The sequence below is a fragment of the Eriocheir sinensis genome, chromosome 21 (assembly GCF_024679095.1).
Source record: "Eriocheir sinensis breed Jianghai 21 chromosome 21, ASM2467909v1, whole genome shotgun sequence".
Classification (NCBI taxonomy): Eukaryota; Metazoa; Arthropoda; class Malacostraca; order Decapoda; family Varunidae; genus Eriocheir; species Eriocheir sinensis.
Genome location: NC_066529.1, coordinates 4,950,219 through 5,094,397, shown reverse-complemented (window position 1 = coordinate 5,094,397; position 144,179 = coordinate 4,950,219). Strand labels below are relative to the sequence as shown.

General features: G+C 43.2%; 1 protein-coding gene across 1 annotated transcript; it reads left to right on the top strand.

Moving 5' to 3' along the window:
- The first annotated feature begins 51,852 nt into the window (after nt 1-51,852).
- LOC127001558 (uncharacterized) lies at nt 51,853-122,286 on the top strand. The gene is made up of 2 exons (XM_050866206.1): nt 51,853-53,809; nt 121,151-122,286. Exon 2 carries the CDS (start codon nt 121,349-121,351, stop codon nt 122,159-122,161), a length of 813 nt encoding a protein of 270 aa, XP_050722163.1. The 5' UTR covers nt 51,853-53,809; nt 121,151-121,348; the 3' UTR covers nt 122,162-122,286.
- The last annotated feature ends 21,893 nt before the right edge of the window (nt 122,287-144,179 follow it).

Below are 144,179 nucleotides of genomic sequence, written 5' to 3'. Positions count from 1 at the left end.
AGGAGGACGAGGAGGAGGAGGACTAGGACGATGAATAGTAAGAGGAGGAGGAGAAGGAGGAGGAGACTTAGGTTGATATTATAAGACACTCTCGCTTCTCACTTCACCTATTTCTAAAGGTCAAAGAGGGGGTCAATCGGGTTCTAATGAGGTTCACGGTACAGAGGAAGGGTCAAACCACCACCAGGGTCATACAAGTATACCTGTAAATGCCCACAACTCCTACGAAAGCCTAGTCAAATATGTGTTCTTGGGCAGCGAAATGTCTTATGTCTTCTTCACTCACTCCAACCTAACTCTCGTCAGCGATAACAACATTCGTCTCTTTTGCCTCTAATGTTTCTGTTCCCTGCCGCCTCGTTTCCATGGTCACACCTATTCTGCTTTTCCCTCGGGTCGTCTGTGAACTTTCCTGCCTCCTCCTCCGGCACGCTGCAACTCCCTTCCCCTCTGCCCTTTCCTCCTGATGTCTATTACGCCTTCTCCTATCCCCTTTTGCTTGCTCTCTCTCTTCCTGCTACTCCGTCACCTCCGCTACATCTTCCTCCTCCTTCTGTTTCTCTTCGTACCTTATGATCTTAGAAGTTGTTAGTGTTAATGATTGAATTTTGCATTCATTCCGTCATATTTTTTCTTCTCCTTCCTCTTTCTCCTCCTCATCATCACAATTATCATCAGCATTATTAGTACTACCCTTTGTACTGCTTTTTATTGCTTCTTTCTTTTTCTTTTTTCGTCCACCGACTCCTTCGCCTCCTCTTCCTCTTTCTATTCTTCTTCCTCCATCGCTTCTCTTTCACTTCCGCTTCCTCGTCCTCCTCCTGCTCTTCCTTTTCTTCTTCTCCTTCTTCTCTTCCCCTGTTCCTCCTCCTCCGTGTCTCCTTTCTCCTCCTCTTCCTTTTTCACTTCCTCTCCCTCCGTTTTAATTACTTCACTCCTGGCTCCTCTTCCTCCTCCTCTTCCTCCTGTCTCCTCTTGCTTCATTCTCCATCTTTACCCTCCATTCCTCCGTCTTTCATTTCTCTTTTCTTTTTGCTCAACCTTCTTCCCACACATTATTATTTCATGTAGCCTTTCGTCACACGCACACACACACACACACACACACACACACACACACACACACACACACACGCACACGCACACACATCACCGCCATTACTTCATTCTCCAGAAATGTTAATATGATTTTTCCATTAGGATCTTACAAACATTTCTCCCCAAAGCAAACCTTATTTAAACATTAGCCTTGGAGAAGCCGCAGAGAGAGAGAGAGAGAGAGAGAGAGAGAGAGAGAGAGAGAGAGAGAGAGAGAGACTATATTAAGAAAAGACTAATAAACGAATGAAATATAAAATAGCTAACAAGTTAAATCCTAATATCAAAACACAGAAAATAAGTTATGAATAAAGAATAATGATTAAAAAGTAAAACAGTTTCCCCAAGTAAAACAAAAAGAAAAAAATGAAAATCAGAAAAAGTTTAAAATGAAAATTATGAAGACTCCATCTGGCGGAAGGGAAATGGCCGGCTTTGTTTACATACCCGAGGTGCCACTTAGTCTATTTGGAGCGCTATTAACATGCCACCGACCCTCCACAGAGACTGCCAACTCACCGCTCACTAATCTTAGCCCACCCTGACCCTCCGTAGCCCCACACACAGACACACAGATAAATATGCTGGATAGATAGGAGTGTACTGACCAGAGATTGCACACACACACACACACACACACACACACACACACACACACACACACACGAGATCCCTTCCTTCCCCCACCTCCCCCCAACACACACATAGCACTTCATGGTGATAAACTGAACACAGATTTACACACACACATACACACACACACACACACAATATCCTCCTCCCCACCCCCACCCCCGACACAATCACCCCCTCCCTTCCCCACCCCCCACCACACATTCTCGGTTATAATACGTCTTAGCTTCCAATATCCCGAGGCAGGGGCCAGACGTAACAGTAGTGTAATGGTGATGAATGGGCCGCGTGTATCACCAGCTGTTTATGAATGAAGATGAATGGGCGGCGGCCGGGGAATTATTAGAGTGCCCAGAGTCGCGTGTGATGGCCCGCGAGTGCTTGTGTTGTTGTTGATCGAGTGTTTGTTGGGCGAGATTGCTGATGCCTTGGGTCTGCTCCGGTGATGCTGCTTCCTCTTCGTCCGATGGGTGTGTTTTATCTCTTTCATCTCGTGCAGCATCTGTTATTTGATCCTCCTCCTTCATCATCTTCGTAATCATCATCCTGTTTTTCGTTGTTCTTATCTTTCTTTCTTTATCAGTTTCTGTCTTCCGATTCATGTGTTTTGTCTTTCTCATCTCGTGCAGCCTCCGTTATTTGTTCCTCCTTCATCATCATCATCGTGGTCATCATCGTATTTTTCATTGTTATTCATGTTCTTATCCTTTTTTTTTCAGTTTTTGTCTTCCGATTCATGTGTTTTGTCTTTCTCATCTCGTGCAGCCTCCGTTATTTGTTCCTCCTTCATCATCATCTTCGTGGTCATCATCGTATTTTCATTGTTATTCAAGTTCTTATCCTTCTTTCTTTATCAGCTTCATTATCTTTTATTCTTCTTTCTTCCTCCTTTCCTTCCGCCTTCGTCCTTTCTTTTTGCCATTTTCCACAACCCTCCTCTTCCTCCGCCTTCTTCTACTCCTTATTCCTTTTTTTCCCTCGTTTCCCCTTCTTCTACTTTTACTCTGCATCCTACTTCTCTTCTCCATTTCCTCAACCATTCAATCTGCCTTTCCATTCACTCCCGATGCACTTTCTTTCCATTTGTTTCTTCTATACACTTTACTCCTTACTTTCTTCTTCCTTTCCTTCCCGTACCGCTGTCTGTTCCCTCTCTCCCTCCGTCTCCTTATCCCAGCATCTCCCGCCACTCAGGGAACAGCATCTCTAGCATCTTTTCCGCATTAGTTTATCTCCGTCATTTGCATCTTCCCTTCTCCTCTTCAAGAAAATAAAAGTCACCATCCCTCCCGCCTATCCTCACATCCTGACTGCCTCTATCCTGCCGCTCCTTTTCTCCTCCTCCTCCTCCTACTCTCCTCCTTGCAGCGCCGGAGAGGAGGGACGAGTTGGAGGCGGAAGGAGGTCAGCTGTGCGCGGCGAGGACGGGGAATGAATGGCGCAGACGGGGAATGAATGGGGCAGAGACACGCACTGAAGAATGTTACAGTCACCCATGGCGGAGGAGAGAAAGGGGTGGGGTGGGCGGGATGTGTTGGAGTGTGTTGGACTTTTAATGTTACAAGAAAAATCTCAAGTATTTCTACTACTACTACTCTTACTACTACTACTACTACTACTACTACTACTACTACTATTAACTACTTCTACTACTACTACTACTACCACTGTTGCTGTTCCTACTCTACTAAATCCTCTTATCTATATCTATGTCACACGAGCTGCTGGTAGTATTACATTTATCCTCATGACGGCGAGATATGAATAGAAAAATAGTCTGAACCACTACCTCCACCATCTCCACCACCCACCAACACAGCCACCCACATCCACCAGCACGACCATTACCAACACCAACACACTCGAACATGCCCAGCCGTAGATCTGAGTGAAGGAGAAGTGACGGAGATTGAGACCAATTGCGCGAAGTGGTGAAGAAGTGTGGATGCTGGTGAGAGGGAGGAAGGGAGGGAAGGAGGGACGGAGGGAGAGGCGGATGAAGGGATACAGTGAGTAGAGCATAGGAGGATATTAAGGGAGGGAAGACGGGAGGAAAAAGAAGTAGAAATGGTAAAGGATAGGAGAAAAGCCCGCTAATCGCTGCTCCCATAAAAGAATCAGAAGAGGTGGCCAAAAGCAAGGTCAAATTCGGGAGGAGAGGTGTCCTGATTGAAAGTGGAGAGCAGGAGAATGGGAAGGGAGGGACGGAGAGATATAAGAAAACTAATTAAACATAGAATGGTCAGAGTAAGGGAAGGAGGACAAAGAGAAAGGGGCAAGTAAATAAAGGAAGGGAAGGATATAGGAGAAAGGAAGGGAGGGAAGCAGAAAAAGTGCGTGGTAGGTCAGGATTGACAGACAAGGAAGAAAGAGAGGACAAGGACGATGGGAAGGAGGCAGGGACGGACAGAAAGAGAGGGAGAGAGGTAGGAGAAAGAGACGGTGAACAGTGAAAGAAATACATGTTGTTTTATCTTTACTATTTGACGCGTGTACCAGGAAAAAGTATCACACGGGTTGAAAAAAAATCGGGCACCTGTAAGCCTGGGAAACAATGTACAGCGTTTGTTTGTTGCGAATTGAATGAAAACGATGCGAGGACCTGTTACATGCATTCACAGCCAAAAAAAAATGTACTGTGCGATACGAAAGTTGACGAAGGCCTGTTATTGGCTTTATTTTTTGTTGTTGAAAGAGATAAGAAAATAAGGAATCAATTTGCAGGGTTTTTATCTAGCGAACGAAAATATCAGGCATTCAAGGACGGAATGTCGTGAAAACAAAGAAGTCTCAAGTCGGCCAGAGTTTTGAAAGATTTTAATACACACTGACAAGGCTTTTTTCGCGCGAGTTTTCAGTAAAGTAGAATTTTTAAAGGCACAGACAAAACTTTTTCCGTGTGAGTTTTTTAGTAATGTTGTTTTTTTAGGTACAAATAGGACTTTTTTTTTAATCGTACGAGTTTTCCAGTAAAGTAGATTTTTTTAAGATAATTTTTTAATCGTATGAGTTTTCCAGTAAAGTAGATTTTTTTAGATATTTTTTTTAATCGTACGAGTTTTCCAGTAAAGTAGATTTTCTTAGACACTTTTTTTAATCGTATGAGTTTTCCAGTAAAGTAGATTTTTTTAGGCACTGACAATTCTTTTTTTCGAGTGTGAGTTTTCCATTTCCAGTATTGTCGTGTTATCCTTGGCGATACCACATTCCTGTAGAACCAAGAAGAGAGGTTTCGCTACGAGAGAACACGGAAAATCCCATAATTGCTTGATGTATCGTTCCCTCGCCCACTACCTCGTAGAGTAACAATAAATCAAGCAAATACATGTTTCCACGGTAGAAAAAAAGACTAGCCAAGAATTCATCACCTCTCCACCACCACCATGACCACCACTCCCACCACGACCTACATCACCACCCCCAGCACCAAGCTCCACCCTGACCACCTCCACCTCCAACTCCCACCCAACCAGCCACCACCAGCAGGCCTTACTTTATCCACCCATCCACCCTCATCACCACCCACCCACCTCCCATCGCTTGCACCACCAGCCCTTCCATCTCCATCACCGCTTGATATATTAGAAACAGACACACACCTGCCGCTGCCCAGATGTTGCTCCGCCATTCACGAGAGAGAGAGAGAGAGAGAGAGAGAGAGAGAGGGTTATATATATATCTCCCAAATTTTACATATCATTATTATTTTATTTTCCTCCTATTTTGTTGCTCTTGTATATTTTTTTACCTCCATTCCCGTTTAATATTCCGTCCACCCTCCACCCATTTTCTCTCCGTCCGTCTTTTTTCTCCTCCACCGCCACGACCATCCACTCAACATGCATGACTCTACCCCTCCTCCCCTCCTCCTCCTCCTCCTATTCCTCCTCCCTCCTCCTCCTTCATTTCCCTACGTCCACCAGGTCCCTTCCTTTTACACACACACACACACACACACACACACACACACACACACACACACACACACACACACACACACACACACACACACACACACACACACACACACACACACACACACACACACACACACACACACACACACACACAAACACAAACACACACAAACAAACGAGGGAAATAAAAGAGAAAGACGATAAACAGATCCATTCCAGAGAGAGAGAGAGAGAGAGAGAGAGAGAGAGAGTAATAGGAAAGAGAAGGAAAAGGGAAAAAGGGACGCAGCGAATCAGGACCAAATCAAGGATGACTGGAGGCGTAAGGGAAGGATGGGGAGGGGGGAGGGGGGAGGATAGGCCGCATCAAGGGAGGCTCAGAAGACGAAGGGGAGAGGAAGAGGATAAGAAAAGGGAGGGTTTGTGTTTGTCCAGATAATCTATTCTGGATGGGGAGAGGAAGAAGATTGTTTGTTTGTGTTAGTGTGGGTGTGGGGAGAGAGAGAGAGAGAGAGAGAGAGAGAGAGAGAGAGAGATGAGAGGAGGAATGTGCATGCTAGTGTGAATGGAAGGTTTGTGTGTCTGTTTGTGTGTCTGGATGAAGGAAGAGATGAAGAATGTGTGGGTTTTTGAATGGAGTTTGTTTGTATGTGTTTGTGTGTGTGTGTGTGTGTGGGTGTAGGTGGGCGGCTGGTGAGAGAGAGAGAGAGAGAGAGAGAGAGAGAGAGAGAGAGAGAGTGGTTGTTTTCGTTTTTGTGTGTGCGCAGATGGGTTGTGTTTTGTTCCCCTTTCTCTCGTGTTCCCGGAAAGGCTTGGCGGGTCCTTCGTGGCCTCTGCTCCGGGAAGTGGAAATCGCCGCACCAAAGGTCTTTCTCTCTTTCCATTCTTTTTTCACTATTTCTATTTCACTGTCTCACTGTCTCTAATCCTTCCCTTTCAGTCCCCAACGCATGCACAAGCTCGCGCTTAATCTTGGTTTTCACTCACTCACCCACGCACACACACACACACACACACACACACACACACACACACACACACACACACACACACACACACACACACTTATATATTTTGAATTCATACGAAAAGGCTAAAGAAAAGGAAATAAAAAGTTTGGGATTCAAAATCATCTGGAAAATTACTGAATATATATTTCTTACTCGAACTCTCTGAAGAAATCATTTTAGGTATTTCAAAAGCCTTTTATGAACTAGAAATTTTCTCACTTTTTCACTTCAGCACCTTGTGAATTATTTCGTCTCCGCTTCAACCGTCAGAGTTAAGGATGAATTTTCTTATATTTTCCCGTGTGATTATATTCCTTTGAAGTCTCCGGATCCTGTTGTCTCGTTTGAAAGCCAACTGCAACAAATAATCGGCAATTTTGTTTCTGATTACATTACTTTGGTTTCCTGAGGTTATGCGGCTTATAAAAGTAACGTAAATACCCCCAAAACATTTTCCTTATAAGACCTTACGATAGTGAGAGCCCCAACACGCTGTGAACTTACTTATATACCGTGCTCAAAATCGGACTGTAGGCCTACTGTCATAACCCACACACCATACCGTCTTGTCTCACACCCTTTTTTACAACAAAGGAAACAGCTCAATGGCACAAAAAACGAAACAATAATAAAAAAAAGCCTGCTACTCGCTGCTCCTAAAAAGAATCCAAAGAGGTGGCCGAAAGAGGGGTCAATTTCGGGAGTCAATTTCTTTATGATCAAAATACACACCCCAATGTTACCAACGGGAAGTGGTTATCGAGTGTAGGCGCGCGGAAATGGTTTTAAGGACTCGGGTTCGACTCCTGACAGTGATTACCCGGCAGCTGTCTAGTTCATCAGTCAACTCCTATCTACGGCAACCTCAGTATGGGTCAAGGGAAGAATCATATATCGTGCCATACTACCACAGGGTGCCGGCTACTTTAAATCTAATTCGACCGCGCTAGTATGGGGTTGGGTCTGACTGCACTAGCCCCTGAAGAATACCTACTGGGCACATAGAAAAAAAAAAAAAAACTTGAAGCATATAGTCTTTCTTCTCGTCTCTTCTTCATGTCTTAATCACCTCCTCCCCTTTCTCCTTCTCGTTTAAAAATCATTCTCCCATCCTCCACGTCATTGTACCCAGATACTTTGCTCAAGGAGACTGTTATAGCCTTCATTTCACTCTCCTCCTCTCCTCCTCCTCTTCCTCCTCACCATCTACCATCCACTTAACTCTCTCTTCCATGTTGCCCTCTTTACTTCCTTTTCTTCGCCTTTTTTTTCTTACTGTTCCATTATTTTTGCTCTATTTTTTCATTCTTCCATCTATTCCTCGTCTCGTATCTGTCTATCTATCTGTGTCTATCTATCTATCTGTCTATCTATCTCTAACCATCTATCTATCTGTGTGTGTGTGTGTGTGTGTGTGTGTGTGTGTGTGTGTGTGTGTGTGTGTGTGTGTGTGTTTCCCTCTTTGTCCTCCTTCTCTTCCTCCTTGTCTCTTCTCTTTCCCTCTTTCTTTTTTCTCACCCTCCACTTCCTCCCACGATTCTATTCATATCTCTCCCCTCTATTCCTTTCCTTCCTTTCACTTTCACTCTCTCTGTGTCTCTACCTGTCTCTGCCCTTCCTTCCCCCCTCTTCCTCCTCTTCCTGTCTCTGCCCTTCCTTCCCTCCTCTTCCTCCTCTTCTTCTTCCTCTTCCTCCTCGCAGTAAAGGTTCCGAGGCTGTCAAAGGGAAGAAAACGCATGAAAAGTCTCAGCCAAGAGAGAGAGAGAGAGAGAGAGAGAGAGAGAGAGAGAGAGAGAGAGAGAGAGAGATGGAGTTTGATTGATTACATTCGTGGGACGCTGGCATAATTAGGTTTTAAATTTCAGCGGCGGTTCCTAAGGTCTGGCCGCGGAGTCACGTTGCAAAACATTATTAATCTCCGTGAAGTTTGGGAAGGGGTGTATAGGAGACCGGCCAGCCAGTCTCCTCCTCCGCGGCAGCTCCTCTACGCCTCACATCTCCCAACTGTCCTCCATCTATGCGTCCCGTTGACCTTCTATAGAACCAAAATCTAACCCGTTTACATATTAAGGACATGGTTACTAAGTTATTTTGTCTCCATTTATCTCTTTGATCCTATTTGTGAAGTTACGCCTGAATACCTTCCTCTGAGACCTCAACGTTGCCAGATTGTCGTACTCTGCCTCTAATGTTTGCCGATTTCCGACCCCAAAACTGCTTTCATCACCCAAATAACTGCCTTCATATATGGTTATCGTTTAAATGGTTAATTATTGGTGTTTTTTGGCAACAGTTATGGGCTACAGACCGGTAAGTACGCGTCTCTGAGACCTTTTACCTTTGATCCAGTTACCGCCATTCCATCCATGCTGCTAAGTCTCTTCCATGTAATTGTATCGCTTTGATCCTGTTTATGAATCTCCTCGTGAATAACCTCCTATGGTACCTTTAGATTGGTATTTTTAGACTCTCCCGCCTTTCACATCAACTATTTTCAAAGACCAAAAAGGAGATCAATCGAATTCTCATGAGTGCTTTTTTAGGTCCATGGTTCAGAAGAAGGGTCAAACTACCACCAGGGTCATAAAACTATTTCCAAGGGCCAAAAAGGAGATCAATCGAATTCTCATGAGTGCTTTTTTAGGTCCATGGTTCAGAAGAAGGGTTAAACTACCACCAGGGTCATAAAACTACCCCTGGAAATGTCCGCAACTACTATGAAAGCCTTGTCAAATATATGTGCTTGAGTGCCGAAATGTTTAAGAATACTACCCTTAATCCATCCACTGACATCCTAGTCGTTAATCCTGCAGGTCTTCCTCTAAGTCTTAACCTTTATTTTCGACTTCGCATTGATGTCGGTTATCTAGTTATTGCACACATTGGAGGCATTCAATTTATAAACCAGGTCGTGTGTATCTTCCTCTCAAACCTCTTATCTGTCAGCTGTAATCCCATCCATAAACCCACTGATCTACTTATGAGAGAATCTTTAATCTTTTGCATACTGCGGACATCGTTATTAAGTTTGTTCCATTCATCGCTTTAATCCTACTTGTAAACTCGTGTAAGCCTCTAAAATTTATCGTCAAGCAACGGTCTCCCCATCCGTAAATCCCACTGAACTTCCCAAGAAACTCCTTGTAACAGTAAACACATCCAGGACAGTCACCAAGTTTGACCCACTCACCGTTTTCATCATTTCTGTGAACCAATTTTCGTGTCTCTCTCTTGAAACTGAATTAATTTGAATTGTATAATACCTCGCTTTTTATACTATTGATTATATATATAAATATAAACTTTTGTATGTTTTTTTGTTAGAGCTCCGGTTTTCTTTGTAAGGATAGTACGTTGTGATCGTTTGCCTTAGCCGTTGTTTTGTTTATCTCTTTGATCGTCTCATCTTACCGTGAAGAAATAAAATGTCACAAACTAATCTGCTTCTCTCCCATTGATGCTTCGCCTCATCACAAGTTAATTTGATATTCTTGATAAAATAACTGGGGGGGTCACTCTCTAACCGACTAATAAAATGTTTAGGCATATTGGTGTGCAAGGGTGTGAACAATAGAAAAATAATACATAGGTAGAAGGCAATGGTTCAGAACATTATACTGAGACACGCCAGTCCTCGTTGACAGACCTACTTGGTCGTCCGATAGGGTTGGTCTGTCGGCACCCTGCTCACATACAAGAGATTTATGTATGGAGGGAGGGACAAAATATATCGACGAGAGAAAAATAATAATACCGTATCTGCTCTTATACCGCCAGAAAAAAAGGTTATTGAAATTTAATACAAAAAATCAACTGTTTTAAAAGGAAGAAACGGGGTTATTGTGTGATGAAAGGGCAAGTTATCGGGAACCATAAACCAGAAATAGGATTGAACATTTAAATTGACATGAGTAATTCCTCCTCCATTGATGACGAGAATTTAAGGTAACGGGGACATCATTTTACCGAGCGGCGAATGGAAGTAGCGCGGAATACAAAAGGCAAAGGGCCGCGTGATGGAGTGCGTGAATCAAGGTGAGAGCGTCGGGAGGGGAGCGGCGAAGGAGATGAACGAGATTACGCAGAGGGGGGCAAGAAAACCAACGATCTTTAAGGAACCGGGGAAGTTAACCCTAAACAACATAAATAGGGGAAAGTAAAGCAAAAGTCCGCAAGATTAAGTGAGCTGATTTAGACGGGAGTATAAGGAGAAGAGGAATAGTGGGCGAAAAAGGAAAAAAAGTGATATATTAGAGGAAGGACGAAAAGTTGCAAATTTTACGAAACCTGGTGAATGGCAATAACGTGAATAGGGCAAAGTGGGGAGACGAGGCGAGAGGCTGAGGGTGATGGAGTGAGTAAGTTCCGACGGGAGCATAAGGAGGAGAGAGGGAGCGACGAAGAAAAAAATATATATACTACATTTAAAGAGTACAAAAAGCTCTGAAATTTTGGAAGCTGATAAATGGAAGTAACATGAATAGGGAGGACCTAGTAAAGTGAAGGGTTTTAAGGAGTGAATTTGTAAAGTGAAGGGTTTTAGGGAGTGAATTTGTAAAGTGAAGGGTTTTAGGGAGTGAATTTGTAAAGTGAAGGGTTTTAGGGAGTGAATTTGTAAAGTGAAGGGTTTTAGGGAGTGAATTTGTAAAGTGAAGGGTTTTAGGGAGTGAATTTGTAAAGTGAAGGGTTTTAGGGAGTGAATTTGTAAAGTGAAGGGTTTTAGGGAGTGAATTTGTAGGCGAAAAGAGGGAGATGAGAGTCTGAGCGGGGAGGAGAGAACTAGATATTACATTGAGCCAGACAGGAAAAGCTTAAAATTTTGCGCGGCAGCTGACTGGAAATAAGAGGAGCAAAGTTAGGGCTATATAGAGCGGGATGGAGTGAGCGAGTTCCGACGCGAGGAGAAAGAAGAGGCGGGAGAGACGAGGCGACGGAGGAAGACGATATTACTGTGTGCGAAAAGTGAAAAGCAGAGAGTTTTGGAGACGTCAAATCAGTTGCAGCAGAGACGAAAGAAGGTACACACGTGCTAGAAAAGAGTGAAATAGTGACGACGGCGCTTTAAAACACTCCGCGGACTTCGTTTATATATGGGGAAAGAAATTAATATACCGTCTTCCAGGGAAACTGAATGATGCAAAGGGTGATTCGCCTAAACCACCCACGCTGAACGGATGTAATGACTAACTGGCGTGGGTGTCGTTAGTGTAATGGGTGGAAGTTTGTGGCGCGGGACGGCAGGGGATCAAAATGTATGTCGAAAATGAGTGGATTTGGACTTCCCTGAAAAATAAGTTACTGAATGATGCAGACGGTAAGCCTTCCTGTGCGACTCGAGCAAAATATGACATAATAAAAATAACCTCTAAAGCTGAAGTAATCGGCTTTTCTCCGTAAATTAAAAAAAGCTGGCTAGTTGTGGAACTCATTTTTATATCATTTATTATTATTATTATTATTATTATTATTATTATTATTATTATTATTATTATTATTATTATTATTATTATTATTATTATTATTATTATTATTATTATTATTATTATTATTATTATTGTTAGAGACGAAGCAGCAGGTCGAGAAAAGCGTTAGAGCTCTGTGCATAAATTGTCAGAGAGAAACAATGAATGGAAAATAGCTGAACAAAAGAGATATACTGGGAAAGGGAGGTTTTAACAATAGGATCTATGTTCCCTAACGCCGTGCCATTGTTTAATTCACAATTCCCAAAACTGAAGCCGCCCTTGATCGCCCGCCCCTCGTCTCCCATTGACCCTGAAAGCATCTGTAAACAAGTGACATCCTCTGACGGTATACAAAAAAATAGATCTATGGACCTTATTTTATACAAAGGTGTGTGTGTGTGTGTGTGTGTGTGTGTGTGTGTGTGTGTGTGTGTGTGTGTGTGTGTGTGTGTGTGTGTGTGTGTGTGTGTGTGTGTGTGATTGGTGTGGGTGGGAACTTGTGTGTGTGTGTGGGGGGGGTGGGGGGTGGGGGGGGGGAGGTATGCAGCCGAGGATTTAACTTCACTCAGGTATGTTCTTTTAAGTTGAAGTGAAAAACATTGTCAAACCTTCCCCATTTTCATATATATATTTTTAATTTTTATTTTTGCTCTACAGAGACAAACTATGACTCGTCCCCTAGTTTCGGATCAAAGGTTCAATATATATTATTTTTCAGCGTGACTATAATTAAAACTGTCACGTGATTCTTGTTTATTTATTATTCTTTTCGTTTTCTCATTTCTCTTTTCTTTCTCTTTTCTCTTTTCTATCTTACTGTTTCTTTTTTTTTCTTTAATTTGTTGATTCAGTTTTCTATTCTTTTTTTTATCTTCCCGTTCTATTCTTTCACTTTCCACATTTTCTTTCTCTTCCGTGCACTTCGTATCTTTACTTTTTCTCCAACTTTTCTATTTGAGTGATCATTCCTCATCTTTTACTTTTTTTTAATCTTTGAGACTTTTTTTCTGATTTTGTTTCATTTCTTTTCTATTCTGTTTTTCTTTCTCTTTTCTTTTTAATTATAGTTCTCTCTTTGTTTATTTTTCTTTTCTTTTTTCTTTGTTTCTCATGCAGCAGAGGGAGGGGTGCATGTGTCCGCCCCGCGCCTCCCTTAACAAGCTGTCAGCGCTCCAAAAGGCCGATACAGCTAACGATGTTAATTCTAGACGTCAGTAAAGACAAAGCCGGGCGGGGGGCGGCCTCGCGCCCTCTCGCTGCTGATTCTTCTCCCAGACACGTGTAAACAGGAGTTCGAGTTTGCCAGGTGATGTAAGAACATAAGAACATAAGAACGTAAGGAGTCTGCAAGAGGCCGGTTGGCCTATACAAGGCAGCTCCTCTACATTCAACCCCACCTTACCTCACCATCCATGGCTTTATCTAACCTCTTCTTGAATGTATCTACGGTATTGGCACCCACAACATGACTCCCAAGCCTGTTCCATTCGTCCACCACTCTATTGGTGAACCAATTCTTGCCTATGTCTTTGTTAAATCTGAATTTGTCTTACTTAAAACCATTGCTACGCGTCCTACCTGGCTCTTTTACTATCAAAATCTTATTGACATCCCCTTTATTAAAGCCTTTCATCCATTTATAGACTTAGATCAAGTCTCCTCGCAACCTTTGCCTTTCTAGAGAGTGTAGATTTAACTGTTTCAGCCTGTCTTCATAAGGCAAGTCTCTCACCCCCTGAATCATCTTTGTCATCCTCCTCTGTACAGATTCTAACATTTTGATATCCATTCTATAGTAGGGGGACCAGAACTGAACTGCATAATCGAGATGAGGTTTAACTAATGCTAAGTAAAGCTTGAGGATGACTTCAGCGCTCCTATTGCTTACGCTTCTTGAGATGAAACCAAGTACTCTGTTTGCCCGATTTTTAGCCTGAATGCATTGAGCCCTAGGACGGAGGTCAGCGCTCACTAGGACTCCTAAGTCTCTCTCACGCCCAGACCTGCTTAGAGGAGTGCCATTTAAGGAGTAATTGTGTGAGGGGTTATTCCTACCTACACCCAGAATGCTATACTTCCCGACATTGAATTCCATCTGCCACTTCCCCGCCCAATCATATAGTCTGTCAAGCTCATCCTGGAGAACGCTAGCGTCCCTGTCTGATTGGATTACTCTACCGATCTTGGTATCATCTGCGAACTTGCTGACGTCACTACTGATTCCTGTGTCCAAGTCATTGATGTAAATAATAAAAAGCAGAGGACCCAGCACCGACCCTTGTGGGACACCACTCATAACACTACCCCATTCAGATTTTTTACCATTGATTTGTACTCTCTGCTTCCTACCACTAAGCCACTAAACCACACATCTGTGTGCGCCCCGTGTTACCATTACCCTCCACGCACAATGTAGCGACCCTCCTGATGCGGGAAGCGACCCCAGATCTTCAACCAACCCTAACTTCAGCGAGCAGCTACAGCGTATGCCCCCGTTATAGATAGATAGATAGATAGATAGATACAGATGATTTTCCATTTCCCCTTCCGACCATGTCACAAAGCTTCCAAACAAAGAGCAAACCGTAGCAATTGGAAGAACATAAATTATGAAATGGACTTTGAAACACTCCAGGTAAAAAAGTAGTTTGGGACGAACAGAACCTCTACCAGTGTACTATGCGAAAGAGCAATTATGCCGTTTGTTCCTATACGTAGTCTTTATTACTCTTCATAGGTAGGACGGGAGGAGAGGGAAAAATAATATAGTAAGTGTGATGAGGAAGATAATGGTGAAAGATGAATAAAAACACAGCTTTGAGAAGGAAAGAAGCAAAGAAATGCAGTAAATGAGCGAAAGGAAGGAGGAAAAACAGAGAGAGAGAGAGAGAGAGAGAGAGAGAGAGAGAGAGAGAGAGAGAGAGAGAGAGAGAGAGAGAGAGAGAGAGAGAGAGAGAGAGAGAGAGAGAGAGAGAGAGAGAGAGAGAGATGCAATGATGATTCCAAAACAGATCCTACGGCGGAGGAAGACCCCTGAGTATTTTTCTCCCTTCCGGTCGGCGTTCCGGAGGCCATACTGTTTTCAATCCCTGAGGTGACGAAAACGGTTTTTACACAACAGTAATTCTTTTTAATTTTATAACCTCACAGTCAACAATTATGACGCTCTTCGCAGTGTGCACGATCTTCTTGTTGCTGGGGAGTCTGGGAGGCAGCAGTCTTTTAAGAGTGTACACACACAATGCCGGTTTGTCTCCGGCCTTGAGTATTACAGCATTTAGTGGCGTCCTTAGTTAACAGTTTACCACAGTTTACCATCCGCAGGTTTCCCCAGTGAGCACTGAGGCCACGCGCAGCTATAGCGTAGACCGCAACTTTACCTCTTACCTCTATAGTTACCGCAGCACCCAGATTCAAGGATCCGTTATTTAAGGCAACATGTATAAAATTATAGCCTGTCTCCATGCACGTATTATACACGCCTAGTTAGTGCCACATCAAGTGTCAAAGAGCCATTTTTTAAGGTAAGATATACATGATGCCAGTCTGTCTATTTTCATGTATTACTCCAGACCCTGCTAACGTCGCATCCAGTGTCAAATAGCCATTTTCTAATACAATATATATACATAATGTCAGTCTATTTCCATGTATTAATCCGGACCCAGCTAACGTCGCATCCAGTGTCAAATAGCCATTTTTTAATACAATAATATATATACATAATGTCAGTCTATTTCCATGTATTAATCCGGACCCAGCTAACGCCGCATCCAGTGTCAAATAGCCATTTTCTAATACAATATATATACATAATGTCAGTCTATTTCCATGTATTAATCCGGACCCAGCTAACGCCGCATCCAATTTCAAAGAGCCATTTTTTCAAAGATAATATATACGTAATTCCAGTCTGTCTCCATGTATATTAAACCACACTCAGTTAATTTCTGCACCTGTATTACGTTTAGGAGAGCCAGATTTTAAAGGAAGACCTGCATACATAACGTCGGTTTGCCTCAGTTCAGTAAACCACCACAAATGTAAAACAAGTAAACGGGCATCGTATTGTTCCACGCCCAGTTAACGTCGTCTCCAGTTCCAAAAAGTCACCCACGTGCTGGGTGAGCTGCACGTGTGTGTGTGTGTGTGTGTGTGTGTGTGTGTGCTTGTTTGTTTTGCCGAGCACATGCGTGCTTTGCCGGGGACTTGTTTCTCTCCATAAGAAAAGTTGTCCATTATATGATGTCATTTCATATATTTTCATTATACATAAAAAGGAGAGCCTTACAACTTTTGCTTCCTAATAAATAAAATAAGTCTTGCTTCGAACGTCGACATGGCGTGCAAAACATTCAGCAAGTCTCCAACTTATGTTGCTACAAAATGTGCTGAAGAACTGCCAGCCCTTCCCAGTTTCCGCCCCTCATCTGCCGTCCACCAATGGAAGTAATTGGTGGATTAGTGACTGCGTTCACCGCACCGTCACCTTCGTCTGGCCGGACCTGGACGTCACCGGCGGCCTGGGTGAAGGCACAGCGTGAATTGGCTGGGACTCGCGCTCGGAACGCATCCTGCCACATTTCACAGACTGCCAGGAACAGGCGGCACAACATTTTTGATCCGAATATTTCCAAAAATGTTTTCGAAGATACTCAATTTATATTTTGCTGAATTATATATATATATATATATATATATATATATATATATATATATATATATATATATATATATATATATATATATATATATATATATATATATATATATATATATATATATATATATATATATATATATATATATATATATATATATATATATATATATATATATATATATATATATTTATTTATATACTATTGTTCTGAAAACTCGTGTAACGCTGAACCAAGTGGCTGGGGAGTGCTCTGAGAAACTAAAAGCTGTAATGGTTTAAATTTTATGGGCTTTGGGAAGTGTATCAGTAGAGAAGTCATTTTAGAGGCTGCGAATTGCTACTATTAGATATAAGTGGCTGGGAATGGCTGTCACGGGATGGCTGAGGGAAGGCTGAGGGAGGTGTGGAGAGCTAAATATAAACCATGGGAAGGTCAGAGGATGAGCGTGAGAGATAAAGACACTGAAGGACGTGGGAGGTGTATTTTGGTGCGGCGGTATATCAAAGGAGCGTTAAGAGGTGAGGGACGCGCTGTGAGGGACTGTATAAGACGCACGGGAGGTCGAGGGAAGGAGGGCTTTGATGTAGGAAGTGATGGGCAGCCTCGGTCCCGCGGCTCATCTTAGAACGCGCCTCATTCACTGTCTATCCGAGGCGGGAGACTCCTCAGGGAAATTTGTACAGGTCAATATTGAAGGTTACTCCGATCATTTTCATCTCCTAGCCCTCCCTCCCTCACCTATGCTCTCTGCCCCACGCCTCTTACTCACCCCACTCATCCATCTCCTCACCCATCTTTCCACATTACTCATCTCCTCCGTTACACTCATTTCTTCCTCATCAATCATCTCCATCACGCTCCTCTTCCACATTATTCATCTTACTTTATTTTTTTCTTCCACATCACTCATCTCTTCTACCTCACACCTCTCCATCTTACTCATCTCCTCCACGTCACTCATCTTCACTCTACTCATCTCCTCCACTTCACTCATTTTTCTAACTCATTGATCATCTCCATCCCACTCATCTCCACCGTGCTCATATTCTCTACTTCATTCTTTTCTCCACCTCACTGATCTCCACTTCTATCATCTCCTCCTCCTCCCCCATTCTGTCATACCTCGCCATTTTCTTTTTTTTGTCTACCTCCATCCACCCGTTTATGCATGTAGGAATAGCCGGGTTATATTCGTCGCTTATTTTTCCATTCCTTAGATCTCTTTCACTTCATCCTGACATTTTTTTCTCCATATTTTCATCCGTAAATTTTTCGTTCTGCTTCTGGGGTATTATAAATAGTCACTTTATTATATTTTTCAACCTTTTTTTCCTCTCCTGCGCCATCCTCCTATTCTGCTCTTTTTTTTCTCTTTCTTTCCTCTCTCTGATTCGTCTTGTTTTTCTGTTTATTTAGTGTTTCCTATTTTTGTCACCGGCTTTTTCTCATCCCTTTCTTCTTCTCTGAGCTTCCGTCCAAGCCATCAATCACGTTTTTGTATTTATTTTCTCAGTGTTATCTGTGTATTAACTCCATCGTTTTACTTCATGCAACCCTCCTTTTCATCCTCCTCCTCCTCCTCCTCCTCCTTCGCTGCTCTTTTATTTTTTCTTATTTTTTTCTTTCTTTTGTCTTTTGTTCACGTTCTCTCATCTCGTTGTTTTCTCTTCTCATCTATTTCATATTGCTACAGATTATTCTCCCATTATTTTAGCCTCCCCTCCCTCCCCATCCTTCTCCCCTCTCTCTTCTTCCATGCCCTATTTCGCCCCTTTCTCCCTCAATTTCTTCCTCTACCAATCTTCATTTTCCTACTTCTCTTTTGTCCTATAGCCATCCTCTCTCTTCTCCCTCCATGCACTACTTTCTCCCTAATTCTCCTCTCCTCCTCCATCTCCTCCACAATTACCTCCACAACCACCTCCACTCATCTCTATATTCTCTCACTATCTCTCTATCTCTCCCCATTCCTCCACTCCCTCGCTACGTCCATTCCCCCACTCCCTGTAATCCTCTCTCCCATAACGCCCCAATCCGCCTTGAACTTCCCTCCCTCTACCAGCATTTCTTTATTCCCTCTTATCTTTACCATTTTCCATCACTCTCCTCTGCATTTCCACTAATTCGCTCTCTCCTTCCTTTCCTCGTACCGCTGTTTTACCTTCTGTCTCGCTTTGATTCGAAATAGACTTGAGTACGATAATTGTCAGTAAAACCACGATTTCATAAGCGTGTGAATATATCTACTTGCATATGTCAAAACGAAAATATAAGGAGGGTGAGAACTGTTCGCTTAGCCATTTTCACGGAAGGTGGTAAAAACTAAAGGGAATATCTCTCCTTTTTATTTGGAATACGTAAATTGATATAGATAAGGAAATAAAGTACCTAGCAATTTAACATAGGTAGATACGAATTTAGAAAGCAATAGATTTTAAAGAGAATGGACGAGATCTGATCCTCTGAGTTTTCATCCAACTTACAAGAAAAGTGTTGAGTGAATGTTTTTTTTGTTTTGTTTGGAATAAGCGAATAAATGCAGATAAGCGGATAAATTCACAAATACATATAAACGCGAGTAAAGGAAACAAAATTCAGGATGGCAACTGATTTTTTTTTACCTGTCGGAACGTAAATTCAGAGAGCAGTTTAAGCGAGTTTATTCCTGTTTGAGTAAGTTAAATAAAAATGCGTGCAGCAGATATATTCACAAACCGTTAAATAAATGAACAAATGGAAAAGGAAAACGAAAGTAGTGGCTGACAAGTGATCGCTCTGTGTTTTAACGTGAATTTATATCCAACGTTCGACTCCCCTGATCGTTATAAGTAAATACAGGTATGTAAAAATATAGGCAAGTACCTCGGTAGAATTACTTATATCCAAATGAAATAATGCGAAAACGTTATGAGAATAGATAAAGAGAGAGTGGGAAGAGCCATAAGCAGTGAACGGTGAGAGGAAGACTAACGTTGGGGTGACCAGATGAAGTTAATGAATATCTAATAAAATAATAAATAAAATGGTGAGAGAAGGGCCTATCGGAAGGTGAAATTCAGGACATGGGTAAAGGTGGCAAAACGAAGAAACATTTACAGGAAAAAAAAACGGAAATTAAGATGGATAAACCTGCCTAGAAAAAAAAGAAAGAAATGAATTGAGGAAAAAATAATAAAATCGATGTGGCTAGAAATGTCACTCGTGTTTTAATATATAAGTGAATAAAGAAAATGTCACAAAGTAGATGGCGTGGGAAATGATCGCCTCTGTATTTTAATAGACGAAAAAAAAATAGGAAAAGAAAGCATAATGAAGGAGGTGGGAAACAGTCGCTTTGTGCTTTAATATACAAGTAAATAAAGAAAAGGAAGCATATTAAACGAGGTGAGAAATGGTCCCTTTGAAATTTAATATACAAATAAATAATGAGAAGGAAGCATAATAGATGAGGTGGGAAATAGTCGCTTTGTGCTTTAATATACAAGTAAATAAAGAAAAAGAAGCATGATAAATGAGGTGAGAAATGGGCGTTTTATATTTCAGTGTATATATTAAAAGTTTCAAGGGAATCTCTCCTTTCCGTTTCCAAGAGGAGCTGAAGGGAAATCTGGCGCTCTGAAGGCCCCGCAGATTTCAGGGTGACGAGGAAAATGTGAAGCCGTTTTATATATGTTCACGTCTCATACTGGTGGTGGTGGTGGTGGTGGTGATGGTGGTGGCGGTAGTGGTGATGTGGATCGTTGGGTTTGGGTGGTGATCTGGGATGTTTTGTGAGGATCCTGATGGGGTTGTGGTGTTAGGAAGTTGAAGTTGTTGGTGATAGAGTAGGTGGTGGTGGTGGTGATAGTGGTGGTGTAGGTGGTGGTGATGGTGGTTGTGGTGATTGTGATGGTATTCCTGCAGTTTCTTCTTCCTCCTCCATATTCCATGCTTTGAATCTTTCCCGTATGTTATTATTATTATTATTATTATTATTATTATTATTATTATTATTATTATTATTATTATTATTATTATTATTATTATTATTATTATTATTATTATTATTATTATTGATTTGTTTATTTGTTGTCATAGTCACACTACTCACAAATAGACCATCGAATCTACAAAGCACCCCCCCCCACGCACTCATAAACAAACAGACAAACAAACAAACACAACGGGCCACACGAAACTAGGCCTAGCGCACACAAACCCATTACAATCAGCTCCCTCCTTACCAGGCTCAAAGAACACGATGAAAAATTAAAACCTACCTCGAGCGGCAAAAGTTTAGAAGTCGAGGGTGACATAACGCGCTTAATTGGTTTTGGAATGTCTCGTTACTTCAATACGCATCTGTCTCCTTCCCTCCTTCCTTCCTTCCTTCTTTCCATCCATCCTTCCTTCTTTCCTTACTTACCTCGTTATTTCCTTTCATATTTCTTTCTTCCTTCCTCCCTTCCTTCCTTCCTTCCTTACTTACTTACTTCGTTATTTCCTTTCATATTTCTTTCTTCCTTCCTTCCTTCCTTCCTTCCTCCCATCCTTCCTTCCTTCCTTCCTTCCTCCCATCCTTCCTTCCTTCCTTCCTTCCTTACTTACTTACTTATTTCCTTTCTTATTTCTTTCATCCTTCCTTCCTTCCTTCCTTCCATCCTTCCTTCCTTCCTTACTTACTTATTTCTTTTCTTATTTCTTTCTTCCTTCCTTCCTTCCTTCCATCCTTCCTTCCTTCCTTCCTTACTTACTTACTTACTTCTTTATTTCCTTTCTTATTTCTTTCTTCCTTCCTTCCTTCCTTCCTTCCTTATTTCCTTTCTTATTTCTCTTTTCCTTCCTTCCTCCCTTCCTTTCTTCCTTCCTTCCTTCCTTACTGACTTACTTACTTATTTCCTTTCTTATTTCTTTCTCCCTTCCTCCCTTCCTTCATTTATTCATTCATTCTCCTACTCCACTAAAAATACCGGGTTCTTTATTTCATTTACTTCCCCGTCTGTTATTACACGACCCCCGCCTCCTCCTTCCCTCATACCACTTCTTGTTATTCTTTGTTGTTTGCGTCGTTCTTACTTCTCTTCTTCGCCTTTGTCTCGTCTTCTTCTTCGTCGTCATCGTTGCCTTCGTCTTCGTCTTCGTGTTCTTGTTCCTCTTCTTCATTTTCTCTATCTCCTCCTTTTCTTATACCTTCTACTCGTCTTCTACCTCCTCCTCCACCTTCTCATCGTCCTCCTCCTGATCTACCTCCTTCATTTCCACCCTCTCCATCTCGTCATCCTCCTCCTCTTCCTCCTCCTCCTCCTCCTGCCTGATTGACGTCTTTCCCTCAAGCACCTCATTAGACACATCGCCTCTTCATCCATTAAGGGAACGAGGCAGACAGACAGACAGACAGACAGGCAGACAGGTGAAGCAGGTCAGAGCGCGGGAGACGGTCGAGGATGTACAGCGCGAGATATTGATGGCGATTAAGTTCGGTTTAATTTATTTCCTTCAGGGACGGGGAGGTAGATTTTCCAACGCCTTCCTCTGCTTGTCTTTTTACTTTTTTTTTTTGTGCTTCTGCGGTTCTCGATCGTCGTTTCTTACGCTTTCTAAACCTCGAGTGTTGTGTGTATTGCATCTTCATTGAGTTTACGGTGTCGGAAAAGGAAGTTCGGTATTCGGTTCTCTTTTTTGAAGGCTGTAGAGAGGAGTAAGAATCGTCTTCATTCTCTCCTATTCCAAAAAACCTGAGGAGACTTAAAGGTTCGGGTTATAAAGGGGAGGAAAAGGAAGAGAGAGGAAGAGGAAGAGGACTAACCACTGTCTTCATCTTCTCATATTCCAAAAACCTGAGGAGACTTCAATGTTCGCGTTATGAAGAGGAAGAGGACTAACCACTGTCTTCATCTTCTCATATTCCAAAAACCTGAGGACACTTCAAGGTTCGCGTTATGAAGGGGAGGTGAGTGAGTGAGGAGACCGTAATGAAGTTCTCCCTAATAACAAGTTGGTAAAGGAACAACAGATCAGGGTGAGAAAGACGACGACATAAGAAAGAAATAAGAAAAGCAATATGGAAAACAAATAAGAAAAGAAGAAAGAATAAGGAAAGAAAGAAGATAAATATGGAAAGAAGTAAGGAGAAAAATAAGGAAAGAAGAATGCATAAAGAAAGAAATAATGAAAGAAGAAAGAACAAGGAAAGAAAGAAGATATATATGAAAAAAGTAAGGAGAAAAATAAGGAAAGAAGAATGCATAAAGAAAGAAACAATGAAAGAAGAAAGAATAAGGAAAGAAAGAAGATAGGTATATATGAAAAAAGTAAGGAGAGAAATAAGGAAACAAGTATGCATAAAGAAAGAAATAATGAAAGAAGGAAGGAAAAAAGAAAAAAATAACGAAAAAACGAAAGAAAGCAGGGAAGATGTGCCGCGTAGGAGATGGCGGAAGAATAATTAAGAGGCACGGCCGGAAAGGTTCGCGTTACGTGGAAGAAGTTATTGCGCTATCGTATTGGAGGGCTTGGTTAATAAGGTTTTCATTAATGAACAGGTCGGAGTAAGGAAAGGCAGTAAAGGAGGAAAAACGTACAGCGCTGGGTTTGGTTAATTATGATGAACGGAAGGAGAGGTTTGGATTATGCGTAAGAGATTGTCTATTTTCTACTAGTCTTTTTTTTACAGCAAAGGAGACAGCACAAGGGCACAAGAAAAAGGAAACAATAATAAAAAAAAAAGCCCGCTACTCGCTGCTCCTGTAAAGAATCCGTAGAGGTGGCCGGAAAGGGGGGTCTATTCGTATTTATTTTTTGTCTATCTATCTATCTATATCTATCTATGTACCTACCTACCTATCTATCTATCTGTGTGTTTTATCGTTAAGGAGACTAACCAAGGACCAACCCAAAAAAACATGCATAAAGCTGGTCCCATATATATAAAAAAACACAACTTGCTGCTTCTATTTATAAAAACCCTTATTATTATTATTATTATTATTATTATTTTTTTTTTTTTTACATTGCGGCCTATTGCGCCGGTAGGCTTCTTTCCGGTGGATCCTGATGGTCGGTCCAAGGCTTCTTTCCGGTGGGTCCTGATGGTCGGCCCAGCCTGTTCTGGCGCAGGCGAGTGTTTATAGTGGCGCCATCTTGCATTGGCTCATGCTGCCCTCCCAGAGCTCATCTTTGATCCTAGAATCTAGAGTCCGGGTTGATAGGTGGTCTTCTGGACAGCATGTGGGTAGTTTTAAGCCACTCGGCGGCGGCTGAAAAATCCCAGCTTGGTGGCACCGGGCGGGGATTGAACTCGCGTCCTCCTGAACACGGGGCCGTTACTCTGACGACTCAGCCACCGCCTCCCCGATTATATTGCGTCTGTATTTAATTGAAGCTCTTTTATGATGCCTCTGTAATAATGAAAGTCGGAAAATGTACATAAATGGAATGATCAAATCTAGTTCGGAGAAAGACAGTAATTGTGACCGAAATGGAATTCTGAATAACAGTTTGTAGGATTTACGTCATTAGAGAAGTCACGTGACTCATTATCAGGTGACTTTTAATTTACCTCTTTTTTAAATCACTAATTAGGGCAGGTGAGCTCCATACAGGCGGCGGGACAAACAGGCCGTGCAGGTAGGCTGAGGCTAGGGGATGGGGGTGACAGGTGGATCAACGAGTGTGCTGAGAGACGTTTTAATTAAGTCCCTAATTATCCCAGAAAGGACGTGCTTCATACCGGTGTCGGTGTGATAGATTGCCGGAGATGGGTTAATGGGAGTGACATAGGTAGCTTAATTAGGGTTATGGGTCGAGCGGACAGGTATTGAGCGATATAAATACTCACCATATATATTATAGGATCGTCCTCTGACATTTCCAAGCTGTGTGTGTCACTTCCATGGACAGGTTGGCGAACGCGGGTAAAACGGGTTGCATATAAGTAAGTGTATTTGGGTTATGGATAAAATGGAGAAAACATGAGAGAAAGGTCCGTATATGCAGACGCTTACACCCTCATAACAAAGGAGATTAGTCGGGTTGTCTTGAGTCTTGCAGATGCTTTTTTTTTCTTTTTACAACAGAAAGCAGCTCAAGGGTAATAAAAAATTTAGAAATAAAAAGCCCGCTAGTCGCTGTTCCCACAAATGATAAAGAGTGGTCAAAAGAAAGGTCAGAAGAGAGGCCTTGTCAAACTGCCACTAAAAACTACCATCTAAAAACTACCATCTAAAAACAACCATCTAAAAACAACCATCTAAAAACAACCATCTAAAAACTACCATCTAAAAACTACACTAGGAAATACCAGCAATCTCTACGAAAGCCCTATCATTTGTGGGTGTGTTGGTCGCGAAATGCTTGATAAAATAGATCAAAGACATACAATTTTGAAGGGTTATACTTTGACATTTTTTTATTTCCCAGCATTGCCTCGTTTTCTCTTTTTTTTCTTTTCTTTTTTTTCTTTTCTTAATTTGGAGTGTTCCGTGGCTGTATATTTTGTTTGTTTTCTTTTCATCTGTATTCCTTCGTTTTCTCTCTCCTATTGGACTTTTGTTGTTTGTTTTCTTGTTGTTGTTGTTGTTGTTGTTGATGATGATGATAATGATGGCTTTATTAAACACTTAGATGATATTCAAGAACAGATAAATGTAAGTCAGGTACGGATAGGTTATGTTACTTACAGGCACGGTAGAACAAAGCATCGATGAGACCACATAATATATCACACTAAGAACTCGCTGACCTGTACGTTTATAGGGGTCATTTAGCACACTAAGATGATTACCCTGAGGAGATTAGGTTAGCTTTGATCAGGTTATCTCGCACTTAGGTATCACTCACTATGGGCTTTGGTCGAGTGGAAGGGACATAAGACCACTCAAAGAACCAAAATAAACCGTCTCTGAGCCAGGTGAACGAGGAGGAATCGAGGTTGAGTGCGTGATAAGTTGGGGCTCTCATTTGGATGACTAGGAAGCTCTCTGACTCGCGTGCATGGGAAGATAACGAGGTGATGATGAGGAGGAGGATGATACTTTACGTGCAGGTGGCTCAGCAAGGTTTGTAGGTCGAATGGACGGAAGAGGAGACGCTGGGTACGCATTGAACTGTTCATTTATTCAGTGGCACCATCATACGTTATACTTCATGTATCCTCTTTGTTCAATCCCCGTCAAATCTGCCACTTCATTTCGAGAGTCTGACGATATTTGTTTAATTTCCACGGGATCACATAACCACTTCGTAGCTGCGACAATGTATGCATGAAAGAGAGCATCAACCCCATTGCTATTGCATGCGTGGGTGGGTGCTTGTTTTCAGTGAATGTGTTCGTGTGTGTGTGTGTGTTTACATGCTAGGCCCTCGTGTCCATGGTGTGAAATCTGCCCGAGAGTGAATAAAAATAAAAAGATCAAGTGAAGGTAAAAGATAAAAAGGAAAGGGAGAGAAGAAAAAGGGTCTAGAAATCTTTTTAATCCTTGAGGTCCTGAAAGGGAGATGAGCTTTTGGAGGATGTATGCAGCTTGGAGGAGGAGGAGGAGGAGGAAGGGGGGAGGTGAGGGAGGAATTTTTGGAGTAAGGGAGGAATTAGAAAGAATGGGGCTGTGAGAAGGAGGAAATGGAGATAAAGAAGAGGAAGGAAGGATTGTAGGGAGGAAGGAGGAAAAAATGGAGAAAGGTGAGATTAGAGATTAAAAAGGAATGGAGTAAGAGAAGTTAAAGGGAAAGAAGATTGTTTTAGGAGGAGAGGGAGAGAAAGGAGGAGATTAGTAGAAGGAAGAATCAAAGGATGCAAGGTACGAAGAAAGAACGGAGTAGGAGCAAGGAAGGAAAGAGGAAATAAAGAGGAGGAGGAGGAAGAGAGCGTAAAGTGTATGAAGGGAATGAGAGAGGCCAAAATAGGGCAAACAGAAGAACAGGAGAAAAAATAAACTAAGGAAAGGAGAATGGAAAGATCAGGAATGAAGATGAAGATAGGAAATATAGTGTGTGTGTGTGTGTGTGTGTGTGTGTGTGTGTGTGTGTGTGTGTGTGTGCGTGTGCTTGTGTGTGTCTGGCGCGCATCTCATTAAAAAGTCATGTTTTTCCTTCCCGCCTGATCGGTTTTGCAATTATTTAGGTTAACCACCGCCGCTGCCGCTCCGCCTTTGCCGCTCCTCTCTTTAATTTTACGCTCGTGTCACCAAAGACTTAATCCGCCCACTCGCCGCGCCCGTCATCCTCGCCATCAGGGGCGGATCACGGGAGGCAAAAGTTTGTCAGAATAAATTTTGTAAAGGGATTGACCGCGTTTTCTGTTTTTTAGTTAGTTAGTTTCCATGGAGCTTTTGGGATAGACTTTTTCTGGCTGCCCTAAAATGCTCTTGTGTTATTTATGCATACCGATATAAGCGAGGCGTTGTTTGTGTTGAGCCATTGAGCCGTGTGTGCTTAATATAGACGTTAAGTTGTGAGAATATTAATGTTAGACAACCATTTGGAAACGCCATATATGTTTCTGTCTATACAGTAATGTAAATGGAACAGAACTTACAGCATTAGTGTTATGGCTATTGGTATTGTGTTTCATTATTATTATTATTATTATTATTATTATTATTATTATTAGTAGTAGTAGTAGTAGTAGTAGTAGTAGTAGTAGTAGTAGTAGTAGTAGTAATAGTAGTAGTAGTAGTAGTAGTAGTAGTAGTAGTAGTAATAGTAGTAGTAGTGATAGAAGTAGTTGTAGTAGTAGTAGTCGTAGTAGTAATAGTAGTAGTAGTTGTAACATGAGAGCAAGAGTTTGTGAGAAAAAATATCCGAAGTGAAATATTATATAAAAAAAAAAGATGTATGGTAAACAAAGGCAACAAGAAGAATGTAAGGAAGGGAGGAACGAGATTGATGAATACGTTCCAGTTTTTTTCCCCTCGCTGTGTACCGGAGGAGGAGGAGGAGGAGGAGGAGGAGGAGGAGGAGGAGGGCTAAAAAAAATAATAGACAAGAAAGAGGGATGCGAAGACAAAGTGATGAAGTTGGAGAAATATGAGAAAAAACGAAAAGGATAAAGAGGAAAAATAGAAAAAAGAGAAAGATAAGAAAAAGAAAATGAAGGAGGAAACAAAAAAATAGACATAGTAGAAATGGATGATTTAGACGATGAGTAGGAAAAAAATGAAGAAATGAGAAAAAAAGGTAAAGAAGAAACGAGTACAAAGAAATATGAACTAAGTAGCCGGGCGTGAAACGGAGGAGGAGGAGGAGGAGGACGAGGAGGAGGAGGAGGAGGAGGAGGAGGAGGAGGAGGACGAGGAGGAGGAGGAAAAAATAAGTTAATTGAAAAAGAATTCTTGTCTAGCCAAGTTCACACGTAAGAAAGAATTCGAGACGGGAGGAGGAGGAGGAGGAGGAGGAGGAGGTGATGTAGATTGGATAAAGAAGAAATGAATAGAAGAGAAGATGAAACTGGAGGAACTAGAACAAGAAGAAACGAAAATAGAAAAATGCAAACAGTGAAGAAATATGAAAAAATAAATTATATAAGGAGGAAAAGGAGGAAGAGGAGGAGGAGGAGGAGGAGGAGGAGGAGGAGGAGGAGGAGGAGGAGGAGGAAGAGGAGGAAGAGGAAGAGGAGGAGGAGGAGGAGGAAATTGGAATAGAAAACTTCATCCCTGCTTATTAATTGCTCAAGTTTGGAGGAAAAATACGGAGAAAACATCCAGAGAGAGAGAGAGAGAGAGAGAGAGAGAGAGAGAGAGAGAGAGAGAGAGAGAGAGAGAGAGAGAGAGAGAGAGAGAGAGAGAGAGAGAGAGAGAGAGAGAGAGAGAGAGACCACCATGATTAAAACTCGCCTAAGTCTTTTATTCTTTTCACTGGACTATGAATGAGATTATTCTTTCACTTTTTTTTTTCTTATTAGCATGAATCAACTTGTATGATATGGAAACCTTGATATATTATTACCCACTCAGTTAATGGAGAGCGTGTCGTAAAATTTCGTCGAGGCTGCTTTTTGATAGACGGTTTTTTTTATATAAATCTTTACGAAGGACAGGTTTGGAAAGCCATCCAACCCCGCGAGGACAGGCAGCCCCTTCCTCTCCCACACCGTCCCATATCCACGTCACTGGGCTTCGGATTGAGTCACCTTCAGGGGCTTGAATTGAGGGCAGAAAACAGACGAAACGATTGGGGGAGAAAAAGGGGGTGAAGGGAACAGAAGGGGAACTGGATCGAGCTGGGTGAGGTAGTGCAGCAGAAGGGTAAAGGGGAGCGTGGGATCGAGGTAGGGAGAAGAGAAAAGGGGAGAAAAAGGGAGTAAGGGAGCAAGGGGGTGAAGGGAACAGAAGGGATACTGAATCGAGCTGGGTGAGGTAGTCAGCAGAAGGGTAAAAGGGAGCGTGGGATCGAAGTAGGGAGAAGAGAAAGGGGGAAGGAAAGGACTGCCAGAGATTGTACCAGAGGAGGGAGGAGGAAGGAATAAGAGGAATGGAAAGAAACATCGATACGGAGAAAGACGAAGGAAGGGAGGAATGGACGAGAGGATAGAAGGTTAGCAAAGAGAGGAAGGAAGAAGAGAAAGACAACAGGAGGGTGAGGGAGAAGGAACAGACGGTATATTAGTGAAAAAGAAAGGTGAAAGATGAGAGGGGAGGAAGAAAAATAGGCAGACAGCAGAGGAGTAAGGAGGAGTAGGTGGAGGCAGTGGAAGGAAAGGGACTATTGAGTAACAAGTATAAATAAAGTAAAGGAAGAGTAAGGAGAGAGATAGACAAACAGCGCAAGGAAGAAGTAAAAAGGAAAGGAATATTGAGTAACATATATAGATGAAGAAAAGGAGAAGTAGAGAGGATAAAAAAAAAGTAGACACATCAGAAGGATAAGGAAAAGGAAGAGAAGAAATTAGACGGTATGGAAATTGCTAGGAACTGTGAATGGGGGAAAGAGCAAAATAAAAGGCAAGAGGGAAACAAAATAGACCTGAGATCGTTATGGGACCAGGTTGGAAATAGAACAGTAGTCCGTCCGTACAGGGAAGCAAGTCTATATACGGGAGGGAAATTGATGGATAAAAGTCTCCCCTCTCTCTCCCAGCTGACTCCAATAACCGTGTGCTGGAAACAGGTGACACTCCGGCTTTCAAAGGGGGGCCCTAAATAGCGCAGGTGTTGCATGTCAAAGCCTTACCTGTGCTGATTTACCTGTATATCCCGTGCACCTGGGTTTTTTTTTTTTTTTTTTTTTTTTTTTTTTTTAGGTTTTTGAATTTAGTATCTGGTATGGTCTGGGAACGAAGTATCGCGTGTTAAATATAGATGCTTAGTTTTTAATGGCACAGCAGGTTTTGGTGGGTAATAGCTTTCATTAAGAGTACAGAATGTGGAATATTACAAGTTTACAGTCACTGCCATTTTCCCACCGTCACTACCAACATCACCACCACCGCCTCCGCCGCCGCCAAATTCATCATCCTTACCATCGCTACATTCATATTGAGTGTTAGAATGTCAAGTAACCGCCACCAGTAACCATTACCATCAGGAATACCATCATCATCATCATCATTATCGTCATCACCATCACCTCAGCGTTCAGTAAAGTTACTACCATCCGAAATACTTGCACAAATATCCTTAATATGAAAACTAATTACACCACCACCACCACCACCACCAACAACAACAACAACAACAATAACAATAATAACAACAACAACACCTCTATCTCTACACCACTCAACAATAATAACATCACCACCACCACCACCACCATCAACAACAACAGCAGCAACAATAACAATAATAACAACAAACACACACCCTATCTTACACTCACCAAATACAATAACCACCACCACCACCACCATCAACAACAACAACAACACAACAGCAACAAAAGAAAACGTGACAAACATCCGTAATTCTAATTTGTGAATTCAGTGAATTCAACCGATCAACAATTATCATCACCAATTCATTTCACACACACACACACACACACACACACACACACACTAGTTGATATTTGTTTTATTGGTATCAACTTTTTTTTTTTTTTGCATATGGAATGTCAACACACGAAGTTTTGAGCAGTTTATATGGACCAATATTTTTCCGTTCTTTTTTTCAGTCTAATATCCCGTAGGTTTATCTTCCATACCAACATTATTTATCCTCCATCAATGTTCACCCCTCTCTTCTCATCTCCTCCTTTCTATACTTCACCATTCTTTCCACTCCTTTATCGTGTATCTTTCCTGTCCTCTTGATTTTTTAAGGTCTAACGTCTCTCTGGTCCTTCTACCTTCTCCGAACATTCATTTCTACACCTTTTCTTGTCCGTTGTGTCTCCGTGAGTTTTGCTGTTGCTCCCTATCGTTTCTGGTTCTCGTTAGGGGCTGCCAGGCTACCAACACTTTTTCCTCTCCCTTGTTTTTTGTAAGCTCGCCTCGGGTACAAGAAAAGCTAGGGGAAACCTTATTAATTGGACGCGGCTTGTTTTGTTTTTTTACCTGTGACTCTTTCCTAGAATTCCTCGACAACTTTAACGCATTCCTCTTTTTTTCTTTTCATATTTGGTGTCTCGCTCTCTGAAAGGCGTGAGCAGTGGACCATCAAGAGTAAGAGAGAGAGAGTGAGTGAGTGAGTGAGTGAGTGAGCTCCTTCAATGTTTTCGTGCATAGGATCACATCATTTTATATTCCTCCTCCTTATACTTCTCCTCCGCAAGATAGATTGACCCTTTAGTGAACCATGCAGGCTGCTGGTGTGTGTGTGTGTGTGTGTGTGTGTGTGTGTGTGTGTGTGTGTGTGTGTGTGTCGTGTTCCTCTCTTCAACGTTTTACTATTAAGACGCACCATCTCCACCTACGCAAGATAGAACGGCATTTTACCCCTTTGGATGTTGCTGATGGCCGTGTGTCTCTCGGAGTGTTAGCGAGACTCCATACATTTGTTTTCGTCACATCAAACCTTTCAGAGCCGTGGTGGAGTGCAGTCGGCGTAAAAACACTTGACTTGGATGTGAATAGAGTGTGTTTGAGTGGGTGGGCGAGTGTGTGTGTGTGAGAGAGAGAGAGAGAGAGAGAGAGAGAGAGAGAGAGAGAGAGAGAGAGAGAGAGACTTTATTACACTCTATAATTCTTTACATGAGTTATCGCATTTTACTGATTTTTTTTTTCATCACCATCAGTAACATTTTCATTTATCTCTTGTCCGATATTATTATTTTTATTCTTTTATCATTTAAATTTGCCAGAAACCTGATTAGCGCCAGCAGACGTCTACACTGTTTTCCTGGTGCTGTTGTTCCGCCGGGCTGCTGTTATTTCAGTATATATTATTGTTCCTCGCCTTATGCCGCGTTCGTTAGCTGATTCAACGCATGCACTTGATTATTAGATTATTCACATAACACTGCATATTAATGAAGAGCGCGCTAAATTTATCATTGTTTTCATTGGTGGTATTGGGATAAGTTTAAATTCAGGGTCTGTCCTCATATCGCGGCGAATGGTGGAGAGAGAGGAACATTAGACAGATAGAGACGTAGACAAGCGAAGAGGTCGGTAGATAAAGACAGACAGATTGACAGACATGGGTAGACAGTAAACGGTGGCTGGGCTGAGAGGTTGAGACATTCATAGTCGTGGGAAAGAAATTAAATGGCCGCTGGATAAACAGAAAGACAGACAGATAGACAGACGTGAGTAGGCAGTAGATGGGGATTGATAGATAAATAGAGAGAGGAAAAGGGCGTAGAGAGGCAGCCAACGAATGACTCGGACGAATCGAGTTTTGTTCATTATCTCTGTGAGAGGATAAATCTGATTAGTGGGATGAGCAGAGTCTTAAAGAGTCTTACTTATTAGTCTTGCATTTTAAAGTGAATCATAATGAGCTTTGTCTTTTGCCGGGATGGCGTTGTGATTACTGATGAAGCAGAATATATTGTTACCTCACTGCCCTTGTGTTCGTTGGCTAAGTAGGTTAATATATTTGAGAACTTAATAAGAGTAATGAAAAATGTTTATACCTGGGCAGTAAATAAAACACGAAAATGGGACGGACGTTGGTGAAATGTAAGAGTTAAGGTGGAGGTGCAGGGCATGGATTAGAGGTACGGTGAAAGGGGGAGAAGGATCAAGGAAGCTACAACAAAGGAAAATATAATAGTATGAATATGTTATGAGTCTCAGGACGGTGGAAAAACGAGATGATATGGATATACAAAGGAGACGAAAGAGAGGAAAACCAAAGGTGTGAGGTGGCTAGTTGGATGGTGTTAAATTACACCTTCGATGTAAAGGACGATAACTCTTTCCTAGAACTCCTCGACAACTTTTACGCATTTCTCGTTTTTCTTTTCATTTTTGGCGTCTAACTCTCTGAAAGGCGGGAGCATTGGACCGTCGAGGGTAAGAGAGTGAGTGAGTGAGTGAGTGAGTGAGCTTGTAGTGGCCACAGATGAATTTCCCAACAGCGTCACCATGGATTCCGCAGAGGTTACGTGTGTCTGCTCCCTTTTACTAAAGAGAACGAAAAATGGAACACAGAGAAGAAGACTGTGAAAGAGGCAAGGTATGAGCAGATTCCTAAGACAGCCGAATCAGCTTCTGTCGTCCGGGGCTTGCATATTTGACTACCTATCAGTGGCCTACATGACGCCTTTTATAAGTGATCAAAGTTGGCAAGACTAAAAAAATAATCGTTATCCTCAGTCACATTGTTTCCATTCGTGTCAGCATAAATGTGATTGCCTTTAATGCAGGATATATTTTTGCCCCGTTTCATTTACATAGTTATTATTATATCGTAATGGCAATGCATATTTAAATACTGTATATGCATTTACATATTCCAATCATTTATTGCTGTAGTTGATTTCGTTTAATTAACTTTGGTGAAACACTGCCGGCATTAGAACGGACCCGCATTGTTAGCACGATGATCATTATTGTGAGAGCCTGCAAAGCCTTTAATGACTGTGATAGTGAGCAGAGATTCATTTATTTGGGTATTATTATGTTGGTGTAAAGTAACGTCAACACTTAGTAAAGAGGGCATGTCCACAAACACTTTTTATCGTTTACATCATTCTGAAATATAAGTAACAGGATTAACGACTGTGATATTGAGCAGAGATTCATTTATTTGGGTATTATTATGTTGGTTTTAAGTGAACGTCAGTACTTGATAAAGAGGGCATGTCCACAAACACTTTTTATTGTTTACATCATTCTGCAATATTAGTAACAGGATATTGAGCAGAGATTCATTTATTTGGGTATTATTATGTTGGTTTTAAGTTAACGTCAGTACTTGGTAAAGAGGGCATGTCCACAAACACTTTATCGTTTACATCAATCTGTAATATTAGTAACAGGGAAGTCAAAAGCTTCACCTCTCGTGTAAGAAAAATAGACGTTACTGTCCATGTAGGCACCCACTAACCCTGCCTCTGGCCTCTGCTGTCAAGGGGAGCGCCGAGGAGAAACAAGGCTCACAGAGGAGGTATAGGGAAAATGAATGTGTAAATATATGAAGTAGTCTTACATTTCACCCACTGGAGAGCATTCGGGCACAGTGGGTCAGCAGGGCAAATAAAAGTGCTGCTTCTTGAATGGCCGGAAAATGACGGCACCGAGAACCGAAAAATCATACTGGAAAGAGAAAGTCTTTTGCTGAGGCAGAATCCAGAACACTGCACGTCCAGGCCCATTCATCAGTGTTATTTACAATGAACTTATTCAATCAACAGCATCGTAACGAACCACTGTCTGCCTGCTGCCGTCTGTTTGCCAAAGTTATTGTTTTAAGACAACATAAACATTGGATTCTCCGCTCCGTCTGTACATTCAATCTGCGTGTTAGAAATTAATTGCCCCATATATTCACACTTTATGTATTGTGTATATTTCCTAAAGCGTTACGTGCCTCCAAAGCAAATTGAATTGAGTTTCAGTTCGAGACTAATAGCGCGTGCTTAAAATGTATAAACCACTTCTGTCGCTGCTTTGGTTTAGCTTTGGAGGCGAGTGAAAGTTTAATTGCGAATCACAGTCGTATCTTTGTTTACGGAATTGATAATCTAGGAGGTGAAAGAGAGAGAGAGAGAGACCAGGCAAGTATCGAGAGACATTATATATTTCTCGCGCATCATCTCAGTCGTTTCTTCCCAGTCTCTTTCTCCCTCCACACCGCGTTGCATCGCTAATCATAATATTTCTCTCATCTCATTGTATTCTTTTTCCCTCTTCCTGGTTTGCTTTCCCCAATCATCCGCCCGTCACAATGGAATCTCTTAGGACATACAACAGAAAAAAATTGCGTTTCATGATATTCTCTAGAAAAAAAAACAATAACACACACACACACACACACACACACACACACACACACACACACACACGACGACGAAATGGAAAGTCTATGAAATCACTCGTGTACGAATTTAACGCGCGTGCCGAAATTGCTTTTGTGCCGAAGTGTGGCCGGGCGAAGTTGCCGATAGGTTGTCTTGATGAGGTGCGAAATTTGGTCCAGGAGACGCAGGCACCGAGCAACTCAATCTACCCCCCTACCCCCCTACCCCTCCCCTTAGTATCAGTAAAGGGTAAACTAGGGGGCGAGAGAGACGGATTCACTTCGCCCTCCGGAAATCCCTCGGGCGGGCAGGGATGAGCCGTACGTAACCAAGGGCTCACGACTCTCGCGCCGGCCAAGACGCGCCCTTCATCTATATGCAAATGGTTCCTTTAGCGGAGGTTCGTTACTTCGGGGCAGGATGGCAGTGTTGAAATGGGTGGGTGTGTATGCCGAGTGTGATGGGTGTGATTGTATAGATTGTGTAATAGTGTGTGTTTGGGTGTTGGGGGGGAGGGGGGGAGGAAGGGATGTGTGTGTGTGTGTGTGTGTGTGTGTGTGTGTGTGTGTGTGTGTGTGTGTGTAAAAAAAAGACAGACAGACATTATCAGATTGGCAGCGAAACAGACAAACGATTATTCAGAAAAAAATCCAGTTCCGAATTTCTACACATAATAAAATCGTCACATTAAAATTTATGTTGGGAAGGAAGTGAAATTTTTATATAAGACTCTAAACGATGCTTTTTCAAATGTAGCGAGCTGTCTGCATGGAGAGAGAGAGAGAGAGAGAGAGAGAGAGAGAGAGAGAGAGAGAGAGAGAGAGAGAGAGAGAGAGAGAGAGAGAGAGAGAGAGAGAGAATGTCAAGGGACTGTCTAAAAATGAAGTTACTGTCTGAGTGTTAAGTGACAGCAGGAGACGGAAGTATACAAGTGTCTGAGAGTGAAGCGGCTATTAGGGAACGAAGTGACTGTCGAGATAGCGAAGTAGATTTATTTAGATGCCTCTGTCTTGGGCCTCACGTGTGCTGCTTTTCTACCCAGGTGAAGGGAGACAGGTAGGTGACATGTACATTATAACCTGCCTCCTCTTTGTCTTTGAACTCTATAGCATATCTGGTGTTGGAATAAGGTAGGTCACATATTTGGAAGGGGCCTCTCTCCAACCTTCCTTCCCTCCCTCCTTCCATTCTCTCTCCTATCTCCCTTCCTCTTCCTCTCTCCCTCCTTCTCTCTTATATTAATTTGGGTAAGGTGACGCGATATAGAAATAGTGATTGGTTACAGGTATTAGACTTGTATGATTTATATGATAAGGTATTTAGTTAAGATATTTGACCTCCATGTTTTTAGCTACCCACACAACCTAAAACCACTAAAAACATTCTGGCCAAACAACCTTAGCGAACTTTATAAGCAAGATAAGTTGTCGGATACTGCTGAGTTTATCCATATATTTTTGCACATCTTTTTCGCATGTTGTACCTATTTCCAGGGACCTACGCGGACGGACTCTCATTCCTGACCGTGAACACAGACGCCCAATTTTGTATTAGAGTTTCGGCCACGTGTCTGCTGTTCCGGGTCAGGACGCCGCTTTCACATTTCAGGGTAGCAGTGTTGTTTTGTGTCCTTCTTTGTGTGTGTGAAAAACTACTTGCAGAAGGAGGAGGAGGAGGAAAAGGAGAGGAAGTAGAAGGAAGGGGAGGAGGGAGAGAGGTAGCTGAATGATTGATGGAAGAACGAAAGTATTTGAAAGTGGGAAGTTTGATTTACGATTATCATAAATTACTTAAAGCCTCAAACAGATGTGACCTGTCTCTTCAACACGCCTCCATTTTTTTCCTTTTTCTTCATCCCCATCGTCTTCTCTCTCCTCCTCAAGTTTGTCTGATTCTTTCTATACGCTTTTTTTACTCTCCATTTCCTCCCTTCCCTTCCTTCCTCTCCCTTCTGTCATTCAGTTCGTATGTTACTTCCTTCCTCTCCGCCCTCCTCACCTCTCCCTCTCTCCCTCCTATCTTCTCTTCCCTTCTTCATTTATAAATATTGGCTCTTCCTCTTTCTCTCCTTCACTCTCTCTCCTTTTCTCCCTCTCCACCTTCAGTTCATGTATTACGTCTTTCCTCTTTATCCTCCCCTCCCTCCTTGTGATTCGTCCTTTAACTAGCATCCTGTGTACCATTTTCCTCCCTTTCATGTCTTCCTATCTCTCCTCCTCCTCCTCCTTTCACTTTTCTTTCTTCTTCTCCGTATTTCAAATTATTTCACTTTTCTTTTTTCTTCGCTTTATTCTTCAGTTTATTCTGGTCTCCTCCCACCCCACCCCTTCCCCATCATCATTTGCCTTCTTCTTCCCCCTTTATCGTTTTCTCCCCCTTTCATATGTCATCCCATCCCTCCTCCTCACTCTTCCTTTCTTTCTTCTTCTCCTTTCGAACCTTCTCGCTTTTATTTTTGTGCGCCCTGTTCCTCTTTTTCTTCTTCTCGCCTCCTTCCACCCTCATTTGCTTTCTCCTTCCTCCTTTTGTCCCTCCTCGTTTCCTCTTCATGTTCCTTCTTCCTCGCGTCTATTCTTCGCCGCTCCTTCCGAAAATGAGGCTGCTCTTCCGGGACCGTATTCTGCTGGCGGCGTCAAAACCCGCGCTCCAGGAAAATGTGCCGTGCTGTTACCCACTCGCGCCCTTTGTCACCCACTACCCCGACGTCCTCCTGCCGACTTGTACCCTTCTTTAGCCACGCCTCGCCGCTCCGTACCCATCTTCTCCAGCCACGCCCAGTTGATTGTACCCCTTTTTCTTCTCCCTCACCCCCCCATTGTCACGCTCGGCCGCCTCTGCCACGCCTATGTCATCACGTTCATGCTTTTATTCTAACGTTCTACCTTTTTTCTTTTCTTATTTTACCTCCCTGTCCCGTTTTCTGTTCTATTCTGTCCATCTTTCTGTCACGCTTCTGTCAACTCTCCCACAGTTTCTTTTTATCATTTTCTGCCTTGTTTTCCGATTCTGCTACCCATTGTGACTCTATTTTGTCTTTATTAGTCACCCCTTGTCACTAGTGCCCCCGTTCTTGTCCTCCCTCATCCCTCCTACTGTCTCGTCTACGTTTGTGTCTCGATCTCATCCTCTCCCTCTTCCTGTTACGTTCCATTGCCCTTTCTTCCCTCTGTTCTCCACTTTCGTGTCCTAACCCTTTCTTTGCCCTTGTCACACCCCGCCGCCAGCCCTTACGCCTTCACATCACACCCTGCCGCCCTTCCCTTTCTGCTTTTCAGTAAATTTCCCACAACTGACGTGACGCTGAAAGTCCCCAGTGTGTGTGTGTGTGTGTGTGTGTGTGTGTGTGTGTGAGTGAGTGAGAGTGAGAGTAAGAGTAAGAGTAAGAGAGAGAGAGAGAGAGAGAGAGAGAGAGAGAGAGAGAGAGAGAGAGAGAGAGAGAGAGAGAGAGAGAGAGAGACTGGGGGAGTAGGGAAGCTGGGGAACGGAGAAGACTATTAAAAAAGAGAGATTTTGTGGCACACTGTTGTCAGTATTCATGAGGGGCTAGAAGGATAATTCTCTCTCTCTCTCTCTCTCTCTCTCTCTCTCTCTCTCTCTCTCTCTCTCTCTCTCTCTCTCGCATCACTTCTATCTCCCTCCTTTCCATTTATTTCCCTTTCATAGACATACATTATTTTTCTCTTCTATGTAACAAGCTTAATTAATGGGTGTGAAGAAAAAATAGGACAAGTAATCATAAACTAAAATGAAAAACCAAATAAGAAAGAAAGAGTAATCAAGTTCTCTAAAGTAATATGTAAGAGAGAAGGAAATCATACTCAACGGTACCCAATTGTCGCCTTTCATAGTTCATCGCGTTTCTTCCCACTTTCCTTCATCTCACAAACCTCCCTTTCCCTCCCCGTACGTCCTCTCCTTTCCTCTTATCTCCCCTGCTTACCATATTCCCCTTTTTACCATCCTTCCTTTCTCACAAACACCCATTCTTTTCTCTTTCCTTATGTTCCCTTCTCATTTTACCTCCCCCTGATCCTATGTCCATATCTCAAACAGCTCTTCCCTGTTCTCTTTCTCTCTTCCGAAGCATCTTCCTTTTCTCTCATCCCTTCGCTTTTATCTAACAACCCATCCTATCACACTATCTCCCCTCGTTATCATGTTTCCCTCCTTTACGTCCCCTGTCGCCTCTTGAACACAGCTTCCACTCTCCCTCTGTTTCCTCTCCTCTCCCTCTCTCCTCCTTCCTATATCTGTCCTTGTTTCAATTTATTCCCTTCCCTCAAATCCCTTTATCCTCTTCTTATCTCTATCCTTGTCACAAAACTCTTCCCTTCCTTCAAATCTTTCTATCTTCCCTCCTATTCCCTTTCCTCTCTCCACCTCTTATCCAGTTTATGTCCGCCATTCTTCCCTCTTCCAATCTTATTTTCTTTAACACTTTTTTTCCTTTCCTCTCAATACTTCTCGATTCCCTCTATCTCCTCCCTCTACTGTCTCCCTACCCCGGCATCTCTGTACGGCTTATCTATGTTATATAATAGCATTTTCCTCCTTCCCATCTTCTTACTCATCTTTAACACTTTCCCCTTTCCTCATAACACCTCTATTCCCTCTATCTCCTCTCTCTACTGTTTCCCTACCCCGCCTTCTCTGTACGGCTTATCTATGTTATATAATAGCATTTTCCTCCTTCCCATCTTCTTACTCTTCTTTAACACTTTCCCCTTTCCTCATAACACCTCTCTGCCCTCCCTCTATTCCCTCTAACCTCTCTCTACTGTCTCCCTACTCCGGTCCGCAGCTGGGGTGTCAGGGGCGGGGGCGGCATCTGCGTAGGAGGAGCGTCTGTATGGGTTCGTCCTGCACAGCTGCCGCCTCCCTTCACGGCGGTTTGCACTTCGCTGCGTCAACCCACTTCGTGCTGATTTGTGGGACCTCGGCGCGGAATGTGTGCAGGGTTGTTTCGAGTTCTCTGTTTCAGGGTGTTAGATTTTCTTTTTCGAGGGGAACTTTTTATAGTGGTGCATATGCTAGTGGTACCGTTCTTGTAGCAGTAGGAGGAAATGTTGTTGGTGTTAGCGTTATTTTTATCATCATATTACATTTTCATTAGTATTAGTATTATTGGATTATTTTTCTCTTTTTTTTTTCTTAATATTACCTTACGTTTCTTTCTTATATTGTTCTAATTTTGTTTATCATTACTACTGCCATTGCTTTTAAACCTTCATCATTATTTTTTTTCTTAACTGGAGAGCCGAGCTGCAGATTTATAAGAAAAACAAATTTCTCAAGACTCTTAAGTTCATCGCTTTATGACGGAAGTAATTAAGGGAATGTGTTGACTCATTATCTGTCTGAGTGCGTCTGTCCGGTTGCCTGGCTGTGTGTGTGTGTGTGTGTGTGTGTGTGTGTGTGTGTGTGTCTGGATCCTGACTTTTTATGTGTTAGGAACTTAAGTGTGTCTTTTTTTTGTGTGTGTGTGTGTGTGTGTGTTTGTCTGTTCGTATGTCGAGCTGTCTGTATTAACCATGTCTTGCTGGCTGTGTGGTTATCTGTTTTGGCGTCTTGCACTCTCCTTCAGATCCTATTTTATTTTTTTCTATGGCTGCTTTCTCTCTCTCTCTCTCTCTCTCTCTCTCTCTCTCTCTCTCTCTCTCTCTCTCTCTCTCTCTCTCTCTCTCTCTCTCTCTCTCTCTCTCTCTCTCTCTCTCTCTCTCTCTCTCTCTCTCTCTCTCTCTCTCTCTCTCTCTCTCTCTCTCTCTCTCTCTCTCTCTCTCTCTCTCTCTCTCTCTCTCTCTCTCTCTCTCTCTCTCTCTCTCTCTCTCTCTCTCTCTCTCTCTCTCTCTCTCTCTCTCTCTCTCTCTCTCTCTCTCTCTCTCTCTCTCTCTCTCTCTCTCTCTCTCTCTCTCTCTCACACATGATCCGTTCACATCCTTACCCACGAGTGCTCCTTCCCATCACCTCCTCATTCATCCCCTTCCCCTTCCCTCCCTTCCTCTCTCTCTCCCTCTCACACACAGCTGGTTCACTCACCTCTCTCCTTGCCCACACAGCTGTCTAGTATGATTCGTCTCCCTTTCAACCAGTTACTCTCTCTTCTTCCCCTTCCCCTCTGCCGTCTCCCTCCTCCACCCCTATTCTTGCCCCTTCTTACTCGTTCTCCCCTTCCTTCTTTCTTCTGCCCTTACTCTCCTCTCCTCACTGCCATTCATCTCCCTCACTTCTTGCTCCTCCTCCTCCTCCTCCTCCTCCTCCTCCTCCTCCTCCTCGATCCAACTCTTCACATTACTACTCACACTATCATTCATCTCCTCCTCCTTCTCCTTCTCCTCCTTCTCCTTCTCCTCCTCCTCCTCCTCCTCCTCCTCCTCCCACTCAGTCCTCTCCACACGTGTTCAATAACTGCTATCTCCTGATGCATTTTAGGCCATTATATAACCCTGATGTAATGCCTCTGTGCTTAACGTCTGGGGGTGTTGTATGTCATTCTCTCTCTCTCTCTCTCTCTCTCTCTCTCTCTCTCTCTCTCTCTCTCTCTCTCTCTCTCTCTCTCTCTCTCTCTCTCTCTCTCTCTCTCTCTCTCTCTCTCTCTCTCTCTCTCTCTCTCTCTCTCTCTCTCTTTGGTCGTTTTAACTCTTTTTTTCCCTTTGCATTGGAGTTAAATAAAGGTTGTGCAGCTTTTTCTACCCTTCGTGACAACAGCCGACTGCTCTTCCCTTATGAACACAGTACCGGAAGACTTCTCACGACAGACTACTTTCCTGTTGTTTATTTTGTCTACTTATCCATATGTTCGATAATTCACCTGAGTCCTTTATTTTTTTTATGGAATTATGCATGCACATCTGTTATTATTTTCCTTTCTTATTTTTTACCTTATCTCCTGCTGTTCATGATATTACTTTTTATATTTAACGCTTATTCCCCACTTCCTGTTCGTATGCATGCCCGTATTCGTCTGTACATGCTTATTTATTATTTACAATGCGCCTCAAGGGTTACTTTTTGTGTCTCCAATTATCCATGTTATCATATTTTCATCTGGACCCTGATTCTTTACTTACCTAGTCACACACACCTTCTCCTGTTCACTTATTCATGTACCTTGTTTTATAATTATGGACACTCTATAAAACTTTTTCGTTCCCTTCATCTCCTTTTTCCAGTCACTGATTCATTTGCACCTCTTTTACATTATACCGTGTTGCACTTCGAATTCACATGCCTCTTATTTTCGTTATTCAGGCTCGTGTTTTTATTATTTATGCTTTCCCTTAAGTTTATTTTTACCCCTCTTTTTAACACTTTTCATTACCTGCGTGATGAATGGCTCCGGGGCCCCGCTGGTTGTTGGTGCAAACATGTTGTGGCCAGGCAGGGGCGGGAGGGCATGCATTTGTCATGGCCTGCCGCTGCTGTTGAATACCGAAAGGTTGGAAGGGAAACGGGAATGGGGGATGAGGGGGAGGTGGAGATCGGGAGATTCGAAGCATACGTGAGGAGAAGGAAAGGATTTAGTTGAAGAATAAGTGGCGGGAAGGTGAGGATTATGTAGTGAAGTGTGAGAGGTGGTTTTATATTAGAGATTGGGGGCTAGGTGATGATGAAGGGGTGTAATGAGGAAATAGGGTTTGGCTGGATTAGCGGTTAGGGTAACAGGAGAGGATGAGGGGATGTCGTGAAGTTAAAGGGATTATTTGGGCAGCACTATATGCCAGGTATCAAACCTATTCCTTCTGAGTAGAAGTCAGAGCAGCATAAAAACTGAGTCACCGATAAGCTAAAGGCCGTGCCAAAGGCCACTTTTGCAGCACTTTTAACCTGACACGCATGTCCCACACTGTAGTCATGAATGAAGGGTGACCCTCCATCACTCTCGTGATAGCTGGCAAAGCCTTAATCAACCCACTGTGGCACATACGATGTTTATATACATCAGAGGAACTGCAATTTCGTAGTGAAAACACTATGTGCCATTGCAGGTTTGTTAAAATTTTTGCCATCTACCACGAGTGGGAGTAAAGTCACCTTTCATGTCGACCGTGGTGGGCCGGGGTGTAAGGTTAAGAGCCACAGAAGGGTCCCCAGGCACAGTAACCTTTTAGCTCATCGGTGGCTCAGTTGGTAAGTTGCCCTGACCCCTACTGACAAGGCCACGGTTTAGATCCCGTCGTTCAGTGGTGTACATTTGATATGTTTCACAACGTTTTAAATTTTCTCTGATAGGTATTTTGGGTTTTGAAATTTTTGGGAAGTTAGTAATATAAGATGTAGATGAGAGAATGGGGTTGGGGTTACAAGGGAGCGGGGCCAGTGTGGATGTGCGGCTGTGGGGCAACAGTGATCGGGAGCGAGGGGAGAGTAAAGGCTGGGCTGTTTGGAGGAGGAGGAAAGACAGGTTAATAATGGAAGCGGGGAAAGAATAATAAAGGTTAGAAAGGGAAGTGATGGGAAAGGCGATGGCGGGGAAATGAGGAGATGGTGAGTGTTTGGATTCTCTCTCTCTCTCTCTCTCTCTCTCTCTCTCTCTCTCTCTCTCTCTCTCTCTCTCTCTCTCTCTCTCTCTCTCTCTCTCTCTCTCTCTCTCTCTCTCTCTCTCTCTCTCTCTCTCTCTCTCTCTCTCTCTCTCTCTCTCTCTCGCACACACACACACACACACACACACACACATTATATTTTTGCCATCAAGTTTCCACCGCATTTTTTTCTTTGCAACTTCCAAACTGGGCTCATTTAGAAAAGAAAAAAATAGCAGAATAATTAATAAAGAAGAAAATGAAATGAGCTTACAGTAAAGTTTCCCCTCCCCGCATAATTGTTTTTTTTAATGAAGATAACAATTTCTATTCTTTTTCGTTTCTTTCATCCATTTGTTAATATCCATATATTTTGATGTTTTTTTTATATAACATCAATTTCTTACTTTTTACTTCCAGCATCGTTTTTTTCTTTTCTTTTTTATATTTAAGTTGTTTTACTCGTTTTCAGCAGTAAACTCTACAAGTGATATGCACTGACTTATATTTTGTTATTTTTCCTATTCTTGTAATATTTCACTTCGTCATGTTACTTAGTTGTCAATATACCTCATTCTCTAACCTGTAACTTCTCGATATTCTAATGTCTATACAGATGGAAGGTGTTTGTATGTGTGTGTGTGTGTGTGTGTGTGTGTGTGTGTGTGTGTGTGTGTGTGTGTGTGTGTGTGTGTGTGTGTGTGTGTGTTATCTTGTTACTCACATTCTTCCTTCATTAGTCATTTGTAATATTGTTTTGCTTATTGACTCACACTTTCTTCCGTTGCCAGGTGGATCTCGGGACTTCAGCGACGTGCAGGTGTCAGGACGAGGCCAGGCGACAGGTAAGACTGCCCAATACCTGGCTTTCTTTGTTCTCTGTTGCATGGGTTGAACTGTCCATTTACATTGAATAACTTTGTTCTCTTCGTCCTGGTCCCGATGTCCAGACCCCAAACGTTTATCCGGACCAAACGTTTTACACCACAATCGTTTATATTGCCCGGGTTATATTCCATTCAAAGCATTCATTCTTTAACCGAAACATCTTTACTGAATCCCTAATTACATTTCCCAATACTGTATATTAGTCAAAGGTTTACATCTTAAGAGTTTGTTTACATCCTTCTATTCGATTTTTTTAATGTTTTTTTCGTTCTCCAGGTCATGATTCAAAATTCTTTACCTGTTGGCTTTCCGCTATTTTTTGTTTTAATTTTCATAATCTGATCTTCTTGTCCTTAAACCAAATTTTAAATGGGTTGATTTTCATATTAATTTTGTCCTTTTCTGTCATTTTCTTATCTCTTTTCCATAATTATTCGTATTGCCTTTACATGTCTTCTCCGTTATGGACGTATGACGTATATTTTTCTTATCATTTTAGCTCTTCATTCTCGGCACCACATACTCTACATCACTTATTTTTTAAACATCTTTTTGGTTCATTCCTTTTTCCTGATTTGTGTTTTAGCATACCACTTTCTAGTCCTTGAAATCTTCAGCCGAATTTTTAACCAGGAATCGTCTCTTCCCGACAAATCTTTCTGACGGTCATCCAAAATCATCCTCTTCTTATCCTCTTCAGCGTCTTCTCACCGACTTTAATTCCCCTTCTTCCTCGTTATTCTCGTTACTTTCGCTCACACACTTATCTCATTTCCTGACAAGCTTTCGCATCCTCCTAATCGTCGAGTGTGTGTGTGTGTGTGTGTGTGTGTGTGTGTGTGTGTGTGTGTGTGTTGAAGCAGCTGAACGAGGAGATAGATAACTCAGCAACGGAGAGAGAAATGCATCCTTGTTCCTCAGCGGTCAGGAAGAATGGTGGAACAGGAAGAACAACAGGAAGAAAAGCAGAAGCGAGGAAATTGTGGAAAGAGAAGGAAGACGAAGGATGAGGAGGAGACGGAGGAAAAGCAACGGAGAGAGAGAACAGTAATATGAGGAGGATTAGGAGGAGGAGGAGCAGAAACTAAAAAGAATATCTGACAGACTGACAGACACAGGCTCGCAAGAAAATATGAAATCCTGAAGATATATTTTTCTAGTTCTCAACAATAAAGAAAATGTGATTAGCCAAACGCAGCGACCATTAAGAAAAATATGAAGAGACGAGAGAGGAAAAGAAGAAAAGACAGAAGAAAAGAAAACAGGATAAAAAGAAAAATAACGAAAAGATAAAACATTCAACATAAAGGAAAGAAATAACATAAATAAACTTAAGAGTGAGTTAAGGAATTAATGTCTTTGTGGAGAGTGAAGGGAGACTAAATGAACGGGACAAGAGAGAGAGAGAGAGAGAGAGAGAGAGAGGGTGTCCTATTGAGTTGCTGAGAGAGATGAGATGGAAGATTCAGTCTGTATAATATTATCTCTCTCTCTCTCTCTCTCTCTCTCTCTCTCTCTCTCTCTCTCTCTCTCTCTCTCTCTCTCTCTCTCTCTCTCTCTTTCTCTCCCCCCCCCCCACGCCTATGTGATCAATTTCTATTATTCTCTCAATGCCTCGTCAACTCCCTCTGTGGGCGAGTTATGGCCGTAAATGGCGTAGAAGAAGCGACCATTATGGATTAGAATACCGGCAATGGGTGAAGGTATTCTAGCGATGATTAAGAGTATGAAGTGGACTGGAGCAGGTCATACCATGCGCAAAACTGAAACAAGACTGCAAGTGTTTTAAGTTTATTGGAATTCGCTGGAAAGAAGTTTGAACCTAGTCGTTGCGTCAGTGTCCATTATTTTCAGTTTGTGTAGAAGATAATTAATCAAGCAAAATTATTTTAGTGATGTAGTACTGTCGGTAATATTTTCATAATAGTCAGTCAGGGAAAATGTAGAAAAATATGTGCGGACTGATTTCATTTCGTTTGATAATCTGTAGCATGTCAACTAACGTGAACCGCTATCCCTTTCGGGTATCGATATTACAAAAACTCATTCGCTCGTGTTACTAATTAATGTATTGGCAAAGCGTTGACTTTTGATTCTCTACAGTGGAAAAAAAACCTCACCGCAGGAAACATCACTTATTTTAAATATATATAAAGTATCTAGATTCATTCAGTAACCGAACAGCTAGAATGCGAAAAAAAACGAATAGAAAGGAGAGTGAGAGAGGAAGAGGACGAGGAGGAAAGTAGTACGAGGATAACCAGGAGGAGGAGAAGATAGAAAAGTAGATATACAAGTTAACGAGACCACGAAATTTATGGTATTACGTGAAGAGAAGAGACCTAAGAAAGATAATTCGGTTGTGAGGGATATTCGTCGACGAGAGAAACATCCGCATTACCAATAACATCACCAGTTCCTCTTAATAGTTGCTATGGAAGGAAGTAGACGCAGTATCTAGTAGGCGTTCCAGACAGGGTGAGGAGGATCTACGAGGAAGAGGAGGATTAGAAGCCTTCGTGAACGTTGAAAGTAGGCTCTGGAGATGCTGGGATGGCGTCCTTCAGGGTTGGGGCTCTTGAGGTCTGCGGGATATCGTTATGGCGTGGCTTTACCCTCTATACCTCTCCGTATAATGAACTCAATTGAGGAGAAGAGCTGCCGCGGGAGGTACGGGAAAGGGCGCGGAAGGCAGAGTGGAGGCTTCTAAGGTTAAGAGTTGCCGTGAGGGAAAGGGAGAAGCGTTGGAGGTTGTGGAGAAGATGTTGAGGTTAAGAACTGACGCTGAAGAATACATAAGGGATCGTGGAGGTTTTGTCTCGGTTATGAGGAAGTTGGTAAGGCTTAGATCTGCTCTGGGTCGTATAGCGGAATGATGCGGAGAAGGGTACGTGTAGGTTGTGGCCCTTTGGTGAGGTTCCTGAGGTTAATATTTGTCGTGGGAGGTGTAGGAGGAGTCGTGGTGTTTTGTGAGGAGGTTGTGGTGCTGTCAGGAGGAGGAGGTTGCTGCTACCACCGCCGTATGCTTATTTAGACAGGCTCGAAAAGGATGAATTATGCAAAGTACTGAGCTCGCTGTAAGATTAGATTTGTAACTTTAGACGTGAAGGGGAAGAAAAACGTTTGGTGTGTTCATTTCTCGTGAGCCGTGTGTTGGTTGGCATTGCAAATGTTCCTCGTATTGACTCCAGTTGTTACATGTATTTTTGTGTGTGTTTTAGTGATCAGCGTGCCTGGTTACCACTCCACGGGCCTGGGTTCGAATCCCGGTCTGGGCAGTCGGCGTGCAGCTCACCCAGCTGTTCATCATCCCTTTCGGGCTAGTCGATAAGGGTACTCGGGGAAACCTGGGGAAAGTAAACTGTGGCAATCCTGGATGTCACACTAGTCCGCGTCCTGGGGTTGTTACCTTCCACAGGCTCACAGGGACAACGACACGGAGACGAGCACCGCAGCCACGCGCAGCTATGGCGTGTGGACCCGCTTCTACCTTTGACATTTATTTATTTCGTTTGTTTATCTTATTCTACACGTTTTTTGGCTGGAAGCATTCGTAGTATTTTTTATTTTTACAGTGATGCATAGGTTAGTGAGGACAGACAAACAGACACAGTGATGACGTATGTGTTTGTTTGTTATGTACTGCCTTTTCTGTGAATATACGTTGCGTTTGATTTAAAAGTTTTATACAAACGGTAACGTTCATCTGTTAATACTTTTATCGTATACTCAATTGTTCAGGGAAGATATCTATAACTGTTATTTGACTTGAAATTCTAGGCATAAGCTAGTGAGGCGGAGTCACGCATGCATATGTCCGCTAAAACCATGAGGGTATATACTGTGCTTTTTTGAGGAAATACTTGTACGTTGCCAGCAGCAGGAAATACTATATAGCTTCTTTTGTCTTTGATCCCTGATGCACATATTAGTGAGGAGAATTATAACAAAAGTATTTGCACGTTAAAGTCAGAATTTTAAAATAGAACAAGTAATTTATGCATACAGAGAGGCGACTTTAATGGCACGACAGAGAGAAAAATGAAAATAAATAGATAAGTAGCTTTTTACTTTAGAAGCAGACAAATGAGGAGAATGACAATGTGTCTATTTAAACATATAATTCATTATCTTCTAAAGAATAGGTAACGTAAAACATCATAATAATTCAGGCAAGATTTATCTGCACAAGAAGTCGCCGATAAAAAGAAAGAAAAAGGAAAACGAGAGAAATATATATTTTTTCCTCCCACTGTCTGAATACATACACACATTCATACATATTCCATTTACCATTCGCATCTTGCACTTAGAACGCAGCACTTCAGCACCCTAATGACGTGCTCCATTGCTTGAAGAGTTCCTGGTGGTGAGGTCTCGTGCTGGGCTGGATTCCAGGGAGGCAGCAGGCTGACCGGCGGCGTGAGGGGGTGTTGGTGGCTCAGTGGCGCGGCTGGCTGTGTGGAGAGACAGCTGGAGGGAGCGTTGAATGTTGTAGCCTTGTCAGGGTCGCTAGGGGGGTAGAACAGAATGGGTAATAGTCTGGTGTGTTGGTTGGACGGTGAAGATAACGTCTGTGTGTGTGTGTGTGTGTGTGTGTGTGTGTGTGTGTGTGTGTGTGTGTGTGTGTGTGTGCGTGCGTGCGGGGGGTTGGAGGTGAATGGGTGGCCAGATCCTCCTCTTGTTCTTGAGTTGTGTTGTGTGGTGGTGTGTGTGTGTGTGTGTGTGTGTGTGTGTGTGTGTGTGTGAGTGAGTGTGTGTACTTGTCAATTTGTTGATAAAGCAAGCAATTGGGAAATGAAAGTCAAACACACACACACACACACACACACACACACACACACACACACACACACACACACACACACACACACACACACACACACACGTAGGCTTAGCTGTATGCCAAGTTGTAAATGTAATCTAAGGGCTGAATGTAGGCTCGACCTTTCCTAGTATTACGACAGCTCAGTTTCCTTTTACAACCAATATTTGTACGTCTTTCATCAAACTGCTCATGTAGTACATCGAAATACTGGATAGGGAATGAGGTGTGGGTGGGTGTATGTGTGTGTGGGTGGGTGGGTGTGAGTGAGGGTGTGTGTGTGTGTGTGTGGGTGTGGGTGTGGGTGTTTTTATTGTTGTTGAACTCTATTGTCTTTCCCTGTACTATCCTTTGAAGGTGTATAAACAAAAGTAAGCTCTATTGTTCTTACGGTTTAATTGTTTCCATATCTTGGTAATCGTCAAACAGCGCAGTATCCGAGTGAAGCTACTGCGCCGCTTGGTTCTTTGTTGCTCTCTCTCTCTCTCTCTCTCTCTCTCTCTCTCTCTCTCTCTCTCTCTCTCTCTCTCTCTCTCTCTCTCTCTCTCTCTCTCTCTCTCTCTCTCTCTCTCTCTCTCTCTCTCTCTCTCTCTCTCTCTCTCTCTCTCTCTCTCTCTCTCTCTCTCTCTCTCTCTCTCTCTCTCTCTCTCATTTGGTTTAAGGCGCAGTATTCTCCTCCCTCCTCATCAGTCTCACAGCCACTTCATCAAGAGTTTCGTTCACCTTCCCTCTTGTGTCCATAATCGCTCTCGCAAGCAGGATTGATGTCAGCCCGTCCTCGAATGCTTTAAGGGTAATCAACATTTCATTAAGTGCCCCCCCTTAAGTAAGCTGTCAGTAGGCTAGTCTATATACTTACAGATTCGCGTGCATTCATTTTCTTTATGGTTTATTTTTTTTTTACCTGTTTCATTGTTCTAGTTTTCTCTCGTTTTTTGACTCTGTTTCTCGATTGGGTCTGGAATGAAAGCAAAACAATATAAAAAATAAAAGCTGGAAAATATAGTCTTCTTCATTTCTTTTTCTGCTCTTTATTTTTATTTTTGTTCTCTTCTCTTGTTCTTATTTTCAGGTAATTCATCAAAGTTGACAGTTTTTTTTGTCTTTGGTCTTGGCCTTTTCCTATCTCCTCTTTTGCCAAGTTGTTAAAAATAAGAATGGGATGAAAGCAAGAGGCAATGAATGACATAAACGCTCACTCGGCTAAGTTTTAGAAGAGTGACAAGAAAAAAAAAATCAGAACCGGGTCATGTGGCACTCTTCCTCCTTTTTCGAGCGGCCGAACAAAGAAAAATGGGTCAAGGTTGCTGTTCTCCGTTTTCTGTAAAGCGATCAGACCTGGAATGGGGCGGTGGGGGAGGGGGGTGGAAGGGAAGGGAGGAAAGGGAGGGGAGGTGAACTTAGGCAGGTGGGCGGAGGGATGGACAAGGAAAAAGGAAAGGAACGAGTGAACAAAGGAAGAAGGATAAAGAAAAGGGTGAAGAAGAGAAGAAAGGGAATGAGTCAGGGCAGGTAGACTATAAGAGAGGAAGGGAAAAGGATAGAGACAAAGGGATGAATGAAACTAAGTAAAGAGAGAGGAGAAGCGAGTAAGGGGGTGGCTGAAACGAAGGAAATGGACACGTGTGGGGAATGGATGAGAAAAAAAGGAAGGAGAGTGCAAAGAAGGTAAAAAATAAAGAGAGAGAAGGGAGGAAAGGGGCAACTATACCCTCCACCAACGTCATATATTAAAAACAGGTCTAGGTGTCGCCAGTGAAGCCGCAACGGTATTTTGTGATAAGTCTCGAGGGTCTTATCTTGTTTTGGCGTGGGAGGGGGGGGGGCCAAGGAGGTGGCGTTCAGGGTGGAGTTCAGGGTGGCGCGTTCAATGATGTGAAGGCGAGGAACGGATAGGATTTGGGGGTCAGTGGCGTGGGGAGGGGCAGGGTCGGGTACGGCATTTTGGGGGTAAGGTTGTGACGTTCGGTGTTATAAAGGCGAAGTAAAAAGGAGTAGGGTGGTTATGGGGTTGACGAGGAAGGGTACAGCATGGTGGGGCAGGGTTGGGGGTGGTGTTCGTTGGGGTGAAGGCGAGGTAAGGATTGGAGCTGGGAGGTTAGTGGGGTGAAAGGAGCGGGTACGGTATTGTGGGTTGGAGGTGGCGTTCGGTGGGATGTGGGGTAAAGGCGAGGTAAGGAGAGGAGTTGGGGGGTTAGTGGGGTGAGGGGTAGGGTGTGGTATGGTGGGGAGGGTTTGGGATAGCGTGTTGGGGTGGTAGTTTCGAGGTCAGTAGGAGGAGGTGAAGGGGGGTGACGGGGAAGGGTACAGTTTGGTAGGGGGGAGCGTGTGATGGGGGCGGCGTCTAGGTCAAGGGGAGGAGGAAGAGGGTGAGGAGGGTAATGGGGGGAGGGTACAGTGTGATGGGACTGAGTGGAATTGGAAGGATGAGGGGAAGAGGGGAAGGGCTTGGGGGTCAGAGCGGCTTGCTTTGTCTGACGGCAATATCTGACGGTGATCTTAAAGAGCCTACGTAAAAGATGAATTCAAAGGGATACTGTCTTCCATATTCAAGTGGAGAGGGGCAGGTGGTGATGGTGGTGGTGGTGGTGATAGGCGGGTGTAGCGAGTGTGGTCGGGTGTGCTATGTAATGGTGTACACGTGAATTATGAACTACCTCTCATAACGTACCATGAGCCGAGTCTTCAAATGGTGTGATTATCCGGAACTAATTATAATGTATGTCCCAGAAACACATCATTCATTATTTGCTTGCTGTGTGTGACGGTAAATACTCTTCACGGCCTCCTCGTGCGCTGTTTTCTTTCTTCTGCGTCACCCGCGTACCCCTCAAGGTCCTTCCGCGGCGTGCTTCCTTTCTTCCACGTAAACTGCGAAGTAACACCACGTGCGTGAAGGCTAGATCCAGGTCGCTCTGTTCCTAGATGGCGCTGCGCTGGGCGGAAGGACACGTGCTGCAGCCCGCCCGATCTGCCCCACGTGGGAGGAGGGCGGGAGGGCGGACTACGAACCGCCATGAATGAGTGGGAGGCGAGGGCGAGGAAGGAGGGGGGCGGGCGGGTAGGGGGTAGCGGCAGAGGTCTGAACAGAGGTCGGGCCGCGTGAACACAGGCACTTGGGAGGAAGGGTGGCAGGAGGGGCGGGGATGGAGGCACTGAAGTGAGGAGGAATGGGAGTAATAGAGGAGGGGGCACAAGGAGGGCCAGGAACACGAGGGAGGAGGAGAAGGAAGAAGAGGAAGAAGATGAGGATGAGTAGGTGCGAGGGAGTGCCTGCCACCTCCGTACATAAGGCACTGGCTGACTCCCGTGGCTCAGTCCTGCAGCGGCGCTGACGAGAGGTGCACGCAGTCGCTGGCTCTCGTCCCATCTCTCTCCTTCTCCCTCTCTATCCCGCCCTCACTCTCCCCTCGCTCCGTCGACAGCCGAGGCCGGAGGAGGGCACCCTGACATCCCTTGCACCACCCACCACCCTCCGTCACCTGAAGCCCCTGGAACACACTTCGGCACCTTCAGGAAAACTTTTATCTCCCCTCGCCGGGACAGTGTCGTGCTTGCGGTCGTGTGAGTGACAGCCACAGGTGGACAGACGAGTGTGGCGGCGCCTTACCCCCACCTACCCAACCACACCTGACACGACCACACCAACACACACGCACTTTCACCCTTCACCACACCTGACAGCCACAACAACTCACGTCTACCCCTTCACCACACCTGCCAACCACAACAACACACACTTGATACTTACCACACTTTACCACACCTGACCACACCTGCAGCACCACACACTTTTTACCCCTCACAACCACACCTTACCACAACAGACAACCACCCCGTCTTACACCACACAACACAACATACCAACACTAAAAAACACCGCAGACTTAGCAACCTCACCCACAACTTTTAAAACCCACCCTTCACAATACGTCCTTATCATCCTCCCCGCTCCCCCCGCGCCACACGGCCACCACAGCCACCGCCCAGACGGCCTGCCTGTGTCCCGGTCCCGCGGCACTGCCAAACGCGCCGCCCAGATTACGTAACCTAAAGAGAGTCACGTCGCGCCGGAGGAAGTGAGGCCAACTTCTGAGAGCGCGTGGTGTGACCTAACGTGCGTGCGTGCGTGCGTGTGACGGGTCAAGGAAATGCAGCACTGACTCCAGGAATATAAAAAGGAGAGACTGACATAAGGAGAACGGAATGAACACAAGGAAATAAGGAAGAGGATAGAAAAAAGTAATAGACTGATACAACGACGAGACGGACAGAAAGCAAGAAGGAGGCTGCCGGAGTAGGTGAAGGAGGGGGAGGAGTAAAAGTTTCGGTGGTGGTGCTGGTGGTGGTGGTGGTGTTGGTGTTCGTGGAGTTGGTGTTTCCTCATCACCGGAAGCGAAGCAGCGGATGTTGTGTGCTCAGGTCATTCTGCTCTTCCGTCACCCTCAAGAACACGCTTTATGCACCACGTGAGTATTTTGATGGATTGTTAATGTTCGTGTTTCCTCTTTCCTTGTTATATTTAGTGTTTGCGTGTATTGTTTTGAACGGGTGCGGTGTGTTCCTTTGTATTGAGGATATGTTGAAAATGTGTCTTTGTTCCTGATTCGAAACTAGGTGTATTTTTTTTTTACTATTTCACTGTGAGTTGACGATTTTTTCTTCTATATGTTTATTTGATTTTTCTCCTCCCGTCTCCTCATCCTCCAACTCTTTTCCCTTTTGTTTTCTTCTTCCTTCTTTTTCTACTTTTTTATCTTTGTTCTTGTTAATTTTCCTGCTGTTTCTCTTCCATTACCATTATTATCATCATCATCACCATCACCATCAATATCATTTTTTTTTTGTTTTCTTCTTCCTTCTTCTTTTTCTACTTTTTTTTTATCGTTATTCTTGTTCATTTTGCTGCTGTTTCTCTTCCATTACCATTATTATCATCATCATCATCATCATCACCATCACCATCAATATTTTTTTTTCTTCTTCCTTCTTCTTTTTCTACTTTTTTATCGTTATTCTTGTTAATTTTGCTGCTGTTTCTCTTCTATTACTATTATTATTATCATCATCATCACCATCAGTATCATTTTAATCATCGCACCAAAATTACGCGTGTATGAAATTTCAGTCTGTTGCCATAAAGTTTTCCATCATTTTAATACGTGTTTACATCAGGCTGGCTTTTTTTTTTTTTTTTTTCGTGCGTGTTGGTGTCCATCTGTAATGCATTTTCCCCCTTTTCAGTTATCATCGTGTCGCGCGTCGCAAACTACATATATTCATTTCGTTCCTGTTTCCCGATCCGCCTCTCGTCATTGCATTCATTACGTCCTCTTTAATTTTGGCTTTGTTCCAATTAGTAGCATGATAGTATTGTATGGCTGATATTTGGTTTTAAAATACATATTCTCATTGTCTCTTTCATCATCGTTCCTGTTATTGTTTTTCACTATCAATCATTATTATCACTATAGTCTGATAACCACTATTTACTCAACCATCATCACTATCACCACCTCCACCATCACCAGCAACCCTACAAATAGCTTTAATATATTCACCGTTATCTTTATGAATACCTCACAACATTTCTCTTACTGGATGTCTTAACTTGAATTCGTTATGCTAAAAGGATTTGGGTGTTGTCTTTCTTTCCGGCTGTCAATGTTAACTTCCTCATAGCGGCGAGAAGTGATGATTTAAGATGACGATTTTCTTCGTTAATGTGTCATGCATATTAAGTGGAAAATACAGAGTGTGTGTGTGTGTGTGTGTGTGTGTGTGTGTGTGTGTGTGTGTGTGTGTGTGTGTGTCCATTTGTCTGTCTTTCTGATTATCACTCCCGAATTTATAAGCTCGTGTTTTCGGGGCAATCTTCTCTGCCTGTCTGTCTGTCTATCCGTGTCTGTATGTTTGTCTGTTTGCGGATCAGTGTCTTTGTTTGTCTTTCCATCGTTTACCTCTGTTTGTCTGTGTCTGTCAGTTTGTCTGTCTGCCTGCCTGTTTTGTTTGTCTTCTCTCTCTCTCTCTCTCTCTCTCTCTCTCTCTCTCTCTCTCTCTCTCTCTCTCTCTCTCTCTCTCTCTCTCTCTCTCTCTCTCTCTCTCTCTCTCTCTCTCTCTCTCTCTCTCTCTCTCTCTCTCTCTCTCTCTCTCTCTCTCTCTCTCTCTCTCTCTCTCTCTCTCTCTCTCTCTCTCTCTCTCTCTCTCTCTCTCTCTCCTCATATTCCACCTCCTCATTTTTTTCACTACCTAAGTACGCCTGTTAACGCCTAATGCTCCTCTTCATTATTCATTACGAGCCCTGTACTTTTCTCCTCCTCTTCGTCTCTCTCTTTCTCTGTTCCTACGCTTCTCTTTTTCTCCCTTTCTCTCTTTCTCTGCCTCTCCCTCCCACTCCCTCGCTCTCCTGCCTCTCTTGCTAAATGCCCTTCCCTTTAAACTCAACGGGGGGCATTAGCTGTATGAGGTTATTTCCTGCTTTCCCCAACCGTGATGATTATTACGTCCACCGCGTGAGGGAAGGGTAAAGAGAGCGACGGAGGGGACGGGCTGAGGGACGGAGGGAAGGTGGGCAGCGGAGTGTGCTTGTGTGTGTGTGTGTATGTGTGTGTGTGACGGGAGGGATGTAGGTGTTGAAGACGGTAGATAAGAGGTATAGGTAGGAATGACGGACTGATGGATAGGTAGATAGAAGGTAGATAGAGTGAGGGAAGGGTAATGAAAGGGATTGAGATATTGGCTGAGGGATGAAGGAAAGTAGGGCGGCGGAATGTGTGTGGGAGGCGTGATGAGATGAAGGTGGTACAGCGGAAAGTATAGGAAGGATATTAGATAGATAGATAGATAGATAGGTAGATGAAGAGAGAATAAAAAAGTGACACGCACATAAACACTAACAAACAAAGCTAACTAATTAACGAAATCATTAACCGAGATATACACAGACGGACAAATTGGTTCCATTCTCAGTACTTCATTTTTCACACGATTAACGCGAACATTGCCCATTTTGATTGTAAGCGCTAGATAAAAAAAAAAATAAATGTGTGCATGGTACCGAGACTGATTGGAGCGGTAATGTTTTTTTTGTTTTGTTTGTTTTTTTCGCGTCAACTTTTTCTCTCCCTTGTTTTTCTACCTGTGTTGCATGATGTGTTTGTATTGCTTGTGGGCTTGTGTTCATCTGCACTGCTTGTTTGGAATTGTATGCGTGTGTGTGTGTGTGTGTGTGTGTGTGTGTGTGTGTGTGTGGGTGTGGGTGTGGGTGTGTACTTCTCCCTCTGTATCCCAAATTTTCCCTTTGTCGTGGTCTCTACACTCGCACGTGTTTGTATGCACAGTAGTGTGTCAAACCTAAATTTCCATCAATTGTTCCCTTTTTTCTGTGTTTTGTGGTTAATTTATGGTAACACGTAGTATGATCCCCTGCAGTGCTCATGTGGTTGGCCCCCTCCCATTGTGACGCGGGTGTATTTTTTTTATAGTTATGCCTTCTGTTGCTCGCTTGACTCAAAGGAATAACACCTATGGAATGGAAACAAAGAGGTGAATGTCGACTTATATGGAACAGATGATGGGATGGTAGACATTTCCTCCCCACTATATAACTTCCTCCTCCTATTACTTATACAACTACTACTATTGCTACTACTCCTACAGCTATTACTCCACTTATCTCCATCTCCTCCTTCCTCTCCTTCTCCTCCTTTTCCAGTATCACCATCATCTGTCCTCCTCGGTATAAGTGGGTTAGCCTTACATAACAGTGCATCGATAGCGTCCAACCATGTCGTCTCACGGCCTTCCGCTCGGCCCACAGTGTGTCGCCACCGTCCGAAAAGTGAGCTGTTAAAGACGCAAGACTTTACTTTATTTCCTTTGGCCGCGTGGAAAGAGGTTAATTAATTGCCCTCATATTTTTTTTCGAGGTGGGAGTGGTAAAGGTAAATAAGTTTCGTTTAAGTTGGGTCATTAAATGTTATTAGATTCTTTTTGTGTTCTTTTAGTGAAGGGAGGTTACGTGATTATGTTTTTCTTTTCGGTACTTTTTTTCTTTTCGTACTAGATCTATTTTCCTCTTTTTCATGTGTAATGTTTTTCTTGACTTGTTTTTATTTTTATTCTGGTTGTGTGTGTTTTTTTTTTGTGTTTTTTTGGTCCAACTTTCTATTTTTTGTTCGAGAGCATTTTTTTTTTTCGTTTTAATCATAATTCGTATTAGTGGTGTAATTGGCATCCTTTGTTTCTTTACACACACACACACACACACACACACACACACACACACACACACACACACACAAATGACCCCAAGCATTCCCTTTGAAGTACGATCATGGCTTTATTTTTGCCGCGATATATTGACAGTTTATATTCCCGACCGACACCTTACCTAGACACACACACACACACACACACACACACACACACACACACACAGAAGCACACCTTCATATGCACGCACGCACTCTCCATCCCCCCTTTGCGGCACCATACTTCCTGTCTCTCCCGGAAGCAGAGGAAAAGGTTTCATTGATCCCAACACAGAAAGTAGCTGTTCCCGCCCCTGCTCGCCGCCCTGCCCAACCAACCTTCCTTCCCCTCCTGCTCCAAATACAGAGACTGGACGCTTTTTCCGCATCAAGGCGCCGGGCCAGACTGTTAAGCTTGCCTCATGCTCCCCCAAGGCTCTGTTTTTCTCACTCTTCAGGACAAGTACGATGTAGATAAACCCATTTTAAACGAGTGAGAAGGGGTATCGTGGTCCCCTTTCTACCTAGAGGGATTGCACTATATTGTTTTCATGCGTTTAGGGAGGAAGAACTAAGACCTAGGCAGAAGTGTATATATAGAGATGCCTCCTACACGTTTTTCATATAAAGTACAAAAGAGGAAGTTGCTGAAAAGGAGTTGATCGAATTGAGTTACTGAGAATGGGACAACTTCTAATATGGTCGATAGGGTCAAGGGTAGGGAGACACTTTCTTTCCTTCATCATTTGTGGAATAATATGAAATTTGGTAGACTATTAAAAAAAGACCTAATATGCTGTCCCTTCTTACTCGCGTTTCCTCTTAATTATCGCATGTGACTGTATTTCTTATTTTCGTTACAGGAGCAGTACAGTGAGGGAATTTTCTGCTGTTACTTAATATAAAAAAAGATTGCACTATACTGTAAGGTAATGCAACAAGTGAAGCGAGATACACGACTGAAATAAAGAAAAAGGAAAAGATAGGTGAAGGGTTACATATTTTTATAGTTTTGGAAGACCTAAGAAAAAGTCGAAAACACAACTTACAAAAAAGCGAAGACAGAGATATCATGAAAGGAAGGCAACAGAAGAGATGGACCAAATCGTACCATATCTGCTTATACGTTCGCTTATAATAGGTAATTCAGGAAATCGTTAGTCTTTTAGGTGAATGTCTATGGGTGTAGATTTCGCTTCCCTAACCTACACCCTCGCTATTGGGCCAAGGTTCCTACTACCCGTCACTCCTCATTCTCCTCCTCCTCCTTCATCTCCTCGCCCTCTTCAATCTCCTTTACCTCCTCCTACTCCTCCACCTCCTCTTCATTCGACGCCCCTGTTTCTCCTCCTCTTCCACCGTCCCGTTCCTCGTTCTCCTCTTCATTCTCCTCTTCCTCATCATCCTCCACTCCTCTTTCCTCTGTTCCTCTTCATCCTCGGCCCTTCTTTCCCCTCTTCCTCTTCATTCTCCGTCCCTCTTTCTTCTTTTCCTCTTCATTATCCGCTCCTCTTTTTCCTCTTCCTCTTCATTCTCCTATTCATCTTCCTCTTCCTCTTCATTAACCACTTATCTCTCCCCTCTTCCTCTTTACTCCCGCTCCTCGTTCTCCTCTTCCCTTCATTATCCGCTCCTCTTTTTCCTCTTCCTCTTCATTCTCCTACTCATCTTCCTCTTCCTCTTCATTAACCACTTATCTCTCCCCTCTTCCTCTTTACTCCCGCTCCTCGTTCTCCTCTTCCCTTCATTCTCCGCTCCTCTTCCTCCTCCTCTTTCTCTTCATTCTCCTACTCATCTTCCTCTTCCTCTTCATTAACCACTTATTTTTCTCCTCTTCCTCTTTACTCCCGCTCCTCGTTCTCCTCTTCTCTTCATTCTCCGCTCCTCTTCCTCATCTTCCTCTTCATCCGTCCCTCGTGCAATTAGCTGCCGGTGACCCATAAACTCGGCCCATTGCAGGATCAACGGGAATCATATGTCATCCTGATGATCTTCCACTCCCCTATTCCCACTTACTAGATTTCCACGCCCTCTTTTCGTCTCCCTTTCCTCTCTCAGTCTCAATCTCCCTTACTTCCTTTCTCTCTGTCTCTGTCTCTAACTGTCTCCCTCTGTCTTTCTGTCTCGCTCTTGCTCTAACTTTCTCTCTCTCTCAGCTCTGTTTCTTCCACTATCTTTTCTCTTCCTCTTCTTCCTCCTCCTTCTTTTCCTCCTACTTCCCTCCCGCCCCTTGCCATCCTTACAATATCAGCTTTATTCTCCTCCTCCTCCTCCTCCTCCTCCTCCTCTTTCTCCTCCTCCTCATCCCTATATGTTTGTCTGCCTCATGTTTTTCTCTCTTCATTTCTCTCCCTCTTGCCTCCTCCTCTCCCCTCTTTTTTTCTTTTTTTTATTCATTCTTTTCTTGTTTTCTGTTACTTTGCTCTGTTCCTTTTTCTCTCATCTTCGTTTCTCTCCTCTTATTTTTATTTGATTTTTTTCTCGTTTTTATTCTTGTTCTCCCGATCCTTTTTTGTTTTACTTTGTTTTTCACTCTTTTGTCGTTTGAGTTATTCTTTTATTTGTCTTGTATTTAATTTGTTTTTGTTTTTATTGTCTTTTGCTTTCGTTTACCTTCACTCGGTTTCCCTTTTTTAACCTTTTTTTCTGTCATTCTTTCTCATTTTTTATAGTTTTCAGTTTTTTTAATTCTTCCTGATTCCATTTTCTTTCTCTTCTTTTCTATTTGCTATTTATTTCACTCGTTTTCGTTCATGCACTTTCTCTCTCTTTTACGTTCGTTTTCGTTAATTAATTTTCCTTTTTTTTTTTTTTTACTTTTTTGACCTGCCCTAATAAAGTTTATCTGATCCCACTCCCCTCTTTTATTCTATTCTTCATTTTATTTCTCTCCTCCTCCTCCTCCTCCTCCTCCCTCTCTCCAACCTCCATTACCTTCATTTTTCTCCTTCTAATTGTCTCCTTTTGCCTTTCATTATTTTGTTATTCTGAATCCAATATTTCCTTCTGTTTGTATTTTCTCCTTCCTCCTTTTCTCATTTTCTCCTCCTCCTCCTACTCCTCCTCCTCCTCCTCCTCCTCCTCCGTCTTCCGCGACAGCCTGGCAACTATGCGAAACTTTCCTAACTTGATAAAAATTTCCCCGGCCACAGGGAAAAGGTGCCGCTATATTAACCTTCGGGTGAATTTATTCCTCCTCCTTAGCATCTCTCTCTCTCTCTCTCTCTCTCTCTCTCTCTCTCTCTCTCTCTCTCTCTCTCTCTCTCACACCCACCCACCCACCCCCATCGATGTTTTCCAGGAAGTGAATCGTCGTTTTCTATTCCTATTGGGCTTTCCTTTATGGCTGGGAAGTTTATTTTTAAAGGGTGACCAATAAAGATAAATGATTGTTGTCTTCGGCGTGTGTTTGGCTTTTCCTTAAGTAACACAGTGATGGATTGATTCTGAAGTGATATGCTGTGTGTGCGTCAGTGTGTTTGAGAGGAGGGGGGAAGGAGGAGAGTGAATAGGAGGAGGCTTGGTTACATAATACTCCGTTCCAGCGGCTCGGACAAAAACAGTGAACGCTAAAGGACAACACTATCGGTTACGTCGTTCGTTTAGACTATGTAGTGACAGCGAGGAAGCTGTTCATAACTTCATGCTGTCACGATAAAGAGGTGTGAGATAAAAGAACGCCTTACTTGTTACAGAGACGAGTTGAAACGGGGAAAAATGACAATGTAGAGGGCAGAGATTAGGAGGAGAGAACAAATAGAGAGGAGGGAAGAGAGAAGAGAAAGGGAGAAGAAAATAAATATAGAAGAGAGAGAATGACGCTTTAGAGGGAAGAGAAAATGAGAAGAGAAAGTAATTGTTGGATGTGAAGTGGAAAATGTAGTGATAGAAAACGATATAGCTTTAGAAGGAAGAGAAAGGTAGAATACAGAGGAAATGAGGGATATGAACTAGATGAGGTAGAGGGGAAAGAATGATGACAATGGAGCAAGAAATTAGAGGAGAGGCCGATGAGAGAGCAAGTAGAGGAGGTAGAGGCAAAGAAAGATGTTCCATTACTCTAGACTTCAGAGGGGAGAGAAAAGCAGAAGAAATTGATGGACTTGAGGGGAAAGAAGGATAGCAAAGGGGAACGAATAGGAGGTGGAGAAAGGTGAAGGGATAGGAGGATGAGAGAGCAAGAAGATTAATGATATTGAGATTAAAGGAGAGAGAGAGAGAGAGAGAGAGAGAGAGAGAGAGAGAGAGAGAGAGAGAGAGAGAGAGAGAGAGAGAGAGAGAGAGAGAGAGAGAGAGGTTTAAAGGAGGGGAGAGGAGAATTCGAGGTGGTAGAAGGGGCAACAGAGCGAGTATATATGAATCACTAATAGCTCTTCATTAGTCGCTAACAAGGCGAGCGAATTGAATAATGATTTTATTTTGTTGGCAGGAATGTGATTTACCGAGCTCTATCGGGTTCTCGTATGTAGGGATTACAGGGTTTTACGGAGCTTAGCCGATGCCGGATAACATAATACACACACACACACACACACACACACACACACACACACACACACACACACACACACACACACACACACACACACACACACACACACACACACACACACACACACACACACACACACACATACATACACACACACAAAAAAATGAACTATTATATTTTTTTTCGTGTAATATAATGAAAAATGGGCCACGATATATTTTTTTCAAGCTTATCGATAGTTATATACCCGAAGCATCACATTAGAATTTTACGCAGCACATGAATTATTTAACAGGGAATTAGGATGGTCAGTTTAGCAGAAAATGAGCATGATATTGTTTTTTATGTGTGCGTGGGTGTAATGACTAACACCAAAGCACGGTAATTAAAGAAAAAAAATATATTCTCCTGTGCAGTTATTATACAATTTAGAGGAGAGACAAAACTACATAATAACAGGTGAGTAAAATTGTATACACATTATACATGTAGCATTATACGATTTATGAGAGCAACAGAACTACCAAATAACAGGTGAATGTGTGTGTGTGTGTGTGTGTGTGTGTGTGTGTGTGTGTGTGTGTGTGTGTTCGTGTGACAGGTATTAGACTCAGGGGATAGCGTGATTAGCCGGATTACTTATAAATGTCCGAAATGTCCTGAGTTTCACTGAACGCCAGATAAGTATGATACATTGAAGCAATTTCGTGTTTGTAACCAGCGGATCTCTCGTTAATAGAATGTTTGTGTGAAAAAATGATGATGAGGAAGAGGGGGAAGAATGATAACTTTAAGGGAAGAAATGAGAATGAAAATAAAAATGCGAGGGATTATATATTTGCCAAGACTGCAGTTAAATAATGAAAAAATGCAGGCAATACTTAATCACAGAACACGAAAATATCACATACACTTTTATTTTCAAATTTTACACTATTTCCCCACCTATGACTTAGACACACACACACACAAACACACACACTCACACTCACATCACACCTCGTCTTCAGTTAGTTTGCTAAGTACAGTAATATCTCACACTGAGTAATCGTAGTGCCGTGAAATATATAACTGCGTGAAAATTAGCAGCTCTAGTAGGTAATATATTCTTCACTTTTATACGAAATACGAGCTGATGTAATTAGTTAGAGAGAGAGAGAGAGAGAGAGAGAGAGAGAGAGAGAGAGAGAGAAACACATACTTACACATTCGCACTCAGTCAGGCAAGGAAGCAAAGAAGCACATATAGAAGAGAAACTCCTCACCTCTAAAACAAATAAAAAGTAAAAAAAAATAATAATAATAAAATCCATGGGCGGTAGTATCATGTTTTCTTACTAAAGTTATTCCGAAGCACAAATTGCATAACGTGAAATACCAAGAATTCCTTACAGTATTAACAGCAAGACAATCCTCATAATGCATGTGTGTGTGTGTGTGTGTGTGTGTGTGTGTGTGTGTGTGTGTGTGTGTGTGTGTGTGTGTGTGTATTTTGTTTAATAACGCTTGCTGCATTCCTTGGGCCTCCAGACAAAAGTTGAGGCATTAGAGAGAGAGAGAGAGAGAGAGAGAGAGAGAGAGAGAGAGAGAGAGAGAGAGAGAGGTGTATTGCATGGTTTCATTATTAAGTAAGCATTATATACGAGGTTTCTTTTTTTCTTTCCTCCTCCTCCTCCTCCTCCTCCTCCTCCGACAGGTGAGAGTTGTATTATTATTTTTCCCATCGTGCTCAGCCTTCGAGTGGAATCCTCTTCAAATAAAAGAATGAAATACACTAAAAATTAGGAAAGAAGTCGGGCACATTTACCAACACAATTTCAGCGACGGACTCTTTCTTTTTTGTGTTTTCTATTGTATCTTTCTTTTTTCGTGTGTGTGGTGTCTCATTTGCATTATGACTTATTTCATTATTATTCTGAAGCATTTTTCTTTTAGTTTGTGCTGGTAATCAATTTTTTTTATCATATTTTCCTCAGTGACGAATAAAAAAAATACTATCTCTACTACTGCTATCAACACTACCACTACCACAACTACCACTACCACCCCGACCACAATTACCACTACCTCTACTACTACTACTACTACTACTACAACCGCCCCTATATCCCTACCCCTACCTCCACCACCACCACCACCTCCACCACTGTCACCACCAATACCACCACCAGCACCACCACCACTGTCACCACCAGTACCACCACCACCACCACAGTCACCTCCAATACCATCACCACTCATCCTCCGCGCCACCAACACGCCTACATTTAATATCCACCATTACCACATTACAGAGGCCCCATTAGCGCTTCCACCATTAAAACAACAGCACACACTTGAGCCACCGCGGAAATGCATTAAGGCTTAGTAAGAGTATTCGGTTGCCTTAATCTTCCTTCTGCCGCGATAAGGGAAAGCCAAAGAAGGGAAGGAGGAAGGGGAATAGGAATGGCAGGGCAGGAAAATGAATGCTAGGGAAGAGACGAGAAGAAGGGAGCGGGTAGGAATGGGAGGGTAGGAATATTAAAGCTAGAGAAGGGGGAGATGATTAAGAAGGGAAGGAGGGAAGGGGAATGAAAGGATAGGAAAATGAAAGTCAGGAAAGGGAAAGGGAATGGAGGAGGCGAAGTGAAGCAGAGGAATGGAAGAGAAAGGAAACTGTATTGAGAGAGAGAATCAAAAGGGAAAGGGGGAAGGGGAAAGATAAGGTAAATTAGAGGAAGGCTGAATGAAAGCGAGGTTGCTGGAAGGAAGAAAGGTAGGGGAGATTATATAATGAAGAGTAGAGGAAGGTAAAGGATAGGGAAGGGAATGCAGAAGAAAGAAAACAAAAGGACACGAGAGGAAAGGGAAGCGAAGGAAAGAGTTGGGAAGGAGAGAAAGACAACACAACACAACGAAGCAAATCAAGGGAAATGGAGGAAGGAAGGACAGGGAAAGGTGAAGAAAGGAGAGGAAAGAGAAAAAAAAGCGAGAAAGGTTAAATGAAAGCACTGTAAAGCGAGGGAAGAAAGGAAGATGAGGAAATGGACACAAGGAAGGAAAGAAAATATAAGGCAAAGAAAGAAAAATGAAAGCAAAGAAAGGGAAGGGAATGAAAGGAAGAATATTAAAGCAAAGAAAGTGGAGGAAAAACAAGGAAGAATATTAAAGCAAAGAAAGTGGAGGAAAAACAAGGAAGAATATTAAAGGAAAGGAAGGGAAGGGAAATCAGGGAAGAATATTAAAGGAAAAGAAGTGAAGGGAAATCAGGGAAGAGAAATGAAGGGAAAGCAGGAAAAAATATGAAAGGAAAGAAAGTGAAGGGAAAACAAGGAAGAATATGAAAGCAAATAGCATGAAGGGAAGGCAAGGACAGGACGACAATATAAAACGATACCAAGCAGGGAAGGCGGGGCCGGGGAGGGAAATCTTGGGTCCTATTAACAACCATCTCACACGCTCCTGCGGATTCAAGCAGCGAACGTTTAGGAGCAACTCTCTTACGCCCGCCTCGCCTTGCATAGCGAAGAAGACTTGTAAAGGCAGGAGGCAAAAGAGGAGGAGGAGGAGGAGGAGGAGTAGAGAGGGTTCAGTTTAGTTTAGTTTAAGTTACGGTTACTGTATTAAACATTTCACTTTATTGTAAGGTAATTTAACTAGGGAAGAGAAATATATGAATGCAAAGAAAGAGGGAAGAGATTTGCAGTTTCAGTTTTTAGCTTTTAATGACGTAAGGAATAGTGGAAAATAAATGAATCTCTCAAGAAAGAAACAAGAAGTGGGAAAATAAAAATTGATGAAGGAGAAAATGCAGGAGATGAATGAAATGGGACAATATTTTCGTAAACTTGCATCTAGAATAGTAAGTAAGGACAAGTCGAAAATACACCATAAAACAAGATGCGAAGACAGAAAGCGTACCAGGACACCTCTCCTCCCGAAATTGACTTCTCTTTCGGCCGCTCCTCTCTAATCTTTTTTAGGGGCAGTAAGTAGCGGGCTTTTTTTTTCATTATTGTTTTCTTTTTTTTAAGCCCTTGAGCTGTCCCCTTTGCTTTAAAAAAAGAAGAGATGGATTAAAGGGAAGGAAATGGAATAGCTGGATGAAATCAGACAATATTTGCTAGCATGCTAAAAATAGGAGACACATGAAGTCGGCAGTGCACTAATAGAATATACCGTAATGCAACAGGTGGGCGTGAGTCACAAACAGGTGCAGGCGCTCCCGTTAACGAGGAAGCCATAATGACTCGCCTCACGTCACGTCTTACCTGGATTCATTAACTAAATACATTAACTCGAGGTGCGTGTAAGCAAGCACACACACACACACACACACACACACACACACACACACACACACACACACACACACACACACACACACACACACACACACACATATAAATTGGAACGTGTATCTGGGCCAGGTGTGTGTGTGTGTGTGTGTGTGTGTGTGTGCTTCCACCTAACAAGACCGTCGGAAGTCCTCTGTAAAAACGTTTCCGTTAATCTATAGTATTTTTTGTCACTTTCTTTCTCTCTTTTTACCATTTTTGACTTTCTGTTCATTGGTAACACAAAAAAATAAACATTTCTCTCTCTCTCTCTCTCTCTCTCTCTCTCTCTCTCTCTCTCTCTCTCTCTCTCTCTCTCTCTCTCTCTCTCTCTCTCTCTCTCTCTCTCTCTCTCTCTCTCTCTCTCTCTCTCTCTCTCTCTCTCTTTCATTAGTCTCTGCACACAAACTCCACCAGAGGGCGAGGAGAGGAAAAAAGTTTATCCCCGCATTTCATGAATTAGGACTTTAGTTGCATTCCTGCCGCATTTAATTAAGACTGAAGCTTCTACGTATATAAATAAGAGAGAGAGAGAGAGAGAGAGAGAGAGAGAGAGAGAGAGGGTTAGGACCGATATAAAGCCATAATAGCGATCACCAGACGACCCTTCATCCAATATTTACGGGAAACAACAGAAGGGCGTTGGTCTGCCGGCTGTCTGGTAGGAGGAATGATAGGTCTTTGGCGCGATGTAACTTGGCGACGGTCTCTGGTGTGGCTGAAGGGTTACATTGATAGTGTTCTCGTTTAGATGCAGGGCCATGTGTGTAGAAGTGAAGCATTGTGTTTTATGATATACCTATTTATCCCGCTTAAGATAAGACCATAAGAACATTAGGAGTCTGCAAGAGGCCGGTAGTTAGACGTAGTAGAGATAAGAATCCTGAAAGGTCTTTGAGTTTGGCCGTGTTTATGCTGTGAAAGTCAATGAAGTTAAATGAAATAATAAGTGGGAAAAGAACGGGCAGCGAAAGTGAAAACGAAAGTAAAATGATAGAAGAGAAAAAAAAGAGATAATCACGAAAAATAAAAAGGAAAAACAGCTCAAATTAAAAAGCTATAATGCAAGTTAGTAGGAAAAAAATAAAAGAATAAAGGAAAAGAGAACAAAAAACATAAATAGGAAATGATAATAAAGGTAATAAAACCGAATATAAAATAACCACAAGAAAAAATACGAATGAGAAGAACAGAGCAAAATAGAACAAAACAGAAAAATAAGCGATAACAAAAAGGATAAAACCAAATAAAAGAAAAACAAAACATGCAAGAATTCGTAACAAAAAAGTCGGGTAAAAATAGCAGACATCAAGAGCAGGGGCCTCCACACACGTCACATACCACACCGGAACTTACGGCCTCACGAGCCACACAGAAGCACGTCTGAACGAAGGGTTAGGACAGGTGAGGCGGCAGGTACACACACGCCACCCTGCCGCGGCCTGACTCCCCAATGCCTCTCTTTATGCAGATGGACAGAAAATCACCAATGCTTTTCGCTATGCACAGACACGAAAGGCAACAGAGCACGCCAGCACTGAGGAGAGTAAGAGGTAAAAAAAAAGGCCCGCATGGAGAGAAAGAAGATGGATATGAAAGGATTTGCATGTAGAGAGGAGAGAGGAAAAGGGTGAATACATGTCCGTGGAGGGAGAAAAAGGAAGATAGGAAAAGAGGTGCATGGAGGAGCGAAAGAAAAAGATGGAAATGCGTACACTGAGAGGGAAAAATGGTAAATACAACACGTGCATGACAAAATAAAAGACAAAAGGAAGGTAGAAAAAAACTGCATGGAGAAGCGAAAAATGATTTTAAGACTTTCGCCTGGATGGAGGAAACAAGATAAAGAAAAAAAATAAACAGCTGTGAGGAGAAAGGAAAATTCGCATGCATAATCGTAAAAAGTTTGAAATGAAAACACTTGCCTGGAGGAAAGAAGAACGAAGAACAGCTGCAGCGAGAGAGGAGGAAAGAAAGACATAAAGCCATGCAAATGTTACCTGCATAATGGCACATATTGAGAAACTGTAACGACCGCAGCACGCTATCAGACAGACTAAACTATCACATCCATGCACGAATTGGGGTAAGAGGAACTCCCACTCATCCGAACATTACTTTAGAAAAAATGTGATTACCAGTTAAGATTCTCCGAGCAAGGCAGCAAGAGTTATGTGATGATCCGAGGGCGAGAAAGTTGGAAAAGCTGTTAATTACGTGAAAGAAGAGAAAATAGGGGAACAGGAGGAAGACGGACGCTTGTTTTACACGTTCCCCCTTCCTTGGCCGTTTCCAGGTTAATTGCTTCAGCCAACTTATTAATTAACTTATCTATTTTCTCTGTTAGCAACGCCATGACTAAAGTAGAAATTAGGTGTGGGTGAAGCATGTGTAATTCAGAAAAGGTAAATAGCTTAGAAGATACTGATGATTTCTTTGGTTGGTGATAAAGGTAGGGTAGGGAAGACTTTTAAGGCCGAATGATTTTTTTTTTTTTTTTAACTCTGAGAAGATGTGAAGGGATGACTCACCAATAAACTTCTGATAAAAACTACCGCTATTAAAAGTCGCGTCTGATGAAAGGCCTTGCGGTAATGGTGAACGTGAGATTAGCGACGCCAAGAGAATTAAATAAATAGCAATCTTTATTTTCAACAGCATACAGAAATGGAAGAAAAGAATCATCATATAAGTTACGTGATTTTAGGAGGAAAGGAACACCGAATATCGACACAGACACAGCAAGGGACACGAATTGGTAAGACTGATGTTACCGATACTCGACTTACCTGAAAAGAGCCTGGCTGGAATAGACAGAAAAAAAAACCGTATATGAGGCAGCGCATGTTCAGTTGTTATACCTGAATATATATAAAGTAAATCTCAAAAAAAGGAGAGAAAAGGGCGATCGGTGTCGGTAGTATTATTTTCACAGCAGGTAAATGGACACAAAGGGATGAAAATATACCTGCCATCAACCCCTGTTCTACCTGTGACAAGCGTGAAGGTAATGCTCGCTCCCGTGTGTGTGTGTGTGTGTGTGTGTGTGTGTGTGTGTGTGGCGGGCGGGTGGTCAGAGCAGCTTATATTTATGGTTATGTTATGCCTAATGCGGTCGATCCTCTTTTTCTTGTTAGCGTGACGACGTGTGTGTGTGGATGTGTGTATGTATGTGTGTGTGTGTGTGTGTGTGTGTGTGTGTGTGTGACAAGACAGGGAGCAGGAGGCGTGATGTGGCTCGGGTAGTGATGATTTCCTGGTTCTTTGCTCGGATTCTCTCTCTCTCTCTCTCTCTCTCTCTCTCTCTCTCTCTCTATCTATCTCTATCTCTCCTGTTTTCATTGGTTATTTCTTCCCTCTGCGTTTCCTTCTTTCCTTCCTCCTCGTTGTCGTCTCCCGCGGGACTGCAGATGTTTGCGTTCCGATGCAACTTTTAAAATCAGCATCGTTTTATTTTTCTCTCTTTTTATCGCATTGCTATTCAGGGTCATTTGCCAGCGCTTTCCACTCTAATGCGTGTGTCTTCTTTACTTTAATGTTGTATATCTGACACCAAGAGAAATATATATAAGTATGTATAAGGTATTCATGTGTTTATATATTATGTGTTCCACGCGTATGTATATTTGTGTATTCATGTAAACGATATGCGTTATATGCTCCTTAAATTCACGAGTATAAGCTTATTTTTTTCTTTTTATATATATATCCATTCAGTCATTTGATTAAAACATAAAGATGAAAATATCGTTAACAGCGGACAATTATATTTTTCACCTGATTGATTAATTCTTGGTGATATATTGCTGACATTTACCTAATCAGTCAACTGTAATCTGAGTGAATGTGTGGGTGTGATTAGTGAGTGTTTGTTTGTGTGTTTGTGAGTGAACGGATGAACGAGTGACCTTTATCTGTGTGTGTGTGTGTGTGTGTGTGTGTGTGTGTGTGTGTGTGTGTGTGTGTTGTTACCTTTTATCTTGCCTATCAATATATTCTCGCAGGATTAAGTCAACCTCGTAATTTCCGTATTTTATGTCATTTGAATATTCAATTTCGTGTTTCCTCTGCGTGTGTGTGTGTGTGTGTGTGTGTGTGTGTGTGTGTGTGTGTGTGTGAGCAGGTGGTGGCCGTTGAGGCGGGTCATGGCTTCGGCGTGAGAGAAATACAATTGTTCCTCTTTTTGCTCTTCCTGTTTTCCTTTCTTTACACGTATCGGGCGTGTTTGTTTGTGCCTGGCCGGCTGCCTCCCGCCCCTCTCCTGCTTCGGTGCTTTACTTTGTTTTTGTGATCCGTTTCGTAGCCATCACAGCACTCTTTTGAAGTCACTGGAGGGCACTAATAAACACACACACACACACACACACACACACACACACCGAGAGAAATTAGTCACGTATGAAGCAAATCCGTTTCATTTACCCGCGCTCGGATTCTAGGTATTCCAGATCCTTTTCCACTTTTACAGTTCTTTTATTTTTTACTCCGCCTCCTCCGCGCAGGTAACAACAAACACACCGTAACCGTAAATAAAAAAAGAAAGAAAATCTGTGGTATAATATTTTTTTTCTTCCTATTCGTGATTCTCTTCTTTAACTGTATTTCTTTCGCTGTAACGTATTTAATAGTTTTTCCTTGGGTGTGTTTCCTTCTTGACATCGAACTTTTTCTCCTCTTGTCGGCACTCATGTAAACACCTTCAAAGTAGCGCTCGTCATCAGTTATTACCTGGAGGGAAAGAATATTTGCCGAGTGTTTTATTTCCTCTTCCTTGATGGCTAGTGACTGCTCCGATGTAGGCCACGAGAGAGAGAGAGAGAGAGAGAGAGAGAGAGAGAGAGAGAAAAAGAGAGAGAGATACGAGATAGTCTGCACCCTAGAACCAGTGATCACCCAGTGGCGGCAAAGCATCAGGATGAGGCCGCCGGAGCTCCCTGGGCCGCGGGATGATCGGATACAAACGCTTTTACTCGCCGTATTGAGGGGAACAAGTGGCGCCATGATTCGTCTTTCTGTATGTGTTCTGAGCTCGTTATTCAGTTTTTTTCTTATAATTTGTTTCGTAATACTAATTCTGCTGTTGCATTTTTTTTTTTTTTTTTTTCATGTAAGAGTTATATGTTTTTCGTTTCTTTTTTTTTGTTTCGTAGTTTTAAAGTGTTTATTTTATTTTTTTATTTCGTGATTTAGCCTTTACATATATTCTACCCTTACACGATTACTTGCATCATTTCAACCTCTGAAGACAAATTTTTTATGTACCAGTCTTTTAAATGTACAGTTTCTTCTTGCGGTTTCTGGCCTATTTATTTTTTTTCACGCTGAGAACAACGGGATACACATTTAAACTCATCATTTTGACCTCTTTGCCTTATCTTGTTACCGTTTCCGTCTTTCTACTTCTCATTATCATATTCGGTATTCATCCATTTCACCGTCTGTCCTATTTCTTTATCATTCGCATAAGGTCTTATCCCTCGCTACCCTCCCTTCTCTCTCTCTTTCCAGTATCCTGCTCTATTTTAATGGTTCAGCATGTTAAAGGGATTTTTCTTCCCCCTCCTCTCTCCAATTTTCTAAGTCCTTTGTATGTTCCTTTTGCATACGAAATAGAACCGTTTGGATCTTTCTGTTGATTAATATATTTGCTTTTTTTAGTAATGAAAATAAGGGTATCAGGACACCTCTCCTCCCGAAATTGACCCCTTTTTCGGCCACCTCTTTGGATTCTTTTCAGGAGCAGTGAGTAGCGGGCTTTTTTTATTATTGTTTTTGTGCCCTTGAGTTGTCTCCTTGTTGTTAAAAAAAGACACGTTGATAATAATTTAAAGTCATGTAGCGGTTCCAGTACTGCACACAACATCTAGCGACAGTGGGGAGGATTTTTCCATCGATGTATTGCTTTACCCATATTGTCGCTTTGTTCAACTTTTTTTTCTTTTACATGGTTTTCTTTATATAGGATGAACATAACACAGTGATCCTTTGTATATGCATTTCTCTTTCTTTTCATTTGTTTCTCTCTTTTCAATCACCGTACCGTAGAAAAAGTGGTAAAACGAATCGTGTGGGTGTGCTCCGACGACAGGACACAGTGCCGCGCTATCAAAGGGGTCGAGAAAAGGGATTCCCGTGTCAGTGAAAGCCGTGATTCCCGCGTCCCAATCCCCCGAGGAGGACACACGAGCCACTCCCACGTCGTTTTATGGGTGTGTGGGTGCTTGAGAGAGTGGTTAAGTGGCCCTTTCCTCTGTGTGTGTGTGTGTGTGTGTGTGTGTGTGTGTGTGTGTGTGTGTGTGTGTCTCGCTTTGCCTTTTTATCTATATCTATCTGTTCATCTATCTATCTAACGTAAACACCGAATATAATCATACCTTTCTCTCTCTCTCTCTCTCTCTCTCTCTCTCTCTCTCTCTCTCTCTCTCTCTCTCTCTCTCTCTCTCTCTCTCTCTCTCTCTCTCATCTCTATTTTCACCTGGATCACCTGTCCGTCACCTCACCTCACACCTCTCTCTCTCGCCCGCTTTCCCTTTCCACATAATCCCGTTACAAAAGGTGTTCAACTTACCTGTCAGTTTACCTGTCGAGGGAGCGCAATTTAATGCTTGTCAACCGGGGAAACGAATATTTTTTATCTGCTTGGGAAAAAAGGGTGTGATATGCGTCCCAAAATAACTCGTTTGCGCGTGTGTGTGTGTGTGTGTGTGTGTGTGTGTGTGTGTGTGTGTGTGTGTGTGTTCCATAATATACGAGCAGGATCAGGAACAGGAAAAGGCGGGCGGGGGGGAGAGGAAATGGATGTGTGCCGGCGGAAAGGAAAAAAAAAATCAACTGTTTTTCACGTTTTTTCTCTTTGACGTGATAGGAGCATGAGAGCGCCATTAGGTTAGGTTAAGGTGAGAGAGAGAGAGAGAGAGAGAGAGAGAGAGAGAGAGAGAGAGAGAGAGAGAGAGAGAGAGATTTATGCCTAATCTCCCTTTATTTCTGCTTTCTCATTTTTAGGCGGATTGCTGTTATTCCTTTCTGTTTAGCTTGTCCTTTCCTTTGTTTCATTATCATCATCGTTATCATTTTCATATTGTTTGCTCTCATTGATTTAGTTCCTCCTGTTTTCCTATGTTTTCTTGTTTTCTGCTATATTCTCTTATTGTCTTTTCTAAGCTTTCTATCTACTTGACTACTAGTATAACAAATCAGCTCATGTTTGTTTGTCTCTCAACTCTCATTCTGCTTTCGCTTGCCATTTAAAATTAATAACAATGGACTTCTTCCTGGAAGCCTGGATGATTCGTTTCCTCCCCAGACCAGCAAAATATATGTCGTTCTACGCCCGACTTTTGCTTCCCTGCATTAGTCTTCTTAATGTACCTAGAGCCTGGAAAATGTCAACACCGTAAATTCACACACACACACAAAAAAAAGAAACAGAGAAGATGTAAAGAAGTAATTGCTCGTTAATTTACTCCCGGTATTCTTAAAACTTTCCACACAAATAAAAGCAAACAGATTATACGCAACATTAACCTAACCAGCCGAGAGAATAAGCTGGACTTAGTAGTAGAAAAAAACACATGCACAGCCAAAATAACAGAATGCGTATCCAGGCGTGGTAGGAGTTAGGGCGGACGCCGGACCATGTAGGGAGCCGAAAATACGTAGCAAATTTCCGGCGTTGGGTTGCGTACGCCATGATCGGAAAGAGAGAGGTTGGATGACGCTGGGTAGGTCTTTTAGTGATCTGATAATGGCTGAAACGATGATGGTGGCGGTGATGATAGTTAGTATTTTTCCTCTTTCCCTCATACTTTATATTACTAATTTTCGTCCATTCAGGTCCTCTCTCGCGGCCTCCCTCTTTGCTGCACTGTTACCCTTATTCAGTTTCTTCGATGATTCCTATTCAAATTTCATTCCTATTCAGATATATTTTTCTTTCATTTTCACCAGTTTTCGTCTTCGTATAATGTCCTCCTCCTTACCTGCACTAATATTCTTAACATTCGTCTGTCTCCCTTCTCGTTTTTTTGCTCTCTCCCCTCTGCGTCTCCATTCTCTCCCGTGCTCTTCTTTTACTTTTTTTACTTCCCTCGCGTCTATGCATATTCCTTACCACATTTATATTAACATCAGAGGCTTCAGAGTGCCTTTACATGAATTGAGATGAAAGTATCCGCCTGCTGGTTGTCGCAATCTTAAAATGGCACAAAAACTCGCGATCTTAAAATGGCACAAAAACTCGCGATCTTAAAATGGCACAAAAACTCGCGATCTTAAAATGGCACAAAAACTCGCGATCTTAAAATGGCACAAAAACTCGCGATCTTAAAATGGCACAAAAACTCGCGATCTTAAAATGGCACAAAAACTCGCGATCTTAAAATGGCACAAAAACTCGCAATCTTAAAATGGCACAGAACACACAAAAGGACTTATTCACCGTTTAAACTCCCCTGAAAAATAAGTCTCTCTCCTTCAATAAATGTACGTGAATGGCCAGTCCTGAAGCAAGCCACGCCCACTCTACAACTAAGGATGTTTCTGATTGGTGGATACTGAGAGAGGTTGAATGCCATTGGTGATTCGTGGACTGGGGTGGGTGGAGCTTATTTTTGATGATAGTCCAGGATTATAAAAGGGTATAGAAGGTAATGTTTTTGTTTGTTTTTGTTTTATTAGTCCACTTGTTGAAACCACTGTGAGTATGTTATCATCAATACACTATTTACTTATATTTTTATTTAATAGCACACTCAAACGACGAAATCCCGTGTGTGTGTGTGTGTGGGGGGGGGGGGGGAGATGTGATGTTTTTTTTTGTGTGTGTGTGTGTTAAGTTTTTGTGAGTTTGTGTATTTGAGTGAGGAGGGGAGGGGAAGGGGTTAGACTGTGAGGCGGAAAGGTGAGAGAGGGTGTTGGAGGTGTGAGGAGGAGGGTTAGTGAAATGCTAAAAGAAAAGAGAATGAAAGTAATATCAGGAAATTCAGTTATTTGTGTCGTATGTCTTACAGTAATTTCTCCTCCTTTCCAATTTCTAGACATCACATTATTACCAAAACACGCAACATAATCACACGCAATCTCTTGTCGAACATATTTTACCATCAATTATTTTCATTTTCTTCATATTATTCGATCGCATTAAGTGAATTCATATTGTTTCCCGATGTTTGTTGGAGCTCGCAATATTAACCACCGGAGGAATAAACTAAAACAAACAAACAAACGAGCGGCTGCGTTTGAACTCTATAACCTCCATGATTTATATTTCCTCGCCTTGACTTTCATTTTAGGAGGTGTATATCGTCTGCCTTTTATCCGGCATTATTTTATATATATACACACACACACACACACACACACACACACATGCAGTATATAACTCAGCTCCACCATTTATTATTAAGCAAGTCATTAATTACGACTTTCCATTAGTTGCAAACGCTCATTATTCTCCCCTCACCCCTTCCTCCTCTCCCTTCCCCCCTCTTCCTCCCTCCCTTACCCTCCCTCTCCTTCACCTCCCTTTCTTTACCTTACTTCTCCCTTCTATCCACTTTTTTTCTTTACACTTCTTTTTCTTTCTGTTTTTCTCTCTCTTCCTTTTTCACTCTCCCCCTTCTCCAACCCTGAAACACTACCCCTATTTATTATATCTCCCCCTTCCCTATCTTCTCCCGTTTCCCCACTTTTCTCCACCTCCCTTCCCTTCTCCCCTTCTACACAATCCACAAATCCTTCAAAAGCCTATTGTTTCCCCGCCATAAGGAACAACATACCTGTCCATCTGCCGCAATTTCGCACTTCGGAGCACCCACGTGGAGCTCTGTCATGCCTCGGAGAATATTAATAACAGGTAGAGTCATTAGTGCCGCGTGAGGAAACTGGAACAGGTAAAAGCAGGTGTTGATGTGAGGTGAGGCGAGAGGCGGAGGGTGAGGGAAGGTCGGGGGAGGATGGTGAAGAAGGGATAGGGTGGGACAATGACGTAAGACTGATGATGACAAGGAAGGAAGGAAGGAAGGAAGGAGGGTAGTTAGAGGAGTGAAAGAGATGGGTGTGGTAGTGAAGATGAATTGAGAGGAAGGAGAAAGGAAAGGAGGGTTTGGGAGACTGGGCTGTTCTAGTAAGGTGAAGAGTTAATTTGAGGTAAGGTAAGGTGAAATGACGGAGAGAAGGAGGGAGAGAGGGATAGACGGAAAGCGGAGATAAAGATGGAATAGAAAGCAATGAAGAAGAAGGAATGAAGGAATGAGGAAGCTGAAAGGAAAAAGGTGGTTAAGGTGAATGGTGGACTGGAGAGAGGAAGGTAAAAAAGGAATAGTAAAGAAGGAGGGAAGGAGGGAGGGGGGAGGAGGAGGAGGAGGAGGAGGAGGAGGAGGAGGAGGTTGTTGTCCGTTCTTGAAAGGTCAAAGGAATGAAGGTGAGAGGAATAAAGAGATAATGATATTAATTGTGTCAGTGTCAAGTGTCTTCTGTGGTATGGGATTAAATTTTTCTATATTTCTCCACATATTTTTCTTCTTTTTTCGTGTTCATCTTATTTTCCATCTTCTCTCCGCATTCTCTTTTCTCCTACCCTTTCTTTTTCTCCTCCTCCTCTCTCTCTCCTTCTTCCTCCTCTCTTTCCTAATGGTTCAGAAGTAGACAGCCACCTGCTTTCTTTCTTTCTTCTTTCTCCCTCATTCTCTTTCCTTCTCCTTCATTGCTCCCTCTATTTATCGGTCATTTCTTTATCACCGCTGAATACCTGTGCGCTGATGGCCAGGTGTGTGTGGGTGACGGGGGGGGGGGAGGGGGGAGGGGGGAGGAAGGGGGGCAGGAGGCTCATAGTGTTTAATCATCATATTCTCTCGCATTGCCGTCGTCTCATCGCGTCATATCATCATTTCTTTCATCATAATCATCTTTGGTGGTTACTTCATTATTTTTGTTTTTTTCGATGTTCCTCCTCTACCTCCTCTACCTTCTCCTCATCCACTGCTCTGTAATGGCGTCGTCTTAATCGCTGGCTCATTAATAGCAGTCTGAATCTCCCCTCAACAACGTCCCCCTGCCTCCCCCTCTCCCTCGTTTACCTCCTCTTAGCGTCCAGGATATCGTCTCGTAATGGCCAACATCTCAGCCGCTTCCTTTCTGGGCCTCGGAGCGCGACCTAGCGGAGAATGGAAAAAACTAATTAATCTCGGGTTTGGGGGCTCTTCATTGCCGGAAAGGAGGGCGGAGTAAGTAGCTGAGGGTCGGGTATTGTTTGGAGGGAAAGAGAAGGTGAAAGCAGTGAGGGAGAAAGGAGGGAGGTAGTTGAGGATGAGGAGAAAAGAGAAGGAAAAAATAATGAGGGGAGAGACACAGAGAAGGGTAAAAGGGGGCTAGAAAAATTATCAGAGAAGGAGAAAGAGGAAAAGATGAATGAGGAGGGATAGAAGGGAGGGAAATAGGTTAAACATCGAGGAATTAGGAGAAAGGGAAGCAAAAGGGATAAGAAATGATAGAAGGAGAGAGAGAGAGAGGAACGAGGATAGAGAGAGACTGGAAAAGATAAGGAAATAAAGAGATAAAGATAAAAAGAAAGGGGAGGAATAGGAGGGAGTAAGAAGGAATGCATGGAAAGAGAGTAACGAAGATAGAGAGTTAAGAAGAGAAACCAGAGGAAGAAATTGGGTGGTACGAGGATTGAATGAAGTTGAAAGGAAGAGAAAAAAATGAAGGATAGACGAAAGATTGAATTAGAGAACGTGAGAGAAACGAGGAAAGAGAAAGGTTAGCAGAAGGAGGAAGATGAAGAGAAACAAGTGGGTGGAGGGACAAAAGGAGAGGAAGGAACACGAAAGAAAGAAGCAAGAGGAAGAGGGGAGGATGAATGAAGGGACTAAGAATGGCTGGAGGGAGAATGGGAATAATAGAGGAAGGGCCAGTGAATAAAGTTTTTTTTGTCCCATACATTAAAGTCCTGAATAGAGTTAAGACTTTTTAGGTGAATAGTTCCCCCTTCTTTATGGTTCTTAAAAAAATATTCGATGTATTTAACTTTTTTTTTCTGTGATTGGTTTTGTCTTGGCATTTGTATATCAACGTCAATGACTTTATTATGCTTTCTTCATTTATTCATGCATTCATTCTCACCCTCTCCCGTTTCTCCGCTTTACTTTGAGCTTTATTTCTTATTTTTCTTCTCCTTCCTACCCTCCCTCTTCCTTCATACCTCCTTCTCCCTCTACCACTTATCCTCCTTCCTCCTTTTCGCTCTCCTCATTCCTCACTTTCTAACCAATCTCAATCCCTCCTGTCCCTCCTCACTCATCTTTCTGTGATATTATTTTCCTCTTTTTATATGTGGAATTTTCTTTTTTCTTCATGTTTTCTCGAGCTTATTATTTTTTTTTATATCTCTACAAGTTTGCTTTCGGCCACCTCTTTTGGTTCTTTTTAGGAGCGGCGAGTAAGGGGCTTTTTTTATTGTTGTTTCGTTTTTTGTGCCCTTGAGTTTTCTCCTTTGTTGTAAAAAAAAAATCGACGTTATTATTATGTCTTATTTTTTTATGCTCGTATATCTAGTACTCTTGTTTCGTAATATCTTGCTGTTTCTTTTTTTAATTTTGTATACATATATATTTAATTTCTTAACTTGAATTGCTGGCACCTATCCTTTTATTTTATTTCCAAAAAGTTTCGTATCAATCTTTTTTTTGTGTGTGATTTTTGTACCTGTGATTTTTTTTTTTTCAGCATATCCTCTTACATATACTTTTTTTCCCAGATCTCCTTTTCTGTATTCCGAACTGTGCTTTAGTATCACCTTTTTTTATTGTTATTTTCTATCAATGTTTCCACTACATAACTTTTACACAATGAAGTTTCCTTCCCTACATATATACTTACTTGCTTATTTTTCATCAATGTTTCTAGTACATAACTTTTTTACACATTGAATTTTCCTTCTCTACAACTTCTGGCAGTCATCTCTTTCCTCTACTCAAAAGTTATGTGCTCAAAAGTTCCGTGATAAAGAAAGTTCAAAACGCTTCCATTGTGACATGTGAATAGGATCAAATTCGCCGGCCAAGCCCTTGTTATCCCCCGGGAGTGTAGGCAATCCTCTTGCTCGCCCCTGATCCCTCTCTCCTCCTCTCACCCGGTGCCCCGCCACTTAGGGATTTCTTTTTATTGCGCTTCTTACTCCCTTTGGTGTGGTATTATGTTGTTTTGTACGACGTAGTTTTTTAGTTTGAGTACTTTGCCACTCATACTGCTTTTCGTCCTTCCTTTTTTTCTTCTATTATTATTTTGTAATGCTCTGTAAGTTGTTTTTTTATACGTGTTTAATACTTTGTCACCTGTGTTGTTTTTCGTTTCCTTTTTTCGGATTTGGTGATGTTCTTTAGCTATTTTTAAACGTGTTCACATTCACATTAGCGAGCGGTGAGTAGCGGGCTTTTTTCTGCACTCTTTCTGTTGGCCTTGAGCCGTCTCCTTTATTGTAAAAAAAAACAAAAAAAAAAACTCCCACTTCATATAATCAAGTCCATAGAGTTTCAAACATAATTTAATGCTATCTGATTTCTTTTTTTATGGCTAGTGTTTAGATAATGTTTTTGTACTGTTGTTTCATCAGCTGCTTTCGCTTCTAAGTTACGCGTCTCTTCCTCTTGCTTTATCATCATGTCATTTCCTTTAGTTTCTTTATCTTTTTGTTGCCCATGTTATTGTCGAGTGTGGCTGTTAGTGCTTTTATGCATTAAGTCCGTTTTGAGTGTTCGATTTTGTTTGTTGTTTATTTGTGTGATTTATTGATACCGATTTATTGATACCGATTTATTGATACCGATTTTGTTTGTTGTTTATTTGTGTGTGTTTTATTGATACCGACGTACGAGACGTGTCTTCTCTGGATGACCAATTTGGAGGATAACTTCAGATGGACGATTTACTGAAAGCCTAAGAAATATTGTTTAAAGAATGAAGATTGGGAAGGGAATAACGAACGGACGGACGTAAAAAAAATATATTGATGATAAATGAAAAAAAATGAAAAAAATTGAATGATAGAACGTTTAAATAATAATATATAAAAAAAAATAGCATGTTAATAATAAATGATGACAATATACGAAATTTCCCTTCCTGAAGACAGCCATAACTCTACTACATAACTTTTTTACACATTCAATTTTTTTTCCTACATATATATATTTACTTGCTTCATAACTCGAACTTCTGGCAGCCATATCTTTCCTCTACTCAGAAGTTATGTGCTCAAAAGCTCCGTGATAAAGAAAGTTCAAAACGCTTCCATTGTGACATGTGAAAATTTTTAAGAGAAACTGATATGTCGATAGAGAGTATATATTTAAATAGACATGTCAGCAAGAGGTACACGGTGGGAAGCGCAGGGTCAATGAGGCGGGGAAAAACTTGATTATAAACAGCGCCCCAATAGTGGTTTCTTCCCCTGCCCATATCATTAGTTTCTTTATTAACTTCGTCAGCCTGAATTCCCATGCTGTTTCCCACCTGCATTCAATTTTTCTTACATTTTTTCCCCCCTCTCTCCTTCGTTATTTTTTTGCGTTCACTATTTTTACACTTGCCGCCTTTTGCTTCACGTTTAATATTTTTCTTCTGTTTATTTTGTTCGTCGTATTTGTTTGTTATTATTCTTTCGTGCGCTTCTTTCATTCGTTACTATATCTTTCCCATCTTTCTTTTTTCATCTCTCTACAATACTTCTTAGTCCTGCAATACTTCATACTTCTTGGCTTCTAATTTTATAATACTTACTGGTACACACGCAAGCACACACACACACACACACACACACACACACACACACACACACACACACACACACACACACACACACACAAGGATTATGTAATGTATATCAAGGAAGAAAACAGGTTAAACTGGATGAACACCTTTCTTCATTGCATTGGCATAATATTTGAATACGTTTGTCTGTCCTATGAAGTTTCACTCGCCCGAAAAATAATGTTACTCTTTTTTTTTGTGAGTCAATTTCTTACGTACTCGCATAAAAATTTAATCTACTTAAGAATCCCCTCCCCTTCTCTCTCTCTCTCTCTCTCTCTCTCTCTCTCTCTCTCTCTCTCTCTCTCTCTCTCTCTCTCTCTCGCTCGCTCGCTCTCGCTCCCCCCCTCCCCCCCCCCTCTTTCTTCCGATTCATGTTCGCTACAAGTTTGGCTGTGCATGACCATATTTTTTCTCTTGTAAGTTCGAGGTGTGTGTGTGTGTGTGTGTGTGTGTGTGTGTGTGTGTGTGTGTGTGTGTGTGTGTGTTTATTTGTTTCCGTTTTGTTTAAGAGAGGAGGTCATTAAGAACAAGTGTGTGTTTGAGAGAGGAGGAATAAGAGGAAGAGGAAGAGGAAGAGGAGTGAGAAGGGAATACAAAGTACGGGAAACTAAAGTTGTGCGGGGGTGGAGAGAGAGAGAGAGAGAGAGAGAGAGAGAGAGAGAGAGAGAGAGAGAGAGAGAGAGAGGTAAAGAGAGGAAAAACGAGTGCCAGAGAAGGGAGGCAGATGAAAGAGGGGAAGGGAGGGGAGAGGAAGGAGGACAGGAAAAGGAAGGGAAGGGAAAATATGACCGAAAGAAGGAAGACAAAGTGCTGGTAGGAGGAGGAAGGAAGTGGAGAGAAAAAAGACAGAGTAGGAAGAGAAGGAAAGGGAAGGAAAAGGAAAAGAAGAGACGGAAAAAAAACTAGTCGGGGGAAGGAGAAAAGATAGCAGGAAAGGGAAAGAAAGAGGCAAAGAAGGAAGAATGACATAGGAGAGGAAAAACAAGGAAGGGCAGAAAGAAAGGGAAGGGAAGAGAAAATATGAATCAACGTAGGAAGACAAAGGCAGGATTGAAAGTGGAAAGGCAAGGAAAGAGGGCAGGAAAAGGAAGGGAAGGGAAATATCAGAGAGCAAGGAGCTAGGCAATGAGAGGGGAGGAATGGGAAAGAAGGGAGGTAAGAAATGGGTCAGAAGAGAAAACATGAATCAAAGGAGGAGGACAAAGGGAGGATAGGAAGTGGAAAGGGCAGGAAAGGGGGCAGGTAAAGGGAGATGAGAGATAAGTATGAGTCCAAGTGGATAGACAACGGGAGGAGAGGAAAGGGAAGAAACAGGTGCAGGAAAGAGATTGAAAGTGAAAACATGAAGTAAATGAGGAATTAAAAGGCAGAATAGGAAGTGGGAAGGGAAGAGGGAAAGGGCGGGAAAAATAAAGAGGCCAAGGAGCTAGACAAAGGGAGGGGCAGCAGGGAAGGAAGGGTTAGTGGTCTGTGTCGGCGGCAGGATTTATGTAGCCGCAATAATGTGATTTACAAGAGAGATTCACAATACCTTTCTTTCGTGATTTAATGTGTGGCAGCGGTGGATAGGGAGTCAGTAGGCGTTTAGGGGGGCAGATGGGAAAAGTAACAGGGTTAGGGTAAGGTCAGGGTGGATCTGGGGTGATATAGTGGTTGATTAAAAGGGTGATTAGTGCTTCCTTACGATCTAGGCATGGAGTTAACCTGGGAAAGTCGGGATTGGGTTAAATGTTGGAAGCTCAGTTTTAATATATAGAAAGACAGATGAAAAAGGTAAGAAGGTTGATTGGGGATGTGAAGAGGATTAGGTTGGTTGTAGGAATATGGAAAGGCTGTTATGAGGTTGAGAGGTGAATGGGAAAGCTAGAAACATGGAAGGGTAAGAATAAGAGAGTTGGGTCGAGGTTAGGATTGGCCGAGCAGGATGTTAAAGATAGGAGATTAAGGAGAGATAAAAGGAAATGGCTTGGAAGAAGAATATATATTGGAGACCTCAAGGCGTGGGTTGTGCCAAAAGGCTATAAGAAATGTTTAAGGATAAAATAAATGAGAAAAAGAGAATCGGGAGTTAGTTATAAAAAATAATATTTGTTCTATAAATAAATAAGAAAAAATAAGTAAAAATAGTAACACGATTAACCAACTCTGAGATAAGGATAAGAAATACATAAAGGATGTGAGCTTACCAAGAATACCAATGGATAACAATATTTGCCACACGAGAATAGCGAGATAAAAACATGGTAAATATTGGAACATAGAATAAGTAAAAGAATGAAGAAAGAAAGAAAAAAAAAGACCGTCTCCACATATGATATTTCCCCCAAACTCTTCACTAAAATGCTTGACCAAATATTCTACTCTCATGCTTCTTTGTTATTATGGTGTGTACAGTTATCAATTAGAATGTGTACGTTGCTAAAGGTCAGTAATATGGATAGCATTATTTACTTTGTCAGTCGAGTGATTCAATAGGAGTTACAGATGAAGTATATTTCGTATCTGACACCGCATCTAACATGTTTCGGTCTATATTATGTACTAAAAACAGTATTAGCTACCTTCCCTTCCTTCCTTCCGCCTTCCCCTGCCTCGCCTCCTTCCACATGTTTGCGCCGTGTGGTAAAAAGATGTTTGGTGTGTGACGAGGAATCAGCCACACACGTAAGTTGCAAATACTAGTGTAAAGGTCTCTGAGTGCAATCTCTTTACGTGCGAGTGTTTGCTCATTCACTGAACGTCAACAAAGTCAGATTTTCCCTTTATTTCTCACCGGCCTCTGGCATTAGAATCATGCTTGAGGTAAAGGAATTTGCCCTGAATTGAACCTTTTTTATTTATAGTCTCGTTAACAGAGGAAACATACAAGAACAGAATGATCTTTTTTTCCGGCAATAATGGGCGGAGTGGAAAAATTTAGGCGGCTTTTGCGATACCCTACGCCCCTGTCCACTCAGGAGTGAATGGGTACCAGGTATTAATCGGGGGTTGTGTCCCGTCTCCTAGGATCTGTTCCCTTCTCCTATAATTCATTCTCCTCTTGTCTCTCTCCGGCATATGACCACAGACGTTGCGCCGACTAAACGAAACTTTCCAACTTTTCCGGCAATAATAAAATGTTAATTTAGATATCACACATCTACAAAGATATCATAAAAACACAACAACACTGCCCACCGAGGCCCCTCTAAAACCACATTGCGGCGCTACTTAAGAGCAATGAACCTCGGTAAGAGAAATACTGGTGGAAGAAAACAGACACAAGGAAAGACATATAAGCAAACTCACACGAAGACAGAAATCCAACTGGCAGTCAGATAAAAAGACGAGAGACGTGAAAAAAGTTTAAATGGAGTCAGATGAAAATACAATCACAAAGCAACAAAGATTGAATAGTTGCCATGCGTCGAAAGCTGAACCCTGAAAAGAACAATGGGAAAACTGATATAGACTCACCACAAAAAGAGTTAACCGAAGACGTAAAAATAAAACTCGTGTTCAGAGAGGAAGCCGAAGGACCATAAAGTTGCGGGGTCGGAACACTGAATAACGTTGCGGCCAATGAATCAAGATTTTTACTTCGGAAGAATATCGAAGAAAGGGAGAGTTAGAAGACGCAGAGAGATTGATTTTGAGAGAGAGAGAGAGAGAGAGAGAGAGAGAGAGAGAGTTAAGATACAGGAGGTCATAAAGCAAAAGTTATAAGACCACACACACACACACACACACACACACACACTCTCTCTCTCTCTCTCTCTCTCTCTCTCTCTCTCTCTCTCTCTCTCTCTCTCTCTCTCTCTCTCTCTCTCTCTCTCTCTCTCTCTCAAGCCCAGACAGAGGAGTGAGTGAGTTGGTCGTAATCTCGGTCGTTATATCGCACACTCGTTAGCAACACGTCGTAGAATGCGCGCCTTGCTTGGACTTACGACGCGCACTGAAACGAACGTACGGCGAGGCATTGCGTGCTAAGTATGATGCACTGTTGCCGTTTTCTTTCATTGCAATTGTTGTGTTTTATTGCGAAGAAAAGCCTTGTGAAAATTATTCTTGCTAGTAATTGTGTTTTATTTTATTTTGTGCTTTGTTTACGGGGAATAACTTTAGAAATATGTGTGGTGATTTTTTTTTCACTTATTATTCACTTTTGTTTATTCCTCGGAAGAAAAGTTCCAAGAAGTTGTTACTAGTAATTTAATATCTTTGGTCTAATTTTATTACAACGAGAAAGTGTTGCAGGAAAATTGAAAAGTTGTTGCTGATGATTTTTTTTGTATTTTCTTTAACTTTTTTCTTCAATATGATGCGAGGAAAAATAATTACTCTACTAAAGTTTGTGTCGTTGCTACTTTTTTTGTATTTATTTGTTTAGATAAATAAGAAAACATGTCTTTGCAATATTTTTTTTTTCTTATGCTCTTGTATTGTGTTAGGAGAGGGAACGAGCAACAGCGAAATTTTGTATCACTTGTGTACGTCATCTTTCATTATAATTGAAAAAGAGGTCAGGCGTTGGGTTACTTGTCGACACATCTGACTTTTTCCGTTGCTAAATATCAGTGCGAGGAAGAACATTTGGTGGTTAATTAAATGGGTGCTAAATATCTATGCTAAGTATGCTAAGTAAATCTATCCTTTTTTGTTGTTTTTGTCGCTGTGTCATTGTTATTATTGTCATATTATCGCTGTCATTAGATGTTGTTTTTTTCCTCCTATTGCATTTGCTTAAGTCAGAATATATCTTTAAAAAAATAATTTGATATATTTGCCTTCGCTTACATTTTGAAAGGTTTATTGAAGTGCGTGGACAAAGCTTCGGGAACATTTGAGCTGCTATTTCTGTCTTTTATGTTTATGTCGTTTCTCTAAGGCCAAGAAATAAAATACAAACACATATTTTATTTGAGTGCAATTTCTGACTCTCTGGCGGCTTTTCCTTCTCGGGTCTTGTTATCTTTCTGAGCGATGAAAGTGAGTCAGTTTGCTCTTCCCTCGGGCGGGCGGCGCTGCGTGTGTGTCTCCGCCGTGGCGTGTCGCGCGAAAAGTCAAGAGGTGAACTATATTAGTGTTATTTCTGACTCCTTTCATGCGTCTTTTCATTACTGCGGTCTTGTTATTTCCAGATGTGATAAAATTGTATGTTTGCGATGCCCTTTGACTATTGTGTGTGTGTGTGTGTGTGTGTGTGTGTGTGTGTGTGTGTGTGTGTGGGTGTGGGTGTGTGGGTGTGCGTTTGCGTGTGTGTGTGCGTGTTATGTCTCAGAGCAGATAATCAGGAATCTGACTAACCAGGATATGAACGTTTTGATTTAAAAAAATGTAAGAATATTAAAGTCAAGCAAATAAATATGTCCGTGAATTGTCAGAAACCTGAATTAATTACGCACAGCGCACACACACACACACACACACACACATGACTGATGGACAACTACTGATGTTAGATAGATAGATAGATAGATAGACACCGAGAGAGAGAGAGAGAGAGAGAGAGAGAGAGAGAGAGAGAATTGCAAACATAAAGATGCACCTAAAATACATGTCGTGTACCGTAGTGAGATTCTCTTCTTTTATAACGAAACATTCTGACACGCTTTTTACGTCGAGTTAAATTAATATCCAGAGAGTCCTGAAATTAAATAGACAGGTAGTACTCTCTCTCTCTCTCTCTCTCTCTCTCTCTCTCTCTCTCTCTCTCTCTCTCTCTCTCTCTCTCTCTCTCTCTCTCTCTCTCTCTCTCTCTCTCTCTCTCTCTCGTTCTCGCTCACACACACACACACACACACACACACACACACACACACACACACACACACACACACACACATCTTCCCCCTCCCCTCACAGTCTCCCCCATCCCCCCACATCGCCTCCCCCCCTCCCCCCCCCACACACTCGGTTATTACCTCACCCCCTGACAAGCGGGATAAATCTACCTGTCCTCTACGCGTACCGCCGCCCCGTCATATATTCCTCACGCGCCATTCACTTTTCTATTCACGGGCAGGAAAAAAAATATGCCCCGCCGGTCCCCCTGTTTTCATCGTTATTGCACAAAGTTTTCATGTTTATTTTTTTCTATTTTTCCTCACGAGCTAAACATCATCACCTTTTTATGTATAGTGATTGGTCTTTTTTTATTGTTTTTTGTTTGTTTGTTTGTTTGTGTGTGTGCGTGTGTTTGTGTGGTCTGTATTTTGAAGGACACTCGTGGTTGGCCCGTGCTCGTTAGTGTGCCGGACAGATCCTTTTTGCCTTTACTTTGACGCTGTAATTCAATCTGGGTCATATAATTAAAGTGGAAGTAGAAAGACTCGGCTTAAAGGAGGAAAAAAAAGATGAGAGAATTTAGTAGTAGAGTGTATAAAACTGAGACGCTCGACCATAGCCCCCCCCCTAACACACACACACACACACACACACACACACACACACACACACACACCACACCCTTTTTCTATCCAGTCACTCCGCTTTAATTGAATGCGTATTAAAATGAACACCCCCTTCTCTCTCTCTCTCTCTCTCTCTCTCTCTCTCTCTCTCTCTCTCTCTCTCTCTCTCTCTCTCTCTCTCTCTCTCTCTCTCTCTCTCTCTCTCTCTCTCTCTCTCTCTCTCTCTCTCTCTCTCTCTCTCTCTCTCTCTCTCTCTCTCTCTTTTCTCATGACAACGCTCAAAAAAGAAAATTAAGTAAGAAATAATGAAAAAAATAATTAAGGAAAAAGAAACCAAAAAAATAAAGCTTCAAAAAGTAAAGAAAATTCAGTAACAAAAAGCTAAAGAAAGAGAGATGTAATGACGGGGTAATGAGGTGTACTTTTGCTTCATATTTCCAGCCCTGCAATCGGTGACACCATATTAATATCACCTTTCCGTTGTGAAGAAGTAAAAAGCAGCTCGGGGGCCAAATGTTAGTATTATGCGTCGTTAATTTCAGGGACCGTCTGCCATGGAGGTGAGAAATGGCTCCAGGAAGTACGCCCTCCTTGCCACACCCTCCTCACCCCTCCCTAGGCACACCTTCTGCACTCCCCCCTTGCCACACACCCTCCACCCCCGACCCTCTAGCCACATCCTCCACACACACTGCAGGATTTTAGAATTTCAAAGTTTGTCTCCGTGTTCGTAAATTTTCAGTTTTTTTTTCTTTACGTGCGAGCATCAGTAGAATTAATAAGTCTTTTACCGCTGTTCACGTTCATTAAGGATTTATATGCAGATTTTAATGAAAGGTTCTTGTTTGGCAAATAGACTGAAGGTGTTGGATGAGTGTGTTGATGCACGTTAGCGCGGTGAACAGCCCTGGGCAATGCTTGAATATATACACACACTAAGCTGATTACAGATTGATACAAAGCCGTGCATACGCGGGTAAAGATAGGAAGACAGATTTGTATAATAATTGATGATAAGCAAACAGTTAAATGTTTTTTTTTTTTTTACATTAGCCTATAGCGCCGGTAGGCTTTCTTCAAGGGCCTAGCTGATGGTCGGCCCAAGCCCTTTATGGCGCAGGCAATTTTTATAGTGGCACCAGTTATACTTGGCTCATGCTGCTCCCCGGAACTCATTTTTTATTCACTTGGACGGTTTCTTTTAGAGTCCTGGTTGATGAGTGGTCTTCAGGACAGCATGTGGGTAGTTTAGGCCACTCGGCGGTGACTGAAAAATCCGAAGTGGTAGCGTGGGGATTCGAATCCTTATAATTATGTAAATGGAATTGCAAATAGATACAAAGATGCATAATTGTACATACTATTAATGTCAATGGTGGGGACGTATAAGCTGGCGACAGGACACCAAGTAGACTGCAGGAGTGGCAGACTGGGAAATAGATCATATAATTAGACCCAAGGGAAAGCCGTTTACGAGATGGCGTGTTGATATTACAACATATGGATCATTTATATCTAGACTAAAACGTGAGGCACAAGACGAGAACAAAATTAATTAATGTAGGACTTTGGAGAGTTTAATGTCCTTAAGTGGGATAACACAGTATGATTAAATTGTTAAGGATGACACAGATGCAAACAGTAAAGTAGATAAAGATAGGGATGGAGATTTATCGATCTTAAATAACCCGTAGATTGTAAGTATATTAACACTAGAATAACAAATTACAGGTGGATAAGTACTTGAGTAGCCTTAGACATAGGTAGATATAACGCATTCCATTGATAAAGCGAAATAAAATAGTTAGATATATTTTGGTAAGTATGTAAGCGAGTAGGTGGATAGATAGATGGATTCATAAATAGATTCGAACTAAGACGCTGCAAAATCATGGCCACCTCAAACAGGCAGGACGGTGCAACAACGCAACGTGAGCGCCTGCCGGTAAAATGGGACAGCCTCATACATACCTCAGTTTATGTTCCCACACGGCCGCCGCTATTCCCTCATCGACGCGCGGTTTAAAGTGACTCAAGGATATCAAAAAGGTTCAGGAGGAGGAGGTGAAAACGGAGATAAAGTAGGAAGTGGAGGAGGAGTTGGAGGACAAGGTGGAAGAGGAGGAGATAGAAGAAGAAGAAGAGATGGAATAGTAGCAGAAAGAGAATGAGGAAGAGGAAAAGAAAAAGAAGAGGAATAATATAGGAGGACGAGGAGAAGGAAAGCTAGTATGAAAAGGAAGAGGAGAGAAAGATTAACAATGACAAAAAAAGATAAAGTAGAAAAAAAGCAAAGTAGGAGGAGGAGGAACAAGAAAATGAAGAATAGGAGGAGAATGAGGAGGAGGACGAGCACGAGTAGGAGAAGGAGAAGGAGGAGGAGGAGGAGAAGCAAGAAGAAGAAGAAGAAGAGGAGGAAGAGAAGGGAAAATTACGGGGAGCAGTAGATAACAGTGATCGGTATACGCCAACAAGGGCCGAGGCAGGTAAGACCATACCTGGGAACGCAACGCACCGCCGCCGCCCAGGTAAACATGGTGAGCGATAGCAGACTCTTTCCCGGGGAGTTTACGAGCGACGGCGCCTCGTAAATCGCCGCTAGAATGTATATCGCTCCTTGCCACACCTCCCGCCACACCTCCTCCCCCCCCGCCTTCTTAGCATTAGCAGACACGCGGAATGATTGTTACTGTAAGATGATCCACATGTGTACTATTGCATATCCTCTGTTTGTCTTCTTCACGTATACTTATGGTAGGTTGATATTGCCATTTCGTGCTCTCCTTCTTCTCACACACTTGTCTTCTAAGCACAAAGAGACAGGTGAGAAGTTCTGGTATTAGTATTTGATTTATCCAGAGGTCGCGTTATTTGTTAGTGTTCCTCATTTTTGCGTCTCTGTATTGCCGCCTCTCGCTCGTTCATCTCAGCCACTTGTTTCCTTAGCACAAAGAGACAGGTGAAGCATAGTGTTGTTATTGTTTGTATTATGCAGCCTTCACGTTTTTTGGTTGTCAATGTCGCCCATGTACACGTCTATTGTATATTCTTTTTCCGATAACTTGAGAGAGCAAGGACAAGGACTCGTTTTTTTTTTTTTTTTTTTTTCATTGCAGTACTTATTGATATGTTTTGAAAGCACTAACTTACGTATTTCCAGCATTAACTTGATATCACACGTTCTTATCTATTCATGTTTCCAGGATATACGACACAGAAGTATTCAATATTTCCATAAAAGAACGGAGAAAGAACACCATCATAACTTTTCTCATAACATTAACTCGACGATCCTACAAGGCCATCTCTCCTGTCATCGTGTTTCAAGGTTTTCTACAAAGAGCGCTAAATCGAATGGAGAAGGAGCATTTATATATAACTTTTCACATTACAGTACAAAATGATCTCTTGGGGTTCAATAAATACCAAAAACATTTACCTGATAATCTTTCACCCTTCCATTTTTTGTTGTTTTCTTTGTTTTGTTTTTTCTTCGTCTCTTCCTCCTCTTCCCTCCCTTCCTTCCTTCCTTCCTTCTTTTCTTTCTTTGTCTTTTCTGTCTTGCTCATTTAACACATTATCGTTCATCTGCCTTTCCTTTTCATCCTATTCCAAGACCCGACACAACAATCTCATTTATCCCCAAAGCTGAATAGGGGAAGAAAATGACAAAGTGACCTCTATTTTTATCGTCTTTTATCACTGCAGTCCATAAATTTGTCTCGTCTTTCTTTCCTTCATTCATTCTTACTCTCCATTCTTCGTCGCCTTGGCCAGCATCAAGCCCACTCACTAACCCTCTCCTCCTCCTCCTCCTCCTCCTCCTCTTCCCTTCTCTTTCCTCTTCCCCTCCCAACACATCTCCCCATCTCCCACCCACGTTCCCTATCTCCTCTTAATCCCCTTCTCTCTCCCTCACTTCCCCCTTCTTCTTCCCCCGTTCTCCTTCCCTCACACAGGCTTGAGATGTCATTTGGGAGCCACGTATAAGACAGTCTTTGGAGGAAGTCAATACCGCTCATTTGTCTCAATTTATTTCAACCTCGGCAATCTTCCAGTGTAGAGATCGTGAAATATCGGGAACCTTTAGAAGAGACACGGAGGAGTGGTAGGTGTAGGAACGTGGGTGCCGCGGCGAAGGTGAGAGAGAATGGACCTGAGAGAGAGGAAAAGAAAACGTGAATCAGAGCAAAAACAGGGACGGAGACAAAAACTAGATGATTAACCGGTAGCAGCGGGGATCATGTTTTTTAATGATCCCTCTAAGCGAGAAAAATGAGTAAAAATCATCACTCACATAAACCATTTCAAAATATATATCAAAGCATTTGTGATCAGTTTATGTATCATCTATTTTGGGGGGTTTATATCATGGCACAAGGCCCGTCGCTGCTACACGGTAAAGCCACAAATTTGGCCCGTCGCTGCTACCGGGTTAACAAGAAGAAAAAGAAAAGGAAAAGTAGGAAAAAGAAGAAGGAAAAAATATAAGTATAAGGAACACAGGAAGGGAAGAAGAGGAGGGGAGGAGGAAGAGGAAATTTAAGAGGAAAATATTGTTTGGGCACGGGTTAAAAAATTCAGCATGATTATATAAGTTTAGTGTGTGTGTATGTGTGTGTGTGTGTGTGTGTGTGTGTGTGTGTGTGTACGCGCGCGCAGGCACACCTGACCCCGAGCAATACCAAAGCTGTTTCCAATCAAGGACTTCGTTACCTGAGAACACACACAAACGCATTCACACACACACACACACACACACACACACACACACCACCTAGGTACGTTATTTCCTTTTCCTCATGGCTTTCAATCTTCCACGGCACCTGGCAACCTAAATACGGTGCTATATTTTGGTACCAGTCGAACACTTTGTAGCAGGAGAATTTTTTTTTTGGGGGGGTAGGGCTTGATCTCCCTCTTTTGACACGATATAACGGTACTAAATAAGAAAAAATAATTGCCATATCACTATAAAATGGAGCTTTGATCAACGTAAAGTGTTATATGTGATGCTAATTATCGTTTTAGTGTACAGTCGAAATTCATGAGTCTTCCATCTTCACCCACAGGAAATACATACAAAATTCAGCTTAAGAAGATAATGAAAAAAGCGAATCTAATAAGCAGAATAGAAATAAAATGTAAACTGAACTTTTTTATTTTATGCATGGGGTAGGAAAGATGTGGGTGAGTTCGTGTGTGCGTGTCTTCTGCTCGGGATGAAAAGAAGACAGAGATTAAAGAACAAAGTGGAGGAGAGTCGAGGCGAGGTGGTGCAGAAAAGGTGGAGCTGCGAGCGGCTGACAGCGACGTAAAAAAAAAAAAAAAGAATAGGGCCGCAGGTGTTCCGATGCTTCCCTCTTTTAAGGAGTTCAGGTTATAGGAAGGATATGCGTTTAAGCCTCAACTCCTCCATAAGTTTTCACCTCTCCAATATTCTACGCCCGACGTAACTTATCCTTCTGTTATTATAAATTATGCGAGTGTTTATGTTGCGTTTCGGGGGTTCAAATCACCTCAAAGTTCTGATCTCGATTTATAAAGTCATTTGGTATTTTTCGCCTCGATGTTTTTTTTTCTGCTTAGCTTAACATATATTAACCTTCCATCATTGGTCTTTTTTTTTTTAGTAATATATGGATCATTTTTCATACCTACAAGTCTAAGTTTCCCATTCCCGTTCTCTCATGCTATTTTCCATATGATTAACCTAAGTAAACCTTCAATCTACGCTGATAATAGTCTATGAATGTTTATATTGCACTAAAGTTTTCTTATTGTGTCACGGTTAGGCCTACAACCCCTGCAAATCATCGCTGTTTTAATATTCTCCTCCTCCTACGCGAGCCCAGTGAAGCCTAAGATAAAATAAGTTTCCCTTGTGATCTTCTACGTCTTTCTACCTCTTTACACCGTCTTCTAAATATTACGCTCTACGTGTGTTATATTGGTATTCTTCTTGTGATTCGCTCCTTTTTATCAGTGCGGATCAACAAACACTTCCAATATTGCCTAAGTTTTTATGATACATTTTTGTAAATTTTCATATCCTGCTGACGCCTTTATTACCTCTTCTTATACAACGAGTACATATTCTTCACCGCTTTTCTTCCGCCAAACTAGCTAATCTGAACTGTCTTTCGTCATCTGTGAGTGTTCGTCTTGTGTTACTGTTCAAATATCCCGCCAGAGCCGCAAAGTTTTCATATCCTGCTTATTTCTTCATTATTTCTTATACAAGGACTACATTTTCTTCACTTTTCTTCCGCCATACTAGCTAATCTTAACCGTCTATCGTCGTCTGTGAGTGTTCGTCTTGTGTTACTGTTCAAATATCCCCCCAAAGCCACAAAGTTTTCATATCCTGCTGATTTCTTCATTATTTCTTATACAAGGACTACATTTGCTTCACTTTTCTTCCGCCAAACTAGCTAATCTTAACCGTCTATCGTCGTCTGTGAGTGTTCGTCTTGTGTTACTGTTCAAATATCCCGCCAGAGCCGCAAAGTTTTCATATCCTGCTTATTTCTTCATTATTTCTTATACAAGGACTACATTTGCTTCACTTTTCTTCCGCCAAAGCTCACCAATCTTAACCTTCTATCGTCCTCTGTGAGTGTTCGTTTTGTGTTACTGTTCTAATTTCCCGCCAAAGCCACAATCTCATACACGTTAACCCTGGTTTGATTACTCTGCTCCCCATGTGCTCCCCGCCACACCCAGGAGCCAGCCACGTGATAGCGCCTCGCTCTTCCTGGTGCGGCGAGGCGTTGAATATTATATTAAAATTTCGTAGTTTATTGGCGGCGGCGCGCGATCGGGGAAACAATTTCACCGTACGTTATGAGGTAAAGCCACACGCCCGCTGGTATTCGTTTATCATTATTCACGATCGACCTTAAGTTAGCTGAATTATGATAGTAGTAGTAGTAGTAGTAGTGGTAGTAGTAGTAGTAGTAGTAGTAGTAGTAGTAGTAGTAGTAGTAGTAGTAGTAGTAGTAGTGGTAGTAGTAGTAGTAGTAGTAGTAGTAGTAGTGGTAGTAGAAGAATAAAAATAAAAAGGAGTTTACGAGAGGCATAAAAAAGACATCCAAAGTAAAATGTGTAGAAGAAGAAAAAATCGCTTCTTGGCCTTTTAGTTTACATCATAGTATATAGTAGTAGTGGTAGTAGTAGTAATATAAGTAGTAGTAGTAGTAGTAGTAGTAGTAGTAGTAGTAGTAGTAGTAGTAGTAGTAGTTGTTGTTCTTGTTGTTATATTAATAATAGCAACTGCAAAAATAACAACAGCAGCAGCAATAATAATAATACTAATGATAATAATAATAATAATAATAATAATAATAATAATAATAATAATAATAATAATGATAATAATGTCCTCGGGCTTTCTCGATATACAAAGAGACGAAACTTTACAAGAGTCTCCCTCCACAAACCTCTCTTGGTGCTGGTGTTGTGGGACTTCGCTTCATTGTTTCAGTTTTAAAACTATGCAGTCGATCAACGATACACAATCATTTAAAGTGTGTGTGTGTGTGTGTGTGTGTGTGTGTGTGTGTGTGTGTGTTCCTTTCCTCTAAAAGCTAAAACTGTCAGCATATTATTTATCCAACTCGTAACTGTTTAATGTTTATCACTATCGTCAAAAAACAAAACAAAAAAACATTAACTTTAAGCAGTGCATAGAAAATACCCACTACTACTAACACTACAAATAATAATAACTGTAATACTAATGCTAATCCTCTTGATACTAATACGCAACGAAACAATTATACACGAAAGTTAACGTTAATCATTTACTATTAACAAAGTAAAAATATAGCAAGGTCTGCGATCTCTCCTGGACGGGCAAAACTATAGGTTAGATAAAGGTAATAGTTAAGGGGTATACGCCAAGATCCCATTTGGGTCACTGCTCATCTCTGTCTCCTTAGCCCTTGAGCCTGTCGTGGGTGAGAACCGATTATCCGAGGACTTAGTGACAGACGGAAGGGTCGATCCTTTTAAACTAAAGTGGGCCATACACTCCCTCCTCTTCCTCGTTGTCGTTAAGATGTCCCTCCTCCTCCTCCTCCTCCTCCTCCTCCTCCTCCTCCTCCTTCTCCTCTTCGTCCTCCACCTCCTCTACCTCCTCCTCCTATACCTCCTCTTCCTCGTTGTCGTTAAGATGTCCCTCCTCCTCCTCCTCCTCCTCCTCCTCCTCTTCCTCCTCCTCCTCCTCCTTCTCCTCTTCGTCCTCCACCTCCTCTACCTCCTCCTCCTATACCTCCTCTTCCTCGTTGTCGTTAAGGTGTTCCTCCTCCTCCTCCTCCTCCTCCTCCTCCTCTTCCTCCTCCTCCTCCTCCTCCTCCTCCTCCTCCTCCTCCTTCTCCTCTTCGTCCTCCACCTCCTCTACCTCCTCCTCCTATACCTCCTCTTCCTCGTTGTCGTTAAGGTGTTTCTCCTCCTCCTCTTCCTCCTCTTCGTCCTCCTCCTCCTCCTCTTCCTCCTCCTCCTCCTCCTCCTTCTCCTCTTCGTCCTCCACTTCCTCTACCTCCTCCTCCTCTACCTCCTCTTCCTCGTTGTCGTTAAGGTGTTTCTCCTCCTCCTCTTCCTCCTCTTCGTCCTCCACCTCCTCCTCCTCTACTACCTCCTCTTCCTCGTTGTCTTTAAGATTTTCCTCCTCCTCCTCTTCCTCCTCTTCGTCCTCCACCTCCTCCTCCTCCACCTCCACTTCCTCCTCTTCCTCATTGTCGTTAAGGTTTTCCTCTTCCTCCTCCTCCTCTTTCTCCTCTTCGTCCTTCACCTCCTCCTCCTCCACAGCCACTTCCTCCTCTTCCTCATTGTCGTTAAGGTTTTCCTCTTCCTCTTTCCTCCTCCTCCTCCTCCTCTTCCAAATCCTCTTAAGTACACACGACTAACACGTGACGCATAACATTATCAGACTCTTTTCCTTTCCTTAATTACAAAAGATTAAACAAAAAAGGAGAATGCCTCAAGGGGAGGGATCCTTTTCATCGCGAGGGAGCCTTAATGAGATCCGTTTCTTAAGCTTATTATTTCATTTTGTCACCTCCAGCAGCACTTAAACCCGGCTGTCACTTTGTTCGTCATGTCCGCAAAGAGGTCCGTAAATCGCCGGCCATAATGTAACCTAGGAGTTTGAACTAATGTGTTAATTAATTCATAAGTGTACTTGAGGCCAATTAAGTAGCGGGATTTTTTTTTTCTTTACGCCCTTGAAGTGTCTCCTTAGCTGTAAAAAAAAAATATCCGTCAGTAAATCAATATAAACATTAATTTGCAACGTGATTACTGGCACATAAAATTAAAACCTTGTACATGTTTCCCTCTCACGTCCAGCTATCCTAAGGTAACATAAGTGGGTAGCATGATTGAAATATTATACTATGAACGAGATGGGAGCATATATTATTCTCCTATATACGGAGTGGGAAATACTTTAAATTCAAGGCTTCTATACGTTTGCCTCACAAGTCATGCCCTCCCAGGATAACACAGGTATCTCATGATTGAAATATTATACTGTGGAGCGAGATGGCCGTATGCGCAGTACAAAATTATACCATTCGCCTACATACGTGATGAGGAGGACTTTAAATTCTCGGCGTAAACACGTTTTCCACAAGTTATGCTCTGCCACGAATACGCACGAATACCAGGCTTAAAACATTGCACTGTAGGGCGAGAAGGGCGTACACAAAATAAAGAAAAAAATAAGGTGTGAGCGTAAAGGGTGTAGTTTTGAGATGATATATAGCTAGGACACGTTTACTCACTAATACATATTTTATTGCGTTTTTACTTTTTCTTCATTTTTTATATCCGTCTGTCGCACCTCCTTCCCGGGATATAACTCAGAGCGGAGGAAGTTTTTCAACCCCCTTCCGAGACGCTGTTTATATTTCCTTGATGGTGGAAGCGCGGAGCCGGTCGTCACTCAGTCCATTCCGTCGCTTTATTGAAAAAAACTGCCGGAACTTTTGCTGTTGTCTTCCCGGCTTTCTTTCCTTGGACTCCACTTTCTTCTTATACGACAGGAGAAACGGATGCCCGGAGGTTCTGTATTGTAGTTGTTCTTTCCAACGGTGTTTTATTGAGGAAGGAGGCTGATAACTGCTGATACTACTTTGTTGAATCTGCCTCTGACACCATTACCGATATTAAAACTCATCCTTTTCCTTCTCCTCTTCCTCCTCCTCGTCCTCTTCTTTTGGAATTACAGGAAGAGAGGAAATGATAAATGTATGGTCACTGTGAGGCGATGAGAGTGAGTATTATACATAACTCATTCTCTCTCTCTCTCTCTCTCTCTCTCTCTCTCTCTCTCTCTCTCTCTCTCTCTCTCTCTCTCTCTCTCTCTCTCTCTCTCTCTCTCTCTCTCTCTCTCTCTCTCTCTCTCTCTCTCTCTCTCTCTCTCTCTCTCTCTCTCTCTCTCTCTCTCTCTCTCTCTCTCTCTCTCTCTCTCTCTCTCTCTCTCTCTCTCTCATCGATCATTCACCCCCGCTCATGCTCTTTCTCTCGCTCTCTCTTCCTTTACCTCTTCCCCTTCCCCTTATCCACCTACTCACCTGTCCACTCATTAATCAACCCCACTTTGATCTCGCTCCCAATTAGATCAACCCCGCTAAGTTCACTGGGTGTCGGTGTATCGTCGGGTCGTGTTTATGCGATAAGTTAAGTGACCTCATGAAGGGAAGGGGGTGGAAGGGGGAAGGCGCGGCACGTGGGGGGACTCCTGGGCGGCGCCGTGACCTTTGCATGCTTGGCCAGTGATATGACTCGGGGGCGGGAGCGTGACCTACAGACCTCCCTCCCTCTTGCTTTCTTCCCTCTCTCTCTCCCCCTCCCACTCCCCCTCCTCTCTCTGTCCCTCTTCCGTCGCAGTGCTCTGTTTCTGCAATCCTCTTATTCCTCACATCTGCTTATCTTGTGTCTCTTCGACTTACGTAGCAGACCTCTCTCCGTTTCTTCTCTTTTCCATCCTTTCCTCTTTCCTCCTCTCCTTGTTTACCGCACCCTTTTCTCCCTCCTTTTATGCCTCATTCCATGGTCTTTCTCTCCCTTTTTCATTCTCGCTTCCTTACCTCTGTCTCTCTCTTCTTGTTTCTCCTTTCCCAAGCCTTTCTCCCCTCTTTCTCCGTCCCTCTTTTCCTCCCTCCCTCCCTCTCTCCCTTCTCTCCTTGTACCAGCTGTTGCATTTTCTCTACCTTTGACCTACTTCCCATCCTCCCTCCTTCCCTCCCTAATCCCTTTTCCCTTCTTTCTCTCTCTGTTATTCCTTCTACCTCCTTGCTTTTATAACCCTTTGATTCTCCTGGGTGGAGGGGCGGGGAGGTAAGGTGTGTGTGTGTGTGTGTGTGTATGTGTGTGTGTGTGTGTGTGTGTGTGTGTGTGTGATCTCTTTCCCTATCGTAGCTTTAATTAACCGTTACGTTCTTCCCTTCCTCATATCTTCCTGTTTCTCTCCTGCGTTTGTTTATCTCTTGTTGCCGTTCTCTCACTTCATATCTCCCTCCTTTCCTCCTAGTGGTGTCTATCTCTTTTTGACGTGTATACTTCATTTCTTTTGTCTCCAGTCCACTTCTCTCTGTCGTTTGTGCTTTCCTTTCTCCTTATTCTTTCATTTTTTTCACTCGTCACAGTTGTATTCCCCCTTTTCCATTAGTACATCCCTCTTTCATTAATCCGTTTCCCTTTCCCCGTTAACTACTGTCCCATTCCAGCAATAAGGACTTCGTTTATTTTTCCTCCTGCTCCTGCATGTCTCGTCTCCCTCCGTTTGCTCGTTCCCCTTATGCTCTAGTTCATGTGTTCCCCTCTCTCTGCTGCCGTTTCCCTCCTATTAACTGTAGTGCCGCCTTCTGTAGCACGCTCTCCACCGCCCGTTGCTAAAGGAGTGTCATTGGGTACAGGGGGCGTGGCTTGATGTGAGTATGCACCAAGAGCCCCTTCCACACATATTTAATGCAGCCAGATTTTTTTGTTTTTGTTTTTATTTACGTTGGCAACTCCAGTGTTCCTGATTTGTTTACAGGCCGTGTGCTCCAAGGGTCTCTTTAATGTTTTTTTTTTTTTTTTTTTTGCCACAGTAGAGCACACACACACACACACACACACACACACACACACACGTTAGAGAGAGAGAGAGAGAGAATATACTAGTTTCGAAACATGATTCACTTGAGTAGATAGTTAATGGACAAGGAGAATTGTATATCACAGGGTTACAGTACCGTAATCCTAGCTTGGGTTGCCGAGGGCCCCATGTATATATACCAAAATACTCTCTGGTCGCGTGTTCGAACCCCTGCGTTAATAATTCCGTCCCGTTAGCGTGGGTTCCTGTCCCTCGTGCTGTCGTCCGTGATCCCCGCTTACCGTTTTGTCCCTTTAATGCACTCGATTCCCCTCTTTCCGCATCCGTTTCCCCCTTCGGTACCTTTTCCGACCCTCTCCTGTTGCTGTGGGTCCTTCTCCCTGGTGGTGTCTCCCGCGATATCAGGTTACCGTTCTGTCTCGGTAATACACTTGTTTCCCCTCTCCTTGCATCTATTCCCCTTTCGTGTTAAGTGTAGTACCTCTGTTCTGTTGGTGTGGGTTCCTCTCGCTTGATCTGTCTGCTGTGATCTCTGTTTACCTTCCCATCTCGGTAATAGACGTGTTTCCCCTCTCCTCGCATCTGTTCCCTTTTCTTTTTAGCTGTAGTACACCTTTCCTTACCCTTTCCACCCCATCCCAGTGTCCTCTCCCTCCCTGCTGCCACCTTTCCTTATTGATCTTCTTATATTGTCGTCTTACTGTCTGCTCCTGTACTCTTTTTCTGACACCTTTTCCTGCCGTAACTCTTTCCGTCCCGCCGGCGTGTGTCCCTTCCTTGCCGCGTCGCCCAGTCCCATGTCCGCTACGTTTTCCCTTGGGCTTCCTACACCGCCGTCTTACTTTCTGCTCCTGTACTCTTTTTCTGCCACCTTTTCCTCCCAACTCCTTCACCCTCCTTCCGTCCCGTCGCCGTGTATCCCACCCGTGCCGTGTCGCCTGATCTCCCGGCTCCTCCGCGGCTCACAGGGATGCTGGATTACGGTCACCCGCGTCGTGTGAAGCGGCGTGAGTAGCCAGTAAGACGACACCGGTGGGGCGGCGTCACCAGGGGCGGCGCGGCGAAGGGGATTTCAGGCACAGGGATGAAAAAGTTGTGTGTATAAAGAGGAGGAAAAATAGACTCGCTTTTTTCTTGCTCCTCTTGATCTCTGTCTCTGTATTTCGTTCGCGCCCTTCATTTTTTTTTCTCTCATATACGTATCTCTCTCTCTATCTATCTGTCTATCCATCGATCTATCCATCTCTCTATATCTTTCTATCTATCTATCACAAAAGAGCGGTAAAATAATGAACACAGAACAATATAATCATAATAATCGTGACTCCATCTAATTAGGGTAAACTTTTTCACACATCATTATTATTGACGCAGATTTTAAGGATGAATTTAAAGCGTTTTCCGGCGTGTGTGTGTGTGTGTGTGTGTGTGTGTGTGTGTGTGTGTGTGTGTGTGTGTGTGTGTGTGTGTGAGTGCCCCTCCCTCTCTCCTCCCTCTTCACCACCTCCACCATCACCTCCACCCTCCCCCTTCACCACCACCACCACCACCACCATCACCCCCACCCTCCCCCTTCACCACCACCACCATCACCCCCACCCTCCCCACTGTACCTCTAACACAACATCGCAGGTAGGCGCAAGTAGGGATAAGACACACAAGCCGGGCCGGAGCCGTGTTTGCCACTGAATAGAAAATTAAGTCGAGAGATGAGGAAATTGGTTTACATTATTTTTCTTATCGTGGGCCAGACGGAGCGGGCTGGAGGGGCGAGAGGATGAGGGGAGAATTTCAAGGAGGTAGAAGGAGGTGGACTATACTTTTTACGGCCACTGCTCCAGGTTCCTTATGGCTCCTCTTCCCTGTCCCTCCACTTCCAATCCTTGCGCCAGCTAGTCACACAAGTAGCTGACAGGAATACCGATAACCCGTACACACAGGCTGTCTATAATAGGACGAGATGAGGACTTGATGAAATTAGGGCAGGGAAGGGTAAGAATAGACATGGTAAGGTAAGACAGAGCAGAGCAGGGTGAGGCTAGACAGGAAAAAGCAGGGGAGGGAAGGGTAGATAAGGAGAGGGTTAAGCACAATTAAATTACAGACTGAAATAGCTTTTGACAGGGTAGGCAGGGAAGGAAGGGTGGAGCATAACATTGGAGGGCAGGCCAAGAGAAAGCAGGGCATGGTATAGAAGGGCAGGCCACGGGAGGGAGAGTGGGGAAGCATAACATAGGAAGGTAGGCCACGATGGAGGAATCAGACAGAGCAAGGAGGGGGAATAACATAGGAGGGCAGACCAGGAGAGGGCAGGGCATGGCATAGGAGGGGGAGAGGAGGGAGAGGGGAAAGCAGACATGGCAGGGAGGGGGGCATAGCACAGGAGGGCAGGCCAGGAGAGGGCAGGGCATGGCATAGGAGGGGGACAGGAGGGAGAGGGGGAAGCAGACATGGCAGGGAGGGGGGCATAGCACAGGAGGGCAGGCCAGGAGAGAGCAGGGCATGGCATAGGAGGGGGAGAGGAGGGAGAGGGGAAAGCAGACATGGCAGGGAGGGGGGCATAGCACAGGAGGGAAGGCCAGGAGAGAGCAGGGCATGGCATAGGAGGGACAGGAGGAGAGGGAAGCAGACATCGGAGGGAGGGCAGGCCAGGAGAGAGCAGGGCATGGCATAGGAGGGGGAGAGGAGGGAGAGGGGAGCAGCACAACTAAATAACCCAACAGACTGCATGCCGAGGTGTCACGTGAGGCAGCGGACATTATTATCCCCGAACTTTATATTTCGTTGCATCAGTAATTACGCGCGGATGTCAGAGCGGTTCACGAGCCTAATTAAGTGTGTCCTTTATGAAGGGGCGTGTTTTGTGATAACTAACGAGGGAAATGGTAAGAGAAAATCTGGTTGTGAGTGAGACGGGAAAATTATGTATGTTTAGTCTACCTCCTGCTGCTGTTCCTCTCCTCTGTCCCTTGCCCTAACGCTTGCATTATTTCCCTTCTTCTCGTGCCCTTCCCTTCGTTACCTTTCCCTTTGTGCCCTTCCCTTCGTGCCCCTCCTTTCGTTCCCTTCCTTTCGTGCCCTTCCCTTTGTACCCTTCCCTTTGTGCCCTTCCCATCGTGCCCTTCCCTTCGTGCCCTTCCCTTCGTTCCCTTCTCTTCGTTACCTTTCCCTTTGTGCCCTTCCCTTCGTGCCCTTCCCTTCGTGCCCTTCCCTTTGTACCCTTCCCTTTGTGCCCTTCCCATCGTGCCCTTCCCTTCGTGCCCTTCCCTTCGTTCCCTTCTCTTCGTTACCTTTCCCTTTGTGCCCTTCCCTTCGTGCCCTTCCTTTTGTACCCTTCCCTTTGTACCCTTCCCTTTGTGCCCTTCCCATCGTGCCCTTCCCTTCGTGCCCTTCCCTTCGTTCCCTTCTCTTCGTTACCTTTCCCTTCGTGCCCTTCCCTTCGTTCCCTTCTCTTCGTTACCTTTCCCTTTGTACCTTTCCCTTCGTGCCCTTCCCTTCGTGCCCTTCCTTTCGTTCCCTTCCTCTCGTGCCCTTCCCTTCGTGCCCTTCCCTTCATTCCCTTCCCTTCGTGACTTTCCTTTCGTTTCCTTACCTTCGTACCCTTCCGTGCCGTTCCTGCCCTCCCTTTCCCTACATTTTTTTTGTCCTGCCTGCCTCTTCCTTCCCTGCTTCAGTCCTCTCTTCACTACCCTTCCCTATCCTCCGGTCCCCTTTTCTCCCTTGTCGTTTTCTGCCCTTCACTGCCCTTCTTTTTTTCTACTTAGTCTTGTCCTGCCATTCTCTTCAATTCCTTTTTCTCTTCTCTTCCCTTCTTGTTCTGCTCTTCCATTACTTGCCCTGCCTCACTTTCCCCTTTCTGTCATTCCCTTCTCTCTTCTTCCCATCCGTTCCCTGCTCTTTCTTTCTCTTCCTTCTCCAGCCCTGTCCTTCTCTGCCGCGTACTGTCCTGCCCTGACCTACCTTCCTCTTCCGTTTCCTACCCATCTCGGCCCCTGCCTAATATTTCCTGCCACAACGCCGCAGTGACACTTAAAATGTAAAGGAAAAAAAAATGAGAATCTAACCCAACCAAAGATGAGAGAAAACAAATCTGCGAGTGTAAGTAGAGACATATTTTCCGGCTGGCAAATCCGAGCAGTAAATTTCAAAAGATTACAGCAAACGGAGATGCAGTTTTAAATTAGCATCATTAGAACACGCTGCCAAGACTCCAGACTTTTACTAATGAGGATAATTAGGAAAAAAATGCCTGGCCGGGCTGTCCATTAGAGAGAGGGAAGACCTTGTGTTGGTGATAACGTTGCTCTTTTTCGTGGCGTGGGATATATATATTTTTGTCATTAATCGTTCTTATATTGAAACGTTCCATGTAGTCTTGTATTTACGATTTGATCTTGTTCTCCTGCGGCTGTATCCTGGGCTTTACCTTTCTCCTGGGGCTGTATTCTGGGCTTTACCTTTCTCCTGCGGCTGTATCCTGGGCTTTACCTTTCTCCCGGGGCTGTATTCTGGGCTTTACCTTTCTCCTGGGGCTGTATCCTGGGCTTTACCTTTCTCCCGGGGCTGTATCCTGGGCTTTACCTTTCTCCCGGGGCTGTATCCTGGGCTTTACCTTTCTCCCGGGGCTGTATCCTGGGCTTTACCTTTCTCCTGGGGCTGTATCCTGGGCCTTACCTTTCTCCTGGGGCTGTATCCTGGGCTTTACCTTTCTCCTGGGGCTGTATCCTGGGCTTTACCTTTCTCCTGGGGCTGTATCCTGGGCTTTACCTTTCTCCTGGGGCTGTATCCTGGGCTTTACCTTTCTCCTGGGGCTGTATCCTGGGCTTTACCTTTCTCCTGGGGCTGTATCCTGGGCTTTACCTTTCTCCTGGGGCTGTATCCTGGGCCTTACCTTTCTCCTGGGGCTGTATCCTGGGCTTTACCTTTCTCCTGGGGCTGTATCCTGGGCTTTACCTTTCTCCTGGGGCTGTATCCTGGGCTTTACCTTTCTCCTGGGGCTGTATCCTGGGCTTTACCTTTCTCCTGCGGCTGTATCCTGGGCTTTACCTTTCTCCTGGGGCTGTATCCTGGGCCTTACCTTTCTCCTGGGGCTGTATCCTGGGCTTTACCTTTCTCCTGCGGCTGTATCCTGGGCTTTACCTTTCTCCTGGGGCTGTATCCTGGGCTTTACCTTTCTCCCGGGGCTGTATCCTGGGCTTTACCTTTCTCCTGCGGCTGTATCCTGGGCTGTACCTTTCTCCTGCGGCTGTATACTGGGCTTTACCTTTCTCCTGGGGCTGTATCCTGGGCTTTACCTTTCTCCTGCGGCTGTATCCTGGATTTTACCTTTCTCCTGCGGCTGTATCCTGGGCTTTACCTTTCTCCTGCGGCTGTATCCTGGGCTTTACCTTTCTCCTGCGGCTGTATCCTGGGCTTTACCTTTCTCCTGCGGCTGTATTCTGGGCTTTACCTTTCTCCTGGGGCTGTATCCTGGGCTTTACCTTTCTCCTGCGGCTGTATCCTGGGCTTTACCTTTCTCCTGCGGCTGTATCCTGGGCTTTACCTTTCTCCTGGGGCTGTATCCTGGGCTTTACCTTTCTCCTGGGGCTGTATCCTGGGCTTTACCTTTCTCCTGGGGCTGTATCCTGGGCTTTACCTTTCTCCTGCGGCTGTATCCTGGACTTTACCTTTCTCCTGGGGCTGTATCCTGGGCTTTACCTTTCTCCTGGGGCTGTATCCTGGGCTTTACCTTTCTCCTGCGGCTGTATCCTGGGCTTTACCTTTCTCCTGCGGCTGTATTCTGGGCTTTACCTTTCTCCTGCGGCTGTATCCTGGGCTTTACCTTTCTCCTGCGGCTGTATTCTGGGCTTTACCTTTCTCCTGCGGCTGTATTCTGGGCTTTACCTTTCTCCTGCGGCTTTATCCTGGGCTTTACCTTTCTCCCGGGGCTGTATCCTGGGCTTTACCTTTCTCCTGCGGCTGTATCCTGGGCTTTACCTTTCTCCTGCGGCTGTATCCTGGCCTTTACCTTTCTCCTGCGGCTGTATCCTGGCCTTTACCTTTCTCCTGCGGCTGTATCCTGGGCTTTACCTTTCTCCTGCGGCTGTATCCTGGGCCTTACCTTTCTCCTGCGGCTGTATCCTGGCCTTTACCTTTCTCCTGCGGCTGTATCCTGGGCTTTACCTTTCTCCTGCGGCTGTATCCTGGCCTTTACCTTTCTCCTGCGGCTGTATCCTGGGCCTTACCTTTCTCCTGCGGCTGTATCCTGGGCCTTACCTTTCTCCTGCGGCTGTATCCTGGCCTTTACCTTTCTCCTGCGGCTGTATCCTGGCCTTTACCTTTCTCCTGCGGCTGTATCCTGGCCTTTACCTTTCTCCTGCGGCTGTATCCTGGGCCCACCTTTCTCCTGCGGCTGTATCCTGGGCCTTACCTTTCTCCTGCGGCTGTATCCTGGCCTTTACCTTTCTCCTGCGGCTGTATCCTGGGCTTTATCTTTCTCCTGCGGCTGTATCCTGGGCTTTACCTTTCTCCTGCGGCTGTATCCTGGGCTTTACCTTTCTCCCGGGGCTGTATCCTGGGCTTTACCTTTCTCCCGGGGCTGTATCCTGGGCTTTACCTTTCTCCTGCGGCTGTATTCTGGGCTTTACCTTTCTCCTGCGGCTGTATCCTGGGCTTTACCTTTCTCCCGGGGCTGTATCCTGGGCTTTACCTTTCTCCTGCGGCTGTATCCTGGGCTTTACCTTTCTCCTGCGGCTGTATCCTGGGCTTTACCTTTCTCCTGCGGCTGTATTCTGGGCTTTACCTTTCTCCTGCGGCTGTATTCTGGGCTTTACCTTAAGAGATTTGAAGAAAACTGGTGATGATGTTGGTGGTGGTGATGCGAGGGAGGGGATGGGGGGATGAGAGTGAAGGAATGAAGTAGGAAGAATAGATGATGACAGATTGAAAGAAAGATGTGTGATGCTGATGATGATGGTGGGGGAAGGGAAAGGAAGATAAGTAAGAGATGTCATTTATTACCAACTCAAAAAACATCGGCAACTTCTAAACTAAATTACTCTTCCACCTACTTTCTCTTGATATACTTACACCATACAGAGAATCAATGTATAGGATGAAGCCATTAGCCCGTACTAGTGCTTCATAGAAAGTTTGTAGTGACCGGGATCTGGCATACTGATATCGTTGGAATGAATATCACGGGAAGGACTGTGAAGGGAGAGCTTGTAAAAGGTCCTCAATTATCATATAAGCCGCGACATGGAAGTGGGAGCATTAGTTTAAATCCACTTACTCCTGCCATCGTCAACCCCTTTAACGGCGGGTATACAAAACCACTGGTATATGCAAGGCAGGGACGTCCACTTCCAAGAGCCGAGACTATTGAAAACTAGCCAGTGGGACGAGAAAATAGTAAACTTCAAAACTATGGAAAACAATACCGGAAGCAGAAAGGACGAAATAACGATGCGTGGTGCGAGGCTGGGAAATGATATTCTCCAACAAAACATTTATTTATTTATTTATTTATTTTTCCACAGTAGAGGAAACGTTCAAGGGCAAAAAAAAGGAAACAGTAACTCACTGCTCCTACAAAAGAGTCAAGAGGAGTGGCCGAAAGATAGGTCAATTTCGGGAGGAGAGGTGTCCTGATACCCACCTCTTGAAAGACACGGAAACCAATATATGAAAACGCGAAATACACCATATGGCTCCAACACGCATTGTATCACTCAGTCCTTGGTCCGCTCCTGTGCTCCGAATAAGGGAACTCAGCGTTAAACAGAGGCCAAATATACGAATTGATAGACAACCACAAGTGCGGCCCAGTACGACATTTGGGTCAGCGGCACGTACTCCAGCGTTCACTTCTCACCCGCCTTGCCCGTGCTCTGAATATCCGAAGCCGCCAACCCGACGCACGGAGGGTTAAGCTGCGGAGTATGGGAGCAAACGGGGAAGTAAAAGGCAGAAGAAGGCATTTGGGTCAGCGTCACGTACTGTACCTACCACTCACTTTGCCCTCCCCCATTACCCTCCCTCCCGTCCTCCTGCCTCCGCCCCTTAATTCCCAAGCTCCTCTTCCTTGTCAATTCCGTTTCCTCACCCCTTCCTCTCCTCTACTGCTGTCTTCCGCTTACTCCTACTCGCCTCCTATTCTCAATTATTCACTTCTGGCTTCTTTTACTCCAGTCTTCTAGGGTCATATTTTTTTTAACATTTTTAGCGCCCAAGAACATGTATTTAACAAAGTTTTCGTAGTTGCTTGGCCCTTTCATGGGTAGTTGGCATTATGATCCCGGTGGTAGTCTGGAAAAGCCTCTGTACCAGGAATGTGAAAAAAGTAATAATTCGTCGAGCCTCTATTTTTTTCTTTTGCCTCTAAAAATAATTGATGTGAGAGTCGGACGCATCTGGGAATACCGACCGTCGTCCCCTCCTCTCCCCGACTGCCGCCCTCCACCACCGTTGTCAGATTATCGTACTAAGAGCATAGTATTTACCGGTTTCTGACCCCTAACTATTGCTAAGAAACATGAGGAATTAACTATTTTAACGATAAATATAAATGAATCTCGTTATTGGGGTCCAGGAGACAGTTTTTGGGTCGGAAGTTGGTAAATATAAGAGGTTGAGTACGACAGTCTGGCATCGTTGCGGCCTCCACCCCGCCCTTCCATTCTCCCCTTATCTCTTTCAGTTTCCGCCTTCTCTTCCCACTCTCACTCTTATTTTCTCACAAACTCTGGATTCAAAACTAAACTGAAACATACCACCATTAAAGAGATGCATCATAAGCAAGAAAGATAAATTAGTGACAGCGCGTCGGCAACACTCGGGAGAACAAGTGGTTGCGTTAATGCTTCGGAGCTCCGGACGAACCGTCTATTCTTGCTTCAGCTCACTCAACTCAACCGCTTGCCCGCTCGCCTCACCAGTGAACACGATTTCTCGGTGTTTATATTAAGTATTTAACTAACTTATTACTGTAACGAAGTGAGGATTAGAAAAGGAAACAATAGACTGCAGTAGCCAAGGTTGGGGTGTAATAGTTTAGCACAAGATACGATTTTTTATCTATCTCTTCAGGCCTTGAGAGAGGTACACTTGTGTAATAAGGCATCACTGGAAAGGAAGAGAGAACTGATGCCATTCTGAGCTTTTGACCTTCGCTATTCGTTTGTATCAACAAGCTAAGCTGTATAACTTATGAAAGACTCGAGGAACGGAGCTAATATGGCGTTCTTAACTTGTAACATTTCTTTTCGAGAGGGCTATTGACAGTATACCACTTTACACGCGGGATAAGACAATGTGAAAAGTGACAAATGACATCCATACAGCTTCTAGCATAACTGGTAAGCCCCGTATTTCCTCCTTTCGCCGGTCAGCCTCAGCGGTGCGCGGGTCAAACACTTGCCGAGTATCATGTTAAGTTTGTGCCGTGTGTCGCGACCTCGAGGAGCGGGATGCCCAGAAGTGCGTTGCCAAGAGGGTCTGGGCGTACTTCAAGGTTGGTGTTCTGGGCCTGTTGTTTATGTTTTGATTGCTTTAGTTGTTTTTAAATGGATAACTACTGAATAGACATTTCCTCTTTTTCGTGCTTCTTCCTCCACTCCTCCTCCGCCCTCCCTTCATTTGATTGTCACTTAAATATCGTCTTTCTCTTCTCATTACTTTGCTTCATTTTCTCTTCCTCTTTTTTTTTTTTTTTACTCCTCCCAATATTTCTCCTCTTTTTTCTCATTCTACTACTCCTAATCCCTTCCTTTCCTCCTCCTCCTCCTCTTCGTCCTCCTTCTCCTCTTCGTCCGCGTCCATCGTCTTTGTTTTCCAGGTCCCCCTCTTCCTCTACCTTCTCCTACTCCTCTCCTACTTCCCACTCCTATTTAAATGCTAAGCGAGATGTTTAGAAGTGAAAAAAGAAAAATGCAATGAAACTGAGATGGGAATGTTGAGCTGCGAGTAGACATAGCACAACATATTCAGTCTTTTTAACACCAAGAAAGCGAAACCAGCATAACTCAAAAGAAGATAAGGTAATTTCAATGGAAGCGAGATAATTCAACTAAAAACATTCTTAAGGGTATAATAAATAAAATATCAATACGGGTTAAGGTTAGACGGTGCACAGAACTTAAGACACTTTTTTTTCTTCTTTTAATTCAATCTATAGAAATATTAGTTGGCATCGTACCAGCTCACATCAACCCATAACATTACGTAACTAACCACATCGTTTATTCATACGTTCCAGTCACTGAGGAACAAAACACACGAAGGATGACTAATGAATTCTTAAACGTAAACAAAACAAAAAAACATCGATGGCCTGGCACGTGCTCGAAACGGCATCTCATTAAAATTTCGGTACTCATTAACCTGAATAATTGCAACTTCCGGTCCGGTGCTATTAATAACTACCCGAAAAATTGGTCAGTCAGGCAAGGGAGGTCACTGGCGGGTCAGAACTCCTACCTGACGAGGACACTGGCGGAAAAAAGGCAAAACAAAACACGGAAGGAAATATTAAAACTTGCAAAATTTTCACAGGAGCATTTTTGTTTTTGAAAGTATCTGACTCGGATATTTTTTTTAGGGTAAATTTCATGATCACTCATAGTAGAACAAATAGTAGAGTAGTAGTAGTAGTAGTAAAGCTGATAATAGGCGAAAAAAAATATTATGTGTCTCTAGTATTACATCATCGACGTCTTTCCTTGCGTAAACTATGAATACTTAGAGTTAATATCGATAATAGTAGAAAATTTTTAGGTGGTATTAAATGCTCATAGGAATAGCAAAATACTGAATGACACGTGAGATATTAAGCCAGAGAGTCGAATAGTAAATATCGATAATAATAGTGAAGTCTTGGCGGATATTAAGTCCTTATTTCCTCCCGTCCTCCTTCCTCCGCCCCTTAATTCCCAAGCTCCTCTTCCTTGTCAATTCCGTTTCCTCACCCATTCCTCTCCTCCACTGCTGTCTTCCGCTTCCTCCTCCTCCTCGCCTCCTTTTCTCAGCTATTCATCTCTGGCTTCTTTTACTCCAGTCTTCTAGGGTCATATTTTTTTTTTTTTTTAACATTTTAGCGCCAAAGAACATGTATTGAGAGAAAAAAAGGAAACTATCACTCTACCAATAAACAAATAAGTAACAGAAAAAAAAAGAATGAACAAGAAACGAAGAGTAGAGAATAACATAAAAAAAGAACCAATAACAAATACTTGCGAAAAGGCTTAGAAGAAGAAAAATGACAAAAAAGAAAGAAGAAAAAAATAGTGTTTTTATGTGACCAGAGGAAAGAAAAACGCAGTGTCAGAAATTAGTTGTATAACACAGAGAGGTTACGCGAGAGAGAGAGAGAGAGAGAGAGAGAGAGAGAGAGAGAGAGAGAGAGATACAAAGCGTCAACCCTTCTTCCATCCCCTTTTTTCACACCTACAATAAAGAACAAACTTTTGTATTCTCCGCTGGTAAATGTTCGCGTGGGTTTAGTGTTTCCTGTTTCTCTTTCCACTTTTTATTCCTTTTTGTCCCTCGTCACTTGTTTTTATTTTTCATTTTTCATTTTCTTTCGTTTTGTTTGTTATTTTTTTTCTTGTTATCTATTCGTGTGTTTTTGGTGATATATATATTATTTTTGTCTCTCTTACTTGTTTTGATTTTCTTCATTTTACATTCTCTTTCGTTTTGTTTGTTATTTTTTTCTTGTTATCTATTTGTGTTTTTTTTTGTGTGTGATATTTATTGTTGTTGTTTTTGTGGTTACGGGATCATGTTGCTGTTATGTAATGATCTTTTTCTTTCTTTCTTTCTTCACATTTTTTTTTCTAGTCTATCTCTTTCATGTTAGTTTTTCATTTTATCTCTCTTTCATCAGATCTTTTTATCACTATTTTCTTTTTTTCTTTTTCTTTTCCCTGTTTTTTCATCTTTTTTCCTTCTATTTATTTCTCATTGCTTTCCGGTAAATAAAATAAAAAAATCTAATATAATCCCCAATTTTTACCAGTCAATTATTAGGTTTTTTTTTCATCAGTTATCGTTTTCATACCATTTTTTTTAATTAATCTGTTAGTCATATGTTTTAGCCGAGCCCCTCCTTTCAGTCTTCTGCCTTTCTAATATATATTTTTAGTTGTTCGAAACTCACGGTTGTTTCTTAATTATTTTCCCGTTATTTTTCTTTTTCATATTTTTTGTTCTTTTCCCTGTTATTATATTTCTTTTTTTACTTATTTTTCCTTTCATGTCAATTATTCTTCACATTCTTCCTTCTCTTATTTATTTTATTGGTTCGCTTTTATCCTGTTCTTCTTCGATCTATGTTTATTCTTTCTTTCTCTCACTTCTCTTTTTTGGTAGTCTCCACCCATGGTACTGTTTACCTTTAGTTTTTTTTTTTTAGTGGGTCCAGGGTCAGAGGAGGAAGAATAAGACGAAAAAGTATCATTCTCAGAAGCCCTCCCTCGGCCTCCTCCAATATTTACATAATGCTGAACAAACGGAATACAAACAGCGGGCCCCTCACGCGTCCGTCCGTCTGTATGTTTGTCGGAATCTTTGTCTGTCTGTCTGTGTATGTCTATCTGTCTGTCTGTCTTTCTCTCTGTCGTTCTCTCTCTCTCTCTCTCTCTCTCTCTCTCTCTCTCTCTCTCTCTCTCTCTCTCTCTCTCTCTCTCTCTCTCTCTCTCTCTCTCTCTCTCTCTCTCTCTCTCTCTCTCTCTCTCTCTCTCTCTCTCTCTCTCTCTCTCTCTCTCTCTCTCTCTCTCTCTCTCTCTCTCTCTCGGCGCGTGTTGTTACTGTACTAAAAGGTCACATTTCCTCGGTGCGTGACTGTGCGTTTTTTGCTCGGCTCCCTCGACTCTCCCTTCTATTTGTGATGCTGCTTGACAGGGAGGAAAAATACATAAAGGCGTAATCCCGAGAACATGCTCCCAGGAAGGCTCGGCGGGATTAGTCTATTGGCGAGCAAAGACAAAGGATGAAACCTGAGACAAATCTTATGTCTGCTTTGGTTCGGGTCCGTGCAAGTTTGTATAGAGAAGGAGAGTAAGAGGATAAGAATAACACGTAGCAGAAATATGAGATTTATTCTACACACATACACTTGTAATGCATACGCCATACAGGGGAGGCCAAGGCCCTTGTATATGGTTAGCTTTTGAGAGGGGAAGATAGATTGTGGAGACGTATAGGTTGTGTTCAGTTTTCAGATGGGAAATTGAGTTTTTAAGGAATTAATAAACACTAAGTTCCTTCTGCCGTAGTCCAAAATCATTGCAAGGTCAAAGGTTAGCCATTCCTAGCGTCCAGTCTGTAGTTTAGTCGTTTCTGCTGTGTTGGTGTTCTGTTTCAAGATGTGGAATAGAAATGTTTGTATGTTGAAATTGAGAGGAAATATCATTGTGGAAGAGGTGGAGTCGGACACTAGGCCTTACGTCAACTCTGCCTAACTTTGTAAAGAAAAAAAGCTTACCACAGTCAGGAGAGTAAAAAGGAAAAGGAAACTCGCTGAATGTGGTGGTCCCCTCCATGAAAAAAGACCCAATCCTATTTTATCGAATTCCGTGTATGGGGTCCTTTCCTTTCTTCTCGATCCGTATCCCTCCTTCCCTTCCCTTTTTCCCACTGCCAGTTCCCTTTCGTCTCGTCACCGCCAACGTCTTATCAATTTGACATTTCTTAGACTTTTCAACATTTTCTGACCAGCTATTTCTCAGCCGATGCGGATAGGCTTAAGATTGTGGTATTTGTATATGTATTTTGGGTGTAGTGGTTTAGGCAGAGGTAGAGGAAATGGTAGAAGAGGTAGCAATAGCAGTAGTGTAGGTAAAGACAGGGATAGTGGTTGCAAAGGTTATAGTTGTGGTTATAGATGTAGTGGTTTAGGCAGAGGTAGAGGAAATGGTAGAAGAGGTAGCAATAGCAGCAGTGTAGGTAAAGACAGGGATAGTGGTTGCAAAGGTTATAGTTGTGGTAATGGTAATAGTAGTAGTGGTAATAGTAATAGTAGAGGGAATAGTAGTAGTAGTCGTCATAGTAATAGTAGTAGTAGTGGTAGTAGTAGTAGTAGTAGTAGTGGCAGTAGTGATGGTTGCCGGAGTGAGATGTTAGCGTCCTCTCAGACAACACGGTCTCTCTCATTACATTCTTTTTTTTCGTGTAATTACCAACCTAGGCAGTGAGCTGGAATGACCTCCTTTGCCGGAATCCCCTGGTAAGCCCCCTAACAAGACGTCCGCCGTGGCTCAGAGCGTATAGAGGCAACCATGAGGACACAATCTCTAATCCGCGGACCAAGGAGATAAAAGTGACGGAGAAGGAACAGCTTCACTCTCCTCCTTTGATAGTTCCCTTCCTCCTTGACTCACCCCAACCTTGATGAAAACCCAAACCCCAACGAGGGCTCTCCCAAGGGTACGGCTACTCCATTCAATCCTACGCAGTTCCTACCTCCTTTCATCAATGTCCTCCTACTTTATTGACTCACCCAACCCTTTACTAACCCCTGACTCCACTTTCTGTCTCCTTCAACCTCCATGCCGACTATCACCATAGCATCCAAAAACCCTATTTATTTCCCTCTTACCTCCGTCACTAACTCCCTTGTCACATCATAACCTATCCAACCTCCAATTAACATCCTACCATGCATTCCAAACCTATAAGACTTCTTTGCATAGCTTTATCTCAATACTCCACGTCTGTTCATCGTCATCTCCAATTTCCCGACTCCTCGCTACCCACCTCAAGGCAATCATTCCCTCTTCATTACACTCCTTTTAAATTCCACATGTTTCCACGCCAACCGTCTACACAGGCCTCAACGTCACCAACCCTGCTCAGTCCCTATTCCCTACAAACCCCTTTCAGTCCCCTATTCAGCATTTATCCCCTTTAAGTTACCTTCGTGCTCCTTAATTCCCCCACTCAGTATGCAGACCTCCCCAGATCCCTTTCCTAATCGATTCAATATTTTTTCATTCCTTACCTCAAACTTTCTCCCTCCCACTCCCACTGCACATTCATATCTCATCCCTTTTCATTTGTTCTCTCTTGTCCTTCCAGTCCTTTCTCAGATTCCTCCTTCCTCAGCTCCCTGCCATTCACCTTCAGTCATTCGTCCCTTCCCCACCCCCCGTCAGTTACCCTTCCCGTCCCCCGCCTCCGTCCTGCCCCTTCCAATGTCTGTGTGTCTGCGTCTTAGGGGAGTGGCAGCACGCGATCCCCTAGTTAAGTGCCTGTGGGTCATTCATTACTCCAGGCTGAGCTGCCTCGGCGCGTTATAATTTGTCACGGATGATCATATATTTCCTCCTTTATGCCCTACATTTGCCATGCTCCCACACCGGCGACCTCGCTTGGAATGCGGCCCTTACGTACCCTGGGCTGGTCATTTCCTCCTCCCCGCCTCTTGTTCCCTCGCTTCCTGTGTCTCGGGAGCGCTCGGGGATACACGCCCTGCACCGCAATGCCTTTACTGCCTACCACGTCACGCCAACGACCGGCCAGTATCATCTGTTTTTTAACGCAGACAAGACAACCGCGCCCACAACACCCACGACCCTCTCAGCCTCAACAAAAGACGCTGCGCCACAACTGAGCCGACCAGTTCTTACAGCGCTTTTTTACCAGACGGGGAAAACCGAAAGAGGGGAATAGTGCTTAAAACAAACAAAAAAAACAACAGAGGGAACAATGAAAGCAATGAAGAGGATTTTTAAGAGAATGAGAGAGAAAGAAAACCTTGAAAACAATTTAAGCAGTTGTTAGGAAGAGTATTAAAAAGACGAAAAAAAAAATGAGAATGATATTGTTATGAAGGTAATGGACAGAACTGAGAGAAAACGGAGACAGTGTGGAAATCAATATCCCAGAATAGCATTTCCAGAGAACCGAGAAAACGAAAGGATAAAAGCAGTGCATAGGATAATAGAACTCGTGGAAGAGATAACAAAAAAGGAAATATGTAAAATCCACTTGATGTATCCATAGAAACAGCAAGCCAAGTCCTCCTCTCACGTAATTGACCGCTCTTTCGGCCACCTCTTCGGATTCTTTACAGGAGCATCGAGTAGCGGGCTTCTTTTTATTGATTCCTTTTTTGTGTGCCCTTGTGCTGTCTCCTTTGCTCTAAAAAAAAAAACTCAGAACGAAACCAAAAAAAAAACCAAAATCCCCGTCGAATGAAAAGAGGGTGACAGATGGTGTGTTCAAGCGTGGGGTTCAATCTTGGCTGTGTATTGTGGTTTTATACTCGCCGAGAGCTTTTGAAACCAGCTCGCCGCCATCCATCACGCCGCGTGCCCCGCCTGGCTCGCCGCCAACACATGGGTTCGTGCTGAGTTGGTGTCTCGTGGGGCCGAAAAATACGTCACGGGCACTAACATAACAACCCTACCGCACCGATGATGGGGAAGCAAGTGTGTGTGTTCGTGTGTATGTATTAGAGGGTTGAGGGCAGCGTTACCAAATTATCGTACTCAGCCACGCAGCACATCGTATTTTTCGGTTTTTGACTCACAGCTATAGGAAACAAACACCAACAAGTAACGCTTTTAACGATAACTTTAACTAGAATCGCGTTATCTGTGTGCCTACGAAAGTTTTGGGCCCTGGAACTGATGAATGCGATGTTTTGAGTACGATAATATGGTAACGCTGGTTGAGGGATGGAGGGGGTGTTGGAGGGGGTACGATGAGCTAGGCAACTTGCGTACGCTTAACAGCCTCTTCGGTATAATCACATCAGGTTTCAATATGACAACTGAGGTCAATATTTCCGAGCGAACAAGAATCTCTCACTCTGCCTCCCAGCCTTTGCGTCCTCCCTGCTTGCCATTCCGGTGCTGGGGAAAGGCAAATCAGTGTGTGGAAAGACCCCGAAGCACCAAAGACAGACATATTCTCTCATTCCATCGAACTTCCCTCTCACACTCACGCATATCTCTTCTAATGCAGATTTATGACGAAAGTTTGATGTGGTGAATGTCAGACGTGCGAGGGGTTGGGGAGTGGGGGATGGGGATGGTAGTGATGGTGGTTGTGATAGTCATGGGGGTGAGTGAGCTTCTGAATTCAATCGTTACGAACAGTCGGAGGTATTTCTTTCGGATCGGAGCCAATTTTGAAAAGTAGGAATCACCCAATCGCCGAAGTTCTCCCGCTGGCTCTGTCTCGCCCCGTCTTTCCTACTGAAGAACGAGAAAAGCGTCAGGAGTTGGACTGTTTCGTGAGCGTGCGCCGGAGTGAGACGGGAAACGGCTGCCTTGTGAGGCGTGACATAGGGCAACAAGTTTTGGGAGAAGGGTTAAATCACAAAGAGCTAGCTAAAACACACACACACACACACACACACACACACACACACACACACACACACACACACACACCATCCTGCCAACGACCTTGACCTAGCACGGACATAAAATTGGGAGTCTCAGTCCAAACACGCACCGCCGACTCAGCGCTTCTTAACACGGCAGAGACGAGGCCAGGGAAGCGAGGCGAGGCGAGGAAAGGCTGGACGGTGGAGGTGAGGGGAGGGAGGGAAGGCGAGGGGAGACGGGAAGAGCTAGAGGAGGTTGGTTAGGGGAGCATGGCCGGACGGGATGAGTAGGAGGCGAAAGGCGAGGCAGGGCAAAGCTTACATCACATGAGCTACACAGACATAGCTAGTGCTTCAACATACACGACCGCATAGTTATCAAGGCAGTTAACTAGTTAGCGTTAGCTGAAGTGCTGCCATCAACACACATATACATTTAGTTATTTAGTCTGTGCTTTGTGATTTATATGTGCAGTAATAAATACAAACATGAAAATAATAGGAAATGAAATTAATGTCACAAAATCTACACATATATCATGAAATACCGAAATACACAGTTAGTTTGTTTGTTAGTGTTGAACCTGATTGCAGAGTTACAGAAAGGTGCACAGATGATGAGGCAACACAGACTCAATGGTTGATGGTTGATGGTTGATGGATGGACAGTTAGTTTGTTTGTTAGTATTGAACCTGATTGCAGAGTTACAGAAAGGTGCACAGATGATGAGGCAACACAGACTCGATGGTTGATGGTTGATGGTTGATGGATGGACAGTTAGTTTGTTTGTTAGTATTGAACATGATTGCAGAGTTACAGAAAGTTGCACAGATGATGAGGCAACACAGACTCGATGGTTTACAATAGAGAAGCTGTCATAAACATAATTCGAACATCAATCATCCCATAGACGAGTGTTTTTTTTTTTTTTAGCAAGATAAATAAAAAAACGCTTGATGCTTCTCCGACAAAAGAAAGAGAACGAGAGGTCAGAAGAGAGGCCAATTTCGGCTGTAGTAAGCACATAACAAAAAGAACAACGCTATAAACCTCGTAAACCTACACCACGAACAGCTGATGGCCAACTCGATAACGCTCCACACAAACAGAGAGATATATAGGGAAACCAAGCCTTCCGCCACCCCTTCCCCCCCCTCGCTCCACTTCTTCGCCGCACCCTAAACCCATACAACTATCGGAACGGAAAAAAGAAGCCAGTTTCTGACATTGGAAGACGTGCGCTAAGAATGGGCTATCAAACGTTACATAACAGGCGTCGACCGAGGGATTCTGTACCATTGTGTGTGGGTGTGAGTGTGGGTGGATGTGGGTGTGGGAGTGGGTGTGGGTGTACTATCACATGACAAAATAAAACAAGGGAGACAAAAAACAGATGCCATTGATTTTGCTCTCGTTTTGATCACACGCTTCGCAAAAAAACAACTCAACTTCATTATTCTACGTCATAAACGAACTCAGCACTCAATGGCTCGCTGAATGGGTATCGGTAGAGAGCAACACTTTATGGATCCATCTGTTTGTCAGCTGTAGTGCCCGTAATGAACAGGCCATTTTCTTGTTTGTATATGAGAGGTGAAGGGGGAGGAAGGGGAGGGGGGGGGGGTCTCTTACTTTACTTTCTGTTTGTTGATTGGTTTTTATTCGAGTATATGTGTTTTTTTTTATTTTTTTTATTTGGGAGTGTTTTTTTTATTGATTTCCATGTCATTGGTTTGCTGTAATCAGTATATTTGTCTTCTCGTTAAAAGTTTTGCTATATTTTAAGCGTTTTAGGGTAAGCAAGGGATAAAACATTAGAAGGCAATTGACCTCTCTTGTTGGCCACTCCTCTTAACTCTTTTATTTACAGGAGCAGTGATTTGAGGGCTTTTTGTGCATTATTTTTATTTTTTTGCCCTTGAGCTGTTTTCTTTACCGTAAAAATTAAAAATAAACTCGCAACCCCCTGATCGTTATAGGAGTTCAAAAAACAAAAAATCTTACGGAAAGAGAGATATTAATATTTTCAAAGAGGTGTTTTTTTCTACTCCCTTCCCGGAAAACTTTGTAAAAAAAACGAGAAAACTCAAAGGAAGGTTGGATTAAGCTGATATCGGTTCCCTTCTGCATGTGAAAGTTAGACAGGAAAAATATGGCTCTGTATAGTGTTTCTTCCTCATCTGTTTTAAATATAGACACGAATCATCAGAACTAATCTTATCGTTGTAGAAGTGAGATTATTTTCATATTCTCAGACATTTAAATCTGCTTTTTTTGGTGTTCTTCTCCCGGTTTCATTTCCTTCCATACGTATTTTTTCACCTGTCCCCTATTTTCCCTTTCCCTTTCCTTCGTGTACCCCGTCTGTGCAGGTGTCAGGTGCGGCTTACCCTTAATCCTGGGCACACACGTTTCCCTATTCTAATGTTTTCTCTTGTGTCGTGTTGTTGTCTCTCCTATTTTTCCTGTCCTGCCCGATTCCTTTGTTCCGCAGTTTTGTCTTTTTTTTTTTTCCTTTTCATTTTATTACTCTATATATGGGACGTTAATTAGGTTACGTGGTTGAATGGGTTTACTCGTGCGGGGAGTAGAGATGATGAGAAGCTTATAAACTCAAAGCGTCTGGAGAGTACATGAGGAGAGAAGATGAAAAGCTTATTGATAGCGACTAGAGTGTACGTGTGGAAAGAATACCGTGGGAAAGACAGAGTAGGAGGGAGGGGTGGAAGGCTTTAAGGTGGAAGGGTTACAAAGAATGAGAGCAACAGAGGGAGATGCAATGGACAGGACTAACTGGAGAGGACTCGTTTATGATGTCAACCCCTGACTCAATATGGAGATAAAAGGAATATGTTAGGCAATACAAGGCTTGCTTTTTGGGGAGGGGTGCAGGGAAGGATCACTCTTATAACTAGATATTGCATCACTGTTAGGTATAGAAAAATGGTGGCGATATCTTTTATGAGAAAATGTCGCTACTTAATAATGCTGAAAATATTAATAATGAAAACAATAATGATACTACCACTACCGTTGATGATAATAATGGTAACAGTTATAATGGGAAGCTTCACTCCAACCAGAACACAGACAGAAAAAGCGGATGACATTTTTATCCTGAATATGTCGGTGGATAATAATTGTGATAAGAGTAATGAACGGCCAGGGCTGTCACCTGAAAGAGAACAAAGAAATGGAATATTTAAAACTTTGTGAGACAGAAAACTCCGCTGTCTGACACCCACCCACACACACACACACACACACACACACACGCATGAATTGCTTGTCGTGACTTTCTCCCTCTGTTCCGCGGCCGCTCCATTGAGGCCGAGCAACACACCACCTTCAACGCCCTCGCCCGTGATAAATAGCCGATAGAACGGAGCAAATTGAACGTCCGCTCCCGTGTGTTGGTCTGTGTGAAGTGACTGAGTGAGGGAGTGTTTTACATGAAATATCAACCCCTGAGTGAGATATGAACCCGTGAGAGAGAGAGAGAGAGAGAGAGAGAGAGAGAGAGAGAGAGATCCAAACACTCACCACCTTCTCATATCCCCTCCATCCCTTTCCCCTTTTTCACTTTTCCTTAACTTTTTCCTTAGTTTTTCCCTTCCAGAGAGAGAGAGAGACAGAGATGTATTGGGGCAGGGTAGAGGAGGAAAATGGGGTTAGTTTTCCTTGCAGTGGGACAAATTCGTGAGGCGTGATAGGAACATTGTACAAAAGGAGAGCGCCAGGACCCATAAAAACACCCTGCCCTGAGAGAGAGAGAGAGAGAGAGAGAGAGAGAGAGAGAGAGAGAGAGAGAGAGAGAGAGAGAGAGAGAGAGAGAGAGAGAGAGAGAGAGACTTTCCCTTTAGAATATGTAGGCAGCGACTGGACTTGAATCGGGGGTCGTAAAGCAGTAATCGCAGTGAGCCAGAAGGCCTGTATAGCGTGTCCGTGTGACCGGCGGCAAACACGGGCGGCCGGAATACTTGCTGAGCCCCCGCGCTCTCTCTTAATCCGGGGAGCGCCGTGTTAATGGGTGTTTGATAGCTGGCAGGTGTGCGTGAATGGATCTAATTCGTTGTCTAGTGTCCACGTGACACTAATTGTGCCTTTCTTTCCTCCACAGGTAAGGTGTAATGGCGACGGTGTTTCGTCGCTCGTGGAGCGTTGATTCCTCATCAGAGTAATTATTAGGCGTGAAAACGAGACATGAGGGAGGCGAGGAGCGGAGGGGCGCGGCAATACCAACAAGAATATCAACAGCACCAGGAGACAGTGTGCTGCCGGTGTGCTTTGTGAGTGTTCCAGCGGCTGGAGGGACGTGATGGTGGCCGGGGGGGCGGCGACCCTGCCCAGAGCCTTCACGGGAAGTGCCACCGCTTGGCCAAGGGTCACTGGTGCCGCGAGGGGAGAAAATCAAGAGCCCTCGGCACCTCAGACCTGGACGGACGCCGGGGACAACCCTGGCGGAGGGGGGCCGCCTCTGGCAGGGGATGGCCCCGAGGAAGGAGAGAGGAACGTGACAGGTGGCGTGCCAAGGTTCTTGTGGTCGCTATACAAAGCCGGCGGAGTGTACAGAAACGAGAGCGGCGGCGGCGGCGTCGATAGTGAAGTGTTGGAAGGGAGTGATGTGGCGGGTGTTGGGCGGCCGCTGAGTGCCAGGTACAACCTGACGGTGGGTGGAGTGCTGGGGGGGCCGGGCGGGGGCGTGGGGAACGTGACATCGAGTGTGGAGGACACTGGCAGCCACGGCTTCCTTGACATCCTGATGGGCTCGACGCCACAGCTCCAGGAACGGAATGTGACGCACCGGAATACCTCGGTCATCAAGGAGGCTCTTGGCTTCTCCTTGGAGTCTGGGGATGACGCCTCGGAGACGGGATCCCTCCAGAGGCTGTTCCTGAGCAGACCTGAGCCCGTGTACCTCTCCGCCCTGGACGACAACCTGAGTGTGGACCGGCCAGGCCTCGCCACGCTGTCCAACTTCACGGAGCCGCTCTTCGCTGACTACCCGCCGCACCTCCTGGACTTTGCTGTCTTCTGCTGCGTCCTGTTCATCGTGCTGGGCGTCCCCGGGAACCTCATCACCATCATCGCCCTCGTCAAGTGCAAGAAGGTAAGCACCATGTTTACTTAGCCCGTCTCCTATAACTCTGGGCGGTGTAGTTTGTGGTCCTGCTTGTCGCCAAACTTGGGGTCATTTGTCTCTCTATAACTTTCCGGGGCTGCTGGACTTGTTTTCACTTGGAACATAAACCTTGTCGTGTGTGTGTATGTGTGCTTGAGGTGGGGGGTGGGGGGGAGAGTAAGAGAGAGAGAGAGCACCATTAGAGGAAGGGATCACTATATCACGGTGTTGGCGGCACGCGTGGGTGGATAACCAGCGTCAACACCTACGGCAATATAAAAGCCTCCAGGGACGCCGACCGAAGATCTGGAGATGGCAATAATAAAGGATTGGCGAGGATATAATGAAGTGTGTGGGCGGCTGGCGCGGGGCAAGGGGAGAGCGTCGGTCCCTCGAGGCTTATGGAGAAAATAGGTACATAGGTAGATAGATAGATAGATAAAAAGATGGATAGATAGACTGATAGATAAAAAAGAAAACGGAGAAGAAAAGCTAACACGAAGAGATATGAGAAGGGGAGGAAAAATGTTATGTGGAAGGAACTAGAGAAGGAAATAAAGGAACACCATGAACAGAAGAGAGACTGATAATTATAATTGAAGAGGCAAAAAAAAACGAGGGAGGAGACGATACCAGAGAAGGAGAAAAAAAAACGCAACGAGAAAGGAGATAAAATAATAAGATCTAACGAAACAGAAGGAAAAATAATAACAAAATAAAAAAGGAACAAGGGAAGAAAATAAAATAGGAAAACAAACTACAACGAAGATAAGTGAGGACAGAAGGGCAAAAAAAAAAGAAAATCAGTGAAGAAATGAAGAAAGCGAACAATACGGATAAGAAAACACTACATGAAAATATAAATGGAGAAGAAGGCGAACAGGACAGAGAAAAAATAAAATACAAAAAATAGATAGATAGATAGAGATAGAGATGGGCTAAGAGCGAAGATACGTTATATAAATGATCTCTTAATTAAGCATTCACTCCAGCGTCACAGTGTCATAAGGTATCGAAATGTCTCGTGATTTTGCTTTTCCTTTAGTATTTATATATATTTTTCAGGGGTTTGGTGCCGCGCTGATGCAGTTTCGCCTCCCACGAGTTCTAATTGGCCCAGCTTCCCTATCTCGAGCATCCGGCTGTTCCTTGTAATATTTTCTCTCGGCTTTTTCGTAACCTTTCTCTCTCTCTCTCTCTCTCTCTCTCTCTCTCTCTCTCTCTCTCTCTCTCTCTCTCTCTCTCTCTCTCTCTCTCTCTCTCTCTCTCTCATTTTCATCATCACTTTTGTTTTAGTCTTTTTCTTTTCTGGAGTCTTCGCTTTCGGCTCTGTTGATTAGCTGGTGTTATTTTATCATTTTTCTTTCCTTTCTTTATTCCACACTCTTTTTCCTTTGTTATGTTCTATTTCCTCGGTTCTTTGCCTTTTCACTCAGTCTCTCTCCTATCTTCATGCTCTTCATTTCTTCTTTCCTTCTCTACGTTCTTCCCTGTAACACTTTTTCTTCCCTCCATCCTCACTTTTCTTCGTTTTAGCTTTCCTTTCTGGTTTTCTTCTTTAATTTATCTGTGTGTTTGTTTTTTTACTTTCCTCTGTGTAATATTTCATCCTCCCCTTGTCAAAGCTCTTTTCGTTTCCCGTTTCAATTTCTGTTTTTCCCCGGAGAACAATAAAGGAATCCGAGAAACAGTATTGGTAAAAAAGGAAACGGGTGGAAAAGAAGGATACACAAGCTAGATTGATATGTCACCGATGCTTTTTCCCAGAGGCTTTTTTTCAGATAATATTTTTCTCCCTCCATCCTTTCTTTGACGGCCCCTGACAGCCTGCCAGAGTCGAGGCCTCGCTGGTTCAGACCCCAAAAGTCATCAGCAGACCTCCCTAGACCAAACAACTCTACCACCAGCCAAACTTTTTTTTAATCAGTGGTGTAGTTATAAGAGGAGGTGGACTGATATGGAAAGGTACAGCTGGGGATAGAGGGAAGATAGATAGATAGATAGATAGGAGGAGTGTACCTTTGTATGGTTGTTTGTTAGGTAGTCAATCCTCTTCCTTTCGGCCAGTTCCTCCATCTTCACCTCCACCTCCACCACTCCTTCCATCCCCGCCATTCTTCCCACCTCCGTCACCCTATTCCCCTCATCCACTTCTAACTCCTTTGCTGCCCATTCCAACTCCACCTTCCCATCCACTTCCACCACTCATGCCACCTACGTCACCACTTCTAACTCCCCTGCTACCCCTCCCTATCCACTACTCCATCCACTTCCTCCATCCCTTCCACCTCCATCGTTCCACCCACACTAACCACTTCTAACTCCTCCGTCAGACAATCCACCTCCACTCCTTTCATCCCCGCCACTCCTACCACCCTCCCCACCCCCTCCACCCCTCCCAAACCCCGCCACTCCCTTCTAATAACTCCCGTCGGGGCGATAAACCCGTCGTGTCGCATCCGCTGGCTCGTAGGTGATCGTTTATTGTGGCTTGTTAAAGGGACGTTGTTTGCCGATACCGTGACGTCAGCGGGCATGGCGAGACGCGGCGAGTGGACGATAAAGTGGCCTCTGTTACCAAGGGCTCGATGTTAGTCCGTGTAGAGTTCCGGCCGAAAATATCCGTCCACCGAACTCTGAACTCGTTGCTGTGATTTCGTAGATACCTCCTCGTGCTGCAAGTCATTCTCCTCCCCACCAGGTCATCCCCTCTCTTTTTTCTCTCCCTTCCTTGCCCTTTCCTCCACTCTCCCTGCACTCTCTCCCTCCTTTGCCCTTCCTCCACTCTCTCCATTCCGTATCTTTTCTCCACTCTTCCTGCACTCTCTCCCTCCTTTGCCCTTCCTCCACTCTCTCTCCCTTCCGTACTGTCCCTTCACGCTCTCCCTTACTTACCCTCCCTCCTCTCTCCCTTTCTTACTCTTCTCTCATTCTCTCCCTCACCTTCCCTACACTTTCTCCTTTCTCTACTCTCCCTCCACTCTCTCCCTTTCTTACCCTCCCCCTCACTCTCCCTTCCTTACTCATCCTTCATTCTCTCCCTCACCTTCCCTACACTCTTCCTTTCTTACTCTCCCTCCACTCTCTCCCTTCCTTAACCTCCTTCCACACTCTCCCTACCCCATCACTCTTCTGCCCTTCTCCCTTCCAAGAGTGCGTACATAGATGGATCTGACGTGTTCCCAGAATGTGTAGCACAGCCAGGTTGAGCTTCCAGCCGCCCCAACACTGTGGTATTCCAAGTGTTCGGTAAACCACATCTCCAGTCACCGCATACCGGGTTGAATATTCAGGCGGTGCGGAACACGCCGATTCGTGCACCGCCGCTGCCTCGTTACGGGGCAGAGGACAAGGCACCGTCACAACAGCTTTAGAGTGTGTAAGGCGAATTAAAACTTGATTTATTTCTAAGACAAAGCGTATCAGTAAAAGTCCATGTATTAGATAAGACGAAATTTTGCTTTATAACGCTGGTCCGGTCTCAGTGCCTCTACGCATTCTTCTTGATTCCATGATCCCACAGCGTCAACAAAAACAAAATGTCGCAAAACACAACAGCATCCATAAGTCAAAACGAATCCCTGGATGCACGCTTTAGAGTTTCTCAAGGGATTTAAGAGGAAAGCCAAGGATGCTTCTGGTTACCTCATACCTCTAGAAGCTAAACGGCATAGAGATGAGTTTGAGTAGAAGGTTGAGGGCATGCTATGAGTTCAGAAGAGCAGTTAACGTAAAAAAAACAATTAAAACAGCAAAGTGACGGAATTTACGAGGTTAAAACAAGTCATTCCGAGGAGAGCTCCCCACAACTGGCCGAGGGAAGCGGTTCGTGTCACGGCCTTACGTGTAGATGCATTTCCGAACCTTTTGATCTCCTAGCGCACGTTAACACCACAAATTCCGTGACTGGCGTGTTAGTAATAGCAGACCAGGACGCTGCAGCTTTCTTTGATCTCTAGTAGTGTTATCGACAAAGGTATCATATTCCATAATAATGCTCTCCAAATTAGTCTTGTGTATTGCTGTTTTATGTTATCAGTTGCGCATAATAGCGGACATATTGAATTTACAGCAGTCCCCAGCAGTCTATTCACCCCGTCCTGAGGTTACTGGAGAATGAATAGAAGGAAAAGAAGGAGGAGGAGGAGGAGGAGGAGGAGGAGGATAAGAAGAAGAAAAACATGGCGAGGGAGATGAAAGAGAGAAGGCAATGATTTACAGTGAATAAAAATGAAGAGGCAGCGGTAAAGAAGATATAAAGAAGTCCCAAAAAGAGAAAGAGGGATATGAAGAAAATGAGGAGATGCAAGAAGAGGAGAGAAGAGACACGAAAAATAACCGGACGCACAAAACTGTCTTGAAGGATGAGAAGCAAAAAGAAAAAAATAGGAACTTTGATCAGGGAAAAAAAAGGAGCAAGCGGAGAAGAAGAAAAAAGAGGAAAGTTAAGGAGCGTGGAAGGGAGGATCCAATACTCTGCGTCCCTGTATGTTGCTGGCACGAGTCTTTAACAGGCGGTAAGAAAACGGTGAAGTTGGCACCCACTACATCGCGTCTCCTCCTCCTCCTCCTCCTCCTCTTCTTTCTCCTTCTCCTCCAGGCTCTTGATTCGCAGACAGTGACAAGCGGACTAAATGAGGAAAATGTGTGAGTGTGACGAGTGTTTGGACGAGTTAAAGATGTGTATGTGTGTGTGTGTGTGTGTGTGTGTGTGTGTTGCGAGTGACTGAGTGCCTTGTTTACCTGCTTTTTATTGAGGTTATAGAGGAGGACAACAGCGTGTGTGACAGGCAAACAGACAGGTAAACAGACATATACAGACAGACAGGCAGATACATTGTTATATTGACAGGAATGGCATGGCTGTGAATAGATACACTTGGCACCTCTTTACATATAGATAATAACGCCTAAAATAGAAAATTGATAAAATAAACACACAAAGGGTAAAAGGAAAAAAACTCAGTTATAACAAAAGGAAGAAGGAGGAATTAGTAAACCATTAGAATCAGGATGTAGCGGATGTGTTAGTGTTAGAATTTAATGTTAGTGTGGAAGATGGGGGTGAGTGTGGGGATAGGCTGTTAGGTAAGGTTAGGTAGGGAAGGGCATCTGAGCTTCAAAGGTTAGGTTAGGTTAGGTAGGGAAGGCGATCTGAGCTTCAAAGGTTAGGTTAAGTTAGGTTAGGTTAGGCTAGTTAGGGAAGGGCATCCGAGCTTCAAAGGTTAGGTTAGGTTAGGTAGGGTAGGCGATCTGAGCTTCAAGGGTTAGGTTAGGTTAGGTTAGGTTAGGTAGGGAAGGCGATCTGAGCTTCAAAGGTTAGGTTAAGTTAGGTTAGGTTAGGTTAGGTAGGGAAGGGCATCCGAGCTTCAAAGGTTAGGTTAGGTTAGGTAGGGAAGGCGATCTGAGCTTCAAAGGTTAGGTTAAGTTAGGTTAGGTTAAGGTAGGTTAGGCTAGGCTAGGGTGGGCTAGGCTCGGTTAGGTCAGAAAGGTTAGGTTGTTAGGTCATCTTAGTGTTATATATAAGTGTGTGGGGCAAGATTTTCAGGAAAGAGGAGGAAAGCAGAGTGCATGGCGGACAAAAACCAACAAACAAGAGAGAGAGAGAGAGAGAGAGAATCACCACCTGTTTCCATCCGTGTGTGTGTGTGTGTGTGTGTGTGTGTGCGTCAAGCGGTCGTTTACACTCAACACTTTTTTTATCGGATTCTCGGGCGTGGATATTTTCGTCCGCTGCCTTCCTTTGAACCTTCTTGTTTCCTCCTCCCTGTCAGCTCCTCATTCATACTTCAGGCAGTTTGTGTATATTTTCCACCTCCTCTTCCTTCTCCTCCTCTTCCTCTTCCACTTTCTCTTCTTCCTCCTCCTCCTCTTCCTCCTCCTCTTTCTCTTCTTCCTCCTCCTCCTCTTCCTCCTCCTCTTCTCCCTTCTCCTCTTTTTCCTTCTCCTCTTCCTCCTCCTCCTCCTCCTCTTCCTCTTTCTTTTCTTCCTCCTCCTTTTCATCCTCTTTTTCCTTCTCCTCTTCCTCCTCCTCCTCCTCCTCTTCCTCTTTCTTTTCTTCCTCTTCCTTTTCATCCTCCCCTTCCTCTTCCTCCTCCTCCTCCTCTTCCTCCTCTTCCTCCTGCACCTCCACCAACCAATAATGTTTTCTTTTTCTTTTATGTCCTTTTTCCCTTTCTCTTCTTATTTCTGTTTTTCTTTTTATTCTCCTCTTCCGCCATCTCCTCCTCCTCCTCCCTCTCTTCTTCCTCCTCTTTCTCCCTCTTCCCCTTCACGTCCACTAACGAATAATGTTTTTTTTTTTTACTTATTTTTTGTCTTTCTTCATTTTTTCTGCTTATTCTTATTCCTCTTTTTTATCTTCTTTTTTCTGCTTTTCTTCTTCTTCCTCCTCTTCTTCCTCTTCCTTCCCCTTCACCTCCACCAACGACTAATGTTTTTTTTCCTTCCCTTTTGTCCTCCTTCATTTTCTTCTGGTTCTTATTTCTTATTTTCTTTCTTTTTCTTCGCTTCCTCGTCCCACTGCTTCCTCTCCTCCTCCTCCTCGTCCTTTTTATCTTTACTCTTCCTTTGGTCTTTCATTTTCCTCTCCCTCATATTTCCATTTCTTCTTCTTCCTCTTTTCCTCCTCCATTCTTTCCTTAACCTTAAATTGCTTATTTCTCTACCTTATGATTTTTGTCCCAGCCATTTCTGATATAATTTTCTTCCCTATTTGTTTTCCTTCTCCTCCTCTTTCTCTTTCTCCTCCTCCTCCTCCTCCTCCTTCTGCGGCAGTTCCAGTTGATATCTTACTTTTCCTCCATTTGTCTCTCATATCCATTTATCTTACGTTTTTTTCCTGGCTATCTTTCTTCAACCTGTTATTTGCATCCTACACCCATTACTCTCCTACCTTTTGAGTCTTCTTCGTACGTAACATATGACCTACCTTGTCGAGGGTACACGTACGAGCATAGGAAGAGAATGCGGAAGGGTAAGAACATGATGAGGTAAATATAATAGAGAAAATCGTCACCTTCGTAAACAAACCGCCTGACATTATTTTCTACTTTCCAGGAAATCAGAAAAGAACTGTCATTATCTTATTTGACTTAAGATTTAGACAGAAATAAAAAGGTCAATTCTAGAACACTTAAACCCTGAATGGCGAAGGCAACTATACAAAAATGGGCGTCACATGATGAAAAATTGATGTAAACAAAAAACTGAAAATCACTGAAAAATGACTTAGGCGATCATTTTATGAGGGTGACGAAATACATAGAGAATAAAAAACTATCATATATGAAAGAAGGGAATAAGATTGACAAACACAGAAGAAATATAGTTAAAAGAATAAGAACAATGAAAACAAAGGAATGACGTCAAGGTTAAAGGAGCAGAGAAGAAAGAGACAGGGAAAGAATATCGCAAAGTATCGCCGGAGGGATGAATTTTTACAGATAAATATACAAACAAGGAACAGGAAAGAAAGACCGTCAGAAAAATATGCAAAAAGTAACCATTAGTGAACCGAGAGAGAGAGAGAGAGAGAGAGAGAGAGAGAGAGAGAGAGAGAGAGAGAGAGAGAGAGAGAGAGAGAGAGAGGAGAACAGACGAAAGAAACAAAGAACCGGCAGAAAGAAGAGCTGTCAGGTAAGGATAACCACGTCTAAGAGAAAATGAAATACGGCGCGATGAAAAGTGAACAGGAAAAAAAGTAAAATATAGTTACTGCAAGAAGGGAAAGGAGGACAAGAGAATAAACAACGATACTATAAGCCGCAGAGAAGACAGCTGTCGCATACATAAACATTTGCATACGAAGAACAGCCGGAAGGGAATATAAAGGGAATAATAACAATAGAGAAACAGGTGAAGGAAAAGTTAGTGTGACAGGAGAAAGAGAGGGAAAGAAAACAAAAGAACGCTGGAGGAAAACCTTTGTCACATAGCTGGTCAGGAAATAAAGGAAAATATAAATAAAAGACATTACAAAACTGCGAGAAAGAAAGGTAAAGGTTATGCCCGCAGGAGAAATCATGAAGGGAGAAGAAGAAGAAAGAATCGCTAGAAAGGTCAGATGTCACGTACGTATAAAGGTTGAAGAAATGTTAGAAAAAAAATAAACATTAGTAATAATAATGAGAATAATGGTGATGAAAATAAAACCTAGACAGCAAAATGTATTGGTCAGTGAAGCAAGAGTTAGTGGGAAATTAGGAAGAAACAAAGCCAAACTAGAAGGGGAAAGAAAGTCACAGAGGGAAAGTTAAAACAAAAATAAAGTTAGAACAAATATAAAGTTTCTGGAACAAAGAGAAAGGACTGAGGGGAAGATAAACAGCGGAATACTAAAATAAAATAAAAATTGTGACGTTTTGTTTCATAGGCATGGCAACGAGAGATAAAGTTAGAACAAATATAAAGTTGGAACAAAGAAAAAGGACTGAGGGGAAAATAAACAACGGAATACTAAACTAAAAAATGTGATGTTTTGTTTCATAGGCATGGCAACGAGAGATACAGAACCCATGAAAAATATGATAAAGAGAAAAATAGATGAAATAAATAATGCGTGAAGGAAAAGTTAGCGGAGGAAAGAGAAATGAGAAAGAGATACGAAAGCAAACACTAAAGAGAGAAACTATAGAAAGAAAATAAATGTAGGAAGTGAAAATCTAGGACGAATAAAAGAAAGAAGAGAATGGAAATACAATAAATGAGTAGAAACAAATCACTAAAGAGAGCAAATGTAGAAAGAAAACATATTGAAAGTGAGAATATAGTATGGATAGAGGAAAGAAAAAAAATGGAAATAGAATAGATAGATAGAAACAGATCCTAAAAAGAGCAACTATTGAAATAAAAAAAACATAGGAAGTGAAAATCTAGTACGAATAGAGGAAAGAAGAGAAAAGGAAATACAATAAATGAGTACCAACATAGAGTAAAGAGAGGCACTAAAAAAAAAAATAATAATAATAGGAAGTAAAAAATCAAGGATGAATATAAGAAAAAAATAAAAGAAAGGAAATGCATCAAATGAGTATAAAAAAGGTTAATGAAGCAAGAGAAAGCATAAAAGGGGAAATAGAGAAACAAAGACACACTACAGAGAGCAGATGGCACAGATAAAGTCCAGGGAGGAGGCAAATTAACCTTGATTAATGTGGAGAAATTACCCATTGTCAGGTGTCACCAGGTGTTGCTCTCTCTCTCTCTCTCTCTCTCTCTCTCTCTCTCTCTCTCTCTCTCTCTCTCTCTCTCTCTCTCTCTCTCTCTCTCTCTCTCGCCCCCCCTCCCCCTCCCACTAAGGTCAAGGTCATATCGTGCTGGCTGACGTGCTTGTGGGGTCCCAGGCACGCGAAGGGAACCTATTGTTTAATATATAGTTATTTAGGCTGACGGGCTCTCCCCATTAGTTTTCATCAAGGGTTCTGTTGTTATCGAGATGTTTTTAAAGGTGGTAAACAAACACCGTCCCCTGTCACTACTACTTTTGCTGTTATTATTGTTACTACTACTACTACTACTACTACTACTACTACTATTACTACTATTACTACGACTACTACTACTACTACTACTACTACTACTACTACTACTACTACTACTTATGCCTTTTCTTCAATTGTGATAGAGTGACAGATACAGATAGATACATAGATGGGTGATTGGCTGAGACCCCTAGATAGATAGAGATAGATGGATAGATAAATAGAGATAAATAATTGATGGACAGACGAAAAGAAAGGTTGATAGATATATGTCGATTAATAACGCTTCGACGAGCAAGATGAAGGATAGACAAAAAGAGATAGTAATCATAATTAGCGATATTTATCTCTCTAATTTTATTGCAACATTAATCATTTTCTTATCATATCATTATCTTTTTTTCTTTTTTTTATATTTATTATGGTCTTCTGTGTCTTCATCTTCTTCTTCATTTTCTTCACGTTATCATCATCAGTAAAGCTTTCAGTCTTCTTTGTGTTCATCTTCTTACTTATCTTCTTCATACATCATCATCATCATCATCATCATCATCATCATCATCATTATAACTTCCACCACCAGCACTCATCACCACTCCAACCCTCTTTTTGCTAGTCAATATATTAGTGTTCCAATCATTAACACTGTAAGAAATTGAAGACAGAAAAAATTATATCACAAAAATCCGGAGCAGAAGAAAAAAGAAAATTCACCAAGACTAAAAGACACAACAACGCCAATCAGTAATCAAGAATAAGGACCATAAGTGGGAGTCGTTACAAAGGCAATCCCACGCTTACTTCTGGACTGAAGAAAAAAGAATCACCCCGCTACACTCCAAGCTTTCAAAGGCGATTATCACGAGACCTTCTTCCGCTGGACACATGTTGGGGCGATCTCACACTGTGTTACAAGGGGGACTAAAAGGCGTTGGTGTCACGAGGTCATTTCTGTCTCCTGTTCCCCCGCCTCGCGCGATGATAACCCGGCCATCCTCTTCCGCGGTACACATGTTGTCATTTCTGTCTCTGTTCTCGCGCGATGATAACCCGGCCATCCTCTTCCGCGGTACACATGTTGGGGTGATCTCGAGCGGTGTTACGTAGAGGACTGCAAGGCGTTGGTGTTCTTGGGGTCGTTTCTGGGTTCCTGTTCGCCCGCCTCGCACGATAATGTTGTCGCCGCCAATCTGAAGCGTCAGCTCAATACCGGCAACTCGCGACCATATTTTTCTGAGGTCAGCCGGAAGCGACAGGAGAAAAATGGAGGGGAGGAGACGACGTGAGGGAAGAAGGAGGAGGAGGAAAGGAAGGAGGAGAGAAATTGGCGGTGGAAGCAGAGTAGAACGAGATGGAGGAGGAGGAAGAGAAGAAAGTAGAAGGAGGCGGGAGAAGGGGAGCAAGTAGAGAAAGAGGAAGAATAATATAAGGGAGAGAAAAGAGAGTGAGGAGAATGACGACAGGGAGACAGAGAAGTAGGAAAAAGAATAGAAAGAATAAGAGTAAGAGGAGGAAGAAGAATAGGAGTAAAAGGAAGAGAAATATGAGATACAAAGAGGAGGGAGAGCAAAAACGAGAGGGGAATATGAGGTGGAGGAAGAGGAAGAAGAAGACAAAGAAGAATTGGCTGCGGAGGAGTAGGAGGAGGAAGAGGAAGAGGAGGACGAAAAGAATGAGGTTAGCGACGGTGGGTAAATAGGGAAGAAAAATGAGTAAAGAGAATCGAAGAAGAATAATGATTGAGAAGCAAGAAAAATGCAGATAAGACCTCCTCTTTTTGTGTGAGATGCGTCCCTGCGAACCTGGAGAGAGAGAGAGAGAGAGAGAGAGAGAGAGAGAGAGAGAGATTACTTTTGACCAGAGATGCATCGAAGTTACACAAAAGAAAAAGAGGAAAGGATTGGTGAAAATAAAAAGAAAAGCGAGTGTAAAAATGGTAACAAAGAAAATGTAAAAAAAGAGGAAAAAAGTGCATGCATGTAAAGCTGTGACATAGAAAGAGAGAGGGGAGCGCAAAAAAAAAAAAAAGAGTGGGAAGATTAAAAAAAAATAGTGGAATTCTTTATATTTGAAATTAAACACAAAAATGAGAACAAACGCAGATATAAGAAAAGAGAAAATTAAGAGTAAATAAATAAAAAAAATGTCAAAATAGAAAAAAAATACTAAATACTAAAATACTAAAAAGAAGGAGAGCAGAAAAGCCTCGGAACACTCCCCTCTAATGAGCGCCTGTTATCGGCCGAGTATCTCCCCCTCAAGATAAGGCCAGGTGAAGGGGACCCCGTTTAGCCCATTTAATCACCTATTGTGGCCGGGCGCCGCCTCTTGGCTCGACGGTCTCGCTGGACCCACCCCTGTGCACTCGGTTCGAACCCCTGATCCTCGCATTACATCGGGTCGTTCTTCATTGACATCTTTGGGTTACTTTTTCTTCTCTTGTCTTCTGAGTTTGTTGCGTCATTGGTCCTTCCTTTACACGGTTCGAGTAAGAGGAAGGAAGAAATACATTAGGTCATTCATTTATTCAATTATCTTCGTATTGCTTTGTTTGTAAGGCTTCGATTTGATTTCCTTAGTTAGTTCTTATCCTTGACCTTATAACTGCCTTGGGTCATTCTCGTTTGTCATGATATATCTATGTTACTTTATGAAGCAGCGTGTTACGGGCTTTTTTTCTTATATATACTGTACATTTTGCTTTCTTAATCTCTCTCCCTCTATTTCTCTCTCCTTTCTCACACCGGTAAAATCAATTAAGACGTCCATTGTGTCCCTCTGCAGTGTAAGTAAAAAAAAATGCCTCCCTAGTCCTCTCTACCCTAAGATATACACGGTTACAATATACTTCATTCAGTGTTTCCCTCTGCCAAGCTTGAAAAGGAAGAAAAGTGCTCCCGGCCTCGCTTCCCTAACATATAGTCACAGTTTGAATCCCTTACAAGCCATTCTGTGTCCCCCTTTTGCAATATACTGGATGGGAAAAGAAATAAATAAAAACTGTTCCCTCAACCCACTTCCTTCAGCCCCCAAAAAAACAAAAAATGAGGGGGCGCACGGAGTTCAATATGGAAAAAAAGGGTGAAAAAATAGAAAAAAAGTAGAAAAAAAAGAAAGTAGAAATTAGTTAAAAAAAATATTGGTAAAATATGACTAATCCTAAATAAACGTTCACATTGGACTTGGACTTAACAAACACAAGATATATATGAATGGAAGCGTTTGGTAGAGTTCTGATGATGATGATGATGATGATGATGGTGATGATGATGATAGTGGTAATGATTGAAAAGAGTAAGTAAAGGTTAACTATCAATATAAATAAGAGGAAGGAGAACACTGATTGAAAAGTTGAGTTGATGCAGATAATGGTTGAAAATATAGTAACGTAAAAATGTTGGCGAATACTAAGAAAAAAAAACACCCCCTTACCTAAACATGTCCGTCCACTCCCTCCTCCTCCTTCCCCCCGCCCCCCCCCCCAAAAAAAAAAAAAATAACATAGGTGCTTGTAAAAAAAAAAAAGGGAAAGAGTGAGAAAAAAAGAGGACAGAAAGCACGAAGCATTCCACTGTGAGCAAAGAAAGGTAATCGTCCAGGCGAGTCAGAGCCCTCTAGCGGGAATTAAAAGCCTGGAACGAGTTGATCTGCGCACACACACACACACACACACACACACACACACACACACACACACACACACACACACACACACACACACACTCACTCACTCTCACTCTCACTCTCTCTCTCTCTCTCTCCCCCCCCCCAGCTCGTATATGTGTCCATGGCTGGCTGTCCGTCTTGCCTAGCCTGTCCAATACCCTCCCACGCCCTCACATTCTCCCTTTTTCCCTTTCTTTATTTTCCTTTCCTTCTCCACCATCGCCAGTGTCATCCTTCTGTCTTTACATTTTTCCTGTCTGTTTTCTCCTCCTTCTGTCACTCTCTTGCTCATTCTCTTCCTCTTATGTCTGATTCGTTTACTCTTCCACTCCCTCACAATATTCCTCGTTCCCTTTCCTTCTGCTTCCTCTCTACCATCGCTGCCGTCATCCCATCATTCCATCCCCTCGTGTCTTTTATCTGCTTTATTTTCCGTCTTTCATTCTCTTATTCCTTCGCTTCTTGTTTATGCGTCATTCACCCTCCCACGACCTCGCATTGTTCTTCTTTCCTTCCCTCTCTTTCCTCTTTACCGTCGTCATCACCATCGTTCACACTTCCACATGTCTTCTGTCGTGTTGTAACCCTCTTGTCTGACGATCATTTTCCTTCAGTTCCTCGTGTTTGTGCTTCGTTCTCCCTCCCACGCCCTCACATTGTTCCTCTGTCCCTCTCTCTTGCTTCCCCTCCACCGTCGCCAATGTCATTCCGCCTTCACGTGTCCTCTGTCGTCTTGTAACCTCCTTGTCTCGTTTCTGCTTCATTCTCACACGCTCCTCCACCTTCCCTGCTTCTATTCCTTCCTCCACCGCCACTCAGTCACTTCCATTACCCGTCGCCTGCCATCGCCTTCCTCGTGGCCCCTCGTCTTCACACCGTTCACCATCATTTAACTTTTACGACACTGCGCTATCATTTTTTTTCGTTCTCCCTTCCTCTTTCACTACCACTAAGCCGTCTCCCATTAGCTGTCACCTTCCACCTCCTCACACCATGACTTTTTACCACCAATCTCTTTTTTTCTTCGCGTGAACCTTCCTGCAACGAGGGACACTGGCTCCTGGAGGTCGCGAACTGCCTGCCCTGATACCCATGTCGCAGGTGTAATGTAGTACCTAAGCTCAAAAAACACAAGGTCCCGAAAAATTTAGGGGTTGAAATGGCTGTCTGGGGCATAAGACCTCCAGTAAGTCTCCCCAATCACCTCTAAAGTCTTGATATATCGCTGGACCCGGGCAGCGTACTGGAGTTAACGGCTCACTACCTCTCAATTTGCCCTAGTCCTGCTTTTTATATGACTTTCTTGACCCTCAGCATAGGTTTTTGCCTGTCTCAATCGATTCCACATAATTCAGACTCTATTGCTCCGGTTTCTTTTTTTCTTTTATTCCTTTTTTTTTTTCCTTCACCCCTAAGTCATTTCCCAGAAGCCGCCTCCCACGCTATCATTCTTCACTTCCCTCTTCGGCTCTTGTTTTTCCTCTTCCTCCTCCTCCTCCTCCTCCTCCTCCTCCTCCTCCTCCTCCTCCTCTTCCTCCTCCACCAGTAACCTTTCAGAAACGATCTGTGCTTTCCTCTTCCGTCACCCGATTCCCCTTCTCTCTCTCTCCTCTTCTTTTTTTTCCTTCTTTTTTCTATAATCTTTTCTTGTTTTTTTTCGTCTTTTTTCTTCTCTTCTCATCTCTCGTCTTGTCTTGTCTTGTCTTCTTTTCTTTTCTTTTTTTCTTTTTTCCTCTCTCTCTCTCTCTCTCTCTCTCTCTCTCTCTCTCTCTCTCTCTCTCTCTCTCTCTCTCTCTCTCTCTCTCTCTCTCTCTCTCTCTCTCTCTCTCTCTCTCTCTCTCTCTCTCTCTCTCTCTCTCTCTCTCTCTCTCTCTCTCTCTCTCTCTCTCTCTCTCTCTCTCTCTCTCTCTCTCTCTCTCTCTCTCTCTCTCTCTTTTTTCTTAAACACTTTCAAGGGCCCCTCCTCTTCATCCCTCTTCGCAATACTGGGCCCGCTTCACCTCGTACAAAGGCAACAACTTCCCCAACTTTGATTCCCGCCGCTGAACTTTCCCCTCCTAATTACCTTAACAACCTACCTCACACCACCTTTGCTAGTGTGTATACCTACCTGCAGGCTTCTCCTAATTAATACGTTATGTTTTACTTCCTCATTCTCCTGTTCCTACTAGGTGCTGGCTTTTCCGATACCCAGCAGTGAATGGATACCAGATATTAATCGGGGGTTGTGTCCTGTCTCCTAAGATCTGTTACCTTCTCCAATAATTCCTTCCCCTTCTGACTCTCTCCGGTATATGACTACAGACGTTGCGCCGACTAAACGAAACTTTCCAACTTTTTCCTACCTGGTGTCTGGCTAACGTTGACTGGAGTGAAAATAGTTAAGGGTCGAAGAAAATATAATATGGAAAAAAAAGTAAATGCTCATAGAAATGCCGGTACTATAAATGCAATACGATAGTTTTTTCTTATATATACTTGATTAGCTTTCTACCTTACCTTTTCTTCTTTATCAGTTCTTTCTTTCCTTATTTTCCTTCTGTTCTGTACCCCACTCGATTTTTTTTTTTTCGTATATATCCTGTTGCTTTTAGGTTACTTTTCCAGCCTATCTCTTTTTTATCAAGTCTTCCTCCTGTTATCCTCGTTCTTCTGTTCTGTATCCCGTTTTCTTCCTCTTTTTCGTATATAAACTGTTTCATCTATCTCACCTGTTCTTAAGTGATTCATTACCTCTTTATCCACACCTCCATTATCCTTCCACCCCCTTACTGCTCTCTTTTATAACAACTACCTAACCTTTCTACGCACCTGTTCTTAATTAATGGACAACCTTTTTCTTCCCCTCCTCTCATCCTACCTGCCTCATTTATTGTCTTCACTCTCTACTACCGCACCTGTTCCCCTTAAATAATTCCTTCCATCTTTATTCTCATTCTCAGTTTCTACCTCCCACTGTTTCCTCGTATATATGCTGACCTATCGTCCTATCAGTTATGTTTTCCTTAATTTTACTGCCCTTTTTGCTTTACTTTTTCTCAACCACGCCCGTTCCCCTTGAAAACTTCCTCCCATCTTTATTTTCATTCTATTTCTACCTACCACTAATTCCTCGTCTCTCGTCTATCGTTCTCCCACATGGTCTCTTGGATTAATTTCTCTTCTCATTTTTCTACTCTCATTTTCCTACCTGCCACGTACTGTATATTACTCCTTTATATACCAATTAAGCGTACCACCTCACCTGGTCTCAACACTATTCCTTTTCATAACTTACTCAGAAAACCGGTTCATCGTTGTTTTTTTAACGTGACGCAAATGGTACTGTCGCTTTGCCCTTCTCCGTGTTGCCTCTTTTCTTCTCCTCTTATCGAACCCGAGCAGCCTTGTCTAATGAACCGAAGCTGGGACTCTTGCGTTTTCCCTTCTCTCTCTCTCTCTCTCTCTCTCTCTCTCTCTCTCTCTCTCTCTCTCTCTCTCTCTCTCTCTCTCTCTCTCTCTCTCTCTCTCTCTCTCTCTCTCTCTCTCTCTCTCTCTCTCTCTCTCTCTCTCTCTCTCTCTCTCTCTCTCTCTCTCTCTCTCTCTCTCTCTCTCTCTCTCTCTCTCTCTCCTTTCTTAAATATAACTACACGCAACCACTTACACACGAGCGCAAGGACCACTACACACACACACACACACACGCGAGCAAGGATGTGTTTATCGGGCACTGAGTGGACTTTTGTTATGACTTTCAAGGAGCAGCAATATTAGACACTCAACCCACCAACTTCACCCCTTTACTTCGCCTTCCAAGCTCTCCCTCTTCCTCTGACGCTCTCCCTCCAGCTCTGACGCATTCCCTCCCACTCTAACGCGCTCTCCTCCAATCTGACGCTCTTCCTGAAATCTGTCTCTCACTCTCTCTCTTTCACTCTCAACCTGCCCGGCGCCGCAACTCAAGGCTTTTGGTCCACTGCGATGATGGTAAAGTCGATGGGACAGGGTTCGATGACCTCGCTTTTCTCTCTCTTTCTCTATTCTCTCTTCTCTCTCTCTCTCTCTCTCTCTCTCTCTCTCTCTCTCTCTCTCTCTCTCTCTCTCTCTCTCTCTCTCTCTCTCTCTCTCTCTCTCTCTCTCTCTCTCTCTTTTCCGTCATTCGTTCCTTCCTCCTTTCTTCGTCATCCTTCTTTTTCTATTCTCATCCGTCGCCTCCTCCTCCTCCTCCTCCTCCTCCTCCTCCTCCTCCTCCTCCTCCTCCGTCTCCTCCTCTCCTTTTTCTTCCTCCCACGCAGTGTCATGAAACGATCCGAAAAAAATCGCCACACGCATGCGCGCACATACACACACACACACACACACACACACACACACACACACACAGACACATATACCGCAATTCGTAGAAGAACGTTAACATATTCATACGAAGAAATAGAACGACAAGAGAGAGAGAGAGAGAGAGAGAGAGAGAGAGAGAGAGAGAGAGAGAGAGAGAGAGAGAGAGAGAGAGAGAGAGACACACACAAAAAACAGACAAACAAACACAGAAACTGACCCCACACAAACGAACAAACCGTCCCACAAACCACACCGAAAATAATTCCTGATCGCGCTAATAAAAGCAGAAAATAAAATTAAACTCCAAACAAAACAAAACAATAAAGCAAGTATCCCGGCCCCCCATACAAATACACACAGGCACATACATAATACAACACCCGCGGAGCAACGCAACACAACAACACAATTCACCGGATGGGACAACAGATGGCGTTAGGGTCGGGACGGGTCGGAGCGGGCCAATCTAGGGGCGCCCAATCTAATAATCTATGCCAGGGATTCAGGGCTTGACAGACTCATGATTTACATCCGCATAGACCCGCTTACCTGGGCGTCGTTTATCACCTGAGCCTACCTTGTCTAAGCCTGCATCAGCAACAGGAAGGGAGGAGGAGGGAAGGGGCGACAGCGAGGAAGGCGTAGGAAGATGCGGAAGAGGAGGAGGAAAGGGGGAACTAGTGAGGCAGATTTATGAGACTTAGTGGAATAGAAGGAGGAAAAGAAGACGATGATAAGAAAATAAGGTGAGGTGAAAGAAGAGGAAGAAGAGGAGGAGGAGGAATAATAGCAGGGATGAGTATGATTAGTGCATTGGAAAGAAAGGGAATATAATGAGAGTATGAATAAGGAATGAAGGGGAGGACAGGGGAGAGGAGGAGGAGAAGCAGGAAAACGAGAAAGAGAAGAATGAAAGGAAGAAGGGCTGGGGAAGATTTATGGAATGGAATGAGAAAGAAGGAAGAAAAATCAGAATAAGGAGTTAGAAGAGCAGGGCATAGGGAGAGTATAAAAGGAGAAGGAAATGGAAGAAGAGAAGAAAGAAGAAAAGGAAGAGGATGAGGAGGAGAAGGCTAAAAGGGAAAATATAGTGACCGAAATAGAAAAGAAAGAAGAAAACGTACTGAGAGGTGAGATCATAAAATAGGAGAAGACGGAGGATAAGGAGGAGGAGGAAAAAGAGGAGAAGAGGAAGAAGTGAAGTAGCAGTGAGGGAAGATTTAGTACGGAAGATTTCGAAGGATAAAAAAACAAAGAAAATAGTCTGTTAAGAAGGAAATGACCTGATCAGCGGAACCGGACAAATGAAAAAAAAACATAATAGCTTTAGAAAATTAGAAGAAAGTGAAAAGGAATTAAGAGAAAAAGGCATAGAAAGTAAAAGACAAGGACGAGGTTGCAGTAGAAAGAATTGAAAAAAATAGGAGGAAAAGGTTTGGGAAGTAATTAAGAAGAAAAAAACATGGAAGGGAGAGGACGAAAAAATCTTACGAGGTTAAGGAAAAGACGAGGAAGAGAAGGAGGAAAAGGAAAAAAAAGAGGGAAGGGAGAGGAAGCGCCAAGGAATAGATTAAAAAAAAGAGGAATATAAAAAGTACGATAATGAAAATTGAAAGTGATGCATTTTGCTAAAGAAACTAAGTAAGAAAGGAAGGGATGGAACGGAATACTGACAGTGATTAATGAGAGAGAGAGAGAGAGAGAGAGAGAGAGAGAGAGAGAGTTAAATTACCTGAAAATTGTGAGGAGAAAATGCGCGTGTCGAGCTCAACGTGTGAAGTTATCATTGTATTAAGAATTCACTTTCCACCTTTTTCTCAACATTTTTCCTCACGTCCTCCTCCTCCTCCTCCTCCTCCTCCTCCTCCTCCTCCTCTTTATCACTCCTATCTCCCTGCGTCCCCTCACTATCATTTTCCTCTTTGCCACCTTCATCCTTTCCTTTTTCCTTTCTTCCATTTTCTGACCTCCTCCTCCTCCTCTTGCTCCTCCTCCTCCTCCTCCACCTCCTCCTCCTCTTCCTCCTCCTCCTCCTCCCGCCATGAATATGTGACCCGTCAGCTTGCCCTCCCCGCCCTAACCTAATTTCGTCCCTGACCTTCCCTTTCCTCTCTTCCTTCATGGCTACGTCCACTCCTCCTCCCCCTCCTCCTCCTCCTCCTCCTCCTCCTCCTCCTCCTCCTCCTCCTCCTCCTCCTCCTCCTCCTCCTTGCATGTCCCTAAAACTACCGTGTGTAATCTGTGAGCGCGCGTGGAAAAACAAACACACACACACACACACACACACACACACACACACACACACACACACACACACACACACACACACACATATATTTTTGTCCTTCTCTTTCAGATAGAGAGAGAGAGAGAGAGAGAGAGAGAGAGAGAGAGAGAGAGAGAGAGAAATTAGATAGATTTTCCAAAGGGACTTCCTGACTTCCAGCACTTAATTACCTTGGCGCTCGGAAAAAGGTCCTCGCGTGCCTGTGTGTGTGTGTGTGTGTGTGTGTGTGTGTGTGTGTGTGTGTGTGTGTCTGGATTAGAGAGAGAGAGAGAGAGAGAGAGAGAGAGAGAGAGAGTTCCCTTGTCGATAGGTCTATGTTATGTCACTTTTATCGTCTTCATTTGTATATATATTTCCTATCCTAAACCTAAAATAATACTCGAAGAAGACAAGAAATGAGGGCCAGCAAAATAATACTCAAAGGCAAGAAAAATATTGTGCTCTCAAAGTAACACCCAAAGAAGAAAACAGATGGAGATGGAAATTTGATTGATCCTTGTTGGTCATATTCAGTCATCACTTCACAAGACAACAAATAACAAGAAGGTATGAAAAAAAAAGTGTGCACGCAAAATAACATCCACTGAAGAAGACACAAAAAAGATCCAAATATTCATCACCACTTGGTCATAATAATCATCAGTACGCAAGACAACAAAGAACTAGAAACGGAACACCTGGGAGCGGAGTCTGGTTGGCCGCCTTCCTTCTTCCTTTTCCTTATTTTCTCTCAGCCGCACCGTCGAGCCTCCCTTGATGGGCCACAACACACGAACTGATTCATCGCATCACTCGTGGGTCCCAGCGGCTCTGATCCGATTCCGCTGGCCTGCAATTAAGACGGTTTTCTGTTGTTCGTAAGAAGGGAGGGTCTCGAGTTGTGGGTTTTTGTTGCGTAGGTTTCTTTATTTTTGTTGTGGCGGGTGGCGATGGTAGGGTAGGAGGTGGTGGTGGTGGTGGTGGTATTGTTATAAGTTGATGGTTATGTTATATAGTGAACGTTATTATCCTCATTAGGAGAATCATTAGTGTTAGTATTGTTCTCTTCCATCAGTGTAATTATTTTTTTTATATTTTTGCTCCTCTTTTCTTATTGTTCTTCCTCTTCTATTTCCTTTTCTTTTTTCTTCCTTTTTTTTCATTAGCAGCATCGTTAGTGTTAGTATCGTTCTCTTCATTAGTATAATTATTTTTTTCTATATTTTTGCTCCTCTCTTTTATATTGTTCTTCTTCTTCGATTTCCTTTTATTTTCTCTTCCTTATCTTTTTTTTCTTTCCTTTCTTCTGTTAGTTCTTTCTCCGTCTCACGTTTCTCCTCCTCCATCACCATTTTCTTTTATCAAATCTTTTTTCATCAGTAACAACGTCATTATTGTATCATTCTCTTTCTTTGGTCCCAGTCATCTTTCTCTGATCACTTCTTTCTTTTTCTTCACCCTCCTCCCTCCTCCATCTCCTTCCTTCCTCCTCCTCCTCCTCCCTCTACACCCCCACTTCCTCCTCCTAGTCATTCTTGCGTAGTTATCTCTGGACACCGTTTGATGCTGTGATGTCGGGCAATAAAAGGAGGAAAAAGAGCGTCGCGTCTTGTAATTGCTGTCCAGTCGCCGCACGCCGAACTGACAACATTTAGGGAAAAAAGACTGACGGGCGAAAGATACTAAATTGCACTGATCAACCCGAGGCGATCCAATTAAGGGAAACGGACATGCTCGTAGATTAACTAAGGCTTCGGTATAGTCAGGTCTTTGCAGGGAGGGTTTTTTTTCTCTCTCTCTCTCTCTCTCTCTTGTGGTAAAGAGAGTCGAATGTTTTCATCTCTGGCCCGTGTGCTACATAAGGCTGGTGACGTGTGTGTGTATGTGTATGTGTTTCTGTGGGTGTGGGGAGGGAGTGAAAAGAGAAAGGGAAACGAAGGATGAAGAAAGAAGGAAGGGAAGAATAGAATAGGAAGTAAAAGGAGAAGGAGAAGGAGGAGGAGGAGAAAGAATAAAAGGAGAGGACAAACAAAGAAGATGAGAGAGAGAGAGAGAGAGAGAGAGAGAGAGAGAGAGAGAGAGAGAGAAGAGGAAGAAGAAGAGAAAGTTTTTTTTTTTAATACGTGAAGATAATTCGACGTCAGGACAGAATGTTATGAGACAAGTTCGTCCTGATGCAGCTGTTTGGCCAAATCGTGTGTCTTTATTGTTGTTGTTGTTGGTGGTGGTGGTGGAGGTGGTTGTGGTGATGGTGGTGGTGGTGGCAAAGACAATGGTACCAAAGCTCATCGTA

Bases quoted from the DNA above. Each gene is read 5' to 3' on its own strand.
- LOC127001558 (XM_050866206.1), top strand. From the start codon at position 121,349: ATGGTGGCCGGGGGGGCGGCGACCCTGCCCAGAGCCTTCACGGGAAGT.